Source organism: Macrotis lagotis, chromosome 1, assembly GCF_037893015.1.
Source record: "Macrotis lagotis isolate mMagLag1 chromosome 1, bilby.v1.9.chrom.fasta, whole genome shotgun sequence".
Classification (NCBI taxonomy): domain Eukaryota; kingdom Metazoa; phylum Chordata; class Mammalia; order Peramelemorphia; family Peramelidae; genus Macrotis; species Macrotis lagotis.
This window is the reverse complement of record NC_133658.1, coordinates 50,158,266-50,294,187: the sequence shown is the minus strand read 5'-3', so window position 1 is coordinate 50,294,187 and position 135,922 is coordinate 50,158,266. Positions and strand designations below refer to the sequence as shown.

Here is a 135,922-nt window from a genome sequence, read left to right as displayed (position 1 = left end):
ATTTTCAACCCCATCCCCCAAATCTAGAAATTCTGCCTGTTCCTACTCTGTGTACCTGGAAATCTGTCCCCTCCTCTCCCCCTTCCTGTCATTGCTTCTGTCCACTAAGGATACTCTGTGTCTAGGAGGCAGGACCTGCACTGTCCAGACTGGAAAGATGATACCTCAACAACAGCCGAAGTCATGAAAAACATTTAGAGAATTTCTACCCCAACCCTCCTACCTCCCCACCTGGATCCCAGATATTGAAGATATAGGACATGCCGTCATGTGGGACGTCAATGGGGCCCAAGGAAAGATGACTGGGAATTCCAATATCTCAGCCTCATTCCCAACTTGGCCACTGATTCTGACTGTCCTGCTCTTGTCCTAACTACTCACCTGGATTTGATGTGAACGGGCTGGGATAGTGATTGGTTGTTGAGGCTGTGTGAGAATTGTATGATTGAGAAATGACAATAAACTCAATCTCTGCCCAGGTGCTATGTCTGACTTATGTGGGGGTGGGGTAGAAGGGGATGTTTGTGACTATGCTTCATCATTCCTCTTTGCTCTTTCATATCACTTAATGAGAAGTGGGAGGGGAAAGGTAAGCAAGTGATAAATGGGCAGGAAGGCAAATGTTAAGAAGTGGACTGAATTTCTCAAATCTTGCTGGAGTTAACCCAGAGTCAACTTTACTTTGAATGAGTAGAGAAGCCCCCCAGAATACTGGGGAAGAAATTACCTTGGTTAAGCTTGGAGCCCTTAAAAAATCCAGGGAAGGAGATAAATCTGAAGGTCGAACTTCTCCCAGAATCACAGAATTTTATAATTGAAAGGAATCTTGTAAGTCAATCTCCTCATTTGACTTCTGAGGGAAATTAAGACCCAGATATTGCACAAATAGTAAGTCACGGATTACTCAGGATCCTTTGACTTTAAATCCATTGTTTCCTTATTCATTTCTCTCTGATCCCCATCTAGAGGCAGACAAGGGAAGGGAGGAACCCAAGATAGAGGGAGGCTAGAAGCCTTATCTCCACAGTAACAAGTCCTGGGCACAACACATCCCACAGTAAACCTAAGTATTAGTTCCAGTCTTAAATTCCACCCCCTGCCCCTCCCACGAGAGGCAAAACACTAGTACAGGGCAGCTTTAGGGGTGGGGAGCTGAGCACCACCATTGAAAGAGTTGGCTTTTACCAAATCCAGTGGGTTTTCTCAGTCTTCAACCCCTATACCCATTCTATTTCCTTTATTATAAAATTTGAATTGAGATTTTTTTTTGAGGGGGGTGGTAGCAATCAGGGTTAAGTGACTTGCCCAGAATATTGGTTATTTTGTGTCTGAGACTGGATTTAATCTCAGGTCCTCCTGCTTCGAGGGGTGGTGCTCTATTCACCTAGCTACCCCTCAATTTGAGTCTTAAGAACAGCTCATCTGTATTCTAGCTTTGTGCCCAACAGACTTGTTGATTCTCCATAAGTGCCTTTTGTCTGGCTCATCTCTTAGGATCTTCTTCCAATTTCCCCTTCCCTGGGCTGGGAGCTCAAGGTTAAAGAACAAACGGGGTTGCCAACCACAGCCCTAGACTTCTTGCTAAGGGGGATAGAGAGCTGGTTCCTGGCACTGCAAGAAAGGAGAATGAGTCAGGTTGCAGCCTGAGCCCAGACCTCCCTCTGGAAGGAAGAGAAGATGAGTCTGGCTAGGTGTTGCCAGGAGAGGGAGAGCTGGCCAGGGTGTGGCTGGGCTGGGAAGCTTCCTGTTGCTTAGGTGAATTGGTGGAGACTGGGAGGGAGGTGCAGCAGCAGCATGGTTAGACTGCCTTCCAGCCTCCAGCAGCCACCCAGAGAGAACAACTAAAAAACCTTACCCTGGAATCTGGGAACAGGGAGAGGAAGGAGGGGCTACAGTCAAATAGACACCAACCACAAGAGGCCACATCATAAAGGAGAAGAGGAGGTGTGTGGGGGAAGGGAGAAGGGAGGGAAGAGAGAGGGTGTAGCTCAAGAACAAAAGACAAGATTTCGAGAAATTAAGAACACAAGAACCTTCCCTGGAAGAAGGGGTCAAAGAAACAATTCTGCAGAAGCTACAGAAATGAAAGCAAATACTATAGACACAGCCCAGACCCCACTGACCACATCAACAGATGTAGACATGAATGCCCAATCACCCTTCTATATACGTGCATACTTCATTGTAAAGAGATGCACCTTTGTCTGAAACCTATCTAAAGACACACATATACAGTCATGTGGGTTTTGTGTGAATATTTACATGTATATCTACACACAAGCACAATATATCTGTATTGTGTATTTCTCTCCAGTCAAATTTATATAGAATTTATTATATAGTCAATGGACCTCATCCATCCAATGGAGGAACTTTGTTAAAAGGAGGAACCTTTGTTAAAGATGATTTCACGATCAAATAAAGTTTATAATACCAAGAACAATGTTTTAAAAAGTAATAGGCATGTATATTCTACATATTATATAAAAACCATGAAACATCTATTGTATGCAGGTGTTGAGGAGAAGCTGCATATTGAAAAAAAAGTCAACTAGGTCCTGGAAAACTTGTTAGGGAATCATGAAATTTCTCTCTTTCCATTTCTATTTGAAGAATTGTGCCCATGAGTTATGTCATATAGCTTACCTTTGTTTTTGCCTGTGATTTCCCAGCACAATTACTCAGGCCATGGGGCTGTTCCAAGATTTGCCCCTCCCTACAACTTAAAAATTGCAACTCACAGTTCTATGGCAAAGAGCCTTCCTCAGAGCCCTATGAAGGGGATTGGTACCACCCAGGCTCAAGGGCATTATGTGATTGGCCAATGGACATAAAACTAGGTGATGTCAGTTCCAGCATTTGAACCTGGCTCTCCTGATTACAAGTGCTTCAGCATTCTCTCCTGTACTCCATTATGCCCAGAGAACAATCCCCAAGGGCTCTGATCCAGAGTTACCCATGGGAGTTGATGACTTCACTCTTTTCACACTAGAAAAGTGACTGGAGAGCCCTGGATCAGAAGAGCACTATATGGTGGCTGGCATGGAGATCAAAGAGATGAGGATCAAGTGCCACACTCCCTCAGTCAAAGTGAAGCCAGCAATGGTCCAGAACATTGGACCCCTCTAGGGAAGGGACTCCTGCTGCCCTCTAGTGACCAGATAGTGCCACTGAAAGCAAGTTGGCTCTGGGGGTGGGGGGTGGGGGAGTGATTTCAGTTCAAGGCTTTTAATCTTCCTCCTCCTCCCTGTCCTTTCACTTTGAGTGATTAGTTTCCTTAGAGTCTGAACTACTGTAACTTACTCTTAGGAGAAAGTCAAAGGCCTTTGGGACTCTAGGGAGTTGATGTGAGATTACATGATGACTGATGGGCAATATCCCAAGTACAAATGACAGGACATAAGGACTGAGAGGGGCCATGGCCAACATCTTTAACTGGGGAGCTTAGGGAGATCAAGCATCCTTTCTGACAGAGTAGCAAGATCCAAGGGAGGGTGGATATCCTTATATCTCCCCCAGTCCCATCACACACACACACACACACACACACACACACACACACACACACACACCTCATATGCTACCACCCAAGCTGCAGAGCTTGGGACCCTGGCACAAATCCAGATTGAGAGAGTCTAGGAGCTCCAATGACAGTAAGTAAGGAATCAGAGGATTAAGTTGGGTTTTTAAACTCACCTTTAAGTCATTTTTCTCTCACTGCCACTGAGACCCAGGGAAGTTCTCTGACCATTTTTCACCTTCAGCACCCCCAAATAAGGAATTTCCTAACAGGGATCTATTTCTAACTTTCCATCAATCTTGGAATCTCTGACCCCTGTTTCCCAGCAAAATTTCACTTTCCCTGGCAATAGAATCTTCCCCCCTCCTTCCATCTCCTTTCATCAATGGACCTTTTGATTCAACAGGCATCTCTTGGATTTTTCTTGCAATCCCTCTAGGAGAGGGAATGTACAAATAGATTTGGAGCAGTTGTGAATTTTTTTTTAATTAATAATTATTCAAAGATATTTGGTTTCCATTTTAATGCTATGCAATTTATGCATTTAAAATCATTGTTCTGAGATTTCCATAGGTTTCACCAGATGTCAAAGGGGTACATGCCATCTGTAAAAAGCTTAAGAACCCCTTCTCTAAGACACAGGGCCTCCCATGTTGGCCTTCTCTACTCAGGTTACATGTCCTGTCCCTCCTCAAGCTTATCCTACAGTCTCAGGTGGGGGAGGGGAGGTCTAAGGGTGTGAGCTTCCTACTTTCCTTTTCTTAACAAGGGATTTCATGTCTTAACTACCGAAAGGCAATTTCTTTTTCTTTCTTTCTTTCTTTTTTTTCTGATTCTCTCTCTCTCTGTGTCTCTCTCTTTCTTTTTTCTTCTCTTCCTTCCTTCCTTCCTTCCTTCCTTCCTTTCTTCCTTTCTTTCTTTCTTTCTTTCTTTCCTTCCTTCCTTCCTTCCTTCCTTCCTTCCTTCCTTCCTTCCTTCCTTCCTTCCTAATTCTACTCCTTTGCTACCCTACCATTCGCGAAGGTGCCGAGCTGGATGGGACAGAACTTCGTAGTCCTCTTTAACCCCCTGGAAAGGGAAGGGGCTGGGGCTAGAAAAAGGGAAGAGAGTAGAATCCCAGATGCTTGGGAAGAGGAGGGGAGGAGGGAGGCCCTGAGACTGAGGGTACAATGGAAGGGAGGCTGCTAGAGAAGGAAACAAAGAAAAAGGGACGGTGGGGAGGAAGGTCTGGTGTAACTTGGAGACTATCGCTCCTCCATCCTCCGCCCCTTCCGCCAGCCCCGCTGCTGAGCAGGGTGGGGTCTTCGTGTCCCCGGCTTCTGCCTATCTAGAGGGGTACCAGCAGGTGGATGGAGACGCCACTATTGTCCTCTGGGGAACCCCCTTTTATTATCAGTCGGGAAGATGCCTCCTGTCCTTCAGACGTGAAGGCTCCCCAAAACCCTGACCGAGGGAAGCTCCCCCAGCCAGATCCCCCTTTCTTCATTCAGTCTAGGTCTGCCCAGAGGGGCCCTCGCAGCCCGCTTTGTATTGTGTGCAGCCAAACAAAGTAACTGCGCCGGGCAGCAGAGGTAGGAGGGTGGGCAGGCCCCAGAGGGTGGGGGCGGCGGGGGGAGGATGCGCTGGTTGGTACTGATGCTGCAGGGATGTTGCAGCACTTTCCTCCGGCGGCTCGGGATTGGCTGGGAGGAGGATGAGGTCAGTTCTTGGCGGAGCACGCCGGGCTCTGCCCAGCAGCCGGTGCAGCACGCGCAGCCTATAAAACCCGGCGGCCGAGGAGCACCCAGCCTTCCGCAGCCTGCGAGAACGCGCCCCACTTGCCAGCCCCGGCCGCTCTCCTTGCAGCAAGCCAGCAAGACCCGCGAGGATGAGGGAGATCGTCCACATCCAGGCCGGCCAGTGCGGCAACCAGATCGGAGCCAAGGTACGGGTGGGGAAGGGGCCGAGGCGGGCTCGGACGGAGCCGGAGACCGGGCTGGGACTGGGGCTGGGGCGGACTGGTGACGCCCCCCAGGCTCCAGAGCGCTGGGCCAGCCCACTGCGGCAGCTAGGGGTGGGCAGCTTCTCCGGGGCTTCTCTGGAAACTGGGGCTCCCTGCTCAGCCTTTGTACTGGGGTGGGGCTGGGGCGGGGTCTGCGCGCCCCGAGCTGGGTCCGGGGAGCGCCTTTGGAAGAAGTCGAGGCCATTCAAGGACTCATTTGGGTTCAGAGATGGGGAGAAGGGGTGGGAGGAGGCGGAGGGCGGGGGGTCCAGGGGGCGGGGGGCGGGAAGAGGAGCGCGGGGCTCCGCCGCACAGCTCGAACCACACCCCAGGACTGCGGCGCCGGGAACAAAGGGATGAGCTCAGTTTTACCCCAGGCAGCCGGGACGCCTGGGTCCCCGCCCTGCCGGGGCTCCCCACGTTTCTCCTGCCATTCCCCGCAATGCCTTCCGTGCTCCCCAAGTCCCGGAGGGTTTCCAGAAAAGGGCTCCCCCTCTTTCGAGGACTACTATGCTGAAAGAGGCGGGGAGCGGGAAGTCGAGGAGGGGTGAGACCCTTCAGTTTGTCAGACCCAGTTCCCTATCTCTTGGGAGAGGTCAACCCGCACCCCCAAAATGACGACGCCCCCTGTTGGGAAAGCTGCAGGCCGGGTCCCCTGGGTCTTCCCCGAGTTAATGGTCAAGGGCTGGAACCTGGACAGCGACCACTCCCGGGCGCCGCAGGGTCCACCAGGGAGATTATCTGAGGTGGGCGGTGCCCAGGCTTCTCTCAGGAGCCCTTCCGTCTGGAGTGCCTTTGGTCTCAGGCTCGGGGGGGGGGGGGGGGGGGGGAATGGGTGGGGCAGAACTGGGCGGGGCAGTCGAATGAAAGCCCAGGAATATGTCCCCCCCCCCTTCAGAAGCAGGACCCCAGAGACTGTCCTCCGTCCTTCTCCTAAACCAAGTCATCTCCTCTCCCCAGTTTCTTCAAGGGTGCCCGTACTTTTAAGAAACAGTTCCTTTCTGAATGGTCCGCCCAGGGGTGGCCCCAGAAAAACTCTCTCTTGCCAGCTCAGACACCTCACAGCCCCCTCCCCAGCCACAGCCCCCCTCTTTCTTTGTTCTCTTAAGGAGAGGAAGGGGTGGAGTTGGGCTATGATTCCCAGGGTGACCTTGGTCTCTGGTCTCTGCCCACCCAGGCTGCTGCCGAGGGGGAAATGGAGATCCTTGCTGGAGAACCAAACCTGATCGTTTTTAGGTCCTGACCCCACCCTGGAAAAAACCCCAGTGGGAGCCGGGGGTTCACCTCTTGGGAATTGAGGTGCAATCAGAAGAGAGAAACACCTTAATGCCGCCTCCTCTCCCAAACCAGTCATGAGGACCTCCTGGGACGGGTCTAGTTAGAAGCTGAGGTTAGCGAACAAAGCCATCATGAAGAAGCTTGGGCCGCATCAATCTAGAACAACCTGGGTCGAGGGGGGAAACGATGGGAAGAAACCTGAAACCAAAGCCTGTGAACACCGACAGGTGGTAGCAGGGGCAGTAAGGGGAAAAGCTGCAGCCTAGCTTTGTGTTTAGGGGGGACATTTCAGCTCCTCTGGAACAAAGAATCCTAAGTGGGGAAGTGGCACAATGAAAACCCCAGAAAGGGAAAATGGGTTGGGACCAGCTAGAGAAGAAAACCCCAAAGACTTTTGCTAAGAGTGAGACAATAGATTCAGAGCACGAGGTCCTGGCTCTGCTACTTACGGACCTATGTGACCTTGGACCTTCCCCTCCCTGGGCCTAAGTTTCCTTCTCTATAAAATGAGAAGACTGAAGTGGAGAGAAATCAGTATCATAATGAAGAAAAAATAAAAATGATGCTTTGGGTTTTCAAGCTGAACACTCAAACTGAATTCTTATTTGAACATGTACGACCTGGGAGAAATCGTGTCATTTCCTTAAGCCCCAATTTCCTCAAGAGGGAGTTGAATTATAGTCCTGTTCAGTTTTAGATCTGTTGTCCTAGGATCTTTAAGTTCTTTGAGTTCTAAACTCTGATCCTATAAGCAGCAGCAGCAGCCCCCAAGGAAGCCAGCCAGAGGAACAAAAACCTAATTAATATACTGGAGGGGAGACAGCTGCCTACGTGGCACTGACATGTAAATTGTATGTGTGGGTCCTCTCTGATGCTTCTGGTGGAGGCACCTGCTGCAGTGTCTTAGTATGAGGCAGCACTAATCGTCCATCAGACCCTCCAGATCCATCTGTGCCTGCTCAGAATGAAGAATGAGGAGGGGGAGGAGAGGAAGGGAGAGGAAGGCTGGCCCATCTCCTGCTCCATTGGGGGTCGGGAGTGGAGGAGGAAGGGCTTAGAGAGAGAGAGACTGAAATTAAATCAGGTCTTATTCTGGAGTAGAGGGAGCAGCTGTGGCAAAGTCAGCAGCCACCCTTGGGCCAGAGGGTCTGTTAGCTCATTAGGCAGGTCACTGGGGGATTGGGTAGGCACAGAACACCTGCCGCAGAGCAGGGTCAGGGGCTGAGGGCCTAAGGGGGAGAGGAGAAGGGGGGAGGTAAGTGGACACAGGCCAGATTGAGACCAAAGCCTGGGACAATGATGCTTATAAGTCATGATTTCTGGGACCCTTCGAGTAGTCTAAGGGACAGAGTTGTAGCTTGAGATTTGGTTTCCAACTTCATGGTGAAATGGGCAGATCTTTGAGAATTCAAATCCCATTTCTACTAATTAGTATCTGTGTGACCTTGGGAAGTACTTCATTTCTCTAGGTCTCAGTTTTCTCATCTGTAAAATTAAGATATTTAAGGTCTTTCCAGCTTTAAATCAACGATCCTACTTGCCATATTGGATCAGTTGCATTATTTTTAGGAAGAAGACAGTGAGTATTCCCTTGGGGATACTACGAGAGCAAATGATACCTTTTTCTAAGAGAGAAAGATATAAATTCAGGGCTTTATGATGATTTTATAAAGGGAGCTATGTTATAATATTAAAGGGATTTTGAGACTTCTATTCTCATGGGTTGAGGAGACATTGGAATCATGGAGAAATTGAGGAAAAGAAAACTTTATCACCTAGACACCCCCCCCCCCACCATAAGCTAATGTTCTGTTTCCTTAATCAAAATTACTGAAATCAGTCTTTTAAAAGTCTTAGTTGAGTGCCAGGATCTGCTCCCCACCCCTAGGGACCTCCCCTGTCCTGTGGGAGGTGAATGAGTTAGGCCCAGGGGTGGCCCTGCCTGACCCCCAGGGAAGGAAGAAGGGAAAACACACTCTTCTTTGATGCGTCACATTTGAGCTACTGCTGGTGCCTCTTGGAAAACTGGGGCAGCAGCACCCAGCATGTGACCCGGCTGCTTGGGGAGCAGGGAGCCTGCGCAGGTAAAGCAGTTCTGCAGTGGCCAGGATAAAAGAGATCTGTAGACCTTGGAGTGAAGTGAGCAGGCAGTTGAGCTCCTTTGGGTTCAGTGAGGTCAGTTCTTGTCACCTGATTATCTATGACCCCCACTCCCCATCCCTAATGGTGTCACCTAGCTCTCTGCTGGAGTCTTGATATTTCTCCACGAGTTACTCTTTATTATTTATCTTCTCAGCCACCCCAGTCAGGACTCAGCCTCTTTTCCTGCAAAAGTCAGAAATTTAAATCCCTTTGGCAATCCATCCTCTCAGCTTTTGTAGGACACTCATATTCTCTATTTACACCTTTGAGCCTGGAGTTCTTAGACTAGATCCTCAGGGAGGATCAGGGAGATTGAAGGGACTCAGTGGCACTGAGCCTTGAGAGGCCTTAAGAGGCGAGTTCTATCTAGAAGTTGGCATTCAACTAACCAGTGCCTTGGCTCCTTAGTTCTCTTTTCACCCTAGTTTGGCCTTCAGCTTCAGTTGGTGTCCCTGGACTCCTCCCTGGGGTAGATCATTAATTACAGTGCTGCTTCATTAACAGTATCAAAGTCAGTCTCCTCATTCATCATATGGGCTATGGATGACAGCAATTTTGTGCCCCCTCTCTTCCCCCTCCTCCTTTCAAGCTGTTAGACAAAACCTTTTGCTTTGGAAAGTGCAGGGAGGAATATTTTATGCTCTCAATCAATAGAAAGATTTTTGCTTCTCTCTTAGGATCACTAAGCAACACTTTCTTTCTCCATTCACTGACCCTCCCGCCCTTAACACATTTTAGAATTAGAACAAAAGTGTCCCATCCATCTGGGTAAGATAGTGCCCCCCCCACCCAGGGGAGTAATTGGGTAGGGGAAGAGGAGAAGGGAAAAGTGGTCTTCCGACTTAGGTTTCACATCTCTTTAAAATGAAACCCTCTAGTAAATATCTCCCCAATCCTTCCCTTTGGATACAGCCTCAGGGCTTTTCAGTTCTAATTACATCATTTTATATATTAGCAATCTCTCTCATCTCCTTTAGCTCCCGAGATGGATTTTCCTTTAACACCATGTTCTGCCCTATAGGGCCAGGAAACAAAGGTGTTGAATTTCTATGCTTTGTTGGGGTGGAGGGCGGGGTGAGGGAAGTTTGGCATACAGAGGAAATGAATTTGGGTAGTGACCTGAGGCTTGTCAGAACCACGGACAGTTCCCCCTCCCCCTCCCCTCCCCCCACATAGTTTTCTAGTTTCTACTTCCCACAACCTAGTACAAAATTGTTTCGGAGATATAGGCTGGTATGATTGAATATAAAAGCACAGATCGAGCTAGAGGATAATCCAAAGGTCATTAATTCAATGCCCATTTCTGACAAATGAAGAAACTGATACCCCGGGAAACTGTATTTTCATAAGATCGACCAGATTGCAAACATCAGAGGTGAATTTGAATCCAAACTGGACTCAACTCTTTCTCAGTAGTCCAGTCTAATTCAATCTAACTCACCCTCATTCAACTACAAAAGCTGAATCTTCCCTCAGCTTCCTTGACCTGAAACAGACTTTCCTTCCATTAAAAGTGCCATGTAAATGTTAAAGCACCACATGAATGGATTAATTTTAATTATCATGGCTACCAGGAGATGAACTGATTTTTTTTCAGTCACAGCAACTCATGAAAATAATTTACTAAGAAGAAGTGGTGTGGAATGATAGAGAGCTGACCTTGGAGTTAGGAACACATGAGTTCAAATATTGACATTTAACCTCAGTGCTCCCAGGCAACTCCTGAAGACTAAAAGGGCAGTGATTAATCTGTAAACATAGTGTATTTCCTCACTAGGGGCTCCCTACCCTAAAAAAAAAAATCACATGTAGACATCTAAAATTGTTTTTTTAAGGTTCAGAGGAAAGATAACCTCTCCCTGTGAAGGGAGTGTCCACAACAATGAAATATTACTGTTCCCATAGCTCTCCATCTGCCATATTTTTCATGAAGGTTCCTTTCCATTTCCCTTAGGACATGATGGTCTTTGTCGGATCATTGTCCCCAAGAGCCAATGATTACCCTGCCTGGTCAGACCTCTGTCAGAGACAACCATCCCAGAATGTTTGGTGAATTCTACACTCAGAAAATTCTTGGGTTTGCGACATAGTTTAGAATTCCTGCTTCTGAAACCAGAACTATCAAAAGGAAGCTATTCTAATCATAGATTAAGTGATGGGAGAATGAATAGTAAAGAAACATGGGAGATGAGGGCTTTATTAAGTGCAGAGCACTATGCTAAGCACTTTACAAATATCTTATTTGAAGGAATCGCACATTTATCTAGTGAGGATAGGACTTAAAAAACAAATTAGGATATTTGCTATGAAAACTCAGTTGTGGCAAAAGTAGAATTGAAGAAGGAAGCCTGTATCTGGAGGAAAGGGAATAATCATTTACCTTGCATCTAAAATGTGCCAGATATAGTGCTTTTTAGAAATGCAATTTCATTTGGTCTTCACAACCACCCTGAGAGATAGAAACAGTTTTAACCCTGTGTTACAGTTAAGGAATCTGGGGTGAGAGGATCTGGGTTCAAATCCCAGCTTTGCTACTGAATACATATGTAACCATGAGCAATTCATTTAATGTCTCTGGGCCTCAGTTTCCCCATTTGTAAAATAAAGGAGTTGGACAAAGTTGTAATAATAGCTAGCATTTTTGTAGTGCTTTAAAATCTGCAAAACACTTTACATTTGTTATCTCATTTGATTTTCCCAACAACTTTGTGAGGTGAGTCCTATTATTATTCTCATGTTACAGATGAGGAAGGTTCTTTTTATCATTAAATCTGTAATTCTAAGCATTTTTAATAGTTCCAACTATAGGTGTAAAAGTTAAGAATCTGAAATGCCTCAGGAAAGGCCCACAAGAACAGGCTTGACACATATTAATGATTTGCATTGATTTTTTAAATCCCTTGCATTATGAAGTTTTTGTTTTTAGGTTTTTTCCAAGGCAAATGGGGTTAAGTGGCTTGCCCAAGGCCACACGGCTAGGTAATTATTAAGTGTCTGAGACCGGATTTGAACCCAGATACTCCTGACTCCAGGGCTGGTGCTTTATCCACTACGCCACCTAGCCACCCCTATTATGAAGTTTTAAAAAATACTTTTCAAAGAGTTTTCACATGTATCATCTTATCTGATTTTCACAATGACTTTATAGGATAATGAACTGGGATTAAATTTTCTCTTCAAGACTCATTCATATGTTTTCTTTTACAAGAGGCTTTTCCCAGCCTCTAGCCCCAATGTGCTAAATCCTTCCCCTTTCAGGATGCTTTCTTCTACACTGTGCATATCTCATTTGCTCTCTAATATGTTTTCTCCCCTAAAAGAATGTGCCCTTTCTTTTATCTTTAATATTTATCACAGGGGCTGGCTAGGTGGCGTAGTAGATAGAGCACCAGCCCTGGAGTCAGGAGTACCTGAGTTCCAATCTTATCTCAGACACTTAATAATTACCTAGCCGTGTGGCCATGGGCAAGCCACTTAACCCCATTTGCCTTGCAAAAAAAAAAATTATCACAGTGCCTTGCATATATTAGGCACTTAATAAATGCTTTTTGATGTACTAACTAATGACAATGACTATTTAAAATAGTGATGTTAATAATAGCTAATATTTATGTAGGCAACTAATAAATGTCTGAGGCTGGATTTGAACTCAAGTCTTCCTAACTCAAGATCTGGCATTCTGTCCATTATACCACCCATTTAGCTCTAGAGCTTATATAGCATTTTGTGATTACCAAGTGTTTTACATGCATTCTCACTTAATCTTCAAAAGATATCTCTGAATTAGATGAGACAAAAATAATTCCTATTTTTATATATGTCCGAAGTTTCATAAGTCTGAGTAATATACAAGATCTTCTGACTCCAAGGTCGATGTTTGTTTCTCTTGTAGATTCTCATTCACATCTTAGATATCCCCCTCCAATTCTTTTCCCACTTTTACAGGTTGTCTCACACAAATCTTTTTTTTTTTTTTTTTTTTTTTTTTTTTTAGTTTTTGCAAGGCAATGGGATTAAGTGTCTTGCCCAAGACCACACGGCTAGGTAATTATTAAGTGTCTGAGGCCAGATTTGAACTCAGGTACTCCTGACTCCAGGGCCGGTGCTCTATCCACTGCGCCACCTAGCCACCCCTGTCTCACACAAATCTAAAGGAAAAAAAGGTTCAACTGAGTTCCAACAAGGTTATATTATATATTTTTGTAAAAGTCCATTAGTTGGTCACAGCATCTCCAGATTCCTAGGTTCTAGAGGTGGGTGCTAAGTATTAGACATGACTTGACAATGTTGACTGCTTCTCTTTCCTTGGTCACCTTTCGTGTCTGTGTCTTTGCATCTCTCATCAGTTTTGGGAAGTGATCAGTGATGAACATGGCATAGACCCCAGTGGCAACTATGTGGGCGATTCAGACCTACAGCTAGAGAGGATCAGTGTTTACTACAATGAAGCCTCATGTGAGTATGCCCTTACCCAAAATAGCCTTCAGACTCTTTCTAAACTCCTTTTACTCCATGGCATGACCTTGAGATGCATTATTAGCTTGGGGGTTGGGGAATCAATGGGACCATAGAGACTCTGAAGGTTGAGGTGGTGGCTATGATGAAATGGGAAAGATGGATGGAATCTAGAAGGAGGTCCTAGGATGACTTTGCTCTCCTAAGACAGGAATGACCTTTTCCCACTGAGATTCTAGGTATCATTTGCTGACTTCACTCTCATACGCCCCAGCAGTACAATAAATCAAATCTCAAATAATCTGATTTTTTTATGTGTTAGGTCTCCTAACTAGGCTCTAAGTTTTCCATAAGAATAGATTGTAGTTGATGTTAACTCTGTTTCCCTTCTTCAACCCAAGAACCTATATCAGTACTCTGTACTATACACAGTAGACACCTTACAAATGTTCATTGAATTGAAATCACCAATCATTCAATTAGCTGGATTGGGGGGAAAATAGATTAAATTGAGATCACAATAGTGTAGCTTGGCAGAGGACATTGTAGTTAGAGTGTGTGTGTGTCTCTGTGTGTGTGTGTGTGTGTGTGTGTACAGGGAGGGGTGAATTAAGGGAAGTTTGAGCATTTTTTGAATATCCATTCCAATGGTTTCTCCTTCATGGTATTTCAGAGATGTAAGCTTCTGATAAAAAGCTTCATTTTTATAATCCCACAGTCCATTTCAGAGGAGGAAGATCTGTCTAGTGGCTGAGACTTACTTAGGGAGATCTTTTTCTTTTGTAAATGCTTTCTTTTTTTCTTCTTTTTAAAAATATCCCTATGGGGTGGCTAGGTGGTGTAGTGGATAAAGCACCGGCCTTGGAGTCAGGAGTACCTGGGTTCAAATCCGGCCTCAGACACTTACTAATTACCTAGCTGTGTGGCCTTGAGCAAGCCACTTAACCCATTTGCCTTGCAAAAAAAACTAAAAAAACAAATATCCCTATCCCTTACCAGGTATCCTCCTCTAACTCCATACCACTCTCCTTTGTCTCAAAAATTCAGGAAAATAAAACAAATAAACCTCATTTGCTATGCTTGGAGATGTGGCAGGAGGCAGGAGGCATGTCAGTTCTTTGAATTTAATATTAGTCACTGCCCTTATATGAAAGATTATTTCCCGGTCTCCACCCCTCCCTTCTGGCAATGGATGGATTCGGGCTCTGCCTGAGAAAGTGATGGAAGAATGGATAGAATGGGATAGACTTAGGTGGAATGAGCTTTGAAGTGGAAAGGATCTCAGCAAACCAGAGCAAGTGTCTTTCTAGGGAAAGCAGGTCTAAGTGCAAATGATACCACTGGCCCTAGACCACAGGATCTTATAGCATCCATTTGTTGTCTCACCTCCCTAGCTCACAAGTATGTACCCAGGGCCATCCTGGTAGACCTGGAACCTGGAACCATGGACAGTGTACGATCCGGTGCTTTTGGACATCTCTTCAGACCAGACAACTTCATCTTTGGTATATTTCCCTACTACCCCTGCTTCCTTTGAACAAACGTCATATATAAAAATCTCTATAAGGAACTAACAGAAGGGGTAGCTTAGCAGGGGCAGAGGGGAATGGGTTATTCAGTGTACCTTGCTTATAGATGCTTTACTTTTCAAAGTGCCTTCTATAGAATTTTTCATGCGATCATTCAATTAGCTCTGTGAGGATAAGCAGGGTGGGGTAAGTATTATCTTTGTTTTACAGCTGAGGAAAGTGAAGCTTAGAAAGCTGAAGCGCTTGCCAGAGATCGCCAGGGTCAACAAGCTAGTAAGGAAAGAACACTGAGCCTCTTCTAAACACACTTTACAGAGCCCTAAGCTTTAAAGAGGTATTTGGCAGGGCAGCTAGTGGCACAGTGGGATAGAGCACCAGCCCTGAGTTCAAATCCAGTCTCAGACACTTAATAATTACCTAGTTGTGTGACCTTGGGCAAGTCACTTAACCCCATTTGCCTTGCAAAACCAAAAAAAAAGCTATTTGTCAATGCTATACTCATTTCACAAATGGGGAAAACTGAGGTAAAGATGTTTATTGCTTTCCTCTTTGTGTCTGCAGCAGATATAATTCCATACTAATTCTGATATAGTCTAGTATACTAGAAAGCATATGAGGCCAGAAATAAGAAAACCTGGTTCAAGTCTCAACTGCCTTTTATTAACCACAAGATCTTGAGATATTCACCCAATTCACCCTGACATTATCTAGCGAGCATAGCAGTTTCCCTCCTTCCTCATGGGGCAGCTGAAAGCATGGATCTGAAAGCTCCTCATACATTGTAAATGTCAGTACTAACATAAACTACTGGCCTGCTTAACCCTTTGAGCTCTCCTGTGGATTTTTATCCCCTTTAGCTATTTTACTCTCTTCCCGTCTCACAGGTCAGAGTGGGGCAGGAAACAACTGGGCCAAGGGTCACTACACTGAGGGGGCCGAACTGGTGGATTCCGTGCTCGATGTGGTGAGGAAAGAGTGTGAAAACTGTGACTGTCTTCAGGGCTTTCAGCTCACTCATTCCTTGGGTGGGGGCACTGGCTCAGGTATGGGCACCCTGCTCATCAGCAAGGTCCGAGAAGAGTACCCTGACCGGATCATGAACACTTTCAGTGTGGTACCCTCCCCTAAAGTGTCCGATACGGTGGTGGAACCTTACAATGCCACGCTGTCCATCCACCAGCTGGTGGAGAACACAGATGAGACCTATTGCATCGACAATGAAGCCCTTTATGATATCTGCTTCCGCACACTCAAGCTAGCCACCCCCACCTATGGCGACCTCAATCACTTGGTCTCTGCCACCATGAGTGGCGTTACCACTTCCTTGCGTTTCCCTGGCCAGCTCAATGCTGACCTCCGGAAACTGGCCGTCAATATGGTTCCCTTCCCTCGTCTACACTTTTTCATGCCTGGCTTTGCCCCGCTCACAGCCCGTGGCAGCCAGCAGTACCGAGCCCTCACAGTCCCTGAGCTCACCCAACAGATGTTTGATGCCAAGAATATGATGGCAGCCTGCGACCCTCGCCACGGGCGTTACCTGACAGTGGCCACTGTCTTCCGTGGCCGCATGTCTATGAAGGAAGTGGATGAGCAGATGTTGGCCATTCAGAGCAAGAACAGCAGCTACTTCGTGGAATGGATCCCCAACAATGTGAAGGTGGCCGTCTGTGACATCCCACCCCGTGGCCTGAAGATGTCTTCTACTTTCATTGGCAATAGCACAGCCATCCAGGAGCTCTTCAAGCGCATCTCCGAGCAGTTCACTGCCATGTTCCGCCGCAAGGCCTTCCTTCACTGGTACACCGGGGAGGGGATGGATGAGATGGAGTTCACAGAAGCTGAGAGCAACATGAATGACTTGGTGTCTGAGTACCAACAGTACCAGGATGCCACTGCAGAAGAGGAAGGGGAGATGTATGAGGATGATGAGGAAGAATCAGAGGCTCAGGGGGCCAAGTGAAGCCATTAGGGTCTGGTAGGAGGCACTGAGTGGGCAGGACCCAGGAAGAAGCCTGTTGTTGGCTGGGGTTGGGACAGAGAGTCTCCCTCACCAGAACAAGTTTTTTCCAGATCATCTAGTCATTTGACAGAGTCCTCCATGTTTGCTTCCAATTAGCTGAGAGCTAGGTTCCTGGCTTCTAGACGCTTCACATTAAAGGTTCCCAAACTTCAATCATTCAGTATTTAATAATATTCCCCTTCCTGCCTCCCAACCCTGACATTCCCATTATGATGTGTTAGCTCAATTTCTGAACCCTTCCTACCCTGGACCCTTTTCCTCTTGCATTTTTTAACATATATTTTCCATAGTCCCAATGTTCTTATTTTTTACTGGTTTGTGTTGATTTTTATTTTTTGGAATACTCAATAAATTTATTGCTGTCTGATACCCTCATCCTGATTGCCAACTCCTTATTTGGGGCCGGGAATAAGTGGTTGAGGGGAGGGTGACTGGGACTCACAGTAGAAGACCTTTGGGACTGCCGGTCCAAAACTGCACTATGAAAGTCCATTTCTTGAATGCCAATTTAGAGGACCTGTCTCCTGCTTCCTCTTAAGCTTATTATTCCACATTCAAATCCTAGAAATGTAGGATCCACACTCCTGCATTTACAAGTGAGGAAACCAAAACCATGGATAGAAACCCAGGTAATTTGCCAAAGACGGATTAGTGATAGGGTCAAATCTATTCATCTCCATTTCAATTAGCATACTTGAAGCTCTACCCAAAGACTAATCAGATTCCTCTAGCCTGAATCATCAAATGTGCCTCTTTCTTTCTTCTTAAATTAGCTTACATTCCCTATAACTCCCAGGTCCAACCATTATACTGCATTTCTGAAAGCATCAAAAAAATCACTCTTGACCATTCTTCATATTGTTTCCTTCCTTTAGAAGTTTGGAAACTCTAGTTTTGGCTTTATTTTCAAATTAGAGAAACTGAGCCCCAGAGAGAAGACATCCCAAAGGCTATGCACACATAGTTTAGTTGGACCAGGAATAGACTCCAGTTTTCCTGGCATTTAGTTGCCTCAAAAGCCTGACTCCATCCCTTTAAGACCTGCCTAACCCTATCAAGAAAGGCGGGGAGAAAAGTTGGGAACTCTCATGAGCTGTGTGTGGGAAGAATTGTACCACTGTCCCCTCTTTGCAGACTCTTTCAAGAAAAAATTAACCCTGGAGTTTCTTAACTCTTAAAAGTTTTTTTGAAAGGGATAAAAAAAAGGATGAGGAAAGTGAGGATTCCTGCATTCCTAGGTTAAAAGATAATCATATCCAGTTCTGAAACTAAGACTGGGATTGATAGAAGCTAATCCATGAATTCCACAGATTCATGAGATATAGTCAAATATTGCCCGAACACCTCCAGACACAAGGAATTCCCTCCTTGTCAGAAAGCTTTTGCAAGGGGTGGGCCTAAGCTGCATTTTTCACCAACTACCATTAATGGTGGACCCTAACAGTACCTATCTACACTCAACTGTTCAGTCATGCTTCTTACACTTCCATAATGGAGAATTTTTTTTCTTGTATTTGCCTCCTAAAGCCTGTCTGTCTTTACTTCTGCCCTTTGGATCTTTCCCTGCTAAATAGAATGCCCAATATTCCTTTTATTTGGAATTACAAATCATAACCTCAGAATTTGAGGGAATCTTAGAGGTCCACTCTGTCCTTGGTCAATAAAAGCTTCTATAGCATCCCCCCTAAAGGTTATTCAGCCATTGCTTGAATCTCTCAGGGAGTGGGGCAGGGACCTACTCTTCACTTTTCAATAGATCATTCAACTTTTGAATAGCATTATTAGGAAAATTTTCATTTCAGTGAACTGCAACTTCTATCTGGTTCTACCCACTGGGGTCAAGTAAAATGAATTCAATGTCTCCTTGATATTCTAAACCTTCCAAAATTTAAAGACAGTAATCATGTCCACTGTCTTCTCTCCTAGAGACTAAAGACTCATTGTTCCTTCAAACGAAATGGATGCTCCAAGGAGCATCACCAGCAACTCTAGCTCTTTTTTCTCCTCAGTAATAGTACAATAGAACATTGACCCTAGAGTCAGGAGGACCTGAGTTCAAATCTGACCTCAGATACCTGACACTTACTAGCTGTGTGACCTTGGGCAAATCACTTAACCCTTATGGTCTCATATCCAAGGTCCTCTCCAGTCATCCTGATTCATATTTGGCCACTGGATTCAGATAACTCCAGAGAAGAAAGTGAGACTAGTGACTTAGCTGGTGACAGCTGGTGACTTAGCAAAGCCCCCTGCAGCTTACCAAAATCCAATTCATTTGCTTATCATAATAACCCTTCCCCTAATGTCATGATCTTTCTCAAGAATGAAAGACAAAACATCAAAAACTTTATGGTTTGCAAAGCACTGGACTTATCCTCACAAAAATTGCAAGTGAGGTACTATAATTATCCTCATTTTGGGGGAAAATGAATCTTTAATGAAGGAGAAGATTATCAGTTATTCCTGATGAAAAGACCAGATCTATATAGAAACTTTGAAATATAACCCTGGAGTCAAGTTATCTATATCTATATGTATAAATGTATATGTGTACGCATATCTATATCTATCTATCTATCTATCTATCCATCTATCTGTCTGTCTATATCTATCTATCTATCTATCTATCTATCTATCTATCTATCTATCTATCTATCATAAACATGAATAACATGAATAACCAACTAAATAAAGATAAATCACCTATATTCAAATATGAGACCAAAAGTTTCTATTAGGAGTTATAGAGGGGGTGGCTAGATGGCGCAGTGGATAGAGCACCAGCCCTGGAGTCAGGAGTCCCTGAGTTCAAATCCAGCCTCAGACACTTAATAATAATTACATTTGCCTTGGGAAAAAAACTAAAAAAAAAAGGAGTTATAGAAGAAATATGATTAGACAAGGCCTGGGACATATTCTGTTATGTCTTGATCTCAAGAGAAAACTAGAAAGAGAAAGGAAGAAGACACTGGAGGGAAGGGAAAAGACGTTTAGGGGAAATTATCTCACATAATTGGATGTACAAATAGACATTTATAGAAATAAGGAAGAGAAAGTAGGGGTAGGTGGCTAACATTTGAACCTACTCTCATCATAATGGGTCAAAAGAGCAAAGAATATATATACACAGGTTGAATACAGAAATATACATATATTTCTCTCAAGAGGGGAATAGGAGAAATGGAGAAGGAAGAAGGGAAAATTGAGGGGAAAATAGATTAAGAAAAGATTTAATTCTAAAGAAAACAAGCTCTAATTAAGGATGAAAAAAATATTTGTAGGTCTTCTTAAGGCAGCAAGGATTGGTGATCTGAGATTCCATAATTTGGTAGAATGGCTGAACAAGTTATGCTATATAAATAAAAGTGAATATTATTGTACTGTAAAAAATGAGAAATCTGGAAAGGCATATAAACCTATGCAGAATGAAGCGAACAGAAGCAGGAAAATGATTTGTTCAATGACAACAATAAAGACAAACAACTTTGAAAAAATTAGGGTGTCTGAGCAGTGTTATGACCAACCAGATGACTGATGTTGAAACACGTAGATGAAGTTTCAGAATGAGACAGGGTTTTTGGATACAATCAATATGAAAATTCATTTTTCTTGACTATATATGTTTGTAATGGGGATTTTATTTTTCTTTTGCTCGCAGTTGAGAGGAGGGAAGCAGGAAAAAAAGGAGAAAAAAGTTATTAATAATAGGAAAAATATATAATTTTCAAAAATAAACATCATTATCCCCATTTTACAGATAAGGAAACTTACACTGAAAGATGTCACAGATAATATCTGAGGTAGGGCTGAAATTGAGAACTCACTGACTCCAAGTGTTTTGCTCTTACCCATTTTGCTGTGTCTTCCATAACTCTCCCTCAATGCCTCTATTCTTTATCCACTATTAATTGGCATTGTCCCTTTGTAGCTTTGAATTTCTTAGTTCTTTCTGCCCTAACCCTCTATCATGATTTAAACTCAACAGATACTTATTAAGCATACTCAAAGCAAGGCACTGTAGGGGTTACAATCAGTCAGGCAACAAACATTTTTAAAAAATTATTTAATAGTTTCCCTTTTCCCTTATTATAGGTAAACATTTTTAACATTCTTTTTCTTTTTTTGAATTTTGAGTTCCAGATTCTCTCCTTCCTTCTTTCCTCTCCCTCCTCATTGAAAAAGCAAGCAACTTGATATAGGTTATTTATATTTGAAGTCATGCAAAACATTTCCATGGTAAATTATGCTGTGAGAGAAAACAGAAAAAAAAATAAAGAAAAAATATGCTTTTATCTGCATTCAGACTCCATCATTTCTTTCTCTGGAGATGGCTGATTTTTTTTTTTATCATAGGTCCTTCAGAAATATCTTGGATTTGAACTCAGATCCTCCTGACTCCAGGACTGGCGCTCTATCCACTACACCAAGTAGCTGCCCCTCCTTTATAATCTCTTGAAAGATGCTGTCTCTGCTCTTTTTTATGACTTTCAGATAGTTCAAAAATTCTTAAATTATCTCTCCTGTATCTCTCCTATATCTATGTCATTCAGCTGCTTTTCTGATGAGCTATTTCATATTTTCTTCTATTTTTTAATTCTTTTTATTTTTATTGTATTGACATCTCATCCAGTCATTAGCTTTCACTTGTTCAATTTTTATTTTATTTTTTAGGTTTTTGCAAGGCAAAAGGGGTTAAGTGGCTTGCCCAAGGTCATAAAGCTAGGTAATTATTAAGTGTCTGAGGTCATATTTGAACTCAGATACTCCTGACTCCAGGGCCAGTGCTCTATCCACTACACCACCTAGCCACCCCTCAATTTTAGTTTTTAAGGAATTATTTTCTTTCAGTGAGATTTTGTACCTCCTTTGCCATTTATTATTTCTACTTTTTTTTTAGTTTTTGCAAGGCAATGGGGTTAAGTGGCTTTCCCAAGGCCACACAGCTAGGTAATTATTAAGTGTCTGAGGTCAAATTTGAACTCAGGTACTCATGACTCCAGGGCAGGTGCTCCATCCACTGTGCCACCTAGCCGCCCTCAATTCTACTTTTTTAAGTAATTCTTTTCCTCCGTGAATTTTTGTACCTTTTTAAATATTTGACCTACTCTTTTTCAAAGTATTCTTTCTTCAGTATTTTTGTTGCCTCCTTTACCAAGTTGTTTACTCTTTTTTGACCATGATTTTCCTACATCACTTTCATTTCTTTCCCCAATTTTTCCTCTACTTCATTTAGCTGATTTTTAAAATTCATTTTGCACTGTTCTGGGACCTGAGACCAATTCACATTTTTCTTTGAGACTTTGGATCTTCCCTGCCATTATAGTAACTTTCTGTACTCAGGATTTGCACATTTTTTTTTATTAAAGATATTATTTGAGTTTTACAATTTCCCCCCCAATCTTACTCCCCCCCCCCCACGGAAAGCAATCTGTCAGTCTTCACTTTGTTTCCATGTTGTACCTTGATCCAAATTGAGTGCGATGACAGAGAAATCACATCCTTAAGGAAGAGACAAAAAGTCTAAGAGATAAAAAGATCAGACAATAAGATATCTGGTTTTTTCCCTAAATTAAAGGGAATAGTCCTTGAACTTTGTTCAAACTCCACAGCTCCTTATCTGGATACAAATGGTACTCTCCTTTGCAGACAGCCCAAAATTGTTCCCGATTGTTGCACTGATGGAATGAGCAAGTCCTTCAAGGTTGAACATCATTCCCATGTTGCTGTTAGGTTGTACAGTGTTTTTCTGGTTCTGCTCATCTCACTCAGCATCAGTTCATGCAAATCCCTCCAGGCTTCCCTAAATTCCCATTCCTCCTGGTTTCTAATAGAACAAAAGTGTTCCATAACATACATATACCACAGTTTGGTAAGCCATTCACCAATTGAAGGACATTTACTTGATTTCCAATTCTTTGCCACCACAAACAGGACTGCTATGAATATTTTTGTACAAGTGATGTTTTTACCTTTTTCATAATCTCTTCAGGGTATAGACCCAATAGTGGTATTGCTGGGTCAAAGGGAGTGCACATTTTTGTCGCCCTTTGGGCATAGTTCCAAATAGCTCTCCAGAAGGGTTGGATGAGTTCACAGCTCCACCAACAGTGTAATAGTGTCCCAGATTTCCCACAACCCTTCCAACAATGATCATTATTCTTTCTGGTCATATTGGCCAATCTGAGAGGTGTGAGGTGGTACCTCAGAGAAGCTTTAATTTGCATTTCTCTAATAATTAGTGATTTAGAGCAATTTTTCATATGGCTATGGATTGCTTTGATCTCCTCATCTGTAAATTGCCTTTGCATATCCTTTGACCATTTGTCAATTGGGGAATGATTTGTTTGCACATTTTTATAGCCTAATTCTTGACTTTTAACTCTGTGCTAAAGTGGGGCTCTGTTTCTAGTGTGGAGGAGGCACTATCTCAAGATTCAGATTTTTATGCAGCTGTTGCTTTTAAGACATAATTCTCTAAGTTTTTGGTTCTTCCAAGGTAGTATGATGTAAGAAGAGGTGTGCTTATTATTCTCCTAGTCTGTGAGAGACTACAAACACTCTTGAGTCCTGGAACTATGACCAAGGTCTCTGTTCCTAAGCAGCCACAGGCTGTTATGTGCTAGCGCTCCTCAGTATACTGGGACTGAAACCCAGGACTTCAACCCAGATCCAAGTATGGGCAATACAATGCCCACAGTGCCAGCAAAGGAAATGATCCCTGAGAACTACCAAACACAGTAACATAGAAATGCTTAGAAGAAGAAACTCAAACACCTTGGAAACCATGATTCTATGAAGAATACAGAGACTAAAGGAGCAACAAACAAGAATAAATTAATCTAGAATAGTAAATTGAAAGGGAAAAGAAGTTGGGAAAGAAAACCTTTTTATAAAAAAGTGCAGAAAATAAAAACAAAGTAACAAGCACCTTGAAAGGAAGGAAGAGAAGGAAAGGCTCTTTGACTATTTAGCTTAGAGACAAAAGAAAAATAATTATCTACTCACTGAATGGAAGAAAGAAAAATAAATTAAAAAGTGAAACAAAATTACAAAACTAGGGAAAGAAATAAGAGACTTGGGTGTGAAGGGAAAAGAACCTAGAAAATTGACTAAGTGGATTAAGCAAAGATGAAGGGGGAAAAAAAGTACTGTTAAGACAGAGGAATCAGAACCCCCCAAAAATTCTAATTCAGAGAAAAAAAATAAAGAAAAATGGAAGAAAATACAAACCTAAGTCTAAAAGTGAATCTGGGGGCAGCTAGATGGCACAGTGGATAGAGCACTGGCCCTAGAGTGAGGAGGACCTGAGTTCAAATCAGACTTCAGACACTTAATAACAATTATTTGTGGGACCTTAGACAAATCACTTAACCCCACTGCCTCACCAAAAAAAAGTGAATCTAATAAATGAAAAATAGAAACTGACTGGATAAGAAAACCAAACCCCATAATCTCTCTGAAAGTAACAGAAAAACACATCTAAAACACAGTAAAAAAAAAAAGACTGGAAGAAAAAAACTTAGCTATTTACAAGGTGATTCTAAATTGAAGGAGTTGAAATTATGCTTCACACAAAGCAAAAACAAATACTGACAGCCATAAAAAGAATAAAAAAGGCAATCACATTATGCAGAAAAGAATTATAGGCAATAGTCAATCAAAATTTATTTAGTACATGGTATAAGGATACAAAAAAGCAGAAAAGGCAGTCCCTGCTCTCAAGGAACTTGCAGTCTAATGAGGAAGATCTTCAACATGCAAACAAGTATGTACAAAGCAAATTATATACAGGATAAATACAAACTAATTAACAAAAGGAAAACACTAGAATTAAGAGGGGTTGGGGAAGACTGGGGAAAAAATCTGAGAAGGTGCATTCTGATGGGAAGTAGGAGAATGAGGAGAGAGTGAAGTTCCAAAAATCTACAGAGAAGAGAATACTAAGGTGAAAAAGGTGCAGTGTTCCAATCACAGATGTTGAAGAGAATGAGGACTGAGAAAAGGCTAAAGATAAACTAATAACAGTATTAAACTTATATGTTTTAAATGCCTTTAATTTAAAAAAGGACAATTTAACTGAATTACAAACTAGACAGTTAAACAATAATAGTTGGAGACATAATGTCCTCTCAGTATTGAAAAAATCTAACAGAAAGATACAAAAGTAAAAAATTAAATTACTAGAGATCCTAGCTCTAATAGACTTAGGAAGTCTTCTAATTGAGACATACATATACATACTCACATATTTATAAATATATGTGTGTGTGAGTATATGCAAGTAAATAATTCAGTACCATGTGAAACTTTGACTGAAACTGATGATGTATTAATGCAGACATATCACAAATAAAAAAGAAATAATTTTAGATCATAATACAAAATAGTAATAATCAGTTCAAGAAAGACAAACAAAACCTACAAAGCTAAATGACGATTTCATAATGAAATCCTAAATAATAAATGAATTAAAGAACAAACTATAAAAATAACTAATAATTACATGAAGGAAAAATGATAATGATGAAAAGACATACCAAAATTTCTGAGAGACAGTTAAAGCAGTTCTCTGAGGAAAATTATATCCCTAAAAATACACACATCATCAAAATAGAAAAAGAAAAAATGACTGAACTGAATGTATATTTTTAGACATTGTCAACAAGAACAATAAAACAGACATTTAAAAATTAGAATAGAATCAGATAAATTTGAAAAAAAAATACTGAAATAGTTAAATAGATAAAACTAATAGCTGGTTCTTTGAAAAAAAGAAAAAACTTTGGCCATTCTGGTAAAAGAAAAAAGAGGAACAAGGTGAAATAACAACAAAATTAGAAAAAGTAAAAGATTATGAGAACATACTATACACAGTTATATCCTAACAACAATGAGAACACAAAAGAAATATTATTCAAAAGTAATAAGTACCCAAGCTAACAAGAGTTCAAATTTAAGCTTTCCCAGAAAATGAAATTGAAGAAGCTGTAAAGGGAAAAAAATCTCCAAGTACTGATGATTCCCAGGAGAATTCTATCATACTTTTAATGAATAATTAGTACTAAGAGGACACAAATTTTTCTCAAAAATTAGGAAAGTACTCTACTAAGCTTTTTTATGAGACAAATATACCTTATAAAATCAGTAATGAATGTCAATTTTTTAAAAATTTGGGTAAAATACTGTCAGACAATGGTTATTCATACAATAAATCATTCATTATGACTGAGAGAAATAATATAACATGATATTGATAACTAATTATTGTGATGTATCATTTTTCCTTCTATTTTCAGGAAAGGTCCAACTCCTATTAAGGTCAGCCAGTCTCTGAAAGACGTGACTGATTATTGACCTTCAAGAGATAAGCTCATCAGTTTTGGATGGGACCCCACCCATCTAGGTGACTTAATTTCTGTTCAGAGTATAAAGAAAATTCTGTATGGGTGAACCCTTATCTTGTAGTAAGGAATACTCTATCCTTGGTCCCCTCCATTAAAGTTTAGGGTGGTCCAACTCATGAAGGAGAAACTAACCAGATAGGTCCATGTGGAGATGACTTCCCCTTGCCTAAACTGTTGGAGGCTGCTGAGGCTTGTGATCAAATCCAAATGACATCAGGAATTACTTTTGATTCATCTCTTTATTAAATGTCCACAATCAAGTGGTGATTTTCACTTATCAGGATAATTTCCTTTTTGAAAGTATTTAAGGTGTTTCAGGATCTCCCTTAGGATTTTTGGTTACTGAGAGAAACCATTGACCATCAATTTATTATCATCTAGCCTACTTAACAAATTGATTATTATTAAGAAACTCTGTCTTTTAGGGTTTTTATTTGTTCACATGATCAAATTGGACTTGTACCAGATTGGTTAAGGATGGTTCAAAATTAGCAAACAAATCAGCAAAATAATACTAAAAGCAAAATTTCTCAAATTTTATAACTATCCCAAGAGATTTCATACTGTACATTTGGTAGAGCATAACATTGACTTGTGCTAAAAAAATAATAACACTCTGTGAAAAGTACAGGTATTCAAAGACCTTTCTAATATCATAAAGATATCAAAACAAAAGCAATTATATGCATCATAGGGTTACCCAGAAATTTTTCCAGTAAAACAAGGAGACTTACACTCCCACCTTTTATTTGACATGGTTCTAAAAATAATAATAACAATTTGAACAAGATAAGAGAAAGAAATTAAAGATATAAAGATAAGTAAAAAGGAAATAAAACTATATATAATGTAAACTCTAAAATATTAGGATAAAAATATAATAAGATATAAGTTAAGCATGAAATTTATTCTCTAAGTTTTACCACAAAACCTATAGGTGGAGGCCATCTGTCTAAGATGGTCCAAAAACAAAGGATGCTCTTCAAAGACTATCATTCTTTTGGAATACTAGCTGATGAATTGTTATCTCTTCCTGAATTTAAAGCATCAGGAGGACAGGACAAGTTTTCCAATTTCCTGATCATTTGTCTTCCTGAATTTATAATTAGCATGGGGGAGATACTCATTGATCTTGACTTCTTACTTGGTGGCTGAGGTGACTGAGACATGAAGGTCTGAAAAAGAAACCAGCCTTTTTTACCAGAAATATGGTTTGAGAAACTTACTTCAAAAGAAAATCTCAAAAGTCAACTTTCTAAGTATAATTATATAATCAAAGAAGCAATAGAAACAGAAATCCCACTTGAAATAACTACAAAATGCATATATTATTTGAGGATCAACCTTCCAAAGCATACAAATTATAGTAGAAATTCTATTATAAAATGTTCCTTAAAAAAATGAAAAGAAATTTAAATAGCTAGAGGAATATTCAGTACTCATTGGTGGACTGTATCAATTTAATAGAAATGACAAAATATTAATTTACCGTTTTAATGTTACATTAAAATTTCAAAATAACTGTCCTGAGTTCAAATCTTATCTTAGCTATTGCTGTACAATCCCAAATAAGACATTTAATCTTTTTTTTTTTAGGTTTTTGCAAGGCAAATGGGGTTATGTGGCTTGCCCAAGGCCACACAGCTAGGTAATTATTAAGTGTCTGAGACCGGACTTGAACCCAGGTACTCCTGACTCCTGGGCCAGTACTTTATCCACTATGCCACCTAGCCACCCCAAAACATTTAATCTTTGTTGGCCTCAGTTTCCTCATATGTAAAAGGAGGATAATAATGACACTTACTTTACAGAATTATTATAAAGATCAAATGAGATAATTTTTGTGAAATACTTTGTTAACCTTGAAGAGTTTTATAATTACTAGTAGCTATTATTATTAATGAGAGAAGTAGGGGGCAGCTAGGTGGCACAATGGAGAGAACACTGGCCCTGGAATTAGGAGTACCTGAATTCAAATCCCACCTCAGACACTTAATAATTGCCTAACTGTGTGACCTTGGGCAAGCCACTTAACTCCATTTCCTTAAATAAAAAAAATTTGTAAATGATAGAAATAACATAAAATACTTTTGGAAAAATAAAATACCTAGAATATAAAGGAATCTAATGAAAAGAGACAAGGATGAAAGACAATGGCACTTACCATTCAAGCTATATTATAGAATAGCAGTCATTGAGATTATCAAATATTAGTTAAAAAAAACAGAGAGGAAGGTCAATGGAAGAGACTAGAAAATGGAGCTTAAGAAACAATGGAAATCTACAACTCAGTGTTTGATAACTCAGAAAACATAAATTCTTTGGGAAAGAACTCCTTATTTGTTCAAAGCTGATCAGAAAACTGAAAAAGAATCCGTCAGCAATTAGACTTAGACCAACACCTTATACCGTATTCCATATTCCATTCTAAATGGATACATGATCTTTTTATAAAAGATATTATTTAAAAAAAATAGAAGAAAAGAAGATCAAATGTCTTTCACAGCTATGGGAAAGAGATGTATTCTTAAACAAGGAAGAGAGGTGATTACAAAAGATAAAATACATAACTTTAATCACATGAAATGATTACACTTAGGATAAGAAGAGAAGGAATGAAATTGGAAAAAAATCCTGATAAATTTGATACAATGATTTTATATAGAAAACTATGTCATTAGATGATATATATGCTTATAAATCCATATTTGTAAACATATATGTGTATAGATGCACACATTTAGATAGACCAAAAGCAGTTCATCAGTGGATAAAAGGTCATTGATTATGAATAAACAATTCTGAAAAGAATTTCATACTATTAACAGCATATGTAAGGATGTTCAAGAAATCTCTAATATTTAGAGAAATACAAAATAAAACAACCCTGAGGTCTCTTCATACCTTGAAAATTGGCAAAAATGACAAAAGATTGGGATAGCCAGTGCTGGAGGAATTATGGGAAACTAGATACCCTAGTGGAAAGAGCTTGTGAATCAGTACAACCATTTTATAAAGCAATTTGGCATTATGCGAATAAAGTGATTAAAATATCCATATTCTTTAAACTAGAGTTTCCATTACTAGGCTCATACAACCAGGAGGTCTTTGATAAGAACAAAGGCTCCATATATATTGATATATTTATAGCATCACTTTTTGTCATAACAAAGGATAGAAAAAAGTAGATGCCTATCAAATTGGGGAATGAATATAATTGTGGAGTTGAATATAATGGAATATTACCTAAGAATAATGAATGTGGTTAAGAAAGAAAATCATGGAAAGATCTCCAGGAAATGATGCAGAGTAAAGAAAAAAATATATACATAATACTACGACAATATAAATGGAAAGAACTACTAGAAAGCAATCAAAAGTCAACGTTTCAAAATTACTAAGAATAAGCATGACCCTAAAGAACAAGGTTGAAAAGACTCCCTTTGCAGGTGTCTGCAGGGCTAACCTATTCCTTTGTAGAAATGGAATGTTTAAGAGTGTGATATATTGCACATATGCCCAGACTTTGGTAATGTATAGATCAATTTTTGATTTTTTTCTGTTTTTTTTCTATTTGTCTTTAAAAATAACATTTGTTACATCACTGGATTTCCTGCGAAGGCAAAGAGGAAGCATACTGGGGAAAATTATAGTGATATAAATAAAACAAAAGACATCAAATAACATTTTAAAAAAACATGGCTAGGGGCAGGTTGGTGGTGCACTATATAGAGTACTGACCCTATAGTCAGGCACACCTGAGTTCACATCCAGCCTCAGATACTTAATAATTACCTGGCTATGTGACCTTGAGCAAATTATTTAACCCCATTGCCTTGTAAAAACCAAAAAAAAAAAAAAAAACAGATAGTGCAGCTAGGTGGCACAGTGGATAGAACCCTGGCATTAGGAGGATCTGAGTTCAAACACAGCCCTAGAAGCTCATTAGCTGTATGACACTGGGCAAGTCACTTAACTTTTATTTCCTCAAAACAAAAGCAAACAAAAAAAAAGATGACCACCCTATCTTCTGACATTGGTGCAAAAGGAAAGAGTAATAGTTTTTGAAGAGGAAGGAACCATGTGACCATGTTGAATAGGGTTAGCAATCACTGTTACTATTTCCCAGTCTTTAAAGGAAAAAGTTAACTGTACTCAGGATGCTACTAACTGGTTGAATAGGCACAGACAATAAACAAAACCTTAGAACTAGGAGGCAGCAAATAGAAGAACTGAATGTACATGAATGGAAGTTAGATATTGGTGCAAAATGAGAACTAAAAGTGCGTTATGTGACTATAGGAAAGTTGAGAGTGTGAATCAGTAAATGAGTATAACTCCAAGCTCAAACAAAGGTGTTGAGGGAGGGATAGACCCTGTGGAAAGAGAAGAGACTCTTCATGAGTGGAGAGAATTCTGAAGTTATATTTCATACCTGCATAAATTTGGTACCAAAGCTTCCTGCGGTAAAAGACACATCAAGTTCCAGACACTCTTCAGTAGAGACATATGGAAGGACTTTAGAAACTGCAGATGCATAGGACAGGCAAGCTCCTTCAAAAGATTTCCAGTTTTAGGGGTGGCTAGGTGGCGCAGTGGATAGAGCACCAGCCTTGGAGTCAGGAGTACCTGGGTTCAAATGAAGTCTCAGACACTTAATAATTACCTAGCTGTGTGGCCTTGGGCGAGCCACTTAACCCTATTTGCCTTGCAAAAACATAAAAAAAAGTTTCCAGTTTTTTACTTCTAGAGATTTAGAGAGAAAATTTCTCCTTGGATGGGATAGGACCCTCCATCTTGGTTTGCTTTGAGATATCATCTTATTCTCATCTAAATACTTCATTTATTCTTGTGCATTTTTTTGATATATTCTAATCTAACTTTTCTGATTTCTGATTGATCTTTGCTTAGATAAATGAGTTCCCCCACTTTTCAATATTTGAGGGGAGCAGATAGCTATAAGTCCAGTGAAATAATTCTCTTGGAAAAAGACGATGGTCCTACCTACTTGCAGTCTTCTGTGGATAAGGGTGGTCCAGCTTCCAAAACTATGAAAGAACCATGCCTTCATCACAACGCATTTATCTATTTAGGCAAAAAATGTGGACATACTTATCTTAGCTGGGCATAATTATCTTATATGAATTTGTGAGGGTTATTTGGGTACAGGCTCCTTTGGTTTCTTTGAGGTATTTCAGGTGTAAATCGCCTCCTAAATTTGGGTAGAGGTCCCCAGAGGGTTCAGATTATGTTAGAATGGAGAGAATAGAAGAATAAGGCAACATTCACAGTAAGACACCCCAGGCTTACATGTCCAGATGGTCAATTGAGGTTAAAGGGGAGATCCTACCTATCTCAATGAGCAATTCTGGAACTGAGGGTAGTAATGGCAAGCTCTGACAGATGTAAATTGTCTACATGATACAGTTCTGGTCCTACAGAATTCGTTCTTCAAGAGAAGAGACCCTGATGGGAAGATGGGGTATAAGGAAAAACCAAAGCATCAGAGTGGGTCAATATGGGTGAAGATAGGTGAAGTAAAAAAAGAATTATGGAATGTGGAGTGAGGCAGAGATATCAAATTTCTTTCCTCCTAGCTAGGCAGCCAGAAGCAGATTAAAATGTAATTGGAAGGGCCAGAGCAGTGCATAGAGCACTGGTCTTGGAACCAGGAGGACCTGAGTTCAAAATCAGCCTTAGACACTTGATATTTTAGATTTTATATATATATATAGGTTTTTGCAAGGCAACTGGGGTTAAGTGGCTCGACCAAGGCCATACACAGCTAGGTAATTATTATCTGAGACCAGATTTGAACCCAGGTACTCCTGACTCCAGGGCCAGTGCTTTATCCATTGCGCCACCTAGCCTTCCCGACACTTGACATTTACTAGCTGTGTAAACTGAGGCACTTGACTCTACCTCACCAAAAATAAAAAATATAATTGCAAAAGATTTAACAAATCAGAAGGATGATGCAATGAATAATATTAATTTGTGGTTTTCCAAGCTAATAAATGATTCACAGGGATCAGTTTCTATTTGAATCTGATACCACTGGAGTGGGGAATATTCAAAATTTATAATGAAATGACCTTAGTTTTTTGTATTAAAGTATATATGTAGTGTAGTTAAAGTTTTGTATTAAAGTATGTGTGTAGTTAAGACTTAAGGAGAAAAGGGGTTCAAAATAGCCATTGTGGGAAATATAGCACAGGAGAAATTTAACCTACATTTGTAAATATAGAACTATTAACTTTTTAGCACCTCTTCCACATTTATCAAAATGTAATTTTCAGGGGCAACCATGTGGCACAGTGGATAGAGCACTGGCCCTAGAGTCAGGAGGACCTGAGTTCAAATCTGGCCTCAGACACTTAATAATTACTTAGCTGGGTGGCCTTGGGCAAGCCACTTAACCCCATTTGCCTTGCAAAAACCTAAAAAAAATGTAATTTTCATATAAGGCAATAGCTAGGTGGCATAGATAGAATATAGGACCTGGAATTAGGAGAACTCATTGTCATGAGTTCAAATCTGACCCTAGATACTTTTTAATTGTATAATCCCAGACAAGTCATTTAACTGAGTTTGCCTCAGTTTGAGTTGGAGAAGCCTCTACAACATCCCTGCAAGAAAACCCCAAATAGGGTCATGAAGAATGACACATGATTAAAACCACAGAATGATAATAACAGCAATTTTCATATACTGCTGATTTTAGAGTCAGAAAGATCTGAGTTCAAATCCCACATTAGATTATTATTACCTATGTTACCCTGGACAAGCCCCTTAAATTCTCTCAGTCTCATTTTCCTCATCTGTAAAATGGTGATAATAATAATAGCATTGACTTCATAGGGTTGTTTTGAAGATGAAATGAGATGAGAAATCTAAAGCATTTTGCAAATCTTCAAGTTTCATTTAAATGTTATTATTGTCATTATTTTTTTTTGTCATTTTTATTGTTATCTTCATAGAAATCCAGTAAAGCAGGTAGGATAAATTTGATGATTTTACAGATAAAGATACTAAGATTCTGAGGGTTAAGTTACTTGCCTTAAGCTGTTTGTGGGAGGGTCAGGATTAGATTAGAACCTACTTGTTTTGATTCCCAGTCTCCAGGTACCTTCTTTGCATGACATACATATCTTCATCATCACTCATCCCTCTAGTCTATCTGTGACAAAATCCCTAATTATTCCCACTTCAGTGACAACCCATTTCCATTATCCAGATTGGCCTCCCTGGTTCTCATTAGGTGGCCACTGAACATGTCACTGCACAGAAATGGGAAGACTTGGCTAATAACCATACTGTCTCCTTGCAGATACCAAATTATCATGTCAACATCTCACTATTTCCAGAGCCTGACCCAGTAGGAGAGGAGGGTTGCGTGGGATAAGACTGAAAGGAGTTAATGAGAGCTTATTAATTGTCAGAAGAAGATTCACACCCCAAATGCCTGAAAATAGGATGCAGAATCAAGAGGTGCTAAGTTAGAAGAGAAGAGAGATCTAAGAACTAGACTCTAAGATCAAAGACTTCCAAAAGGAAGAATAGGAATCTGATCTCCCAGAATTTTACCTTTTCTTTCCTTGTTGTTTTCCTTCAGAATTAGGTTTAATAGGGGCAGCTAGATGGCACAGGGGATAGAGCACTAGCCTTGGAGTCAGGAATGCCTGGGTTCAAATCCGGCCTCAGACACTTAATAATTACCTAGCTGTGTGGCCCTGGGCAAGCCACTTAACCCCATTGCCTTGCAAAAACCTAAAAAAAAAAAAAAAAGAATTAGCTAACTAGGAAACAAAATAGCTATATCTTAATAATCACTAGCATTTATGCAATGTTCTAAGGCTTGCAAAAAGCTATTGACAAATGTAATCTATCTATAATAGACCCTCACAATCACTATGTGCTTAGGAGATTATTCTTTCCATTTTGTGGAAAAGAATACTGAAACTGAGAGAGGTCAGTTACTTGACCAAGGTTCCATAACTGAGAAGATCTGTGGTGGGATTTCAACTCAGCTCTTCTAACTCAAATTTCATCTTTCTCTTCAGTGTGTCACCTATTTATTAGTTTTTTTTGTTTTGTTTTGTTTCGATTTTTTCAAGGCAAGGGGGTTAAGTGACATTCCAAGATCACACAGATAAATAAATATTAAGTGTCCAAGGTCACATTTGAACTCAGGTCCTCCTGACTCCAGGGCTGGTGCTCTATCCACTGCACCACCTAGTTTTAAGCCACTAAAATTGTTGTAGTTTAAAACACTGTAACCAAAATCAAAAGAAATGTAGTAAATTGAGAAACAATTTCTACAACTAGTATTTCTGACGAAGGACTCATTTCTAAAACATAAAGAGAAGTGAGTCAATTTATAAAAAACAAGCCATTCCCCAAATGGCAATGGTCAAAGGATATACAAAGACAAATTACAAATGAGGCAATCAAAGCTAACCATAGTCATATGAAAAACTGTTCTAAATCATTACTGATCAGAAGAATGCAAATTAAAGCATCTCTGAGGTACCCCCTCATACCTATCAGATTGGCCAATATGACAAGAAAGGACAATTTTTAACGTTGGACACTAATGCATTGTTGTAGAGCTGTGAACTCATCCAACCTTACCGGAGAGCAATTTGGAATTATACCCAAAGGGCAATAAAAATGTGCATACTTTTTGATCCAGTGATATGACTACTGGGTCTATACCTTGAAGGGATCATGAAAAAGGGTAAAAACATCACTTGTACAAAAATATTCATAGCAGCCCTGTTTGTGATGGCAAAGAATTGGGAATTGAGTGAATGTCCATCAATTGGGGAATGGCTGAACAAATTGTGGTATATGTATGTCATGGAACACTATTGTTCTATTAGAAACCAAGAAAGGTGGGATTTCAGAAAAGCCTGGAAAGATTTGCATGAACTGATGCTGAGTGAGATGAGCAGAACCAGAAGAACATTGTACACCCTAACAGCCACATGGGGTGATGACCAATCTTGCTCATTCTACCCATGCAAGAATCAGGGATAATTTTAGAGTACCGGCAATGGAGAATACTATCTGTATCCAGAGAAAAAACTGTAAGTTTAAACAAAGGCCAAAGTCTATTACCTTCATTTTTTTTTAAAAGTGTCTACATACTACATAGTTTTGCTATCTCTAATATTTTATTTTCTCCTCAAGGATAAGATTTCTCTCCCAAAATATTCAATTTCAATCAGTGTATGGCATGGAAACAATGTAAAGATTACTAGACTGCCTTCTGTGGGGGTGGGATGGGGGAGGAAAGGGAGGGTGCGGGAAAATTGTAAAATTCAAAACCTTACAAAAAATGATAGATAGAAACTACTATTGTATATAATTGGAAAACAAATAAAATATTTTTTTATATTTTATTTATTTTGAGTTTTACAATTTCCCCCCAATCCTCCTTTACCTCCCTCCCCACACAGAAGGCAGTTTATTAGTCTTCACAATTGTTTCCATGGTATACATCGATCTAAGTTGAATGTGATGAGAGAGAAATCATATCCTTAAGGAAGAAAAATAAAATATAAGAGATAGCAGAATTACATAGTAAGATAATGGGTTTTCCCCCCTAAATTAAAGGTAATAGTCTTTGGTCTTTTTTCAAACTCCACGATTCTTTCTCTGGATACAGATGGCATTCTCCATTAACAGATAGCCCAAAATTGTCCCTGATTGTTGCACTGATGGAATGAGCAAATCCATCAAGATTGGTTGCTGTTAGGGTGTACAGAAAAAAATAAAATATTAATAAAAAGGTTGTAGTTTGATGGGAAAGCAAACAACACAATAGTGCTTTTGCCAGTGGAAAACTCCCTTCCCCTGGATTTTGTTTGGCTTGATGTTTCCTTCCATCATTTCTGTCTATATCACTTAGCACCTCTATCCTGCTTTAATTGTCTCTATCACCTGTATCTTGTTAAAGCAGATGCTTCTTAACTGTGTCGGGTTTTTCCCTGTACTCTTGGGTATTTCTTTATCTTGTTAGCATAGCCAATGGGACTAGAGCAAGCACTTCCTCTGATTTTGTTTGCTTTTCTGTATAAAGGAAGCTCATGTAGGAAAATGTAAATTAATTCAGTCTCACATACATTTCTTCTCTGCATCTTTCTTGCATTGCAAGTAAAAGATCTTTTGACTAAGCAACTGTGTCTTGGGGTTTTTCTTTCAAGAATCACAATACTTTGAATAAATGTTTTCTTAAAATTTTTAAAAAATTTTTAAATCTTAATTTAAAAATGATTTTATTGATACCATCTACTTAGATATAGTTTCCCTCAGTATCCCTGATCCATCCAGAAAGTCACCTCATATAACAATTAAAGAAAAAAACTAAAAGGAGAAAAAATAGCACAATAAATCAACACATTGGAAAAAAAATCTAAAACCATGTGTAATACCTTTGGACCTATACTTCCATGGGGTGGTGGTCAGGATGGGAGAAATGTTTTCAATAGGAAATAGCAATTAATTAGGTGTGTATCCCAAAAAGATAATAAAAAGGGGAAAGGAGCTAATGTACAAAAATATTTATAGCAGTTCTTTTTGTTGTAATAAAGAATTGGAAACTGATGGTATGGGCACCAATGGAAAAATTGTAGATGTGGTTTATGAATGTAAAGGACTGCTATTGTGCTGTAAGAAATGATGAGCAGTCAGATTTCAGAAAAGCCTGGAATGAACTGACAGTGAATGAAGTGGGTGATCACGTATAACACAGTAGAATATGTAACACTCATATGATGATTAACTATAATAGATTTAACTGTTCTCAGCAATGCAAGGATCCTAAGACAATTCTAAAAGATTCATGATGGAAAATGATATCTACATATAGAGAAAGAACTGTTAAAAGTCTGAAAGTAGATTGAAACCTACTGTTTTTACTTTGTTGGGCTTTTTTTTTAATGATTTTTTTTCTTTAGTTCTGTTTCTTCTTTTTTGAAGCAATTGCAGTTAAGTGACTTGCCCAAAGTCATAGCTAGGAAGTGCCAAGTATCTGTAGTTATTGTTTGTCCTTTATTTTTGTTTTTTTGATTTTTTGCAACGCAAATTTTTTGCAAGATCAGTAGGTCACACAGCTAAGGAAGTATTAAGTGTTTGAGGTCAAATTTGAACTCAGATCCTCTTGACTCCAGGACCAGTGCTCTATCCACCACCCAACCTAGCTACTTCTTGACCTTCATTCTTTTTTTTTTAATTCTTTTAAAAAAATTTTTATTTATGGCAATGGGATTTGGGGTTAAGTGACTTGCCCTAAGGTCACACAGCTAGGCAATTATTAAATGTCTGAGGTCAGATTTGAACTCTGGTCCTCCTGACTGCAGGGCTGGTGCTCTATCCATTATGCCACCTAGCTGCCCCTTTGTCCTTTGTTCTTCTTTTTTTTTTTAGTTGCAAGGCAAATGGGGTTAAGTGGCTTGCCCAAGGCCACACAGCTAGGTAATTCTTAAGTGTCTGAGACCGCATTTGAACCCCAGGTACTCCTGACTGCAGGGCTGGTGCTGGTGGATACACTACTCACCTAGCCGCCCCTGTCCTTTGCTCTTAAAGAACCATGACATAGGAGAGGTGATGCCATAGCATGAGAGTGAATTGGTTTTAAGTGATGGATTGCTGTGCAAAGTCACCAGCCTCACTTTCTCCTCTGGAGTCATCTGAGCGGAGTGGTCAGCCCCAGATCAGGATAACTGGAGATAGTCCTGGTTTCCTTCAAGACTCCTCAAATTCAAGATTCCTCAAATCCCATCTTCTGAAGAATGCCATTCCTCATCTCTCCTCCCCCATGCCCACTCCAGTGCTTTCCATCAGAGATTATTTCCCATTTACACTCTATATATCTTGTATGTTTAGAAATATTTACATGAAATCTTTCCAATAAAGTGTAAGCTCCTTGAGGGCAAGGACTGTGGTTTTTGCTCTTTTTTTTTTAGCTCTAGAAGTTACTTAGCATCCTGTCTGACACATAATTCACTTAATAAATGCTTGCTAACTGCCTGCTGACAGGGTAATGAGATGGCAGATCTTCCTTGAGAAGTATGCCACTACTTGGAGTTTTTTCTTTCTTTCTTCTGAATTGTTGCTTCTTCAATAAATAACTTCTATATACACTAGGGACTCTACTGAATTTTAGGGATAAAAGGAAAGGCAAAAACACAATCCCCACCCTCAAAGGACTTATAATCTAAGAGGGAACTCCACTGGCAAACAATTTTGTACCCCCCAAAAAGATTTAGACATAATAAATTGAAAGTAATTACAGAGGGAAAGATTTAGCATTAAGGAGGTTCTGGAACGGCTTTTTGCAGTAGGAAGGATTTTGATGATGATATCAATGATGTTTTTGTCCTTCATTCTCAGAGAAAACCATGACATCAGGGAGGTGATGTCATGACATGCAGGTGAATTGAATTTGAGGGAGGTGGTGCTGTACTAAGTCACCAGCCTCATATTCTTCTCTGGAGCCATCTGGGTCCAGTGGCCAGATATGGATCAGAATGACTGGAGATGGCCCTAGATATGAGATAATCAGGGTTAAGTGACTTCCCCAAGGTCACAAAGCTAGTAAGTGTCAAGTGTCTGACACCAAATTTGAACTCAGGTCCTCCTGGTTGTAGGACTGGTGCTCTAGCCACTGTATCACCTAGCTGCCCTGGGAAAGGATTTAACTAAGACCTGAATGAAACCAGGGAACCTTGTATAAATAAAAATGTTTTGGACAGACTCAAATAGATACTGGTTCCTATGGATAGCATATTAACTTAGAAAACCACAAATTAACATAAACTATGTTGAATTGCATTTTTATTTATTTTGTAAAACATTCTTTCATTATATTCTAAACTAGTATATCCACTCTTGATGTATTGTGGGCTTTTGTCCTTCAGACAACTCTGATCAAATTCAAACAGATAGAGGACTAGTGAGCTACACAGAAGGATTCCTATGTTGGATATTTATTTAGTTTTAAAATGTAATACTGTGCTGTATTTTTATTTATTTTATTAAAATTTCCCAATTACATTTTTTTTTTAGATTTTTGCAAGGTAAATGGGGTTAAGTGGCTTGCCCAAGGCCACACAGCTAGGTAATTAGTAAGTGTCTGAGACCGGATTTGAACCCAGGTACTCCTGACTCCAAGGCTGGTGCTTTACCCACTACGCCACCTAGCCACCCCCAATTACATTTTTAAACTAGCTCAGGCCTGTGGGGTTCCTTTTGGAAAAAGCAATAAAAGTCACAAATAATATGGATTTCATAGCAAAAGTTTCTAACAACGAAAGCCATAATAATAATGATATGGAATCCCTATCAATGAAAGTCATGAATAAGGTAAATCAATATTAATATAAGTCAAAAGGAAATGTACTAAGTGGGATATGACCACAGTGACCAGTACACAAGGTCTAACATGCCTGGGACTCCAGCCCAAATAGCACAGATATGGCACCTAGGTGTCTTGGACCTGAGCCTACGACTGAGCTGAGTAAACTCAATAATATCAGCCAATCTGCACTAACATACTCTATAGTTCTTTCTTCCTTTGTCTGTTTTCTATAATTACCACAGGTGTTTTGAGGGGGCATCTTCCGTGGGGATTCAAGACTGTTGTCTGTTCACCCACCCTGATCTGCCCCATTGTAAAATTCCACTTTGATTCTTAAACTACTTATATAATCAATCTGGAGCTCTGGACCTCTTTCTTTGGTATCATGTTGGACCCCTGGTTTGGAGGAGCTTTGAATATCCCACTGAAGGCAGATTTAGGGGCAAGACAAGGCCCTACTCATGAGTGTTGAGGTACTGTGTGACTGACACTTCTGTTCTAACCCCACCATAATTTACAAATGGAAAGCAATTAATCCTGAATCCCTCTTCTCAACAGCTCTTATATTACCAACGACATGTCTACACGCTGCTTCACATTGATCCGTCTTTTTTTGTTAATGAGGTTCCTTGGTCAGCTGAGAAAACTCCTGAAGATGACCTGAAAGTCTTCTAAATGAAGTATCTCAGTATCTACCACTGGGGTTTTTTGAAGCTGCAGAAAAGACACATGTAACCTTTTCCATTGATTTTTCCAGCCCATCTGCTTCTCCTCCTGCCCTCTGTCCTTCCTCCCCATCCAAGCTAGGCTTTGCATATTCTTGAAATAGCAGGAAGAATACTGGGGAAGGAAGAAGGGTGCAGTCAGATTCTTCTGTCCTGATGGCCACAGCAATCAATGCCCATTTCCATTAACTATAAAATGAAGAGATCAGTCTAGTTTCTAAAATCCTTTCAAATTCTAATTCCCATGACTCTTTGTACTCTAATTCTTCCAGCCCCAGGTTCTTAACCTAGGATCTATGAACCCCTAAATCCCAAGTTCATGAACTTGGGTAGGAAAGGAATTAAACCTTTGATTCACTATAATTGGTTTCCTTTGTTATCCTATGTATTTGTTTTATGCTTTAAAGACATGAGTCTGGGCTGGGGTACATTGGCTTTACCACATTGCCTAGGAAGGTAACAGGGCTGGAAAGACATTAAGAAGTTTTGAACTGGCTGAGCAAGGTGAGCAGAACCAGAAGAACATTGTACACCATTAATAGCAACATGGGGGTGATGATCAATCTTTTTTTTTTAAATACAGACTTTAATCAATATGATCTTCTTCCTATAAGTGGTCAGGGAATATTAAAGCATGTAATTTCATGCAGCTCCTAGCAGGTCTTAATAAATAGTTGTTGGTTGACTGTGTTCCAACTTTTAGATGCAGTTACTTTTCTCCCATTTAGTATTACTATTTGGCAGAGACAACAGCATAAGTCTAAAAAATTCATGGTCAAAAGCAAGTAATATACATCATGTTAATGGACAGGAAATATAATCTGCAGTCTGAAATAATGAAAAAAATCAAAGTTAACATTAAGGATAACAATTTCATTAATCATGGGACATTATATCTTTAAAAGTGCAAAATTCTAATTTTAGAATGAGTAGTTTTTAATATATATTATCTAAAATTTTGTATATATCACCACAGAGAACAGACCATTCAATATCTAACAACAAATTATGACCAATCCAAAGTTCCTCCCCAATACTGTAGTCATATCAAATTCAATAGCTTTTTTACTGCTTCTTTATACTGAGAAAGGTTATTTTCAGTAGATGGTCCTGCTGAAACATAATTAGCTGTTTCAATTTCAATAGGAAAATGCTTCTCACATTTCTCATCACTGTCCAGTGCGCTTGGCCAACCAGTGCAGAAATCTTTAAGAGCTGCACAGTGGTTTTTAATTGCTACAGGAGTCAAATGCAAGAAATTGGGGATCTTTAAAAGTTCTACATTTCCTTCCTTGGCCATAGGCACTCCTTTTTCCACTGGATAGCCCATTCGTATAGGAAGAGGCACTGCTGAGGGTTTCAATGGTGCTGCAGAAGGGTAAACACTCATCCAGTCCTGACCAACTGTCATCTTTGTTGTCCTAGGATTTGGAATCTGTTTTCTGTTCTTTCCACTTTTTGATGTTTTAGTGTTTTCTGTTTTAAAGCTATATGCTAGAGAAAGAAGCAATACTCAAATCCAGCTGGGTCAAGTCTTGGCAGGGGACAAGTGCCAACTGGCAGCTCTGTGGTCTGTACCCTAGATCCAAAGTGGACTGAAGAGTGTAGGTGTGAAAATGAGTAGCGTGTTCGCAACATGCGGGTCCACTGGCAGGAGAGAAAACCGTAGTCGAAAGCGGGCAGAGCCCAGGGCCGGGGCCGCGGGCCACGCCACACCGGCACTGCCATAGTTGCCGCCGAGAGCCTGGGACGGCGCCGATGATCAATCTTAATGGACTGGCTCATTCCATCAGGGCAATAATCAGGGAGACTTTTAGGGGATCTGTGATGAAGAATATCATCTGTATTCAAAGAAAGAACTGTGGTGTTTAAACAAAGAGCAAAGACTAGGACTTTAATTTATTTTTAGGGTTTTTTTGGCAAGGCAAATGGGGTTTAAGTGGCTCGTCCAAGGCCACACAGCTAGGTAATTATTAAGTGTCTGAGACCGGATTTGAACCCAGGTACTCCTGACTCCAGGGCCAGTGCTTTATCCACTGCGCCACCTAGCCTCCCCTTAGTACTTTAATTTTTTTAAAAAGTTGACTTATGTACTACATAATTTTGCTATTTCTAATATTTTATTTTTTCCTCAAGCATATGATTTTTCTCTCAACACAGTCAATTTTGATCAATGTATAGCATCAAAACTTTATCAGACTGCCTTCTGGGGGGGAGAAGGGGGAGGGAAGGGAGGGTGAGGGGAAATGTGTAAAATTCAAAACCTTGCCAAAAAATGATAGATAGAAACTACTATTGTATATATAACTGGAAAATGAATAAAATATTTATATAATAAGAAAAAAAGTTTTGATCTGGACAGATGGTTCCCATTCATTAATCAATAAGTATTTGTTAAACTCCTAAAACATACCCCCTGCTGTGTTTGTTACTGTAAAGGAAGGAAACAAGCATTTATTTTCCTTTTTTTTATGGTGAGACAATAGGGTTAAGTGACTTGCCCAAGGTCACACAAACTCCACCAGGTGGAATTTGAGCTCCTGTCTTCCAGGGCTGTGCTCTATCCACTGTGCCACCTAGCTGTCCTCAAACATGCATATATTAAATACCTACTGTGTGCCAAGTTTTTTTTTCTTTTTAGGTTTTTGCAAGGCAAATGGGGATTAAGTGGCTTGCCCAAGGCCACACAGCTAGGGAATTATTAAGTGTCTGAGACTGGATTTGAATCCAGGTACTTCTGACTCCAGGGCCAGTGCTTTATCCACTATGCCACCTAGCCACCCCCTGTGCTAAGTTTTTTACAAATATTATCTCATTTAATGAAAATGAGGTGGGTAGAGATTATATAATTTGCTTTTAGTAATAGTCAGAGGACAGATGTGAATTCAGGTGCAGAGCTCTTATTCATAACCAGATCTGCCAGCTTTGCTCTCATGATCCTTCCTCTCAAGAGACTTTCAATCTAGAATTACAGATTTTGACACTGGAAAGACCTTCAGGTAAACATTTGGTCCAGTTCCCTGCAGGGATTTATTCTTATCTCATCATCACAATTGTGATGACCAAGATTCCTAGAATTGGTTGAGGGACTTGACTAAGATAATGAGGATACAGGATCAGACTGCCTGACCAAGCTATTTTCCCATTAAGCCACTAGTGCCCTGTCAGAATCACAAGACGTATATATATGATGTTTGTCCTTCATTTTCTTTTTTTTCAAATTTTTTTATTTAAGGAAATGGGGTTAAGTGAGCTGCCCAAGGTCACACAGGTAGGCAATTATTATTAAGTGTCTGAGGCCACAAATGAACTCGGGTTCTCCTGACTCCAGGTCCAGTTCTCTGCCCACTGCACACCTAGCTGCCCCTGCCCTTCATTTTCGAAGATCACATCAGAGAGGTGATGCCATGCCCACCACACTGGGTTGCATTTGAGTGAGGGAGCGCTGTACTAAGTCACTAGCCTCACTTTTTCCTCCAGAATCATACAGGTCCGGTGGTCAGATATGAATTAGGAAGACTGGAGAGACCCTGGATGCGAGGCAATCAGTTAAGTGACTTGCCCAAGTCACACAGCTAGTAAGTAAGTAAGTGTCCTGTGTCTAAGGCTGGATTTGAACTTGTCCTCCTGACTCCAGGACTATCTATCTATCTATCTATCTATCTATCTATCTATCTATCTAGATATATATATATATCTATATAGATTTAGATATAGATATATATAGATATATAAATATATAGATATCGATAGATATAGTCAAATTAGGAAAAAACCCGTTATCTTATTATGTAATGTTGCTATCTCTTATACTTTATGTTTCCTCTTTAAGGACATGATTTCTCTCTCATCACATTCAATTTGGATCAATGTATACCATGGAAACAATGTAACAACTGGCAAATTGCCTTCTGTGGGGGGTGGGGGGAGGGAAGTAAGATTGGGGGGAAAATTGTAAAAGCCAAAATAAATACAATGCTTCTAAAAGAAAGGTTGCAGCCCGCGGTTTTCTTCGGCCCGGGGAAGGACGAGCTTCCCGGGCGGCGGCGTTTGCCCGGCAGGAGGGGGCGTGTGAGGAGTCCTCCCGGCCGGAGGCGGCAGCACGGGGCGCGGCTGCGGGCGGCGGCCGCTCTGGCTCGGGCCTCCGGGGCTGCCCGGTCTCGGCTCTCCGGGACGGCTAATGTTACAATGTTGCAGGCGCGGCGGCGGCGGCGACTGTAGCGAACAGCGGGGGCCGCGGGGCGGGGCCAGCAGCCGGCCCACCCGGGCTGGGGGACCCGCGGCGGCGGCGGCGGCGGCGGCGCGGGGGTCCGGCGCGGCGGGCGATGCTCCGGTGAGTGTGCGGGGGGGGGGGGGGGGGGGGGGAAGGTTTCTAGCCCCCTTTGCCCCACCCCTTGCCCCCTCCCCTCCCCTCCCCTCTTCCCTGCCCCTCCCCTCCCTCTTGCTCTCCCCTCCTCTCGCCTGGATGCTGGCCGCCCAGTCCGGGACCCCTGCCGGGAGGACGCACCCCACTTTAGCCCCTTAGCCGAAGGTCCCCCGAGCCGGGGGCAGGCATGGGCAGGCACAGGAAAAAGCCCCAGGAGAGCATCGCCGGTGTCGTGGCCGCCTCCCGGCTTGGGACTGGGCTTTACCTTGCCAACTGGGAATGCGCTGGGAGGCGGGGAGCATCATCAGCGTTGTGGTGGGCAGGGGCTGGGGGCTTCGCTACAGAAGACGTAGGGAAGGAATTATCAGCCCCCCCCTTTAGTGCTGAACCCTGCCTTGGAAAGGCTCAGGGTTTAATGACATCATACTTTGGTGACATCTAAGGTTCTACAAAACACTTTACTAGACTGCAAGATAGTTTGTGACAGAGGGACTAGCCCAGGGGGACAGTGGGGCTAGCATTCCCATTCCCATTTTACAACATTGGAAACTGAGGCTTAGGGATTAGCCCAGGGGGACAGTGGGGCTAGCATTCCCATTCCCATTTTACAACATTGGAAACTGAGGCTTAGGGATTAGCCCGGGGGACAGTGGGGCTAGCATTCCCATTCCCATTTTACAGCATTGGAAACAGGTTTAGGGATTAGCCTAGGGTCACAGTGGGACTAGCATTACCATTCCTACTTTACAATATTGGAAACTGAGGCTTAGGGATTGGCCTATGGTTCCACAGCTAGAAACCCCAGGTTTTGAGAATATCAGCCTTTTTCTATTTTTTTGTGAAACTCAGTTTTTTGAAGTCTCTTCCAATCCCCCTCCTCCTTTCCCATCTTCTCCTTTACTCTGTTCCCATCTCATAGCAGGGGCAGCAGCTCCCTGACCTGAACTTCAGTCTTAATGCTTCCCACTTACTTCCCATTTTTGGTACCTAAAAGAGTGAACATCTAAGAGCTCCTTCAGACTACCAAAAAGAAGAAACTTCCTATGTATTTGTTGATGTGATGTCCTGCCAGAAATCTGATCCTGCAAATACATCAGACTCAGGCCCTGCCCACTTTTGAGTCAGGAGATGACAGAGCATCCTGGGGATCTAGTCAGCATAACAATTTTTAGTGATAATGTTTTGGTCAGAAAATCTCTTTGAAAGCTGGGAGATATTGTCCACAGGGACTGAACTTGGCCATCTTTGATTAAAGGTCTAATGAATGAATGAGAGGAATCATTTGAATGCTCAATGACCAGGAGCTTTTGGTGTCATAATAACTTTGGTGTGTACCAATAGAGGCCCTGCTTGGTATTTACTTGTTTTGGTTCAGGAACAGGAAGGCCAAGGGAGTAGACATCCGGATTGCATCTCTGTGAAGTCACTTTTTGCAACTGTGTTCTTGCCCAGGCTGTTTTGTTTGGTCCCACTGGCAATTTAACTTAAAACATGATTTAAAAAAAAAAACACCCAAACTGCTAAGTCATTCCCCCCACCACACCCTTCCAGAGGCTAAGATGAAGATGAGGTCAGGTTTGGGTTCCCCTGTGGGGAAAGAACATAGTTTGCTAAAATGAAGTAGGCATTTAAGAAATACGTTTGATTCACTTGACTTCGTTTTGTGTGTGCACGCGCGCGCGCGTGTGTGTTGTGTGTGTGTGTGTGTGTGTGTGTGTGTGTGTGTGTGTGTGTGTGTGTGTACGTACTATCAAAGGGCATTGGATCCAAAGGAACCTTTGGGAAATCCCTTCTTTTGGAAGAACTGAGTTTGAATTCTAGTTCTGTGTGACCACAGGAAAATCATTAACCTCTCTGGGCTATGGTTTTTCTCATCTGAAAAATAAGAGGTTTGCTTTAGATGTTCTCTAAGGTTATAAATTTTATGAATATGAAATGAAAATGCACCTCTCCCAAATCTTGCCTTACCATCTTTCTTCCCTGACTGCCCCCCTTACTTGGAAATCTCTCCCTCCCTTTCTCCCCTTCGTGGCTCCCTGGGCTTCTTTCAAATCTCAGCTCAAAACCTATCTGCTAGAATCCTTTCCTAGACCCTACCCTATACTGCCCTCCTTCAGAAATTATCTCCAGAAATTTATCCTGAATTTATCATGTTTGGGTTTGGTTGTTTACTAGACTGTGAGCTCCTTGAGGGAGCTTGTGCTTTTCTTCATATCCCAAGCTTTTATCCCAATGCTTGATATTCAGTAGGTGCTTAATCAGTGCTCAATGATGGAGTAGGTTCAAGGGGAAAACTTAGATCCAAAAGGAGTAAATCTTGAGGATAGTGCCATCACCTATCTGATTGGTTTTATCTAATCTCCTATGGGAGATCATAACCTGGCTGGTGCTCAAATGAGACAGGGTTACCCAGGATTTTAGGGTATTGTTATTTAGGTACTCCTGTGGAAGGCTGCCTCCAGGGAGTGTCCAAGCATAGTAGTTGACGTGGCAAGAATGAATGAAATAATGGATAAAAATGCATTTTTTAAGCGCTAACCATTTGTTAAGTACAGTGCTGGGCCATGGATAGTCATACAAAAATAGAATGGAAGTCCCTGCCTTCAAGGAACTGACATTTTAGTGGGAAGAACATTGTTGTTTATCCTTTGTTCTTGAAGAGGTCAGCTAGATGGTACAATGGATAGAGCACCAGCCCTGGAGTCAGGAGGACCTGAGTTCAAATCCAGCCTCAGACACTTAATAATTACCTAGCTGTGTGGTCTTGGGCAAGTCATTTAACCCCACTGCCTTGCAAAAAACTAAAAAAAAAACACTAAAAAAAAGAATAAAGAACAAACATCATCAACTTACCTGTTCTAAAAGGGGACCAGGGAAAGAACATATGCATTATACTAGGGATCCAGGAGTAATATTTTGGTTTGGAAAATTGGTGAGTAGGACCACAGGGAAAGTAGATTGTCCCCTCTCTTTTAGTGGCACAGACAAGTTAATTTGGGTTTTTTTTTTTAAGGTTTTTTTTTCAAGGCAAATGGGGTTAAGTGGCTTGCCCAAGGCCACACAGCTAGGTAATTATTAAGTGTCTGAGACCGGATTTGAACCCAGGTGACCGGTGCTTTATCCACTACGCCACTCAGCCACCCCTAGACAAGTTAATTTGATTGTGATTCCAGAAGGGATGGACTGAGAAGAAATAGTCCCTAACTGATAGTAAGCTTCATGGAGTCTGATGAACTGACTAGAGAATAAAGTGAAGTAGGTGTACAGGAATACACCTCCCAGCTTTTACTTCCCAAGTTGTTATGAAGATCAAATAAGACAATGTTAGAAAAGCTATTTTAATTATTATTATAGAATGAGCAGTTGAAGCAGCAGCCCCCAGTCAATACCATGGGGTTCCCCGGGTAGATATTTCAGACATAAAGGGTTAAGTCTTCCTGTGCTTTGATTTTTTGGTCTGGGGTCATGACTGTTGGTATGGTAGCTGGCTAGTGGAAATAATTTGTCAGAGGAAATGATGAAATTGAAGGAGAAATCTGTGGGATAAAGATGCAGACACCCCCCCCCCTTCCCCAAAAGGCTCATCTTACTAACAAATGGAAAATGAGAATCTTATCCAGGCTCTGGAACTAGCTGAACATTGCCAGGCAAATCATCTACCTTCTCTAAGATGTTCCCCTTCTCCCATTTCTTAGCCATGTTAGGAAGGGGAAATGTGTAAGGACAAGGCAATAGGTTCATTAGTTCAAAAATACTTAGTTCACATGATTATTGGGAGAGTAACTGAATAAACAAGTACATAATTGACCATCAGATTGTAGGGTCTGATATGCTGAAGTACACATGCTATCAAAATAGCAATGATGGAAAATTCAAGGACATTTTGGAAAGAATTCTATTGTTGTTCTGTTGTGTCCAACTCTTTGACCCCATTGGGGATTTTCTTGAAAGAGATGCTGGAGTGGTTTGCCATTTCCTTCTCTAGCTTATTTTACAGATGAGCAAATTTGGGCCAAAAGGGTTAATGACTTACCCAGAGTCACACAGATACTTTCTGAGGCTAGATTTGAATTCAGGAGGACGAGTCTTCTGACTCTAGGCTCAGTACTCAAACCACTGCTCCACCATGCTGTCATCATAGAAGGATATCTATAAAGCAATGTAAAATGAAGAAAGTGGTCTGAGAAGATTCTACACTGTCGTCCACATATAATTTTTTTTAAAACAACATCAGTCACAGAGAGTTAAATGCACAGATGGAGAAGAGATGGGAATGGGAGACACAACAAATAGTTATTTTTAAAAAATGTCTTTGTTGACATGTAGTTTTAGATTTTATGACTTTCCTTGGGATTCTGTTCCTTATTTTGTTGGTATTTGTTGAAAATATTGTGAAGCTTATTAAATAAGTTATTGTTGCTATTTTTTACAAAAAAAAAGGTTGGGATACTAAATGTTGTCTGGTTCAGAGAGAGAGAATAACTGATTGTTCCAGAGAGAACATTTGAAATGAACAGTTTTTCCAGTTGTGTTCTCTAACTGGGACTGAGCAGAATGATGTAAGGGTGTCTCGTGACCTCTCTTGGCTAGGTTAGAACACAGGGGAGAATCCAGGGTTGCTGTTTCTTAGGCTGTGGATTCAAATCCCTGAGCTACTTACTGGCTGGTCTGTTATTTTCATTCATGCTTCTGCTCAGGGTTCTAGCTACTTTAGAGAGACTGAATGAATGGAGCCAGAACTATTGTACTGGCTTGCTGATTTCAGGTTTTAACTGTGTTTTCTCTGACTGTCCCCCTTCTTTTCCCTTTTCTCCAGTTTCTGAAGGTGACTCAACCTTGGGATTCCCCGGGGGAAATGAAAGGGGTAGAGGAGCAATTTGGGGAACTGCAGCCTGTACCTTCATGGCTCAGAGAGGGAACTTAGGAAACGAGGGGTGAAGTGCAGCCTCGGAATTGGTTTCATAGTTTGTGCAAAGCCAGGAGCTTCCATGGACTTTGTCCTTCATGGTTATCTTGTTGTGAAATTCACAGGCTAGACTGCTATGGAATATGATGAGAAGCTGGCTCGGTTTCGACAAGCCCACCTCAACCCCTTCAACAAACAGCTGCCTGGTGGGCAGCATGAGCAGACGGCTGACAAGGATCCTGAGGACCTCTCTTCTGAAGGTGAGTGCTCTGTCCTTGAAGGGGAGAGGAGTCCTTAGGGAGATAGCAGAGTACAGTGGAAAAAATCCTGGATTTGGAGGGACAATATGTGGGATCAAATCTTGGTTCAGCTTCAAGGACATACTATCAGTCACTTCATTTCTCTGAGTCTCAATTTCCTTGTCTGTAAAATGGGAGAGGGTTGGACTCAGTGACCTCTAAGTTTTCTTCCAGTTCTAAATCCATGAATTCTTTGAGAACCACTCCACCTACTCTCTTCTGTCTGCAATTACTCTGATCCATAGTCCAGTTTAGATTTTGCTGCTAACCCTGCTGCTGACCCCCAGTCCGTGATCCAGAAGAATCTTCTTTGGGCCACTAAGAAGAGAGCAAGGTGCTACCCCATCTCCTTCCTTAGATCTAGAATGTCTTTCCTTTTTTTTAAAATATAAATATTTTCCAGTGATATACAACAGTACAATTCCAATGATATACAATATACAAAGCTATACAATACCAATCTTATTTTTTTGCAAGTTCTGTCTCCCTTCTTTACCTAGGTAGAATGCCTAGTTTTCTGAGCAAAGCCAGGAAAGCAGTATTAATAACTGTGACAATGTAAAAAGAAAGAACAAAAAAATCCCAATTGAACATAATAATTGTCATAAGCTTGATACCCAAATGAGTTGGGAAGATGCACCTCCCTTCCTTCATTGCAGAAGTTGGGGATAATGGACATGGAGGGTCACAGATAACTTCCGGATATAGTTGATGTGATAGTTTGTTGAACTTTTTCCTTTCCTGTCTTTTGTATATTTGTTCTAAGTAGCTAGGGGAAGAAAGGAATGTATTCTGAAATTGAGGTGATATACAAAAGGAAACAATAAAAAATAAAATTTTTATTCATTCATTCATTTACTTTGTAGAAAAAAGAATCCCAAACGTCCTTCAAGGCTAAGCTCAAGGATTGCCTCTTATAGGAGGGCTTCTTTCCTCATCTCTCTTTTTTTTAGAAAGATTGTGTTTATTTTGAGTTTTACAATTTTTCCCCCATTCTTGCTTCCTCCCCCCCCCCCCCCGCCACATAAGGCATTCTGTTAGTCTTTACACTATTTCCATGCTATACATTGATCTTGGTTGAATGTGATGAGAGAGAAATCATATCCTTTAAAGAAGGGAAATAAAGATAGAAAATAAAAGATAGCAAAATTACATAAGATAACATTTTTTCCCCTAAATTGAAGGTAATAGTTCTTGGACTTTGTTCAAACTCCACAATTCTTTCTCTGGATACAGATGATATTCTCCATTGCAGACAGCCCCAAATTGTCCCTGATTGTTACATTGTGAAATGAGCCAGTCCATCAAGGTTGATCATCACCCCCATGTTGCTGTTAGGGTATACAGTGTTCTTCTGGTTCTGCTCATCTCAATCAACGTCAGTTCGTGCAAATCCTTCCAGGCTTCCCTGAATTCCCATCCCTTCTGATTTCTAACAGAGCAATAGGGTTTCCATTACATACCTATTCCACAGTTTGCTAAGCCATTCCCCAATTGAAGGACATTCACTTAATTTCCAATTTTTTGCCACCACAAACAGGGCTGCTATGAATATTTTTTGTACAAGTGATGTTTTTACCTTTTTTCATAATCTCTTCAGGGTTATAGACCCAGTAGTGGTATTGCTGGATCAAAGGGTATGCTCATTTTTGTTGCCCTTTGGGCATAATTCTAAATTGCTCTCCAGAAAGGTTGGATGAGTTCACAGTTCCACCAACAATGTATTAGTGTTCCAGATTTCCCACATTCCTTCCAACATTGATCTTTGTTCTCTCTAGTCATATTGGTCAGTCTGAAAGGTGTGAGGTGGTACCTCAGGGATGCTTTAATTTGCATTTCTCTAATAAGTAATGATTTAGAGCATTTTTTCACATGACTATGGATTGCTTTGATTTCCTTAACTGTAAAATGTCTTTGCATATCCTCTGACCATTTGTAAATTTTTTTTGAAAATTTGACTCAGTTCTCTGTATATTTTAGAAATGAGTCCTTTGCCAGAAATACTAGTTGTAAACATTGTTTCCCAATTTGCTACATTTCTTTTGATCTTGGTTATAGTTGTTTTGTCTGTGCAAAAGCTTTTTAATTTAACGTAATCAAAATTATTTAGTTTGTTTTTAATGATGTTCTCTATCTCTTCCTTGATCATAAACGGCTTCACTTTTCATAGACCTGACAGGTAAACTATTCCTTGATCTTCTAGTTTGCTTATAATATTTTTTATGTCTAAATCCTGTATCCATTTTGATCTTATCTTGGTAAAGGGCTTGAGGTGTTGGTCTAATCCAAGTTTCTTCCATACTAATTGGAAGTTAGTATGAAAGAAACTTAGATTAGTCCTCATCTCTTCTTAGTAGCTATATGACCTTGGGCAAGTCATTTAATGTTAATGTCTGGCTACCTCAGTGTCCTCAAGTATAAAATGGAGATAATAGTATCTTCCTCCCAGTGTTGCTGTAAGGATCAAAGATATTTGTGAAGCATTTATGTAGTGCCTAGCACATTGTAGAAACTATGTAAATGCTAGTTGTCCAGGGGTTTAACCTTCCCTATCAAACTAAATCCTTGTAGAGTTTATATATATTTTGCATTTACTTCTCTTAACTTTACATGTTATTTTGAACTAATGGATTGTAAGCTTCCTGAGAGCAGGATCTGTTCTTTCTTTTGTCCTTGTATCTCTGATACCTTGCATGTCGTTGATGCTTGTAAATGTTTGTTGAATTGAATTGAATCTCTTGGTTGTTGACTCTTAAATTCACAAGCAATGACTGTCCAGCCTGGGCCACTATTACAGCTTCTACATCAGAAGGGAAAGAGTCAGGAGAGAAAAATGTCAACTCCAGAGGTGCAAGTGGTTGAATTTGAAGATTATTTGAGGATTTCAGTTCTCTCTCTGTTCTCTGGTTCATTAGTAATTACAAATCATTGATAATTCAAATTGCTTAAGTGAGATCTAGTTACAGGAGGAAAGTCAACTGTCCTTGGGAGAAACAGCCCCTGGGAGGGGCCATGCCTTCTGGGCAGACATAGTTGGGGCCATTTTTTATCCTCAGGATTCCTGTAGAACAAGTTTGGGAAGGAATAGAACAAATATCTTTTCACTGAGAAGGAAATGCTGAGAGAAATGCTAATTCTCAATAGGGTCCCTGCCTGAGGAGGAGGAGCTAAAAGAAAATGCCTTTAATACACAAAATAACAAAACTAGTGAAATCAGTGGTATTTGTCCTTCTTTTTGGATCATTCGGTCCTGATACCCACCTGCTATCTCCTAGTCACTTGGATCATGGCAGTGATAATGCCTTCATTCTCCCTGATTGAACCTGTATCTTATCTTTTTAGTTCAGCAAACATAAAATACTTACTAGGTGCTAGAGAACAAAGACATAATGAATATTGTTCCTATCCTCGAAGAGCTTACATTCTGGTGGCTATGGCTCCTAAGATGATGAATTTATCTGACTAGTCATTACAGGTAGGCTTACTAATGGGAGAAAACTCTGAGGCAATACCCAAGGCCCACTTCTGTCTCCCCAATAGCAGATACATTTTCATAATTTTCATTATTTAAAAATTTGTTTCTCTTTCTTTTTTTAAATTGATTTTATTTTTCCAATTACATGTTACGAAAGTTTTTTCAACATTCATCCACATGCATATGTATATTTTTAAGTCATATAATTTCCTGCCACCCTCCCTTCCCACCCCACTCCCCTCAGCAGTAAACAGTCAGGTGAATATTAATTTTTTTCAGCTATTGACTATTTATTTTCTTGCCCTCATTTCTCTCTCCAAGAGGGAGTTAGTTGGTGGAGGGGAGAGGGGAGAGGAGAAGAGAGAAACCAAACCCTTGTAACAAATATGCATAGTCAAACACAGCAAAATCCATATTGGTCATGTCCAAAAATCTATATCTTGTTCTGCATATGTAGGCCAATCACCTCCTGTCAAGTGGAGGATAGCATTCTTCATCATCAGTCTCCTGAAATTATCTTGGATTGTATAAAAGTTAAACTTTGGGGACAGCTAGGTGGCATAGTGGATAGAGCATGGCCTTGGAGTCAGGAGGACCTGAGTTCAAATATAACCTATATGACCTCAGACATCTAATACTTACTTAGCTGTGTGACCTTGAGCAAGTCACTTAACCCTATTGCCTTGCAGAAATAAAAAAGTTAGACTTTGTAAGTTGCTGTCAACTGTATGGCAGGTCATGGTTTATATCATGCCAAGCTCTGGGTTGGGGAAGTCATGAGAACTGACTTCCCTTGTGTGTGTGTGTCTGTTTTGCACACACACACACACACACACACACACACACACACACGTGCCCCACATGTGCTCAGGCATGCCCTCATTGCTAGCAGCTATCTTGTCATGGGGAGGCTGTCTAGGATCCCATGGGAAATAGGTTCTTTCTTAGTCTTTGGGGACACTTTTTTGCTATCATCACTTCCTTTCTCTGTTTCCTATTCACCTCATCTTTTGCTGCCTTTCTGAAACTCTATTTGGGGAAGAGGAAGGAAGCATGGCTTAGTTGTTTAAGGGCCTTCAACAAAAATGAAAATCTAAAGGATCAGAGTAAAAGACCTATCTCTGATCAGTGGTCCTTGACATATATACTACTTATAGTTGTTCAGTTATTCAATCATTTCAGACTCTCCCTGACCTTGTGAACACCATTACTATCCATTGTCTTGGCAAAGATACTGGCATAGTTTACCATTTCTTTTTCCAGTATACTACTTAAATTTCTTGATAAAATGAATGATATGGGGATCAGGGTCCAGTTGGAAAGATGCTTTTTTAGCTAAGTATTTAAAACTGAAGGGGTTGCTTTGTACTTTAGAGAGGGAAAGGGTTTAAGGAGCTTGGGGAAGGTCATATTTTTAAAGTAAAGTTTAGTTATTAATTTAAATAAATTTAAATTTACTTACATTTTCATTTTTTAGCTTATTTGATGAATGAAAATAATGTCCTTTATGATTGAATATTCAACAATTGTTTTACTTTAAAAATATCTATAATGCCCTAGTGGTATGCCCTGATGAAGCATGGCATATATGTTTGTGCCCTCTCTTTCCCTTAGGGTAGGCTTCAGTCCACTTCTGCTTGCAATGAGAATTGTCTACTTCTCTCATCCGGTGTCCAGTGCTCTTCATGACTTCGTCTTCTGCCCTTGGGGACTTAGTCAATAGAACTTGGAGAATATAAGGAGCTAAACTACCAAAACAAACTGTTAGAGAGTGTTTGAAAATGGGGGTCAGAGAAGGAGTTCCTCCTGATTCTGAAGGATCAGTGATCTAGAACTCAGACTAGAGTGCAGGTTGTAGCTCTCATGGATGCTCCAGGTTCCGATACCAAAACAGTCATCCATTGATCTTATAAGAGACTTGGATCTTAATGCTTGGTGAAGAAAACAGTTAAAAACAAAGCCTATGTCAGTCATCTTAATTTCTCCCTATTCCTCATCCCCCCCCCCCACCTTGTGACTAATTGCAGACTCACCACTGGATCAACCTCACCAGGAACCAGAGTTCAGGTGTACTGAGCGCATGATGGACCTGGGCTTGGCTGAGGACCACTTTTCTCGTCCTGTGGTATGTGCTCCCTGGTGAAATCTGTCCACTGACCACTCACTTGTGCCCCTGTCTGTGTGGGAGAGTAGGGCTTCTTCCTCCCTCTCCCCAAAACAAAGGATCTTGCTGCCCATCCGGGTGTAGCCCAGTCCTGAGTGTCTGTTATCCCTGGTCCTTTCATGTGTTGTCCCTGGTCCAGGACTTCGTGACCTGAAGGAATCCATGAACTTGCTTTTTAAAGATACTTTTATAGCTATTTCAATATAATTGGTTTCCTTTGAAAGCTTATTTTGCTTTATGCATGAAAAATCTAATTTTGAGAAGGAGTTTGTAGCATTCTACAGACTACTAAAAGGGTCCACATGTAAAAAGGCAAAGAAGGAACCCATCCTCTGGCCTATCACAATTTCATTTCTCCTTCTGGATCACCTTCCACCTCCACATTTGCCTAGAGGCATCATTGTAATGTGATCACCTTTCCCTCCTTCCCTTCCTCCTGAATAGACTGTGGGGGCAGGAGCCCTGGGTTCTAATCCAGACTCTGTCACCAGTTCTAATCTCCATGCTTCTTTCTAAGCCATCCCTCAGCCCACTCCCTTCTTAGCTTCATCCTTAGCTCCCTTTGATGACCCATATGAAGTACCACCTCTCATGAGAGGCCATTCCTGATTTTCCCAATGTAGTCATGCTCTGTTCCCCCTGAATTTTTATATTTATTGATCTAGGTCGATGTTGGCCCTCCTCCTGAACTCTTAAGTTCCTTGAGGATGGGGACTTCTGTCTCCAGGGCCTGACTCTTTGTAGTAGATTGGTCCTTGAATGGCCACATGCTTAGGATCCTTTGCCCAGCATCCTCCCCACTTCCCCCCAACCCCCAGCTTGTCCTCTGAATATCCTGCAGAGTGTAGGTGTCCTCCCTCAACTGAGTGCAATGTCCCAGATGTGCTCTGATGGGGAGATCATCACCTGTCTTCTCCTCTGACCTCTGTAACCCTATGGCTGCTTCCCTTGCCAGTTGTAGCCACTAGAACATGTTACTTTGGTCACTATGACTCATGAATATTTAGAAATTTTTTTGATGGTTAAAAGCTAGGTGGTGCAGTGGTAGAGCACTGGCCCTGGAGCCAGGAGTACCTGAGTTCAAATCCGGCCTTAGACACTTAATAATCACCTAACTGTGTGGCCTTGGGCAAGCCACTTAACCTCATTGCCTTGCACCCCCCCCCCCCAAATGAACATATAGAACTACTAGAGATGATTGAGTTTAGGGGATCAGAACTTGATTTAACAGAGTATGAAAGGGGCCTGCCCAGCCCTGAGACCCTGACTAGCAAAGGATCCCGAGCCCCAGGCTGCTAGAGGGTACTCTGGGTTTGGGTACTGGAGCAGGGATTTGCAGACTTGTGTTCAGAAGATGCATGTGAAGAGACTGGGGCACTAGAGAGGCCTGTAACCCTGAACCCTGTTGTCTGGACAGGGTCTGTTCCTGGCTTCAGATATTGAGCAACTCCGGCAGGCCATTGAAGAGTGCAAGCAGGTGATACTGGAGCTGCCAGAGCATTCCGAGAAGCAGAAGGATGCTGTTGTGAGACTAATCCACCTCCGACTGAAGCTCCAGGAACTGAAGGTATGTGTTCACCCATCCCTTCCCATCAAGAGCCCTGGATTCCTTTGAACCACAGGGCAAAGTCTGGAGGGGCGAATCTAGGGAGTGGATGCCAACTCAATCTGATTGGTTCATTCTCTGGCCTAGAACTGGGAGAAGCCTCAGGTTGCATGTAGCCTGACCTGAATCTCAGTAATCTCCTTTGTACCATGCCCACTGCATGGCTGTTTAGCCTTCCCTAGAAGAGCTCAAGGGAGGAGGAACTTCCATTCTGATTTTGGATCACTCTTATTGTGAAATTTTATGTCATAAAGCCACCTAAATCTGCCTTTTCTGATGTTGGTAATTTGCCTTGAACCATAAATAACTACTAACAATCATCAGCAACGGCCAAAGAGTTATAGACAGTTCAGGATTCTTAGGAAGCATATTCTGCAGCATTCCTTATCCAAAACAAACTACCCATTTTTCAGATACCTTAGTGGCCTTGGGAACAAGATGAGAGTGGTAACTTGAATATAATCTGATGGTCTACATTCATCTTTCCTCTTAAGATGAGAGGCATGAACTGAGAAGTCATTTTGGAGGAGGAGGAGGGGAAAAGAGAAATCCTCAGGGAAACTCTTCTTTCTTCCCCTCTGTGCCCCCCTCTCCCCCCATAGGATCCCAATGAAGATGAACCCAATATCCGCGTCCTCCTTGAACATCGGTTCTACAAGGAGAAGAGCAAAAGTGTCAAGCAGACTTGTGACAAGTGTAGCAACATCATCTGGGGCCTGATCCAGACGTGGTACACCTGCACAGGTGACTCACATGGAAGTTGGGACTTTTCTAGAGCTGGGCACATCCCAGTATGAAAAGAAAATGTGGAGAGGGAGTCAATGAGGCTTGATGAGCTTGTGCATGATCTTATCTCTTATCTGGTCTGCTACAGGTTGCTACTATCGCTGTCATAGCAAGTGCCTGAACCTCATCTCCAAACCCTGTGTCCGCTCGAAGGTCAGTCACCAGGCAGAGTATGAGCTAAACATTTGTCCAGAGACTGGCCTCGATAGTCAAGATTATCGCTGTGCCGAATGCCGGGCACCAATATCTCTACGTGAGTGTTCTCCATCTGCCTGCTCCACTGATTCCTCCAGCCTTGGTATAACCTGCTGGAGGCAGAGGGCGGCAAGAGAGTAGGGAAACAGAAGTGCCTATGAAGACTTCTTAATCACTGATTAAGTGTATAAGACACTGCACTAGGTGACTACAATGCAAAGATCCAAGACATGGACATTGACATCGAGGGGCTTATGATATAGTGTGGAAGATAAGACAGGGACCTGAAAGGATCATTAAAACCATGAGAGAGCAGATAACTGCCAGATTCATGGTCTGAAAATATAAGAATTCCAAGGAAGGAGTGATCCCTGAGCTCTGGATCAGTCAGGGAAGGCTTTGATAAAGAGATAGGGACGTGAACTGGACTTTGAGAGAAGAAAAGGATTTAAAGAAGGGTATTCCAGGTGGGAAGAGGCTCATATGAGCAAGTGTATATGGCACGGGAATCGGTTTCAGTGGCTTTGATATTTGGCTCTAGCAATAGATGGGATTTTCCTGGAAGAGGTTGAGGGAGGATCACTGGGAAATAAGTTGGGCAGGCAGCATGGTATAGAACTGGATTCTTTGTACTTGTATTTCATTATAATTGGTTTTCTTTTTAAACCTATGTTTAAATCTATGTATTTTATGTATTTAAAAAACTGATTCTGAGAAGGTTCCATTGATCCGTTGGTTTCCCTAGACCCGATCCACAACACTAAAAAGGTTAAGAACCCTTGGTATAAGGAGTAGTGGGAGTCAGGAAACCTAGCTTTAGAGTGCCAACATTGGCTGCCTGTGATATTACTGCTGGAGGCAGTTGGATGAGGATCTCTGATGTCAGCACTTTCTTAATCTAAGAGCAGTGTTTAGCACCTGGCCTCCTTAACAAAAAATTCCCTCTTCTTGCTTTGTTTACTTTTATTTATATTTTGTTTTGATTTTGTTCCTCCTAGGGGGTGTGCCTAGTGAGGCTCGGCAGTGTGACTATACTGGCCAGTATTACTGCAGTAATTGCCACTGGAATGACCTGGCCATCATTCCTGCCCGAGTCATCCACAACTGGGACTTTGAGCCTCGGAAGGTGAGGAAGCTTACCTGGACAGGGAGAAAGGGAGAAAGTCCTACTTTTCCTTTCTTTCCCTTGCAGGCAGGGCTGTTTGAATCATAGCCAAGAGGAGGGGGAGTGGGGTGAAAGGTGGGAAATCACTCTCTTTAGAGCCAGGCCAAGGGAAGACAATCCAGGGAGCTAAGGACGATGTCCTCCCACAGGTATCTCGATGCAGCATGCGCTATCTCACGCTGATGGTGTCCCGGCCAGTGCTCAAACTACGGGAGATCAACCCACTCTTATTCAACTACGTGGAGGAACTGGTAGAGATCCGGGTAAGCTCCGAATGGCAAGCTCTTGGAGCAGGAACCCCATGATTCTGGATCTCTTTGTGTTTGGGATTTGTTCACTCAACAAGCATTTATGGGTCAGGAACTATGTGTGCTAGGGATAAAATGATAAAAACAAAACAAGAGCTTTTGTCTTCTAGGGACTGATATGCTGTTGTGAGGAAACAATGTGCTACAATCTATAAGAAAAATATACAAAGTAAATGCAGAGTAATGTGGGGAGGTAATAACTAAAGGAACAGACCATAGAAGGACATAAGGAGCTGGCTGCTTGGGTGGGAGTTTTGGACTAGGGAGGCATTCCAGGAGGCAGAAGTGAGAAGTATTCCAGGCATGAGAAGGGGGTCCATGTGGGGGTCCATATCTTGTACAAGGAACAGCTAACATGTTTGTGGTGCTTGGGCAGCTAGGTAGTCAAGTAGAGAAAGCACCTGGTCTAGAATCAGGGAGACTCGAGTTCAATTCCAGCCTCAGATGCTTACTTAGCTATGTGACCCTACACTAGGCACTTCACCTACTTTACCTCAGTTTCTCGATCTCTAAAATGAGCTGGAGAAGGAAATGGCAAACCATTCTGGTATCTTTACCAAGAAAACTCCAAATGGAGTCATGAAAAGCCAGGTGCAACTGAACAATAGCAAAATCTGCCACTTATTTTGGCACTGTGTTAAGGGTCGATAATTGTCATCTCATGTGATCCTCACAATAACCCTGAGAGGTAAGAACAATTTTTGTTCCCATTTTATAGATGAAGAAATTAAGGCAAAGGTTAAATGACTTATCCAGGGTCATACTATAAATGTCTGGGGTCAGATTTGAACTCATTCTGATACTTTATTTACTGAACCAGTTTACTTCCAGGAGTCTGTATTTTCTTCTAGATTCATAAGATATTTTTGAGTAGTTGAAGAACATGATTGACCCTGTTCTTTAAGAATGTCACTTGGGTAAATGAAGTGTTGAATAGGAAAAAGATCATTTGGGGGCTACTGTAATAGTTTAGGTGAGTTCTGTTGAGGGTGTACAAGAGAAATACAATTAGCAAAACTTATTACCTGGTTAGATGTGGAAAGAAGTGAGCAGTTCTCAGACTTTTTGATCTCAGATCTTTACACTCATAAAAATTAGATACCTCTTCCAAAGAGCTTTTGCTTCTGTGTGTTATATCTATTGTTGTTTACTGTATTTGAAATTAAAACATCTTGATTTTATTATAAAAATAGTTTTGGCCTCATGGACCCACTGAAAGGATCTTGGGGACTCCAAACAGTCCCTAGACCATACTTTGAAAACCACTGCTCTAAGGCCTAGGGGAGAAGTGCCAAAAGCAATTAGAGTAAGGCCTGAACCAGATGAAAAAATAATTGGGAAGGGTTTGAAGTATAGTATATCATAGATAACGTTAATTTGTGGCTTTCTAAGTCAAGTATGCTTCCTACAAGGATCGATTTCAGTCTTGGTGGAGAAAACTCCTAATTGCTACAGGAAATTCCCTGTAGCAATACAGATTGGTTGCTTTTCTGCACTTTGTCCTAGGGAGCTGCATTGGGAGATTAAGCAGCTTGCCCAGGTCATTCTGCCAGTGTGTGTGTGTGTGTGTGTGTGTGTGTGTGGAAATGGAACCTAGGGTCAGCCCTCCATGCTAACGAACTCTCTAAAAAGCATGCTCAAAGGTGGGAAATAGCAGCCACAAATTAAATGTGAGTGCCAGAACCTAGACTATATCCCCTTTTCTTAGGGTTCTAATGTTGGCTGGTGGTGGTGGTTCATCTTTTCTACCTTCTCTGCAGAAACTGCGGCAGGATATCCTGCTCATGAAGCCATATTTCATCACTTGCAAAGAGGCCATGGAAGCTCGTCTACTCTTACAGGTCAGGCCACTTTTGGGAAAGCACATGGGAAGGGAGAAGACCTCACAGGAGAGAGCATGCATGTATGTGTAGGTTGTATGTAGACATTCAGGGATGAAGCCTATTTTCATTAACTTGACTGGTCACAATGGCATTTCAGCTATAATTTTTTTCTTTTTGTTTTTGCAAGGCAATGGGGTTAAGTGACTTACTCAAGGTCACACAGGTAGATAATTATTAAATATCTGAGACTGGATTTGACCTCAGGTCCTCCTGACTCCAGGGCCGTTGCTCTATCCGTTGCACCACCTAGCTGCCCCTCAGCTCTAATATTAATAATCCTAAATCAACTGATTTCTACTCATTTGAAGCTACTGCGACATCTAGATCAAATGAGCCCTGGTAAATATGGTTGTAATAAGGCCCCTTAGAGTCTCCATTCTTCCCCCATTAGCCAACTCTCAACTCTTTAGGAGAGTGAGCAAGTGCTGGGTAAGTTTTCCTGGGAGAACAAATCCAGTTATAGGCCCAGGGGTTGGACCTGGATATCAGTAGAAAATGGATGTCAGTAAGTAGAATGGATGTGATGTATGAGTAGCTGGACTCCGAGTCCAGAGCAGCTCTGGCCTTACAGCTCCAAGATCGGCAGCACTTTGTGGAGAACGATGAGATGTACTCCCTGCAGGACCTAGTGGACATCAACATTGGCCGCCTCAGCTGCTCTCTGACAGAGATCCATACTCTCTTCGCCAAACACATCAAGCTAGACTGTGAGGTGAGGCATGGTCAGGGCAGGGGAGAGTGGCCTCCTGCCTTTTGGTTTGATAGTTCCTCTGACCTGACATAACAAGCCACTTGAACCCTAGCTCTTTGGGTCAGAGTTAATGTTCTCTACTAAACAAAAGTGAGGAAGGCAGATTCCTGGTCCCTTCTCAGCTATGAGAGCTATAAGAGGGTGGTTGGAGAGAGAGGGCAGGGTAGGTGTCCAGTCTGGTATTTGTGGCAGGTAAGTAAACTCATCAGATCCTATGGACTGATTCACAATCTCTATGCATTTGATCCACATCTATCCAGTCCCAATTCCTCCTGAGCTCTAATCGAACACTACCAGTAACCTGGTTTCTATTGTTTGTCCTGATTCGTTATTTGGATGTCTCATTGACCTCTCAAACTCAACATGTCTAAAAGAAAACTCATTATGTTTTCCTCAAAACCCATTTATCCCTCCCAGTGATTCATATCCTTAGAGTCATCAGTGACTCTTCACACTCATATTCAGTCAATTACAAAATCTTATTGATTTTAAGCCCCCCCCCCCCCCCCCCGCCAATCTCTATTTTGTGCCCTTCTCTCAAGTCACATAGCTCATTACCCTAGTTTGGACCCTCATTAATTGTGGCCTAGACTATTTCAGTAGCCTGATAACTGATCTCCCTATTCCCATTTTATAATTTTCTTAAAACTTTCCCTACATGGTTGCCAAAATAATATTTTAAAATTCACATCTGATCATGTCATTCTATAACCATAAATTTCTCAGTCTTTTCCCATCACCATTAAAATTTGCCACAGTCTTGGTTATCACCTACTATTTAAAACTGGCTCAGATTTCTTCCTTCAGCGCACTTGATCTTCCAGCCAAACTGGGAGCTCTTTGTCAAAGAAGCCATCTCTGGCCCCATGGTTTTGCATGGGCTGTCACTTATGCCTGGAAAAAGTCTTCTTCATCTCTGCCTTTTAGAAACCTGTTTCCTTCAAGGCTCACCTAGGTACCCCTCTTAAAGGAGTTATGGGGGCCTTTCTTGAACTTCTAGTTCGTGGTGTAGATATTCCTTTATATTTACATATCTTTATATTTATTATATCCTTCCCATTCCTGATAGAACAGAAGCTCCCTGAGGGCAAGGATTACTTTTCTTTCTTTATTTTTTGGTATCCTCATTGCTTAATATGGTTCTTTGCACATAGTAGGTGCTCAATAAGTTCTTATGAAATTGAATAAAAGAGGTCAGTAAGCTGGGGAAGCTGTGTTTGTCTTGAGCAGGGATGAGGTTCCTGGTGGGGCTGCCCCATTCTACATTTTTCTCATTTACTATCTCTTTTCATCCCTAGCGGTGTCAGGCCAAAGGCTTCGTATGTGAACTCTGCAAAGAGGGTGATGTGCTCTTTCCCTTCGACAGCCACACATCAGTATGCACAGACTGCTCTGCCGTCTTCCACAGGTAGGAACCCTCCTGGCCTCTTCTCGTTCTTCTAGCTTGTACTTTCTCCTTGGGACTTATACTCAGTCCTGGAATAGCACAGTCTTATGATTTGCAGTCTCAATCTACCAAACTGGATTTCTCACCAGGTTTTCTCTCACTGAAACTATAATAGGACTTGTTCAGTGTCAGAATCCAGTAATCCTCCCCTCATGAACTCTGTGTGGGTGGGGGAGTGGGGGGAAGGGGTTGGAGAGAAAAAGAAGATAAGGTAAAGGTATGCACACACACACACACACACACACACACACACACACACAAACACACACACACACACACACACACACACACACACACACACACACACACAAACACACATCCTTGCTACCTGATGTACAATGCCTTTGAAATTGTGGTAAGTGCCAAAGTCTTTAGAACCAAGGATACTGGACTCCACTCTCTATTACCTCTGTGCTCTTGAGTGAGTCTCCATACCTCATTCATCATTCTTCATTAATAATATTTGTATTAATTACCTCAGAGGAATGATAATAATAAAGCACTTAGTAATATTGGTAATAAAAAGTTCTCTATATATGTTATTGTTTATTAATAGTAATTGTCTTTTGGGATTCTTTCAGTTTCCTGTAGGATGGATCTTACTGGTTGAGAGTTCAGGTGCCCTTGGTGATTTAAAGAACCAGCATGGTCAGGCCCTGATTTGGGGGGCAGAGTAGGAATGCCAGCACCCACATTACTGCTGGGTTATCTGGTTAAGCGATGTGTCTTACAGCATTCTGTAAGTCTAGGAGCTGGGCCTGAGGTTAATGGGAGCAGCCCAGGAAAACTGCTCTACACCCAGACTCCCACTCTTTGCTCCCGTGACCCTCACAAAGCAGTTCCATCTTTCCATCTCTATAGGATGTTTTTCCTCTTTAAAGGGTATTGATAATACTCGATTCTATATAATCTCGGGTGTCACAGTTGGCCTGCTCTACGTGATGAAGGCATCTGATCTACAGGTAGCCATGACCCTGCTGTCCAGAGTGTTTTCTTTTTAGAGTTTCCTGGTTGACCTGAATACTTCTGCCTCTCTTCTTGTATTACTCAGGGATTGCTACTATGACAACTCTACCACGTGCCCCAAATGTGCCCGACTGAACTTGAGAAAACAGTCACTCTTCCAGGAGCCCAGTCCAGAAGCTGAGGCCTAGAATGCTGGCACTCCTGCCCCAGTGCCCTGCCAACATACCAACCACTGCCAGCGCCAAAGACAAGGTGTTGCAATATTAAGGAGACTCCCTAGTGATTCAGGGAGTAGCAATGCTGCTGGCTCTTCTCCCTCCTGTGAGACTGGAGATTTGAACAGAACGAACAAGGAAATAGTCATGCAAGAGCACAGAGACAGAGCTCTTTTAGAATGAAGAAATGAGGGTGATTCTTGGGTACTATGTTGTGTAGCTGATGCCATCCCAACTCTTGAGGGCAGGGCTATGGTATGAAATGGGCTAAATGGCAGAAGCATCTACAAGAGTCTCAGCCACTGTGTTGGTAGGAATGGGATATGGGGAAGGTGTCCTCATCTCCTCAAGGAAGCAGAGCCCAGCTTCCCTTTGGGACCCAAGATGCATTGACCAGGGACCTATTTGGTATCTCTTCCTGTTTAGTGCGAGGGCAGCTGTGCTTAGACCAGGCCATGCCTTTGGAATGGGAGAGTAGCACCAAGTTAGCTATCAGCATGGACTAGGAGTGTAATCAATAATGCCCAATGAATCTGAGCTAATCAGACCCTTGAGGTTGTAAGGAACTTCTTTCCTGAGATTGTCCATGGTTCCCTCAAAGGAAGGAGGGGTTTAATTTGGTATCCCTCGGACTACCCTCTCTCCCTGGGACCTCTAGCTTCTTGGAGGCTGTTTTTTTTTTTTTTTTTTTTTTGGCTAAAGCTGTTTATTATCATTAAATATGGCCGTTCCCATGTCCTTGCAAGTGACACCTGGCCATGTGGGAAATTTCTTTCTTATCATTTCAAATCCTTTTTGGAGGGAAGGGGAAGGATTACAGGGCTAAAAAGCACTACCTTTCTTTTATTTTTGCTTAATCCATCTAGCCGTTCTTGCCTCTGCCCATACCTCCACCAAGGGCAGAGAAAATAGGTGCTTCTCTTGCTGGGTGGCAAGATAGCTGTTCTTCCCTCTTTGGTTTGGTTTAACTTGTGTGTCTTTGGTGTTCCTAGCTAAGCCATTGTATGGGCAAGAGAAGAGCAGCATCTTGAGAAAGGGTGCCCTGGACCCTAGACAATATAAGTGCTGGGAGCTGCTCTGGGTATTGCCTGAAGCCTGAGAAAAATGTTGTTAGGGGGAGAGAGAGATGGAACACTCTTTCCAAAAGGCAATCTTTACATTTCTCTGGACCAAATTGCCAGCCAGGAACCTTGTTTTTGCCACTCTCATTCTCTATAGAAGACAACTTTGAGGCTGGGGAATGCAGGGCTGGAAACCACAAGGCCTTTCCTGAATATTTGGTACTTGTCTTTTTGTTTACATGGAGAGCTGGGACATGCCAGTTCCACTTCTAGCCTCACACAAGCCCTAATCTGAGAGCATAATGTTTTACTCCCTTCCCAAAAGATAAGTGGGAACAAGATAAGTTGGAGGATGGGGATGGAAAATTTCAATAAGAAACATTTGTATTGGGTAGCAATTTTTCATTGTAGAGTTAGAGGCTGTTATCTGTTCTTGGGCCTTTCTCTTTCATCCTTCCTCTCCATCAAGCTTTCTCATTCCTTGGGCTTGGGACCAGAGAGGGCATGTATTGGATTATTTATTCTATCTGTAGAAATGCCCCAATGGAAACTATAGTTGAGTTTCTGATCCCTATGCTAAAGGGTTGGGGTCCCAGATACTTGGAGGAAGATGAAAACTATCATGCATCTTGAAAAGGAAGGCTATGTCTGCTCCATTTGGGCCAATCCCTGGATGGCTCCATTATAAATGATAGGAGAATATCAACTTTTCAGTAAGAGAGGTAAATATCTTTAGTCAAAGGAGGAGGAGCATGGGAGAAAGATCTATAGGTCTCTCTGGTAACCGCTAGCTATAGTGAGCTGGGTTGGAGTGTTATGTGGAGCATCTAGCTACAACCCATTTCTCTGGCAGTGGTATCTTACTGATATTTGCTCCCCTTTCCTTCTATGCACATTTTGTGCTTGACCTGGCCTTCTGCTTTGATTCTTGATGCATATCTAGTCAGACATGTAGCTGTAGATCAGGATTGATTGTGGTCCCCTTCTAACATTCGTCTCATCTCCCTGATGAGGCAAGAGGGGATTTGTTATGTAGGTAGAAGGCAAAGTTGGCCCGAATTGCAAATTGGGCAAAAGGAACATGGCCCAGTTAAGTCTCTGAATTTCAATGAATCCTCCTCCATTTATACTGTACCCCATGGGGCATGTCATGGCAAGAACAGTTATGTTCATCTGCTCAGATTCTGTGACTTTGGGCAGGTCACTTCACCCGTATGTCTCAATTTGCCCCATCTGGAAAATGGGGATAGTAATACTGACCTACCTCAAGGTGGGATTGTGAGAAAGTTAATGTTGGTAAAGCACTTTAGCAGACAAAACGTGCAATGTGAGTGCTAAATATTATTTTACTGGACCTCATTCTTCCCTATCCTCTCTTGCAGTAGAAAAGGGGGAGAATCAGCTGACTACTTTAAAATGCCCTTTGATCTTTTCTCTATTCTCATCCCCACAATTCTTTTCTATATGACATTTCTGATCATTGATTTTAATTTATGATTTACTGTGATAAGGGTCATGTATGTTATTGGGATTTTCCTACCATAATAAATAGAAAAAGATTCATACACACACACCTTCACACAAAACTATCAATAGGTTAGCAACTGTTGGAAAGTCTTTCTTTCCTCAAGAATCTTGCCTTCTTTGCAATTCCTCCTGCTGGAATAAGCCCTGCTTCCAACACAGATCAAGGGTCCCATAAGAATACTTTCTTTGATCTTCCCCAGTGACCCAAAGACCATATTCACAAAGGAAAAAGTAAGCAAGGGGCCAGTTGGTGTATATATAACAAACACTGCATTACACTGTGCTCTCTCTGTAGGCAGATGGGGAAATGCCTCCAAGGAAAACAAAGCAGGCTAGGCCTTGAGGCAGCATCTGCCTTTGGTAAGCACAAAGCCAGTCTACTCTTTTGACAAGCAAAGTGCCCAAACACTTGCCTGAGAAATTGATTCAGCAGTTGTATTATTATCCAAAATACTGTATTATTAAATAATTTTGATGTGTACTGTGATGTGTGTGGTAAATCCCTTCTGATCTATATTTCAAGGTGCCTGATGTATTTGTATGTGTGTCTGCACATGAGAAAGTATATTTAGAGGATGGGGCAGTTTTGTTAGGTGACAAGGATCAAGAATTTTAAATAAGTGTCCTGAATGTTTCTGGAAAAGCATATGCCAGAAGTCAAGGACCTGTTTCTTTCAGCATCAACCGTCTTAGAAGCCAGGGCCTAGGCCTTTGTTGAAAGTATTATCAGAGGATGGTTCAGTCCAATTCATAGTTATCACTTGGAGCTTGGCCCAATGTAGCAAATCACCCTGAGATTCTATCCATGCATTCATTACATGGCACCTCAACAGTGGTCAGACATCAAACCATTGGAATCAATCCCCTATGCTTGAATGAAACCTTGCCTGAGGAGAAACTGTTTTTACCCTTTGGTATCTCAAGGCACATTCAAGAGGATATAAAGTTAGGAAAAAAGCTTCTGGGCAGCTGATTTCTAAAATCTTTAAGCATAAATTTTAACTCTGGGAATACTGGAATTATCTTTAATGTGTTAGGTGCAGTTCCTATTCTTTTTTCAAAAACAAATTTAAGGGGCCTTTTTAGAATTAAATTTTAATATGTCACAATTCTGGGTTCTGAAAAGTGAGATATCAAATGGTGGGAAGTTAGACAGGAAGACATTATGATCCTTTTTTTAATAACACAAAAATCTTTCATAGTTATTTCATTTTTCCTTGATCACTTTACTAATAAAATTTTGACTCCCCAAAAAGCAGCTTAGGATAGTTGCTTTGAATGCAGTTTCTTATCATTGTACAACTCTTGATAACAGCTAATTGTATCATTAACTCTTCTTGAAACTTTAAATTTCCTTTTGTGGCTGGGATCAATGCTTGCAAGAATTTGCATGCTTGTCTCAAAATGGGAAAAAATTTGGATGTTCTTTTGTGGTCGGCTGGCAGAAGATGGGTGGGGCATGTAAGTTCCTCCTTGGACAAGTCTTCATCATGGCACTGAAGCAGCTGGCCCACGTCTGCTTCCACCAGTTCTCCACAGCCAGTGGCATTTGCAAGAGCCACAATGTCTTTCTGAATCTGTGAAATATCGTCCATCTGAGAACTACGGTGACCGTGCACACCCTCGGCCTTATCTTCTTGCACCCACTGTTCATCAGTGGTGGCTCCAGTTCATCCCCCGCTTCAGCAGCGCTGTCCACAGCTTTCACGATGTTGTGGTTTCTCCAGGATGCCCTACAAGGTGTTGGGGAGTTTTCCTCAGATAAGGGGCCTTGAAGGTGGAGGTGCCCCCTTGGGCCATGGGCTGGCCCGAGGCCCGCTCCTCTTCCTTAGGAGAGCTCCCTGAGGTTCACGGGGCGACCCGGGGCGTTTCTAGAATCAGTAATGCCCTGTGGGCACCGGGCACATCACGGGCGAGGCTCCAGCTTCCCGCGCCCGGGGGCCATCTCAAGGGCACCAGCGGCCCTCACGAACCAGCCCCGCGGCCGCTCGGCCTCGAGCCCTCCTCCTTGCCCCAGGCCGCGGCGACCTGGCAGCGCCCAAGGGGAGGGCGAGGCGGTGGCACCCGGGGCCGCTTCCCGGGCCCTTCGCACCGCTAAAGTCGCACGAAGATGGCGACCCTCGGGGGTCCCAGGCCGCACGCCTCCGCCGCCGCCAGCACGCGGGCGCGGCCCGGAAGCTCCAACAGTAAAGCGGAGGTTGGGGCGGAAAGGCGAGGGAGGCCCACGTGAGTTCCGGCCGGGGCGACGGGCGGGGCCAAACGGCCGCTCCGTGGGAAGACCCCGGAAGTAGGCGCCCGGGACGACGCCTGCGCCGGCCCTCGGCCAAAGCCGGCTGCTCGGGGGTGCGGGCCGGAGCCGACGGACTTGGTCGGGCCGCGCGCCGGAGCCGGACGCGGCCTCTATGGCCTGGCTTTCTCTCAGACAGGTTCCGCCGCGGCCACCTCAGCCGGGGGCCTGGCGCGCCCAGTGCGCATGGGCATGAGGGGCCTTCCGGGGGTGGGGCGCCACGGTGAGCGCGGACGGCGCGAGGGCAGGGGGTGGGGCATGTCGCTCGGGCTGCTGGCGGCGGTGGGCAGCCGCTCCTCGGCCCCGCCGCTGGCCGCGCTGTGGCGGTGCTGGGGCGTCGGGAGCCGCAGCGGGGCCCGAGTGAGCCTGAGGGCCCTGGGCACCACCCGGCAGGTGAGCGGGGAGCCGGCGCCGCCGAGGGTGGCCTTTCTTGCCTCGGCGCTTTGATGACGCCATCAGGGCGCGCCGGAAGTGCGGGAGGCGGGAGGCGGCCGGTCCCCTTTCCTCCCGGAGGTGGCCGGGGGCTCCGTGCCTCCGCGCTCTTCCCTCAGACGAGGAGCGCCTTGGGGACCCCCGGCGCTTTCCTGCGTGTCCCCCGAGCGCTTCAGTGCTTTTTGGCCGATGGCCGGGCGCCCGCCCCTAAGCCCTTCCCCGCGGGCTCCCGGCCCGGCGACCAACGGCCTTGGCGCGGAGCGGCGGCCCTCGGCCGAGCTTGGGCCAAAGTCAGGAAACGGGCCTGGTGGGGCCGATTCGGGGCGTTTTCTTGCCTTTTCTTTTCTAAACGTGGCCACGCCTGTCCGGCCTGGCCGAACTTTGACCAAAGACGTGAAACAGGATTTTTTGGGGGGAGGGTTTGCCTTTTCTTGAGCGATCAGGTGCCCCGTGCCCCAAGTTAAGAGGAGGAGATTCTCTGCCCCACTCTCACGCGCCTGCCACCCCTCAACCATGAGGGTTAGCCAATATTTATATCATAAGCACGTTTTACACTGGTAGGTACTGCTGAAGCGCTAGTAATGCGAAGAAAGGTCAGAAAGGTGTTTTTGTACTCGTTAGGAGTTGGCATTCTAATAGGGAAGACTGCGGACAGGATGTGTGCGGGCACATGATCATCTCAGAAGGAAGCCACTAGCATGGAGGGGAACGGGGAAAATGGGACTTTGGTTGAGAGTTGAAGGGGAAAAAAAGAGAGTTGAAGGAAGCCAAGAACCTTAGGAAGTCAAGACAGGATGATACACACTAGGAAGACCGATGAAACCAGTCATCAAGACAAGGAATGTGTGGGGAGAAGAGGTTTAAGGTCTTGAAATCCTGGAAAGGCAGTAAGCAGCTAGTTTATGGAGGGCCTTGAAAACCAAAGATTTTGTATTTGATTCTTGGGAACCACAGCAGTTTATTGATTTGTGTAGTGGCATATGCTTTAGGAAGATCAATTTGAAAGTCGGATGGAGAATCATTTGGTTTAGGAAGAAGTCAGGGAGACCAACCAGCAGATGCTTGGAGTAGTCTAGACCAGAGGTGAGGAAGAACTGCAATAAGGTGATAGTAGTGTCTGAGTAGGGAAGGGCCCTTATTACCAGAGATGTTAGGAAATGACAAGCAACTGATTGAATTTAAGAAGTAGAATTTAGGGGCAGCTAGGTGGCACAGTGGATAGCACTGGCCCTGGAGTCAGGAGTACCTGAGTTCAAATCCAGCCCCAGACACTTAATAATTACCTAGCCGTGTGGCCTTGGGCAAGCCACTTAACCTCATTTCCTTGCAAAAACCTAAAAAAAAAAAATAGAATTTAAGTATGACTCCTAGTTGTCGAGCTTGGGGGGGGGCCTTCTAGGGTAATAGAGAAGTTGGAAAGAGGGTGGATTTGAGGGAAAAGATTATGAATTCCATTTTTGACATTGTTGAATTTAAATTGTCTATGAGATATCTAGTTAGAGATGTCCAATAGGATTTGGAAATGCAAGACTAGAAGTGAGGAGAAAAATTAGGACAGGACAAAGAAATCTGAAAATCACCTGCAAAGAGATGATAATTGAAAGCTTGAGAACTAATGAAATAGTATAGAGAGGGAAGAGAGGAGGGTCCAGGACGGAATCTTGAGAGACATCTACAATTAATATGTGATGAGTGTGACATATGAAGAATCCAGCAAAAGAGACTGAAGAGGGGCAGTCAGACAGGGAGAAACAGGACAGAGCAATATCAGGAAAACCTTAGTGAGAAGAGAGATCTTTGACACTGTTAAAGGCTGCTGAGGGTCAAGAAGAATGAAGACATCATTGGCCACTTTGCAGAGGACAGTTTTATCTCATGATTAGGTTAAAAATCAAAATGAAAAAAGTGAGGAAAGGTGGTGGAAGCATCTATTTTAGATGATCTTTTTTTAGACTTTTAGCTACTAACAGCAGAAGTGATATAGGACAATAATTAGCACAAATGGTTGGATAAGGTGAGAATTTTTTGAAGGAAATGGGGGAGGGAAGAGAACACATAGGCAATAGACAGGGAGAGCTTAGAGGTGAGAGAGTGGGGGTGATAATAAAGATGGAAATGTGCTAGATAAAACAATAGAATGTGATCATTTGTGCTTTTGGAGGAGCACAAATTAGCAAGGAGAAGGACCACATCTTGTGAGATAGGTTGAGGAAAGAAGTGGTAGGAAGCATCTGAATGATGGTGAAAGGAAAAGGAGGGTTGTAGAGGGGAAGGCAGTGGAGGAAAGGTTTGGCAGGGACTAAATTGTTGATAGAAAAAAGAGGTAAGAAATTTGAGAGAAGATATCATTGTAGAGTTGGACTGGTTCACCAAGGGGTCAGGTTGGGAAAGGAAGAAAGTGTATGACCAGTGTAGTAATGGTCTGGGAAAGAACTGAGGGTTGTGGAGATTGGAGGTCATAGTGAGCATAAAATCTAAAGTTTTGAGTTGCAAGGCTTAGGAAGGCTTTTATATAGAATTTCAGAGTTCACAAACTCATAGTGGAATACTTGTGGGTAATGGCAAGATCAAAGAAAGATGGTATGAAATCTGCTCTTCTTTCCCCTCCACTACAATACTATTCCCATTTTAATGAAATGAGATGGTATGAAAATGAATAATATTGAGAAATTGAGAGAGTAATGTGAGGGGAATGTCATTATGTATATCAGATTATGAAGGCAGGGGTTGGGGAGGAGAGAAAGACCATGAACTAGGTATTGAACTGATTGAGGAAGGAGACTATCTTGGAGGTTGGTAAACAATAGCCACCAGAATCTTGGCTCAGTGATGAGTATATATTGAATGAAAGGAGAGAGAGAAAAATGACCAACAGAATTCTTAAGTTACTATCATAATATTATCTTACTTAATAATACTTTAAAATTTGCAAATTAGGGGCTGCTGGGTGGTTCAGTGGATAGAGCATCAGCCCTGGAGTCAGGAGGATCTGATTCAAATGTGGTCTCAGACAGATTGATTACCTAGATGTGTGACCTTGGACAAGTTACTTAACCCCATTGCCTTGCAAAATAAATTTCCAAAGTATTTTATACTATTTCATTTGAGTCTTTAAACAATGAATCTGAGGCAGGTTATATCATTGTTATCCCCATTTTTCAGATAGCTAGTGATCCTCAGGTGAATAAATTATCATCACCCCCATGGTAGCAGTGTGTTCACACAGCCAGTAAGTGTCAGAGGTAGGCTTAAATCCAGCATTTCCTTCACTCAGCTACACTCTCCTTTTGTGGGTTAGGTCCTAGAGGGAGATTCCATTCTAGCTTCCAGGAGCTTAAATATCAGCTATTCAAGACTATCAAGAGTTTTAAGAGATGAAATGAAGGAAAATTTCTCCCCAGTTGAATTGGTGATGTTTAGGTCTTGAGAAAGTACCTAGAATATTCGAGTGGGAAGGCTCAAAGGGAGTGAGGAATGAGTAGTAGTGGAAGAAATGGAGTCCTTTAATCAATCTGATTCACAGATTTAGAGCCAGAAGGGTCCCTGGGGCCACTCTCATTTTACAGATGATGAAGCTTGAAGCTAAGACTGCAGAAGTCCATGACTTGCCCTGGGTCACAGAAGTGTGGCAGTGCCATGACTTGACCTCATATCATCCACTACCAAGCCAGTGCCTTTCCTTGTGTGCTATAAAGCCTGTGTTCACATCCTGGCTTTGTCACCAAGGGGCAAGTGACTTAATTTATTTGAGCCTCACTTTTCTCATACAAAATGTTGATGGACAAGATGGTTTCCAGGTGCATTTCCAACTCTCAGATTCTGTGGTCTGATGCTTTTAGAGCTTGCCTAGCCCAGTTCCTTCATTTGACAGTTGAGAAAACTGATGCCCCAAAAGTTAAGGAAGCTGAATCATGGGGTTGATGATGATGATGATAATGATACTAACAACTACTTAACGTTTTATCTAGCACTTGTGCCAGGCACTGTGTTAACCAATAAACTATTGCTATCTTATTGGAGCCTCACAACATCCCTGGGAGGGTGGTGCTGTTATTATTATCCCCCTTTATCAGTTGAGGGAACTGAGGCAAATGGATTAAGTGACTTGCCCACAGTCTACAGCTGGTAAATATCTGAAGCTGGATTCAAATTCCAGCCTTCTTGATTGCAGACCCAGCACCTCTGAGTTGCCTTGTGGTAGCTGAGCTGAACTTTGAAACCTGGGTAGGAGGTCCAAAGTTAAGATAGGGGTTGGATGGCAGGGAGACATTTCTTATGTAGACAGCAGTGTGAACAAAAGCACAAAGTGGGAATGAGGATAGGATGCTGGGATGCTGACTGACTAGAATATAGAGAATATGAAGAGGTTTAGAATATGAGGCGACAACTGGAATGTGAAGGACCTTGATCTGAGTCCCATGTCATCTTCTGGACTGATCTCTTAATCCTCTATCCTTCTTTCAATCCCATACATGTAGCCTGTCTTTCTCTGCCACTTTCATAGCCAAAAAGTGTAGAGTTGAGCTCAGAAGATCATAGAATTTAGAAGTGCAGTGGAGATATTCCAAACAGACTTTCTTTCATTTTTCCATTGAGGAAATTGAGACCTAGAGTGGATGTTACACTGTTAGTATCAGAACAGACATTCCAACCTAGAGCTCTGATTAGAAATTTGCTCTTCTTTCCCCTTCACTACAATACTTTCCCCACTTTAATAAAATGTTTCCTAGCACTTTGGAAAAAGGTTTTTTTTGTTTTGTTTTGATTTTTTAATTTTGTGGTAGACTGCATTTGTGGCATTTTAGACTCTGAAACCCATTGAACAACACGAATAATGGTGAGAGTGCTGGCCTAAAATGAAAGGAAAGGAGTTTTTAGTTTGTATTCTACCTCTTACACTTGTTGGCTTTGCCTATTAGCAAATACCTTGCTTTCCTCTTGGACTTCATTTTTTTATCTGTAAAAGAGATATTATAATTGATAGTTCCTGCCTCACTGAATTGTGGTGGGGACTTTGTGAGTTAATGAACTTGCTAAGGTGTTTAAGGATTATTAACAGCTTTTGTAATTATTTTGCTTAGTACTCCAATTTCTACACAAATTTCTGTGGTTTGATCCTTAAATAACACCATAATTTTGGGGGCAATTCTGAGCTGTCTTCTGTTCTATTAGATTATCTGATTGCTTCTGAGCAGTGTTCCTTCAGGCTTATCTTAATTTCTCATGTGGGGCTTCCTGTTAGCTATGAATGAGTTTCTTTTTTCCTCCTTTCCTTTATATTTCCTTTTTTTCCTATTATATATAAAAACAATTTTTAACATTCTGAGAAATTTTGAATTCCAAATTCTCTCCCTTCGTCTCTCTCCCAAGCAGTTTATATACATGTAGCTGTGCAAAACAAATTTCCATATTTGTCATTGGGAAAGAAGAGACCAAAATAAAAACTAACCCATGGAAAAATAAAGTGATAAATAGTATGCTCTGATCTGCATTCAGAATCCATCAGTTCTTTCTTTGGAGGTACATAACATGTTTCATAAATAGCAATGTTATTCACAGTTGATCATTGTATGGTATTACTGTTACCATGTACAATGTTTTTCTTGTTTTGTTCATTTCCTTTCTATCAGTTCATGTAAGTCTTCCCCAGGTTTTTCTAAGGTCATCCTGCTTGTCATTTCTTCTTTTCTTTTTAAAAAAAATTATTTATTTTCATCCATTTGTACATGCATATTTTCAAGTTACAAACAACACAAAAACACACAGGAAAAAAAAATTTCCCTTCCCACCCTCCTCCTCCCCCAGCAGGGAATAGTCAGGTTAGCATTTTACATACATATTTTGTCAAGCATATATACAAATTAGAAATTTTGGCAAGAGGAATTAGGATTAAAGTAGAGCATAAGAGATAATTTTTATAAAGTGTTCATCAGATTCAGAAGGATTTTTTTTTTCCTGTGTGTTTTGTGTTGCTTTTCTTCTCTGGTTGTGGGTAATATAGTCCATAATCAGTCAAATACAGTTGACCAAGCTCTCTGGTCTGTCAAGAGGAGTTGCTTCCATCAAGGTTCATCTCATAATGTTGTTGATGTGTACATTGTTCTCTTGGAACTCCTTTCACCCAGCATCAGATCTTGTAAGTCATTCCATGCTTCTCTAGAGTCCTACCATTTATCGTTTCTTATAAAACAATAATATTCCACAGTATTCATGTATCATAACTTGTTTAACTATTCCCTATTTGAGGAGCATCCCCTCAATTTTCAGTTCTTTGCCACCACAAAAAGAACTGCTATGAATATTTTGGAACATGTAGGACTTTAACCATTTTTTAAAAATTTCTTCTGGATATAGTCCTAGAATTGGAATTGTTAGGTCAAAGGGTATGAACAGTTTTACTGCTTTTTGGGCATAGTTCCATATTGCTCTCCAGAAAGGTTGGATCCATTCTCAACTCCACCAGCAATGCACCAGTGTCCCAATCCTCCTACAACCTCTCCAACATTGATCATATTCCCTTTTTCTTATCTGGACTAATCTAACAGGTGTGAGATGATACCTCATTGTTTTAATTTGCATTTCTTTAATCAATAATGATTTGTTGCATTTTTTCATATAGTTATATCTAGCTTTAATTTCTTCATTTGAAAACTGTTCATAACTTTTTTATATAAATATTTGGTTTTCCAATTATATAGAATAGTAGTTTCTACCTGTCTTTTATAATGTTTTGAATTTTACAATTCCCCCAACCTCCCTTCCCTCCCCCATCCCCCCCACAGAAAGCAGTCTGATGATCTTTACCTTGTTTCCATACATTCATCAAAATTGAATGTGTTGAGAGAGAAATCATATTCTTGAGGAAAAAATAAAATGTAAGAGACAGCAAAATTATATAGTACATAGGACAACTTTTTTTAAAAAAAATTGAAAGTAATATTTTCTTGTCTTTGTTTAAATTCCACAGTTCTTTTTTTTGGATATGCATAATAGCTTTCATATCTAATTTGTACGTATTCATCAGAAATTTTCATATCCTTGAGCAATAGAGGTGTCTGTCTATGTGTGTGTGTGTGTGTGTGTGTGTGTGTGTGTGTGTGTGTGGTCCAGATCTGTGTGTTCTTTGGTATAGTTGGTATAGGTAGCTCCCAGAGAGGCAACTTCTTCCTCTAGTGTGGATTCACAACCATTCTATAACCGAGAATCTTCCACAGTTTGCCAGTCAGATGGTATCAGATAGAACTGGGACCTCAGGCTTCTCCTGGGCTAACTCACTCTACCACCCCCTATCTCAGAGCAAGGAAGCCCAGAGTTCCAGTTTTGCCTTGGATCCCTACCAGCTCTCTGACCCAGGGCATATTACTTACCTCCAAGAGTCTTATGGTGGAATCACTGATCTATATTTGTAGTAAGGACTATCAAAGTCACAGGTGCACATTAAAAAAACATATACTCTGAGTTTTTTGTTGAGATACTATTTACCATCATAGAATTTGACCTGGAGTAATTGTGTTCATCTGCTTCTACAGCTTTTGTACTTGGATTTAATATTAGAAAAAAAATTCCCCCTGATTTTAAGTATGCAATAAAAATACAAATATTTTTCTTTTGGGGCTGAAGTTCTCTATCAAGAATAAATGGAGCCTGTATAACCTCTCTTTTTGTTTTTCTTGACTCCAGAGGAAAACAAAAGTTATTCTAGATTGCCTAAAGCTGAATGCTAACACTTTTTGGTGTTTTCATCCTATCTGGTTTCAGTCTTTCTTAGAAAGATATATTATTGTGACAGTAATAATCCAATCATCAGGAATGCCTGAAGCAAGCACTATTTAGATTTTCTGCTGCTTACAGCAGGGCTTATAAAAATTTTCCATATATTACTGTGGTGAATTTTGTTTGTATCTTCCCTGTCAGAATCACTTTTTTCACATTATGTAAGCAAAAGGATAAAGATTGTGGGTTTAAACTTCAACCCTTATCCCTGTCCCCTTAGGGATCTATAACCCTCAAAGTGAGAAAGTGTTCTAATATGTTGCTGGTGCAGAGGATACTGATTATCTTTAATGTTTTAGTGTCTCCAGGGAATCCACTTTCAGCAGCTGCTTCTGCAGGGAAGACTGACATCATTTTCCCAGTGGCTGTATTCGAAAGCTCCCAAAGGTACATACTTTTCTTAAGAGGTTCTCTAGAAATATATATCTTTTTGTTTTTTTAATAGGAATTCAATGAGCAACTTTATCATTGAGAGTGCATTGTGAACAGATGTGACCTCCTTTAGTGCAATAGGGGAGGATGCTGTGGAAAGGAGCAAAACTTTTTCAGAAGGGAGTTGATTCTTGAATCCTCTTAAGGCTATTTAAAATAATTGGGTCAAAACCCTGTTTACTTTTATCAGAGAGCTGAGTGCTTCTTTGAGCAAAGAGATTATATGTAGGCTAGTCATAGGGAGAAGTTTCATTAAGAACCCAAAGCTGAAAAATAGATGCATTTTTGGTAGAAGTGACAGCTGGTCTGTATTTTTGTAAAATGAGGGTTAGGCCATCCAGAACCCAGACTAGAGAGCCAGTGGACCCTTCCTGCAGGGATTCCCGTTATCTTGAGATAGACAGTTGGCATACTGTTTGCTAGGAAATAGGAATCTAGCAAGAGGGGAAAGAGTGAGAAGGGTTCAGGTTCTAGCCAATCTCTCTCTCCTGAATTGATGTTACAGAAAGACTTTTGAAAGCTTGTTTAAGCGATAACATTAAAGGCCTGGAATTCATTTTGTCTCTAAGGCTTTGAGAAGTATTTTAAGAGAAGTGGAAGAAACACAGATAAAGAAGAATCACCACCTCCAAAGAAAGGTAAAGGAACCCTCTCAAAATGCCAAAGTTTGCATCTGAGCATTTTTTAAATGAAGGAATTCTTATTTTGTTCATTTATGATGATCTACTGATCCCATACCAAGAAAAAATAGGTTTTGATTAGTATGCTAACTTCTCTTTTTACCCTTCTGTGGATCCTGCCTAGAGTCTTCAGCTGTCTTAAATCCATCGCCTCATTCCCTTGTTTTGGTCTATCAGCAGTCCTATTCTAGGCTTAAGCTTTGAAATGAGCTGCTAAAATACATTGTGTAACACAGTCAGTTCTGCACCTCACTGGGAATCCAAACAGACCATTCACCTTTTGAGTCATTGAGTCACTTTCTGGGCTGGCTTCTGACTCCTGCCTGCTTTCAAGACCTGCCTTGTCTGCTTGCTGACTGGCAACCTTGGGCAGCTGAGTTCACCTGTCTTTCTTCTGTGTAATGTCCACTGAAATGATTGCACTTCATACTTCAGAGGACCATTCTGGGTTCTGTGTGACCACCCTGCGAGTCTTAGGGAACTGTTAATCACCTCTCCTGGTAATGATTTCACATCTTGTTTGGAATGGCATTTATCAGTGCTACCCCGGATGCTATCTCTGCCTTCATTTTCTCTCAGTAACGCTGTTTTCTGCCTGCTGGGGCCGCAGGAAGGCTGTCCCTTGGGCTCGAACTCTCTTGGTGTAAGCTCGCAAATCTTACTAAAGCAGCATCATTTGAGTCTTCCTTCATATTATCTTGAGCTGTAATGAATGCCAATTCATCAGCATGTAGGTAGTTTCAAATATTTACCAGATACTGCACTCTTAACAAATATTATCTCATCATATAAAAATGTGAAGAAGTACAATTATCCCTTAAAGGGAAAGAATTTTCGTCAGGAACATAGTAGAATATTTTAATAAATGATCTTGATACAAAGGGACAAAATTTGTAGGTTGAGATTTTTCTATAAATTTTTAGCTTTTTTTAACCTTACTTTGCCCTTGGAAGGAAATTAGGAGCCTTTGGGAGCAGCTAGGTGGCACAGTGGAGAGAGCATTGACCCTGGATTTAGGAGGACCTGAGTTCAAATCTGACCTCAGACATTTAGTAATTGCCTAGCTTTGTGACCTTGGGCAAGTCACTTAACCCCGTTGCCTTAAATAAATAATAAATAAAATAAATTAGGAACCCTGTAAGGACTTCAGTCACAGCTTTGGGCAATTTACAAAAAAGTTGGATAATTGTAGGTAGCTTCATACCTGCAAGAAAACATCCTACACATGTGCCAATAAGACTTCCAAGAGCAAAACACTTGTTAAATGTCATCAATGAAAACTTTGGCACCCTGGCCTTCTGTCACAGGTGGCTAGATCGCCTTGGAGAAAGTAAATATCTCATGGCTCTCAAGAATCTGGGTGACTTGGGGATTGTGGATCCCTATCCCCCCGTTATGTGACATCAAAGGCTCCTATACAGCACAATGTGAACACCCCATTCTCTTATGCCCGACATGTAAAGAAGTTGTCAGCAGAGGAGATGACTATTAAACCTAGCCCCGAGGCTACCTCGGCAGCTTTCCCTAGGCTTTGTTGGAATACATTATACCAGAATTAATTTGCAACAAACATATTGTCTGTTTTTAACAGTGGACCTCTGTAATACTTTCCCATGTGTGAAAAGGAAGGAATTCAGTCAAAGGCAAGTCTTCTCATGTAACTAAGGCAAAAAGCTTTCAGGGGCTTTTAGAGAAATTTCACAAATGTTAAAACTGTTCACTATTTTCTGTTGAGGAGAACATACTATGAAGCTCAGTTTTTAGTTTGGCATGAGTTCTATACATTTTGTTTTGAACATTTATTCTATAAAAGATGCTTTTCAGATATTTATATGACCATATTCCTTGAATGCTTTGAATGAATTGACCACCTAATTCTCCCACATTCACTTACTATAAGCCCTCTGATCTTAGATTATTGCCTTTTACACTTCGTGGATTCCATTTTGTAAAAAATAAAGACAAATTTTCAAATCTAAGAGATAAAAAAAAAACATCTTACTATCATGTAGTCTTTGATTAGAAGAAATAATGCAATAAATCTACATGAATCTGTAAAAGAGAAGCATTGACACTGAAAGATGGGGGCAGAGTCCCACAGAGTATCACTGTGTCTATACCAGCATCCAGAACAGTATCTCCTGTAGTTTCTGGTCCTGTAAGGTGTGTTGCCTGCAGTTGTTGGCATGATTGTAGGACTCCTGACCTTCAAGAACCTACTGTTGATGCTGGTGCAGAGCCTTCCACTATTGGCCTAAAATTGGACCAAGAAGTGGAGCAGATGGACCTGACAGAGCCATCTGAAGCTGCTGCTGGACAGTTAACTCTTACTTTTCTCAAAAAAATAGTTTTGAGGCAGGGGCAAGGGTAGCACCAGTCAAAGTTGTATTCTTTTTTTTTTTTTAAGAAAGATTTTATTTATTTTGAGTTTTACAATTTTTCCCCTAATCTTGCTTCCCTCCCCCTATCCCCCCGCCCCCAGAAGGCAGTCTGTTAGCCTTTACATTATTTCCATGGTATACATTGATCTAAGTTGAATGTGATGAGAGAGAAATCGTATCCTTAAGGAAAAAAAATAAAGTATAAGAGGTAGGAAAGATGTATTCTTGAGGGCACCAAAGGAGAAGCACTTTGTGCAGTGCAAATAGATGCAGATGGTTTAGTGGCATTCATTTCCTTACCACTAGATTATCAATGTAGAGATCAAGTGAGAAATCTTCTAGAGTTGTTATTTTTGTTTTGCTCTTATGTCCCTTCTAGGAGACTTTAGCTGTTTTATTTGTCTCTCCATCCACTATTACTTTTCTGTAACCCTCATCAGGCACATGAATAAGTCTTGTTAGTCTCTTTCTTACTGACTTGCTCTGCCTTAGTTCTCATTACCATTATAATGAAAAGCCAGATTTCCTGTTTAGTCTTTGGCATTTTTTTTAGTTTGGTATTCTCTTCTCCCCCACCCCCCTCACTACAAATTACCAGTTTCTGGATAGAATAGTGGTTATTTTGCCTGGAATTCATTTGCTGATTTTCTCAAGCTAGACTGTTTTCTCCTAGATACTGATGAACCAAAAGATCATGGACTCCGAGGAAATGGAGGCAAGAGAGGAGGAAAGAAGGATGACTTTGCATGGTGGAAACGGATGCAGAAGGTGTGTAGAATTCCCCCGATGTAAGTCAAATTAATCCAAACTTAAATATGTGACAGTAGACTCTATTGGACTCTTTTCTCAAGTGACAATTAACTATGGAATTTGAAACTTTGGGCAGTCTGATTTTTAAATCTCCTTTCAGTTTGCCACACTAATAATAGACTTTGTTTAAAGAGTTTCCTTAGTTGATTATTATTATTATTATTTTTTTTTTTTGCAAGGCAATGGGATTAAGTGGCTTGCCCAAGGCCACACAGCTAGGTAATTATTAAGTGTCTGAGGCCAGATTTGAAGTTTGGGCAAGTCAGGTTCTCCTGACTTCAAGGCCAGTGCCTTATCCACTGCTCCACCTAGCCATCCCCCTCAGTTGATTAAAAAAAAACAAACCCAAATTACCAAGTCTTATTAAAACATCTAAGTGAGAAGGAACCTGTTTATAAACTTTTAACTATAAAATCAGCCTTTTATAATGAAATTCTTGATCAATGATGTATTTCCAGAGGCAGTGCCAAGAGTTTTCCTCAGAGTAAGAACAGTCCTTTGAACTAATCACATACACTTTTTGTGTATATAGAAAGCAGAAACAGTAAAATGGATTAAATACATTAGAGTTTGGGGTCCACTCCAGTGATAAAACACAAAGGAGAAGAAAGCTATTTTCATGCTTCTCTAGAATTTGAGAAAATTCTTCCATTTGTGTGAAATTTTCATTGGTTTCTCTTCCACAGGGAGAATTCCCTTGGGACAACAAAGATTTCCGTAACCTGGCTATCATGGGTGCAGGCTTCGTGATGGGATTTTTCTACTTCTATTTTCGAGATTCTGGAAAAGAAATTACTTGGAAGCATTTTGTACAGTATTATTTGGCCAGAGGACTGGTGAGGGGAAAAAATATTGTGTATATGACAAGGAGAAAGACAGTAAAATTTTAACTTCTGTCTTTGTATGATTTCCACATGCATTTTGTTTTTGATTGAGGATGACTAAGGAAATCAACGGGCTCTTTTTGCTGAAGCCTTACATTGGCTATGTGGAAGGACTGCTGCTTTTGGATATGGGCAACTGAAGGCTTGTCTGACCTGTTTGTATCAGATGTGCTTCATCGTTCTCCCTTATGACATGGTGCAAGGAATTGCATGGAGAATGATCATTCTTCCTTAGAGCTCCAGCTTGCTTTCCTTACTCATAATTCTCTCATCCTCCATTCCTACTATATACCTCATTGTGTCACGAAGGAACTTTGGTAGGTGCTGCTAAAGTGGAAAGGTTTCCTAGTTCAGACAAATTATCTGTCACCGAAGAATGTGCTTAGCTAAGCAGGAAGCACATGAATGAAAAACTGGATCCTTAGGGAGAAAGTTTTAACTACAAAAATTCATGAAGACTATCAACTGACCCATGCTTGATGGAGGAGGCAGTGCTGGAATGAACAGTGGTTTTAAACCAGAATTGGGGTGGGGTCAATGTCCATGCTCCTAGAAAGATGCCTTTTATAGGTGATCTCTAGGAACATTATCAGAAACAAGTCCAGTCTTAGTTTATCCAGATAGATTGTTTTATACTACAGGACTTTGGATACTTTCGTCAAATGTCAATGCATTATTTGGGGTTTGTTTTCAAAAAGCAGACCTTCTGCTTTAAAACAACTGAATTCACAGAATTTACAAGTCCACTTTATTTTCATTTCTCCATGCTAGAAAGGGTAAGTTAGAAAGAAGGAGGTATGCCCAGTTGGCAGGGGCTTTCTAGAGCTAGAGATAAATGTATTAGAGGGTTTTGAATTAGAAGTGTTTTCTCTTGTCAACCCACCTTGGGATTAAGAAGTGTACCAAAGTATCAAGGCCCCAAAGGATAATGCTTAGTCCAGCTGGATGGGTACTTGCTTGGCAAGAGTTTCCCCTGGAAAGTAGCACACATTTTTATGTGTCCTTGGATAACTCATTGTTTATCTCTTTTATTCCTTAAGAAGCATGGATTTCATTATCAGTAATAGTCTTAAGTACCAAGTGATTCTGGTATTGGATAATTGTGGTATTGAGTGGGCATTATTCCAGTTTAGATTTAGAAAGAGTAATCCTCAGGTTCCCATCTGACCTGAAAAGAACACTCGCTAAAGGAAAATAGAATTTTGAAGAGTTGAGGTATATCGAATATGATTGTTCCCTTTTGATAAAATTAAAAATCTTGAAATGATTGGTCTTTAAATATGAGAATTTAGATACGAGTTCCATCTGGGCCCTTATTTAGCAGAGTAGCAGTATTGGCATACTTTTATTTTTATAACTATTCTAGGAAAGAATTGCCTCTTTCAATTATTGGGTCAGAGTCTGAATCAGAGGAGAAGGTGGAAAAGCCAGGAATATTTGGGGCCTTGAAGATGCTAGACGTGTGAACTCTATTCCCTTGGAATAGTTTTGCTTTCTCTTTTCCTTTTCCAAATGATCCTCAGGGTAGTTGTTTGGCACAATTGACAATAATGCACCCATTCTAGAAACTGCCTACACCTAAAGGCCAGGGAATATCCTGTTTCATTCAAGTGTGTATTGGGTTTTTTCCCCAATTAAATTCTGCCTGACCCTGCTCTCATCTTCTTCTTGTGCTCATATTGACAGAACTTAAAATCTTCAATTAACATTAAATGTTTATTCTCCCTTTTGTGGAGTCTAATAATGTCTTCCTCTCTGCAATATGCAGATCATGTTACTTAGAGGTAATGTTTAGCACTTTAGGATCTGTGGTATACAGGGAAATTTAATATAGATTGGGAAACTATAAAACGTGAATGTGAACGCTGTGCCCTTTCTAGAACTTACAGTAAGCTAAGGCAGCTGTCCTAAGACTTGTAGCCTTATTACTACATCAGGAAGCTTATTTGTATATCTCAGCTCTAGATATGTACAGTATGGAGCAGCATATTCTAGTGGCAATAGTCTTAAATACATCCTAGGTACCAGTTAGATTTAGACATGTTTTCTGAGAGTACTTATGTTGGTCTATGACCCTGTAACATTCAGATAATTCAGTGAAATCTTTACGGAACAGTATTAGCATGACAGACCACTTGGGCAGTTATATCCAGTAAAGAAGAGGAGATGGTGGTGAGATCAAAGCAGAAGCACCATATTTTCATGTCTTGTTAACTTAAGCACTATCAAGATAACATCCTGCTTTAGCATATAAGTTAGACATCAGTACTGTTATACCTCATTTTGGGGTGGAAAGAACCATGTATTGATTGGGTCATGGTATACTCTGAAGTTGTAGATACTTTTGGATTAAGATACTTGTTCTTCACTGAACCTAAAACAATTATTTCATTGTTTATTGGTTTTACAATTAGACAGTCTAAGGCCCCCTCCAGAATTAATCTATTTCTGTATTTTCTTCAAAATATCTAAACCTTTGTGCTCCCACCAAGTATGTATTAGAATCCAAGTTTCCCCATAGCCCTGCCTATTTTGGATTTTATCGCTTTTTTTCTTTTTTTCTCTTTTTTGCTAATTTGTCCTTTCAGTGTCTGAATCTGTGAACCCCATTTGAGATTTTCTTGGCAAAGATGTCATTTCTTTCCCCAGCTCATTTTACAGATGAGGAACTGAGGCAAACAGGATTAAGTAACTTGCTCAGGGTCACATTTCAGCAATAAGTTTCCGAAACTAGATTTGAACTCAGGAGGGTGAATCTATCTGACTCTCAAGTCTGGCATTCTATGTCCTGTAACTCCCCCCCCCCCCCCAACTGCCCTGCTAATTAAAGTGGAGGATAGTAACTTAGGTTGCTGTAATTATTAAGGAGTGTCTCAAATTCCCTTTTATTCAATTTCTTTGTGTACATGTTGCATTCTATAGAAAGAATGTAAAGTCCTTGAGTTCAAACGTTTTAGTTTTTGTCTTTGTGTTCTCAAGACTTAGCCTACAGAAAGTGTGAAATAAAGGTCTCTTGAATTGCTTATTATGAGAGAAAGCAGACACCTTTCTTCTCCCATGATTCCTAATGAATGGTAATGAAGCAGGTGACAAACACCTGAATTTGCCTTTTCATTATCTTCATCTCTAGGCTCAATGAGTGATTCACTTTCAATGATCATGAGTCTGTGGAACATGTCTCACTTTCTAGGATCATGAATGCATTTAAAGTGGTTTGCTTTATGATCAGCATGACAGGATAATATTCTCTGTATAGTCTTATTCATTTGGATTTTGAGACCATTAGTTTCTTGACATTTAGCTGAACAGAATGTTAATTTCTCCTCTGAAATTGGTTTCTATTTTTAAAAATGAATATATATTAACACCCCAGGCTAACAGTGTCCAAATGAGGAAAAGGAACGGCTAGATCAGGTATCATGAAGAAATTAAAGAACTTCTCAGAGAGAGTTAGAGGGCTTGGGGCCTCAGTAATGTGATCATAGACAGGATGCCCACTGCTGATGGCCAAGATTTCCTTTCCTAGAAGAAGATCTTGTGTACCACCCTGTATCTCTGTTTTCTAGGTGGACCGACTTGAAGTTGTGAACAAACAGTTTGTGCGTGTGATTCCTACTCCTGGAGCATCTTCTGAGGTGAGAGGTCACTCAAAACTGATTTGTCTAGGCTGATTTCAGTAACTGGGGCTTCTAAGCAGTCAGGGGTCCTACACAATGACTGACCAAATTTTCATTGCTGGAATTTGGCTTTAAGACTACTTTAAACAAACTGAGAGGAATCAGAAGTCAGAGGGTAGGAATGGGGAAGTTAGTAGGTAAACTGGGCAGTTGTTTGTCCCATCCTTTACTGTGATGTTAGAAGCAAAGTTGCCCAAAACCTAAAGAAAAAAAAAGAGAAAGATCTTCTGGTTTTTTGAGATAGTAGTCACCTGAGACTAGACCAAGGTTGAGTTCTCCTACATTGACATTAGACCATGGCAAGAACCATTCCTTAAAAAGAAGCCTCAGTGGATAAGAGTCATCACTCAGAGAGATGGGCTCAGTGACTATTGTTAGTGCAAAGTGCAGCTCTGTTGTTTCTGCAGAAATCCGTGTGGTTTAACATCGGCAGTGTTGACACATTCGAGAGAAACTTGGAATCTGCCCAGTGGGAATTGGGAATTGAAGCTGCCAATCAGGCAGCAGTGATTTATACCACCGAAAGTGATGGGTAAGTAGAAGAAAGGGGCCCCTGAGACATGCCTAGATCAGTGTCGTGTTCCTCTTGGGCATCTGGTTCTTTTTCAGAAGGCTTAACCTATCATACTGCTTCCTTCCATGGTTAAACACTGGTTTATATTGTAACCTCAATGAAGAGGGTGAATTTATTCTTTTTCTTTTGGAAAAACCAAAGCAGAAAAATTTCAAACTGAATAACCTAAAAAAAGGAGACCATAGAACGAATTAGCAACAGAGGCCTCCTTTGGACCCAGCTCAAGTCCCCTCTCTCTGAAACCTTCTCACCTATTTTATCCCATGGTGATTTCTCCATTTCACCTTTTCTGGTACTTTGTCAGTTTCTTTTGTACTGTTGTTTTGTAATTAATATTTTATTCTTTTTATTGTTTAATTCTTTTTCTATATTATGACTTGTCTCATCAAATGAATGACTCCTATACCATTTTACGGTAATGCTGTGCCTATAATAGGTATTTAATAAGTATTTGTTATATGAGTGGATAGACAAATACATGTAATATAATTTCAGAAATTCTTTCTTCTATTGGTGTTGAGCTTATATTGTTTGTTGGAAAACATTAACTGGTTTCAATAATGTTTTAATTCCTTTTACAAACAGAAATGAGACAGTGTTATCATGGGTTCTTTGTTTTAATGCTATAATAATAATAATAATAATAATAATAATAATAATAATAATAATAAAAATACTGGTTGTCCTTTGTTCTCAAAGAAGACCATGACATCAGGGAGGTGATGCAATGACATTCACATGAATTAGACTTGGGGGGGGGGGGCGCTGTGCTAAGTCACCAACCTCACTTTCTCCTCCAGAGCCATGTGGATCCAGTGGCCAGATATGGATGAGAACAACTGGAGAACTGCTTTGGATATAAGGCAGTCAGGATTAGAGTGACTTGCCTGAGGTCACACAGCTAGTAAATGTCTGAAGCTGGATTCATATTCCAGTCCTTCTGACTCCAAGACTAGTGCTCTATCCACTGCCATCTAGCTGCCCTAATGCCTTATTTACCCAAACAAGGGATACAATTGTATTCTGAGACCATTCCCATTCCCTTCAGTATCAGTAATAAGGGAGAAGATAACTGTGGAATAGACTCTGGAACTGAAATTGTAAAATACTAGGGACATGGAGGCTAGGATAGGAAACTGGAATGTCTAAAATCTCTAGGAAATAGATTAGAGGAGAATGGGAAGGTACACTCCACCTAGAAAGTCTTGCTTTTCACAGAAATTTACTATATAACATAATGAAATCTTTACCCAAACTACTTTTGAGTAGCTCTTAAATTCTAAAGATCTAAAGGTAGCATTATTTTTCTCTCAGTGATAGTGATATTTGTGTTTCCTTGCACTTTTGCAGCTCTTTCTTAAAAAGCCTGATCCCCACTCTGCTTCTGATTGGGATTTTCCTCTATGCTGTGAGGCGAGGCCCAATGGGAGCAGGCCGGGGAGGACGCGGAGGTGGCCTCTTCAGCGTTGGTGAAACAACTGCCAAAATCCTGAAGAACAACATTGATGTGCGGTTTGCAGATGTGGCAGGCTGTGAAGAAGCCAAACTGGAAATCATGGAGTTTGTGAACTTTCTCAAGAATCCCAAACAATATCAGGACCTTGGAGCCAAGATCCCAAAGGTGCCACTTCAGGAATGTTTCAGGCCAGGGAGCAAGGGTTTCAGATATCTTTGACAGCTCGCTCTCAGTAGAAAAACTCAAGAGTAATCTATCTGGTTTTAGGTTTTGTTTACCTCTTCTCCACTATAAAACATCAAGGGTCTGCCAGGGATTTTTGTGACCTAGGGTAGGAAGCCCCATCTGTCTACACTGTGCAAATCAGGACTGCTTGGGATTTGCTCATTCTAATACATTTTAAATACTAATCCATATTGGAGGGCTTATAATTTTGCCATAACTACATAGGTACACATGGTGATTCCTATGGGTAGCTGGCTAGCATACATTAATCCACCTTTCAACTTCCTGGGGAAAACCAGACCTCATAGTTTCTTTTTTTTCTTTCTTTTTTCTTTTTTTTTTTTTTAAGTCTACCTCTGATTTTGAATATAACCTAGAGCCAAGCAGGCAGAGAGTACGGGAAGTTCACTGAGCTATGAAGTGAGGAGGCCTTTTAAAGCAAAGTACTTCCTTCCACACCTTTCAGGGAAGATGGGATCCTGAGAAAGAGAGCAGGCCTGCTTTGGAAGAGGTGAGATAGATGGGGGGTTTGTGTTAGCAGGAAAGTCATCTCGGGGAGCAAGGAGCCAGGTGGAGTGCAGGGGGAGGGAAGTCAGGGCACACCTCCCAATCCTCTGGCTTCAGGCTTTCTCAGTGGGGCTCCTCTGCTTGCTAAGGAGTAGTGTAAATTTCCAGAGCACTAGATTAAGCCATTTTCAAATTTTAATAATGATAAATTCCAAAGGTTGATTATTCAAATTATCTTCACTGTCACCTCATCAAGAACACAGAAAATAATAAGTTGACTCTCTGCTAGAATATTGTTGTCTTTACTTGATATCACTTTTAAACATATAGGCTTATTCTAGCCCTTTTGAAGTACAGAAGTTAGAGGGAACAGTATGGATAGAATTGCCATTGTCTGCTCTCTTCCCATCGGGGATGTTTTCATCTGTTCTGGAATATGACCCTCCTTTGGGACATGATAGCTGCTCAACCCAAAATTATGCACTTTCTGTTTCTGTGTTGTAAATGCATAGATGGTAGGATATGTGCTAATGACATGTTAGATCAATTTATAGATATTGGGGGGGGTGTATGTATGTTTGTGGGGTATATGTGTGTAGAAATAAAATCAAGACTTGTATTATATAAGAATTTATGATATTGACCCGTTTAAATATACGTGGTGAGTGATTCTAATCCCTCAGGAATTGCAATAACCTGTCATTGTTTGATATGTGAGGCATTCTCCACTATTACCCCCTTTCTCTACCTCCCTCTGACCCTAATCCATCACAACTAATGGTTTAGATGAAATTCACTGTTTAAAATAGATGGGGTGGGTCTTTGTTGTAGGAAGGGGTGGGAGAGAAGGCAGGGATGGATTTTAGTAATACTACTTAAGACAAGGGACAGCTAGGTGGCACCAACTGACACTGGAGTCAGGAGACCCTGAGTTCAAAACTGGTCTCAGACACTTAATAATTGCCTAGCTGTGTGACCTTGGGCAAGTCACTTAACTCCATTGCCTTAAATAAATAAAATTTAGGAAAAAAATACTACTTAAGACACTCTCAGGTGTTGAAAAGACAGAGTTGGAAACCATTCATATAAACAATAAAATATGAATAATGGAACTAATTTTTATCTGTCTTCATTTTCAATAATAATGGTATTATTAACAATTTGTGAGCATATTTTTTGCTAGCATTTATATAATATTAAGGATTGCAAAACCCTTTATATTTATTTCATTTATCCTCAAAACCCCAGGAGGGGGTACTCTTATCCCCATTTTACATATGAGGACTCTGAGGCTGGGAGAGGCTAGGTGAAGAGCTATTAAGTGTCTACAGATTTGAACTCAGATCTTCTTGACTCCAGTGCTCTATTTCAACCCCTTCTCACTGCCTTTAGCTAAAGCTTCATAGTAATAGAGTGAACACTAATCTCTTAAGTACTTATTCATGATTTAGAGGTTTGGATTATCTGAATGCACTGTGTAGCATTTGATGTGAGTCTTCTCTGAGATGCCCATCTGTTCTGCCTCTAAAATTTAACACTACCCTCCTGTTTCAGGGAGCCATGCTCACCGGTCCTCCTGGTACAGGGAAAACTCTCCTTGCCAAAGCCACTGCAGGGGAGGCCAATGTTCCCTTTATCACTGTGAATGGCTCTGAGTTCCTGGAGATGTTTGTGGGAGTTGGGCCTGCAAGGGTGAGTTGCTTAGACAGTGCCATCATCTGTATGAGGTTGTGGTGGTGCTTCTGCCAGACACAAACTCCTTCCTTCCTCCATCTGAGGACTGCCCATCCATAAGATTCCTGAAGATGCTTCTAGTCCTAGAGAAATCATTAACTTGCCACTGTTTCTTTGTCAGCATCTAAGGAGTTATAGCTTCATGCTCACTTGTGGGGTCTGGGATTTCAGAAAGGTCAGGGGTCCTGGCAAGGGACTCCCCTTCATACCAATGAAAGAATCAATGATCTTGTTTTAGGTTCGGGACATGTTTGCAATGGCTCGAAAAAATGCTCCCTGTATTCTATTCATTGATGAGATTGATGCAATTGGAAGAAAACGAGGTCGTGGCAATTTTGGAGGACAAAGTGAACAGGAAAACACCTTGAATCAGATGCTTGTTGAAATGGATGGTGAGTTCCTATGTGCTCATCAGTCCTCTTAGTCTTCACTATCTGGTTTCCTATTGTCAGAATGTGTTCAAGACCAAGGAAGTCCTCAGGGTATCTATGGCCCATCTCAGACTTCACTTCAAGACTTTTCTAGAAATGTCACATCCAGTGACTTCTTTTTTTAAAGGACAAATGCTTTTAATCCAGTATAATAAAAAAAAAAGATACTTTCATTCAGTGACACTGACATCCATAGAAGCTTGCATGGACATGGACTGTTCTTAGCATTTGATGGAATTTGGGGAATTGGAGTAAACAGTGGGAGGGGAGCCTACTAAAGGTTCTCTGAATAGAAACAGCTTAAGAATGCTTCACTGAATGAAAAGGGAGAACATGAGGGCAGCTCTTGGGGGCTTAGTGGATGAAGAGAGGGCACCCAGATTCAGGTCCTTAATATAGTTGTGTGACCCAGACTAGATGTAAATCATTGAGTAGCCCAGACTGGGGGAGTCTGGTGAGAGATCCCACTGTGGGAAACCTCTTGCATCCGTAGTCATGGTCATGGTGCTGGAGGCAGGCTCACAACTTCTCAATGTTTTCCAACATGATCTTTTTTGTGTCTGTGGGCTCCCCAGTCCAAGCCAGAACAGCAACTGATGTTAGAGTTGACATTTCTCTTTTGTCTTTAGGATTTAACTCCAGTACCAATGTTGTGGTACTTGCAGGGACCAACCGCCCAGACATCCTGGATCCAGCACTAATGAGACCAGGACGCTTTGACCGTCAGATTTACATTGGTAATGGTGTTACTGTGCTTGTCCAGAAAATGTTACTTTTGTCTTCATGTTCTTTTCCTAGGTTTGATTGAAATCATTAGTTTTATAGTAATAGAGCTCCTTTTAGGAGATCCTAATACTCTCATTTTAAGAATTTTAAAGTAGGAAAGAAGCATGTGAATTTGGGGGGCCTCTATCCCATGCCAGGCTTCCTTTTGGACAATATTGTCTTCTTCTGTTTGTTCTCCACTTGAATGTCCTTGGTGAAATTTTAATATGCTGATTCTCCTATATTTGTTATTTTTTTCCCTTTTTTCCACAATGAAATGATGTGTGATCTAATAACATAAACTAAATAATATCCATGCAAGCATGTTTTTAAAAAAGCATTCAATGCATTTTAAGGCAAATATAACTTTTTTTTATTGACCACTAATTTGAATGAGAAGAAACAGAATTATTGTTAGATTGCTCTATCTAAAATAGAACTTGTTTGTTAAGTGAAGTTGATGTATATTATAACCCATGGCATACTGGTAAATTCTTAACTGGCTTGTTAGGAAAAAAAAGTTAAATATGTGTATCTTCATACCTAAGTTTATTATAAATTTTCCCCATATAAAATATAGATAGCCCACAGTTCATAGATCATAAGAAAGTGTTAAATGCCATAAAACCAACAGATTATTGCCAAAAATTTGATTGAATTTTGCCGAAATTTTTTGTGTGCATGTTCAACCCTATTTCATCAGAGTTGCCTCTCAATCTGCTCTTTTTCCCATAAACATATTACCATTTAAGTCTATCATATGATCTATTGTTTGACTAACCTTGTAGAGAAATTGTATTTGTCAGACTGCAGCCTTGCTCAAATTTCACTCCTGAAGGCTATATTGCTCTCTATTTTAGCCTTTCACATTTTTGAAGGATTGGAACATTATTTGATTCTACATTATTATCTACAAAATCCAGATCAATTTCATGTTTTAAGATTCTACTTTAAATGATACAATTTTTTTTACTAGGTGAAGTTAGTTTTTCATAAAGCCAATACATGCTTTTAATAAATATATACTTTCATCATTGTTCCTAAATGATACAGGTTGATGTGTTTAATTATATTTTCTAGTCTGTTTATAGAAAAACATTAAATTTTTTATTCTATTAAATGAAATTTCTGTAACTCTATCCTACTTAATCAGAGTTCCAAATAGCAGCTGTAAGACCCAGCCTTTAACATAGTGGTGGGCACTTAATAAATGCTTGTTTTCTTCCTTCAAGTGGAGATTCAGCTTTCTAGTACCCATTTTATGGTGGGTTTGGTTCATTTTGCTCTTTCTGAAAACTAGTTGATTTTGATTGCAATGTAGTTGAAAAGTAATAAAGTTCTTCAAAAATGTCAATCATCACAGCAAGGTTGTACAAGAAATTATTGTTGGCTTATCTCTTTGCCAAATCAGAATGGGAAGGAGAATGAAAAAAAATGAAAACAGATTATGGACTCTGACCAACATACAAAATTGCAGCAGATTATAAACTATATGCCTGCCATCTCAGTCCAAGTACTCTATAAATTTTAATCATTTTAATTTAATCATTTCAATTTTTTGCTTTTGCTTTTGCAAGGTAGTGGGGCTAAGTGACTTGCCCAAGGTCACGTAGCTAGGGATTATAAGTGTCTGAGATTGGATTTGAATTCAGGTCCTCCTGATTCTGGTGCTCTATCCACTATGCCACCTGTCCCCCTCAATTTCACATTCTGTAGTCATATTTACAGCTCAGTTTTATTCTATTCAAAAGTTTTTAAACAATCATTTTATTTCAGTTATTAAATTGTCAGCAAAATTGCAATTAATGATTTAAACAGCATCAAAGTCCTGATTTTAGGAAAGTTCCTTTTTTTCCTTATAAATATTTTATTTTTCCAACTACATACAACATTCACTCTTTTGGTAAGATTTTGAGTTTCACATTTTTCTTCCTTTCTGTCTGCCTTCCCCCCTCTCCTTGACAGCAAATAATCTGATATTGGTTATACATATATAACTATATTAAACATTTCCATATTAATCATGCTATGAAAGAAGACTCAGAAGAAAAGGGGGGAAAATACCATGAGAGAGTAAAAATATATAAAAAGCATATGACAAATTTTTTTTTTTGGCATTTAGAAAGAAATTTAATAGGGGGGAAACAACATCTAAGCAACTGGGTATAAACAAGCTAAAAACACGATTTGTCTTAATTCCAGGTCCAGTGCTATTTGAACTGTATTAACTAGCTGCTTGACCAAATACAAACTATCTGTATGACATTTAGAGTCCTTCACAAGCTGGCCCCTTTCTATCTTTCCAGTCTTCTTATTTATGATTTTTCTAATGTACTATAGGGTCTGGCCATATTGGGTTACTTAACATTCATCAGACTTGAAACTCCATCTCATCTCAATTCTTTGTACTGGTTGCATATGACAAATTTTAAAAAGTTGTTAGTATGCTTTATTCTACATTCAGACTCCACTGTTGTTTCTTTAGATGTGGATGACGTTCATAAGTCCTCTAGAATTGTTGATCATTGTATGGCTGAGGAGAGCTAAGTTAGGAAAGTTCTCTTAAGTTTCATGGCTGCTCCAGACTTTCTTCCTAGCCCTGTATCAACACCACCATAACAAGATGCAATTAAAGTTTGCTTTCAAATAATTCATTATTAAAGCCACAGTCATTTAAAGTAGCAATAAAAAATATATTGAAAATACACTGTGCTGTAGTTGACACCAGCTCTTTTTAAAACAATAATATTACAGGTTCAGAGTTGATTAAATGCTGATTCCAAAATTCCTGAAAATTTAATTATCAGCTGCTTGTGTACAGCACACCACTGATTATAACAAATCAAAAAAAAAGAAAAAAAATTCCAGACACAAAACTAGCTATTGGTGACTAGTTCTGTAAAGTCTCATTTCCCCCTTCTAGTCCGATGAGCCACCCTTTATCCCCAAGGAGTTTTTTTCCCCAAGAAAAGATTTATTAAAGCCAATTAACATATCAGAAAAACCTGATGCTCCATGTAGCCTCCCCTTCTGAGGAGGTTGGTCTTTGGACTAAGCTGGTTCTTTGTAATTTTGCCCCTCTTTTGTTTCTCCCACATTGTGTCCATTCTTTCCACTTCTGTGTTGTGGTCATCATATAGGTTGTTTACCTGAGCCTGCTGACTTGACTTCTCCTTAATTCACATAAGTCTTTCAGGGCTTTTCTATCGCTGTCATGCTCATCATTTCTTTCAGAACAGTTCTCCATTATATGTGTACCACAGATCTAGCCATCCCTCAGAGGAAGGACAGTGACTTGTTTCTTTGCTACCACAAAAAGTGCTTCTCTCGATATTTTTAATATGTATGGAACCTTTCCTTTTGATGTGAACTTTCTAGAAGTACGTGCCTAACAGTGGAATTGCTGAGTCAAAGAGTATGGACATTTTAGTTATTTGATCTGCATAAATCTGTGGGAAATTAGTATTCCCGGCTTTCCAAGCTGGGCCCATCTTTTTTCATCTTTGCCAATTTGCTAGGTGTGAGATAGAACCTTGAGATTGTTTTGATTTACGTTTCTGTTATTATTAGTGATTTGGGACATTCTTTTGTGTGGTTGTTAATAATTTGCAATTCTTCTGAGAAGTGTTCATATCCTTTGACCTATGGGCAGGGGGGACTTTTGGTCTTATATCTTAGAAGGTAAACTCAGAGGAATGGTTATGTTCCATTTATTTCTTTTTTAAAACTCAATTTTATTTTCTGTTCCAAATCCTTTCCCATTTAAAAAAGCATAAAATACAAAATCTGAAACATGTATAGACAGGCAAAACAATTTTCCACCTTAGCTATATTCAAAAGGAAAATTCTGCATTTAATTATAATTCTGACCAGAAAGGGAAGGTCTGGTTGGTGAAAGTGGAAGCAGTAAAAACCTTGAAGAAAAGAGATTATAACTGAGCTCTTGAAATTTACCAAATCTTGTAGACAAAGGCATGCTAGACCAAGTTGACTTTTATTCTGAATTTTCAGAAAGGATTTTTTTTTAGATTGCAAGAAACTTATAGGTATGACTTCTGACCAGGCTCTCAAAGTAAAACTGGCAATATTTGAACTTTTTAGGAAAAGAAATAGAACTTAACAGGTAGAAGTTAAGAGGGAAATAGGTGACAGTTCAGCAAAAGAAAAAGTAATTTCTAACCAAGCTTTCATAGACTGCCTTGTGAGACACAATTTGTTCCTGCTTGGGTGAAGGGTTAACCTCCAAGGACCCTGCCATCTCTTGGAATTTGTGGCATGCTTCTGCTACTCCCTTGTTGTGGCTCCAGGAATTGAGAGTTGATTTTCTATTCATCTAGTTAGCAGTTGCCTTGATTCTGCACAGTGTAAGTCTTTCCATCTGAATTGCAGCTGGCACTCCCAGGATGTTTGTCTCCTCCTTTTAATGCAAGAACTGTTTTTCTGTTTCTATCCCAAGTACTTCGCCCCTTGGAATCACTTAATTCTTTTCCATTAATTCATTCATATCCCTGATGCACCCTATCATCATGTTTCTATTATGATATTTATAATGCAGTTTCTTCATTTAACACATAATGTGCAAGTCATGCCGTATCTTCAGCAAGGAACACCAACCTGGTGAAACATATTCCATTTTTAATTACATCTCTTGCTTTGTTTTGCAGGGCCCCCAGATATAAAAGGCAGATGCTCCATCTTTAAAGTCCACCTTCGTCCACTGAAATTGGATGAAAGTATTGGCAAAGATGCCCTGGCTAGGAAACTAGCAGCCCTGACTCCAGGTTTTACTGGTGAGTATCAGAGAATATATGGTACTAGAGTAGAAGAAAGCTTGCTCGTTGGGGTGCTTTTGTATTTAGGGGATTGGGAGGAAATGGGGATGAGTTGTATTAATATTGCCCATAACCATATGATTTGGTCTTTAGAATTTTGAGTCAGTTAAGAAATTTAAAAGACCTTAGAGATAATCTTACTAAGTAGCTTTTAAAGTGAATTCATAATGATTTGGAGTTGTTTTTAATTATCTTGAAGTTTAAATCTTTACTTACAGAGAACCAATTTCATATCATGTCTTAGGGATGAAGTTCAAAGGAGAAATAATTTTATCTTTATTTTGCAGGTTTTGACTTTGGCTACAAAACCTTCTTTTCTAAATTTTCTCTGCTTTTTAAATATTAGCACCCAGCAATGAGAGAGAGAGAGAGTGTGTGTGTGTTTGTGTGTATGTGTATGTATTTGCTACACATGAAAATAGTCCCTCTTAGGGAATCCACACCCCAGAAATTTGTACCCTGTCACTTCTCCTATTCAGATATCTCATATTGGCTTCCAGGGTCTTCTCTCCATCCCCCCTCCCCATAGGCACAGATTATTGTAGAGAACCTCTTTTCCTTTCCTCTGGTCTCAACCTCCACTATAACCACATACACACACACACACACACATGCCCCCTAGAAGAAGAAGGGGTGATTTGTGTTCTTTCCTAAGAAAGAACTTATTCTTTCCTCAGAACTTCTTTTCTAGTAGAGAGAGATAGGTAGCTGTCCTCTGAGGGAGGGAGGAGGTAGTTGCTATTTGGGGACCTGATCTTTGTTGTTAGGTAAATTCCTATATAGGGGTTTATATTTGTCTGCACAGAGATGAGTGCAGAGCTCTCACAAAACGACTTGGCATCGGTTGCCTTCAGGGTTGGTCTGATGAAGGAGTTGATCCAGTTGGTGCCAAGAATATACTTTCTCGCCTTCCTTCTCCTCCCTCTCCCAGACTTCAGATGCCCACTTCTGTCCCAAAATTAAGATATTGCAATAACTTAGCAAGATTTTTTGTTTTCTCTGATTGATGTTAGAAACTGAGCAATAACTCTGAGTGATTCAGATGCAAAACTGCCATTCCTACTGCTCTGGTCAGGGGTTTTAAGTGACTCTTTACCATAGAGTCCAGATCTCTTTGTCCCTGGAGCAGGAGATCCAGCTGATCAGACGGTTCACCAGATTTTGTTCCGTTTAAATTTGTCCTACTGTTATGTTGACAAAAGAGACAGACATGTTATATATGTCTGCTGGACTGATATAAAATGGACCTGTGCTAACGAGTGTAAGTCTCTCAGAAATCAAAATGTCACTATCTTAGCTACAGAAAACACTGCATCTTCAGGAGCTATTACAGGCATCAGGAAATCTGAAGCTTCTCATTCTTTCCTTCTATGAATCCTTTTCTATTAAATAAAATCCTGGATGTTAGCACCTTATCTTGTTGGAGGCTTGAGGAAAAACATGACTTCAGTATTCTCAGTGCCAGGAAATGTAACTTTGTTGGAATCTGGAAAATGAGCTTCTTTTGCCCAATCCTCACTTGCTTTTTGCTCTTGAATGTACCAAAGAAAGGTCTTTAAAACTTGGCTAAAAATAATGATGTTTGAAGCTGTTCCCATTTCCTTTCAAGTCCTTTGCTGCTGGGTTAGGCCTGTTGTCTGGGGAGGCAGTTCATACACACTGCTAGAGACTTTTTACTGTAATCAAATTGGTCTTTGGTTGCCAAGATCTCCTGTTTACCAGCACTTGTGTCCCTGGGAGCTGGGTGGAAGAGGCAAGTTTGCCAGCCTGCCTCTGCTTTCTGTCTGAGGTTCTGTTTTCTCTGGCTTAGGTGCTGATATTTCTAATGTCTGTAATGAAGCTGCCCTGATTGCTGCCCGTCATCTGAATGCTTTTGTTCAAGAAAAGCACTTTGAGCAGGCCATCGAGAGAGTCATTGGAGGTGAGCCCTGGCCCCAAGCGAGGGAGGTGACAGCTGCTCACTTTGCAGAGATGATGGGAACATGGGACCTTTCACTAGCCTGGGCTCCCAAGCAGATTGTGGGAAATATTCTTGTAGCCTTTGGCTCTGCTTCCTAATAGATTTTAGGGAAGGTGGCTTCAGAAGCAGGCCCCTGACTTTGTTCTAAGAAACCATGAAGGGGGCGGCTAGGTGGCGCAGTGGATAAAGCACCAGCCCTGGAGTCAGGAGTACCTGGGTTCAAATCCGAGCTCAGACACTTAATAATTACCTAGCTGTGTGGCCTTGGGCAAGCCACTTAACCCGTTTGCCTTGCAAAAAATCCTTAAAAAAAAAAAGAAAGAAAAGAAACCATGAAGGGAGAGGGTAGAACTGAGGATAAATGGGGTCTGCTAGGAAGAGCATCAAAGGAAGCTATAGGGAGCTCTTTTCCAGGACTTCTTGAAGATTAGGCCAAAATATTCATGCTCATCTCTTGCTGGAATCCGGTGGCCTCTTTTTCTTCCTCTGACCACACCAGAGATGGGCAGTGGACATGTTACATTCAGGAACTCTCAGGGGCTGTATCTGCAATCTGGGCAGCATGATACTTAGTTATGGCTTCTCTGGGGTATGGGAAGCAGTGGGCTCTGGGGAGTGTCATCCAGGGCCATGATGCATAATCAGGGTTTGGAACAGATGGATTAGTCTGCAGAACTGAAATCAAAAATAGGTAAAGCGAGAGAAATTTCCCCTTGGGAAGGGAAGCAGAAGCAAAGGGACAGACAAACTTTCTTTTTCTCTTCTGACAGAAGGTGGGGGTGGTGGGGAGAGTAGAATTAAGGGGTTGGAGTCAGAATATCTTTAAGAGGAGCCCTCCATAATACAGATACGAGAGCTAGAGGTTGTTCATTTTCAAACTTCTTAATTGCGTATCTCGGCAGCTCTAATAAATTTATCACTATAAATAGAAAAGCCATGCTTTTCTCTAGTGGATATAATCATTGGTTATACAATATATTAAACCATATTTTTTACCCTTTGCTTTCTCTCTCTGGTCTACCCACCTTCCTGTAAGTTAGTTACAAGGAACCTCTTTCCAATCTCCTCTTTTCCTATCTATTAATTCCAATATTACTTTTGTGGCATAACTATGTTCCAGTAATAGATTACATTGTCATTCCGTGGCCTCTTTACAGCAAGTCCCAGTTAGCCCTGAGTCATAGCTCTTTAAAGTAGGGCACCATGTATAAATGGACAGTGACAACCTCTGGTTTGAAGGGATTAGAAAGTGGCAAGTATGGAAAATGTGGGATGGGAAATCTTGGGTGGAACAAAGAGATGCTGTGATCTCACCTTTTTTCAAAATTAGGTAGACAGGGTTTCTTTATAAAAAGAGAAATTATTTCTTGCCACTTTCACTTTTAAGCCAAAACTTCTGATTTTTTCCTTTTGTTAAAAGAGAATTAGTATGGAAATGAGGATTTGTCTGATTTGGGTCTTGAAGAATATCATAGAGAATGAACAGAATAGAAGTATTAAGTTCATCAAGGATATTAGGAAGGTTTTCTTTGTCGATTCCTGCCCTGCTCTATTTGGAATAGGAGAGATAAATGGTGCCCCAACTCTGCAGATGCATCTACAGGTTGGACTTGAATGTGTTTCTTTTCCCTGCCCCACACTTCCCTTAGGCCTTGAGAAGAAGACTCAGGTTCTCCAGCCCAGTGAGAAGACGACTGTAGCCTATCATGAAGCTGGCCATGCTGTGGTGGGTTGGTTCTTGGAACATGCTGATCCCTTACTGAAGGTCAGTATGCTTTGGACTCAGCCCAGGGCAATCTAATTAATGGAATAATCATCACTAACATAGCCCTTGTAGGTTTGCAAAGCACCTTACCTATTTTAACTCACTTGATCCTCACTACAATGCTGTGATCTCAACAAAGGTGAGATCATGATATCTCTTTGTTCTACCCAAGATTTACCATCCCACATTATCCACATTTTATGATGAGACTCCTGAGTCCCTGAGAGGTTAATTCACTGACCAGGATCACATAACTCAGTAGTTTCTGAGGTGGGACCGGACTCCATTCTAGTGTCTTAAGTAATAGAAAAGATGTATTATCCCTGCTGTCTTTTTCCCTATAGAATGTTTTGGATCAGATGGCAGGAGAGTTGGGATATTGGTTGTAAAAAGCTACCTAGCCTAGGGAAGGCCCTGCAATATCTAAAATTATTGATCACAAACCTGATGTCTTCATTTAAGTGCTTTACTAAGACATCATTGTGAAAGGCATGGTCCTTAACTTGTAGGGAAAATTCAACCCCCTGGCAGGTTATTAAACTCGTGATATATCAGACTCACTCCTTGTTGATATGGAGAGAATTCATACATTCCCTTATACTTTTCTAAGGACTTAAGACATCTGTTTTTGTCATATGATTCATATGTTTATATTGATCACACTCAGCAATTTAACACGGCCATTGGCCACATCACCAGTCTGCCTTAGTTGTGATATGCCTTCCAGGTGTCCATCATCCCCCGAGGAAAGGGGCTTGGCTATGCTCAGTACCTGCCCAAGGAACAGTACCTCTACACACGGGAGCAACTCTTTGATCGAATGTGTATGATGTTAGGAGGGAGAGTGGCTGAGCAGCTGTTCTTTGGTCGCATCACAACAGGGGCTCAGGATGACCTGAGGAAAGTGACACAGAGTGCATATGCACAGGTAACAGCCCCTTGAGCCACGGAGAACCGATAAATGGGATCTCAGACAGCAACCTTACTCTCCCTCTTCTGCTGCTCCCATTTAGATTGTCCAGTTTGGCATGAGTGAGAAACTGGGCCAAGTTTCATTTGATTTACCCCGGCAAGGGGAAGCCCTGGTGGAGAAGCCGTATAGTGAAGCAACTGCCCAGCTCATTGATGAGGAAGTACGCCACCTGATCAATTCTGCCTATTCCAGAACTTTGGAATTGCTGACCCAGTGTCGGGACAAAGTGGAAAAGGTAAATAAGAGACTAAATCAGGGCACAGTGGGGGCAGAGAAGACTCACGTGCCAGATCCAGAATGGTGATATTGTCACTCCCACCACACTTTGATGATGCCAGCTGGTTAGTTCCAATCAAAATGTCTGATGCAGCTTTGACTTCTTGGCATCAGGAAGCCCTAAGGTTGAATCTGGCCTCAGCCACTTCCTAGATCGTGATTCTGGGCAAGTCAATGGAGAGGGCTAGGCTCTAGGACCCTGGAAGCTTGGCAGCATAATCCCTCCAGTATGGGATGCTTAGAAATTGCCTTCTCCATCTTTTGGGGAGAGAGGTGAGAGTCTGGTGGTTTGGTTGTGCACTTCACTTTACCAGTTTGGTTTCTGATTTTTGTAGGTGGGAAAGCGTCTGCTGGAGAAGGAAGTACTTGAGAAAGCGGATATGGTTGAATTGCTGGGCCCTCGGCCTTTTGGAGAGAAGTCTACTTATGAAGAATTTGTGGAGGGCACAGGAAGCCTGGAGGAGGATACTTCCCTTCCAGAAGGCCTGAAGGACTGGAACCAAGAACGGACAAAAGAAAGCACAGAAAAACAAGTCCAGGAAAGTACTGTGTAAACCAGTGGAGGCCTCTGAGCATGTCTCTTGTGCTTTTGGGGGTGTCCCCACTCTCCTCATTCTACCTCTGGGTCTGGGACCTCCAGCACCTCAACTTATCTACGGGAAAGTCTTGGAAAGCAACTGCCAGAATCACTGGAAAGTAAATTAAAGCACATTATAACTACCAATGGCTGTTTGAGAGAAGGGCTCTTTGGAACAAACCAGGATTCTTCATTCCTGAAACTTCTAGCCAGAGAGGTAGTTGAAGAAAATGCCCAGCATTTGAGCAGATCTTAGCTGTCATCCTTAAAAGGAGAATGGGTCAGAAGGGTGAGGCTAGACTAGAAGCACAGAGGAGGAAAGAGCTGATTATTTTTAGGTTTTTGCAAGGCAAATGGAGTTAAGTGGCTTGCCCAAGGCTACACAGCTAGGTACTTATTAAGTATCTGAGACCGGATTTGAACCCAGATTTGAACTGACTCCAAGGCCAGTGCTTTATCCACTGCGCCACCTAGCTGCCCCAAAAGAGGTGATTTTTAATAAGCTGCAACTCTCATTTGGAAGATGGACTTTCCATCTCCTAAAGGAACAGGAGTTAGAAAAGAATAGACCTAGGGATTAGGAGAAGGGAAAGAATGTTTCTTCTCTCCCCCCCCATACATAACCAAAATTAGTGGTTAAATCATAAAACAAATCTTTGGAAAAGAGGATTTTTCAATATACCTTAGCAATTAAAACCCCCTCACTTGTCCTTCAGCTAGACTTTTAAATGTGGGCTAAAGTTTCAGTATCTAAGAGGGAAAGGAAATTATTGCCCAACCTCAGAGATCCCAAGTAGGAAAAAGTATTTTAATTAGAAGACAGTTTAAGCTATTTGACAGGAAATGTTTAGGTTTTGCAAAAAGCCTCTTTTATTGCTAGAATAAAACTAACTCCAGCCAGACCTGAGATTATAGATTGTGAGGAGCAGTGGTGTGTTGGGGATGGAAGACAATGGACTCAGCCATTGATCTTGGATTGTCCAAGCTCCTAGTCACTAGCGTCCTGCCATGACTGCTGATCTGAAGATGAGGAGCACAGGTCAGATTTTTAAAGAACCATTTCGACTTCCTCCAAGAAGTCTGGGTAGGTTTCCCTCCAGCGTACCATTTACTGGATTTGGTCAACCTTCCGTGGCAGTCTCAAACTAGCTCTATGAATCTTATTGTACTAGCAGCTAGGGTTTGCCTTCTGGGGTCGCTCACCCAGCCAGACCCCTGCCTGGGACACTTTTCCCACAAGGTCTTGTGCTCTGCTATTCATGGCATCCAGGTTGGGGTTCCCTAATGAAGTGGAACTGAATGGAATCTCCTGCCAAGACCGTTTGACTTACGGGATTACTTATTCTCACCCCTTCTTATTCCTGCTACTGTCTTCATTTCTTTTGAGAGCATCAAGCACTGCAGCTAATTAATTTTTTCTCATGCTGAATTGGTCCTTGATCTAGTTCTTTTGTGAGATCTTGAGTTGAAAGGCTAATAATTTTTCTCCATTTTCTCTTTGAAAGGCAGAGTGGGAAACCATTGTAGAGTAAAGCTGTTAGGAGTATTTTGTCCTGATTAGAATCTGTTAAACCATAGATGGTGGCCAGGATTGGGGTGGGTTGGGGCTAGGAAAATCCCATTTTTTGAGTGAAGAGTTCCTCCCTTAGCCTTTCTTTCCAAACCTATTGCCATGGAATTAAAAGTTTTAATAAAAAAAAAACTTTCAAAGAATTTTTTAAAGCATATAGACACTGGTGCCCTAGAAGTATGCAAGATTCTCAACAAAATTGGAGAAATTTGAGACAGTCTTGAGAGACTGATCATGATTTAACTTCTTGCTTTCCAATTAATGAAAGCCCACATCATTCAGAAGAAATAATCTTTCCTCCTGTTGTTAGGAAAAGAGGGCCAGTGACTTCCTTGGTATCCCATTCCAGTTTTTATCCTCCTCAACAATCAAGAACTTCTGAATGAGCTTCTTTGGGAAACCTAGCTGGATCCAGCTTGCTGCATTAGCAGGTTGGTGGGGCCTGTGGTATGTTATGCCATACATTCATGTGTTGGTCAGCTTCAGTTCTAGGGTTTTCTCAGCTTTGGCTGGTTACAGTTAGACTAGGGAAAATCTGTATTTGAGAACAGCTAGAAAATTTTTGTTGTAAATTTTTCCCAAAAGATTTCTTTGAAAGATATGTAAAGAAGCATCCTGGTATAATGGAAAGAGCACTGGATTTGGTTTTCAAGGATCTGGGTTCTAATCCAGGCTCTGCCACTTTCTGCCTTTGTAACTCTCAACTAGTCTCTTCTCTGTAGACCGGCTCTAACCTTAGGATCAGGTGTGGTCTGATTATCCCCCTCCCCTCACTTGCCAGCCCCTAGAGAATTAGCAGTGGCAAGTTCCATGGGAGCCTCTGGCCTTTGAAGCTCCATTTGCCAGATATCTAGGCAAATAGGACCTCTCAATTCTGAATTTCCAACCTGGAATCTACATGAGAAACTTAATTTGTTGGTGAAACATATGTTATTGGGTCTTTTTCTTTCTCCACAAAAGCTTGGCTGGATTTGTAGAATGATAGCTTCAGTCCATTTGAAATTAGAACTGGCTTTTAAGAGCTTATTTTATCTCATGTTGGGCACTCTTATTGGGAGTACCACCTACTCTGTCCTTTTCTGCTTTAAACTGTGAACAGCTGATTTCACTGTCAGGGTGTGATCTATCTGGCTCCCCATTCTGTTCTTTCCTTTGGCCAGAGAGACTGCCACCCTGGCCCTGTTCTGAGCCCATCTTTTCTGCCCCTTCCTCTCCCCTTCTGCTTTATCAAAGTGCTCACTGCCTCCTAGATCATCCCAGAGTCTTGGGCACTTTATCTCACATGCTCTGTTAAGCTGCCTCTTAGGGAAGGCTGATTTACTTAGATCTTTGAAAGAGGGGCAGAAAAAAAGCAAAACAAAAAAAATAGCCCTGTGTCCCCCAAGAAGTCTTAGATCAGGGTCATTCCTGCCTTCATCCTCCTTGGTGCTGGTTAACCAACACACATCATTTTAGGGAGGGAAACTTTCTGAAATTAGGGTTTTACTAGAAAATAGGACTGCTCCATGTGTCTAAAATAGCCTCACAAGCAAGGGTCATTGGGTATTCTTTCATCAAATGAAATTGGTGGGAGGGGAGCAGCAGGAAGGGGTAGACTAGTTGTTTGCCATAGAGTGACACTGTAGGTTTTGTTTGTTGTTTTAAATGAGGATGCTAGATTCTCCCTTAAGACAAATCCACACCCACTTCTCAGAATTAGCATTGACTCAAGTCTCATTACATGTAGATTAGTCAGTTTGACATTTCAGTGGGAATGACTTGCAGCAGGTGGGATAGATTCTCCTTCCTCTAGAAAAGCACCCTGGACAGAGAAAGCCAGGTGACACCTGTTGTATGACTTTGGCTAGATAGATAGCTTGTTTGGAAAGGACTGATGATCCTTATAGTGATCTACCTCATTGGAAGAGATTTAGGGAAGTTCATGAATTAGCAGTGGTTGTAAGGAACATTGCATTTTCTGCAATGGGGCAACCATTGCAGCGTTTCTACACTTAAAGCAGCTCGCCTCCTGGGTTTTTACTCCAGTTCAGCAACAGATTCCAGGGGAAAATTTTCTTAGGTTCCCTGCCTGCCCTCCTGCTTCTTGGGATATATCTCTCAGCTACAGAGACTAAATGTGATACCTGATCATTTCAATCAGCAAGCATTTATTAATTATTTACTCTGTCTCAGACACTATGCTAAGCTCTGGAGATATGAACAAAAAATATAGTTGGGTCAGAAAACAATGTGGCTGTTTCACTTGGCTGGGAATTTAATGCTACGATTTGGGGAAGACTGGAAGGCCAATCTCCTTGAGGCTAAGGAACTTTCATGTTCTTTCCATTCATTCCTTTGAAAAGGTTTATGCTCCAGATCCTGACTTTGACCCTGAACCCATGGGTTAAGTCTGTGGCAGAAAATCTTCCTCTGCTTCAGTTGTTCTGAGACTCACAGTCTTATGTTCTGTGGATTCTCTAAATAAGGGAATGTTAGTCACTGATGCTTCTGTCCTTTCTCATTTATTTAGGGGAAAGTCTCCTATTGCTAGGGACAAGATTATCACCCATCTTGGCTAAGAGAACAGCAGAATCATGCTGAACAAAAAACATTTATGTAATTCTTTCTTATGCACCAGTGATGAACTTTAACAGCTAGGTAATGGCCCCAGACCCTTTCTGTCTGGGGGAGCTCCAAGACTTGTATAAGCTTGACATTTCTTCTTTTCTGCCCATTGTGGTGGGCAACACAACACCTCATTCTCACTCTTGCACTTTACGTCATCTTGGACGAGTCTCCTTCCATGTTTTAAACTCAGCATATCCTATGTCACTCATGGGGTTCCAGTTCTTGGATTCACTTCTCTCATTCTTGACACAGACCATGGTCATCCTTTACAGTGTTTGCCACATTGAATGACCTTGGACACAATCACTTCCCTGTCTCTTCATCTTTGAAAGGCAGGGGCTGGACTAGATAATGCCTCCCAGCTGCAGGCCTGTGAGCTCACTGCTACATTGTCTTCTCCACTTCCCAGCCTCACTGGTACTGTTAACATCAGCTACCAAATGCCAAGGTTCTTCCTCATCCTCTAGATCACCTCCCTTTTCAAGGTCCTCATGGGGCACATCAGACTCAGATTACACATGTTCAAGGTCATGGCCCTTTATTTGGGTTCTGCATGAAATGACAATATTTCCTGCTTTTGCTGCTTGTCATTCCCAGTCTTAGTTTCTTATTTTTCCTCACCTTTTTGTTGTATATCTTCCTCTCATCCCACCAAAAAGAACATGACATTCTTTGCATCTGGAGCATTCTTTTTCATAAACAATTAGCTAACTAAAATTCTCATGTTTCTGTTTGGGGAACCCCTCATTTATTTTTGCATGTGTTGTTAAAGGCAGAGGGAGGAAGGGAATAGGTTAGGATTACTTATTCTAATCCTTGTTCCCTATGAAATGATACTTTATATTGTATGACCTAACACTTCAGCTATTGGCGATGGCCTTTTAAATAGCATTCCACCAAATAAAATGGGAGACCATGAAGCAAACTACCAACAAGTTAATGAAAACACAATAAACATGGAATACTCAAATGTAATTGAATATTTCTGTTTTGTTTCTTCTGAATTGAGCAGTTTGAGAGTGAAAGCAAATATGAGCATAAACTAGTGCAGTGGTGATAAAGAAAAAAAACCTGTTGAAATAATTTCTACAATTCAAGGCTGGAGGTCATTTCTCCTCTCTGGTTTGGCCTGTGAGCTGCTAATTTGGGTTAGATTAAAAACCAGGTTATTTTGTCTGTTGTCAGCCAGATTAATGTAATAGAAGTTTTTTAACACCATCTTTCCTTCATCCCACTACCAAAACAGGAAACAGTACTATTGTACAGGGGTGCGCTTACTTGGGGGGGGGGGTATCTTATCCCATTCTTGTGTCATGGATGCTTTCTCAGGATGTTTTAAAAGAACAAGTCCATAGACCCCTTTCCTCACCCCTTTGTAGGAAGATGAACTTGAATCCTCCCTTTTGGCCATTTGTTGAGGAGCTTTAAGCACCAGGAGAATTCTGTATGAGCCAGTCTCCAGCACCAAAGCCAGGAACTGAGATTATAGTATGAGCAGGCTGTCTCCTGTCCCACACTGAATTTTCACTTGAATTAAATGAGGAACTAGGGGCGGCTAGGTGGTGCAGTGGATAAAGCACCGGCCCTGGAGTCAGGAGTACCTGGATTCAAATCTGGTCTCAGAGACACTTAATAATTAACCTAGCTGTGTGGCCTTGGGCAAGCCACTTAACCCTATTTGCCTTGCAAAAAAAACATAAATAAGTAAATAAATGAGAAACTAAAACAGAAGTAGATTTTTGGTCTTTTAAACAGATCTTTGTCTCAGTTCTCTCCTTTCAGACCTGACCTACATATATTGCTGTAGTCTTTGGCTATAGTCAGCTATCTTGGACCCTGAAACTCTTTTCAGTCACAGTCATCCAACAGAAAGAGAACTGTCCTAGAAGGGTGCTCCTGCCTCATCCATTATCTAAGTCGCTTAGTGAGGTTCATGGGAATAAGATTTTAAATTTTTTTTCTCAAAATCCCCCATCATTCTGGGCTTGAAAATTGAGGCCAATCTTCCCTGGAACATAACCCAGATAAGCCTGTTTGGACTCCAGTGCTGTTTGGCAGTTTGGGAAATGATTGAAAGCCTGTGGCTATCCTAAAGGCAACGTTTCTGCTCCAGGGGAGTGGCACCTCCTCAACCTCCACTGCAGGCAGCTTGAGCTGACCTCACCGCAGCTGCCTTCCCTCAGCTATTGTTCATGTTTAATCCTGCCCCAAATACTCCTCTGTGATGTCCACTGAGAAGTTAGGAACCAAGAAGACACTTTAAAATGAAGGGGATTAGGTTTTAATAACCATTTTGTTCAAATGACACTATAGAAAGCTGCTACATGAACTAATGAGTACAATACACGAGAGGGACAGGTCACAGATGAGCCGATGATGTGTCATGTGGTCCTCTAGCTGCCTTCATGTGATAAAGTTTAAAAAGCAAAACAAGGTGAGAAATTTATTTTTATTATGTTGGGCAAGTATATTGCTCAGTACCTTGACCCACTGGCATGATAACTTGGCTGCACTGGTGTCCCAGTGGTAGAACAGGTTGAGGAAGAAAATGCACAAAGGTCACCCCAGGAATTGGTCCTTCTATAATTTAGAGAAGTAATTTTTTCCAGTTTCTAATAGGACTGCTTTTGGGGGGAAACTGATTACAAAGAATACGAGAGGCCTGATAGCATATTTGTCAAAGTGGACAGTTTTCATCTTAACAGATTCTTGATTTGTAAGTATCTGAGCTTGCTAAATATAAGGGAAGAGCAAAACACAAGCGTGAGTATTCCAGCTGGCTGAACAAAGCCAGAAACCTCCAGTGGCGTGTTCATGTCAGTTTGAGTGAGGGGTGTCAGTCCATCTGCCAACTGGCGACCTGCCAGCACTACCAAGCATTTGAGAAGGGACTTGGTTAACAGCCCCTGAAATCAGGGAATCACTCCCCAAGCCTTCTGTCCCTGGCATATCCAAGATGCCAGGATACCATAGCTCATTCTTCCTTGTTACTCCCATAGTTCTTAGCATATTGCCTTTAAATAGTAGACATTCAGAGATCTGACTCAGCGTTATTTGATTCCATCTCTGTTGGAAGAACCTATTTTGTATCCATATCAGGAGCTTAAATAGAGAAAGGAAAATGGTCAAAAGATCTCCACAATTTTTCCAGTGAAAAAGGGAGTTTGGATCCTGTTCTGAAACCATTCTTTGATAGGACATCATCCTTGGTATCAATCTATGACGCTGGTTCTGGGCCATTCATACAATGGAATTTAAACATCGCGAGGGCTGATCGCCAGCAAGCAGCTTCGCCGGAGGCCTCTGATTAGAAGAGATGACCCAAAGAACTTAATAGATCTCCCTTGGTTTCCTACATCTCAGTCAGCAAGAAGTTGTCATTTGTAAAGGCCCTCCTTTGGGCAGGCCCAGATGCCACCGCTGAAAAAAGGAGTCCCTGCTTCCTTTCAGTGTCCTTTTACGACATCATGCCAGACATAGCATCTGGATGAACAAAGGACTGTGGAGATGTGATCGGCAGCCACAGGCTCAGAGCTGCTTGAGGGTGTGATGTGTTTACATGAGGTTAACTGGAGATGATGTGGAAAAGGAAAACCATGTTATTGGAACATGAAAAGTAACCCCTTATAAGAAGGGCATGGGGGAGGGAAAGGGGAGCAACTCGTGAGCCTCTTTTCCTTCCCCCACCTTAATAGCTTAAGGGAGGTGCCGTGGTTCCTTAGGCAGTTTTGGCTTTTTTTGGTGTTCTGAGCAAGGTAGGAAATAGGCCAGAGTTCCCTCAGTCTTCAGGTGACTGAGGGAAAGCCCAGCCCAGAGGTCATAAAGGGTCTGGGTGACAAAACTGATGTGGGGCTCTGCTCTCTTGCCCAACAAAGGACTTTGGGGAAAGAATGGGTGGAAGGAGAGAACAGAGGCTTGGTCACCAATTCTGTCTCCTGTGGCTGAAAGTGTATCAAGAATCAAATCGGTATGGATATCTTAAGTAGTGATTCCTCAGACAGCCTCCTGAATTTGAACACAAAAGCAGCTTCCCTTTTGCTTCCAATAGAAACACTCCAGTTTCTGAATTCAGAGCCACTTTTGTAAAAAGAAGGAAACCTCAAGGCCACCCATTGAGTTTAGAGATAAACAAGTAAATTGGATGTTACCATCTTGAACTGTCTTCTACTCTTCAGCTTTTTCCAGAACCATTCTAGAGCTGGACAGCACCAGTTCTGAAAAGGAGGAACTTTCCAGAAGATTTGATGAGCAGAAAGAAGTTGAGTCCCTCCAACCAAAACACAGATGTCAGAGAGGTGGCCACCATTAGTGTCCATTCCCACACTGGCTCCCTGTAACACTGGGGACCGTTTCCAGATTTTGCTGTGGTTTTGCTGGGCCACTAGGTGGTCCCCCCAAGGAGATGTCTGATGAGAGCCAAGCCTCTGTCCAGGGGAGAGGTGGAGTGTCCTGGCTTCTGAGCAATAGAATGCCACAGAAAATATATGTTGGTCTTGATCCAATGCACAGAGAAGATGTGAGTAAGGCCACTGGAAGAAGACTGTGCTTATCCTCAAGGATGGCAGGAGCCCCTCGGCTGAGCTTGCTTTTGTCTCCTAGCACTTTACTGTTCCAGAAGAATCCATCGCTTTAGACATTGGCTCCCTCTTCTCTGCCTGCCTATCCTGCGAGGCTGAATTCAGGGGAGAGTCAGCCCTCTCCCTCTCCAGCTGTGAAGACCCAGTCACCCACCGGCACAGGCCTCAGGACAGAGGGACCAGGGAGTATTTCCAGTGCCAGAATTGTCACCCCAGGACATCGGCAGATGACCTGGCCAGCTCCACAACTTGGGAACGGGACTGAAGGAAGCAAAGCAGTTGGGGTGGAGATGAAGGAACCATGGCATGGTGGTTAACTTGTCCCCACAGGTGTTGCCAAAGTCTCAGGTCAAGGTTATCACCAGCATGACGGATAGTCCAGAACCTGTGGTTAGTGCATGGGCGTTCCCATCTCGGCTCCTCAGAGCAGCTCCCCGGGCAGCTGACAAGAGGCTAGTCTTCCTTCGGCCTCTCTATAGTGAGAAAAGTGTCCACCATCCCAGCCTGCAGCTCAGAGTCACTGAGATGCTTTTTTTCTCGGTTCTGTTCCGCTTTGGTCCGGGTCCAGGAGGGGGAGCGCAGATACCCAGCCCGAGGGAGTGGGTGGCTGTGCAAACCTGGGGGAGAGAAGACAGGACAGAGCAGAACTGAGTGAGCTGCCCGTCCTGGAGAGCTACCGGCCACAGGCGAGTCCGTGCCGACAGTGTTGCGCCAGGCCTGCTGGAAGGCCCAAATTCTAATGGAATCAGGCCAACCTCAATGGCATGGGAAATGATTGATGCAGCTGGTCAGGGGAAAAAATCAGCTGCCCTGGGGAGTGACCTCACAACCCTAGACCTCTGCTAGAGAACTGGTCTTCCTCAGAAGGAAATCCCCCTCCCCTGGGCCCTGCCCCCACCACCCAAACACAGCTATGTGTACCTGCCAGACGCATACATCCAAGAAGGGTTGGCAATCATACCCAGCTATTGTAAGGCTTGCAGCCTCTCCTTGGTCAAGGGATGGTAGAACCAGGAATTTCTCAGCAGCGGCTGATGCCAGAGCTTGAAACGGGCTTGGGACCCCCCACCCCCACCCCTGCAGCACCAGAGAGAGCTGCCAAGCATGCATTAAGGCCACACATCCCCTTGTCACCAAAGCTTCCTGGGATGGATTTACAGATTTATTCAACTGAACCTACCTATCTGATTGAGGCAGATTCTGCTAGGCTGTGAGCAAGGTGTGTGCACATGTGTGTGTGTGTGTGTGTGTGTGCATGTGTGTGTGCATGTGCACACCATACCATCCACAAGCCAGATGAATCAAAGCCTGTGTCAATCGAAAGGCTTGATCTGCTCCCAGGATAAGGGAGAGCTGCCTGGGGTTTCCAGGGCTAGTTCTCCCCTCCCCGTTGCTAACTGCTTCTGACAGCCCAGCCAGCTGGCTAAAAGCTTTTTCACACCTCGAGAGAAGTGTGTGTGTGTGTGTGTGTGTGTGTGTGTGTGGCTTGGTGTGAATCAAAGATCTATGTGCAGTTTGTTTTGGAAGTGAATGGGGAAATGGAACTATGCCCCCACCATGCCCCCTCCCCAGAGCTAGAGGAGGGATGTCAAGGACGCCATGCTCTGTCTGCCAGCAGCCCACTTCTGAGAAAAAGCTCTCCCTGGCACGCCCAACTGCCAGCCAAGACGAACACTCTATGTGACTGGGTCATTATCTGTGTCTCTGCTTCCAGCCCCCAATCCACCGGGGAGCTCGGACATTTCCTTAACATTTCCAAGGACCACAAGAAATGCAGAATGGGGAGCAGTTTATCCCTTTTTTCAGATCCCCTGTCTAGTATTATTGATTCCTGACAAGACTGTTGCCTTTAATTAGGCCCCGGGTGGGCTTGAGTAAGCAGAAGCCAACGCTGCCAGCTCCTTGACTTCATTCTGACTTGGAGGAGGATGGGAAGACAAGGGGCAGGAGGGGGCTGGGCCAAGGGGCTGGCTCTAAGGGAAACAGAATTCTCTGGAGACAAAAAAAGGCTGCTCTTTTTGCTCTCCCTGTGGGATTCCCCGCAGTCCCCACCCCCTTGGCCTGACAGCTTCCAAGGCAGCTGGAGACCATGGCTGGTGCCACAGGGAAGTCCTTGCTGTTCAGGGTCAGCTTTGGAAATATGTGAGTGGGGGAGGAGAGGTGGGTGCTGGTGCCCTAACGTGGCACATGAAAACTTGGAGCTAGAAGGGGGAAGAGCAAATATCCAAGTCACCACCCAGAAGCCTTTGGATCCAAGGCGGCCTGCCTTCCTCTTAGAATCAAGAAGGCCACCCCAGGTTATAGGATAGTAATAAGCTAAGCCTTGCATATAAGGGGAAACTACCTGCTGAAGAATACCCAACCTATTCCCAGGAGCTACAGAAACTGCAGAATGAATTGAATTAAATTTGTTTTTGCAGCCCATGAAGCAAAAATGATTTATCTTTCTTGGCAAGTGCTTTTTTTTTAAAATTTTAAATTTTTAAATTTTTTAAATTTTTTAAATTTTAAATTTTAAATTAAATTTTAAAACTTGAAGTCCCAGGACCTTAAATTTAGCCCATTTGGTGCAATCACCTCATTGAACAGGTAAGGAAACTGAGAAGTTCAGTGTCTTGCCCATGCTCCCATAGATAGTAACAGTGCCAGGCTGTGAAATGGAATCCTCAGTCTCCAAATCCAGTCATTGTCCCTTTCACTCTATCATCCCTCCCTTTCTTGTCAAAAAAAGTAAATTCCTAAGTCGAAGAAAAAGCCTAGTCATTGTGGAGCCATTGATTCTGGAAAGACTGGAGGAGAAGCAGCAGCTAAAGTAGACCTTGTGGATCTCTGCTGAGCAGGCAACAGGGCTTCCTCAACTCAGCCTCAACCCAGGGCTGGAGGAGAAACCAAGTCATTGTGATGACTCTCATGGAAGGGAGCTCGTGCTCCCCCCTCCCCCCTCAAGCCCCTTCCACGCTTCCTCTGGTTTCCAGGTTAGCATGCTCCTGGCGGAATCTGGATCTCACCACCTCTCCCCTTTTCTTGGACTTCTATCCCTCTCACCTGCTGGAGATTCATTCTCATCATCTGAATCTGCAAAGACTTCGGCCAGTTCTTGGTCAGACATATCTGTCAGCTCCGTGAGGTCCAAGAGATCGAAGTGGACCTCCAGTGAGGAGACACTGCTCAGAGGTTCTGGGATAGAGAAAAAAGGAAATGGAAGTGGCAAAGACCATGCTTCCCCTGATCCAAAACCCATGTCTGCCCTAGCTCAGGCTCTGTCTCTGGGAGCAGTTTGAAGGAGCCCAGATTTATTCCTCAGCCAAGGGCTGAGCAGGCTGAAAACTTGTCAGGGAGCCCAGGATGGGATCACGGGGAAGCCCCATGATCAGAATCCAAGACACCTGGCATCGTCCTCCCTAATGACCAAGATGATTACTTCAAAGAGCTATGATTTCTTTTCAGCATCCATCCTCCCACCACTGACAAAACACACATCCCCCCCCTTATCAATCAGGAGAGTGGCTGGCATGAAAAACTTCATTATCGTGCAGCCAAGCTGGTGAGAAGTTTCTCCAGATTTGGCGAGGTTGGTCTGGGATCACAGATGGTGAGTCTGTCACTAGCTCTGTCCTTGAAGCCTCTCTAGCTTCAAGTGCCCACATGTCCCTCAATATAGTCTCTCTATCGCCATGAGACAGTTAAGAAGATTGAAGTGGACGTGACTCTAGTGTTTTCTGGCAGCTCGGGCCTTGGGTGAGGATGCCCGAGTGAGTCTCTGTAGTAGAAGAACTATTTAGGACTGCTCCCCATTTTACAGATGGGAGAAACTCATCCTGAGGCAGTCAGTGCCTTGGGTCTACAAGGTTTTACCCAATGCCAAATCTGCCACATCACCCACACCTTGTCAACACTTTTTATATTATCATTGGCCTGGGAGTCATCCCAGGAGTCTAGGACTGGCTGGGCCCCAAGGCTGAGTCCCAGGAGGCCTTATGAGAACTTTCCAGGTTAAGCAAGGACCGTCCATACTCACGCCTTCTCTCTGTGACCTGCAGAAGCCCAGGAGCAGGGATGGGAATCCCTCCCTCCTCCTCCTCTCCCAGGGTGGTGCTGGACTCTTCCCCTGGCCCATGGCCTGGCACTACCAAAGCTGTCTGCGATGATTGGATTTCTTTAGTCAGTTCTGGAATCAAAGGCATCCAAAGGTATTAGATCGAGAAGAACCAAACAAACCAGTGTTGAGCTCCCCAGACCTGAATCCTCATATAGTCAAAGACCCAAAGGTGGGCATCTTGAGGAACTGGCACTAACAGCCAGTGCCCTTTCTGAATGAGGTAAAAGGTAACCCTAACAACAACAAAACAATTACAATAATAGTAATGATAAGTAGCTAACATTTCCTTAGCATTTTTTTGATTTGCAAAGCATTTTACATGTTATTGCATTTGATGCTCACAACAACCCTGTGAGATAGAAGCTGTTATCCCCATTTTACAAATGAAGATACTAAGGCCAAGAACAAGAAGTGACTTGTCCATCTAGGGAGTGTCTCAAGTCTTCCTGACTCCCCAAGCTCAGCCCTATACACACGGCTTTTTTACCTAAGAGAGGGTTTAAGAGATCCAGGGGATTTATCCAAGGGACATAACCCAAGCTTACTTCAGATGCCCCTTCTGGCAATCACAGTCTTCAAAGAAATATCTTTAATGGAACTTTGCATTTTCTTTTTCCATAATATTCATTAGTAAATTGGTTGCTTCTTTCCCAGGCTCCTCCCCTCATTTATAAACTGGAACAATCTCTTAGGAGCCAAGTAGGCCATAGTTTATCAATACCATGAGATCTTAGGCAGGGCCTAAATATAGGAGCCAGAGAAAAATGGGTTGAGCAGGAAAGGCTTTGAGTGAGCCAAGAAGGAGCTACATGACATGTTCAACTAGGGTGGTATAGTGGAGAGTGCCAGACTTGGAATTGGGTATCTGAGTTCAAATCCTGCCAAAGTCACTTTATCTCTCCTGACCCCCAGTTTTCCCATGTGTAAAATGGAGATAACAGCACCACACCAACAACACAACAATACCAGCCAGGGTGGTTGTGAGGATCAAAAGTGATTAAAATCTCTAACTGCTTTGCAAATCAGAAAGTACTGTATAGATACTAGTGATTATTGCCTATTTAAGTTAATGGTGAATCTTTATATAGAGAACCTAGTGACTATTTTGCTATCTGGATTCATAAGTTGCTGCGACATCAGCCCTCCAGCTTCCCAGGACTTGGGAAGACAGAAGCTGCTGCTGGAATTCGTATCCTCAAAGGCTATTTCCAATGGCCTGGTACAATGCTCAATGATCCAGTCCCCTGGCTGGCACTGCCCATTCTTACTAGTCACAGTCCTCACATGCCCCTTGAGAGGTTTTCTATATTCACTGATACCATCTCCAGGACCTGCCATACAAGATGGAGAGGAATGGACTCTCCAGGAAGACCATGATTGCTCTGGGGCTCTGGGAGTTGGTTTTGAGAATTCATGATAATATACAAGGAGTCAATCTCTGCCTCCAACACTGTGCCCCAAGGCCAGCCCACCCTCCCCCCAACCATTTCTCAGCAGTCTGCTTTCAGTTGCCTTGGCAATGTCTATCAATCTGAAGCTTCAGGGCAAACAACCTAGTTAGTTTGGGAAGGAAAATTAATGGGTAGGAGATGCGGGGGTGAACAGGTCCTTAACTGACCAGAGAGGGACTCTTGCTTCGGGGAAAGCCATAACAAGGCCTGTTCCAAGAGGAGGAGAGGACACTGAAAGGAAAGTGTGGCATAGCGGATACAGCATTGTACTTGGATTCAGAAAGGACTAGAGTTTGAATTCTTCTCAGAAACAGATCCTGGGCAAGTTACTTGATCTCAATTTCCTCTCATGGAGAGTATGATCACTCCTATCTAGGGGTGTTAGGAGGACTAAATGAGATTAGTGTATATAATGTACTTTGCAATTCTTTTTTAAAATTATATGAATGTGAGGTTTATTAGATATTATTAAAACTTTTTTTTTTGGTTTTTGCAAGGCAAATGGGGTTAAGTGGCTTGTCCAAGGCCACACAGCTAGGTAATTATTAAGTGTTTGAGCCCGGATTTGAACCCAGGTACTCCTGACTCCAAGGCCAGTGCTTTATCCACTATGCCACCTAGCCGCCCTATTATTAAAACTTAAAAGTCTCATTGAAAAGGTGAGAAAGGGGGTAAATTTGGATTATACTTGTGCACATGGTCATCTCCCCCTTCCCCTAGAAGCCCAGTCTTCTTGGTGTGAAGGTTGGAGTTAGACAAATTTGGGGCAGCTAGGTGGCTCAGTAGATAGAGCACCAACCCTGGAGTCAGGAGGACCTGAGTTCAAATTTTAATAATTGTCTAGCTGTGTGACCTTGGGCATGTCACTTAATCCCATTGCCTTAAATTAAAAAAAAACTTAAAAAAGAAAGGAGTTTGACAAAATTTCCATGAATACCATAATAAGGAGAGTCAGGCATATTTCTCATTTCATAGTGGGAGGGGCAGGTGTCTACACAGCATAGAGTTGGGTTTTCTTGTGATCAGTCGCACAAGCTCAGAACTAAAAAGGATCTACCTGGTCCAACCTGTATTTGGACCGAAATCTATAGAACCTCCCTGATACCTCTGCCCCAAGATTTCCTGGGAGGGAGATGGCAAAGCCTCCCAAAGCAGCCCAGCCCATTTCTAGACACCACCAATCCTTAGGAAGAGACTCCTAATATGAAGCCAAAATCTGCCCCTTGGTAAAGTCGTCTCATTGCCCCAAGCTCTGCATTCTAGACACAAGCAACAGAAATAGAACCCCCCTCTCCTATGACCCCCTTCTAATGTCTGGAGTCAGCTGTCATATCTCACCCCTACCACTATCCTCCCCCTTACATTCCTACTTCCTTCAGCTTGGCTCCTCTCTGGTCACCATATTTATCTCTAGACTTTCTCTACCATGCTAGAGAAACTTCACCTTGGAAGTTTTCTACTTTCCTTCCTTTCTTTCCCTTTCTTCTTTCTTTGCCCTCCCTACCCTTCTCCTTTTCTTTCTTTCCCTTTCTTCTTTCTTTGCTCTTCCTACCATTCTCCCTTTCTTTCTTTCCCTTTCTTCTTTCCCTCCCTCCTTCCTTCATTCCCTTCTTCCTTTCTTTCCCTTTCTCCCCTTCCTTCCCTCCTCCTTCCTTCCCTCTATCGTATTCTTTTTTCTTTCCTTCCTTCCTTCTTTCCTTCCTTCCTTTCTTTCTTTCTTTTTCTCTTTCTTTCCTTCCTTCCTTCCTTCTTTCTTCCTTCCTTCCTTCCTTCCTTCCTTCCTTCCTTTCTTTCTTTCTTTCTTTCTTTCCTTCTTTCCTTCCTACCTTTCTCTCTCTCTCTCTCTCTCTCTCTCTCTCTCTCTCTCTCTCTCTCTCTCTCTCTCTCTCCCTCCCTTTCTTTCTTTTTCTCTTTACAAGGGATGACTCTCTGGGACCAGGAAGGAGAAAGAACACAAGAGGAAATATAGACAATGTAGAAACAAGAAGTATTAATAGAAATGTATTTAATTAATAAAAACACAGAAGCCAAGTGAAAACTGTCTCAAAGTAGGAAGCTGTACTCCCTGTATTCCCTTGTGTCTTACCTGTGTGAACAAAGAAGGTAGAGGCCTAAGTGGGTGCAGCCTGAAAGGCGGCTTTGCCTGGGCAGCCAGGCGGCAGGACCCCTCCCAAGATAAGAGAAATCCCCAGGAATCCAAGTTCCTCTCCCCTGACCATGGAGCGAAAGCTCAGCTGCCCTTGAAGATTTCAACGCTTCCTGCCTCATCACCCCCACACTCCCCCAGCTGCCGCAGCATTGAGTAAGAGTAGGCCTGACAAAGGTGCGTTGGCCACCCTCCCATCCCAGTGAGTTTAGCTTTCCCGTGTCTTGGCAGCTGTGCCTTCTGGGTAGCCCGCTGCCAACTGCCAGGCCACTGTCCTCACCAGAGGGAGGTTTGGGGAGCCTGTCCCAGCTCCAGGGCCACAGGGCTTCTGGAGGCAGTGACGTGCAAGAAGGGTAGACAAGGGAATATGGATGAGACATTGTGAGCACACGGGCAAGTCCATGTGTGCAAAACCTCACACCCTGCAGGGGGAGGGGATGGAGAATATTTTTAGCAGCCCCAAGCTGGTAAATAATTAAATCCTCTGGGTGTGAACAGAGACCCATTATGAGCAGCTGCCAAATACACCCGTTCTGTAGGAGACAAATGCACATCTGGTGCTTCCCAGACGAGTTCCCCCACCATCCTGGAACACCCCCAGGGCTGGGTCCCTGAAGACCCACCAGCTAGTGACAGTTACACAACTGACTCTTGAAGTGTCTCTTTGGTTTCCCTTAGCATGATCCTTAAACGGTCATCAAGTGCTTTAAAACCATCCCTTTCAGTAGAGCATGGGTTCTGGACCCCAACAGCTCACACATTTGCCCACGTTTAAACTGGGGTCTTCCTAACGCTAGTCCCAACTCCCAATGTCCCATTGCTAAGCCATGCGCAGCCAGTAAAATCAAAACCAATTCCGGTCGCTGGCTGGGAAACCTCACCATGAGCAGCATGGAGGACCTGGCCGCCAGCAGCATGGTGATGAGGATGCAGCTCCCTTCCGTCTTCTGAGTAAAGCGGATGTCTGCATCTCAGTAGGGTAGAATTAGGGAAATGAGGAGAGAGGGTAGATGGGAGGAGGGCCATCTTCTCATGGTCGTGGGCTACTTACCTCTCGCCCAAAGTGAAACCCCACTGCCAAATCCCCCATCTGGAGAAGTCCAAAAGATGAAGGGGAAAGGAGGGTGTGGGGGGATCAGGAAGAGGCAGCATATGTGTTTATTTTCAGGACAGCAGAACAAGATTCTTTATCAGGCAACATGGCACCCAAGTATCGTTCATTTTAATTAAGTCTAAGAAATCATGATTAGCAAAGGGGAAGTGGGGATGCAGGCTGAGAGGAGCAGATAGGAAAAGTGGTTTCTTCTTTGGCTTTTCCTAGTCTCCTTGGAATTTTAGAAAGCTGCAGAAACTCAACAGCATAGAGTTACCTGTAAACAGACTTCACAGGCAACTAGCCAGGCAGAGATACTGCCCAGTGTGAAGGGCAGATTTGATTCAAGGGGAAGCCAGGTTAAGAACCCAGCTCCAGGAGTGGTTTGTTCCCCATCTATGGGGGGCCCTCCCCAGAGGATAATAGACTCATAGATCTGGAGCTGGAGGAAGCAGCTGGTACAAACCTTTTTACAGATGAGGAAACGAAGACTCAGGGAGAAAAGTATCTTGCTCAAGGTCATACAGGTAGTAAACACCAGAGATTGGATATCAACCTGTATCCTTTGACAGCACCAAGCGCACCACCTGAGATGTGGTAATGGCTTAATAAGTGTTATTGATTGATTGTTTGATTGGCTTATCAAAAATCACTATCCATGGGGTGGCTTGGTGGCACAGTGGATAGAGCACCAGCCCTGGAGTCAGGAGTACCTGAGTTCAAATTTGAGCTCAGACACTTAATAATGACCTAGCTGTGTGGCCTTGGGCAAGCCACTTAACCCCATTGCCTTGCAAAAACAAAAAACAAAAAAAGAAGGCAATTGGAAGTCAGTGGAGTTTTTCAAATCCAGCCTCAGACACTTTATAATTGCCTAGCTGTGTGACCTTGGGCAAGTCACTTAATACTGCTGCCTTGAAAAAAAAAGAGGGAGTGGATAGGTGGCACAGTGGCTAGAGCACTGGCCCTGGAGTCAGGAGGACCTGAGTTCAAATCCAGCCTCCGACACTTAATAATGACCTAGCCGTGTGGCCTTGGGCAAGTCACTTAACCCCACTGCCTTGCAAAAACCTAAAAAATCAAAACCAAAAAAAATCACTATCCAGTAGATCAGGAAGCACACTCAGAACGGGGGCAGAGCAACAGACAAAAAGGTCCCCTCCTCCAAATGAGGAATCAATATAACAGAATTTATCATGAAACAGGAACTTTGAAGGCTAATGTTCAATTCACAACTCATTTAACAATTCACTCAATGGAAACTATTTGATCCAAAATTATCAGTGAACTCTAGATTGCTCAATTTAATGGCTTTTCCTCAGTCTCTCTCTGATCTGCCCACCCCTTCTCAGTCTCCTTTGCTGGGCATTCAGTCATGTCTAGCCTAAAATAGGACTTAACATTTCCCTCTGTACCATCTCTCTTCCTCTCTTTCCCATTTCAATCAAGGGCACCACCATTCTTCCAGACGCAATGGTTCATAATGGCAGTGTCACGGTCAACACTCCACTCTCATTCACCCCATATTTTTGATTCATTGTTGAGGCCTGTTGATTCTGTCTCTACCATATCTCCCATCTGTTTCCTTTTTCCCACTCCTTCAACCACCATCTCGTCCAAGTTCTCATCGACTCTTACCCAACCTAGTGAAATAGCCTTCTAAGTAGTTCCCCTAGCCCCAGTCTCTCCCCTCCCAATCCAATCTCTCCATGTAGTTATCAAATTGATATTCCTAAAGCCCAAGTGTGGCCAAATAAATCCCTTTACTCAGAAAGCTTCTAGAGCAAAATGAAAACTCTCGTTTGGCATTGAAAACTCTAAAATCTGGCTCTAGCCTATGTTTCAGAACTAATTGCACATCACTTGCCTTCACACACTCTTTGTTCCATCCAAACATGGCTCCATGACCCTGACCATGTCCCCTGAAACTGGAGTGCTCCCCTTCCTCATCCCCCCTTCAAAGGTCACCTCATGCACATGACTTTCCCGATCTTGCAGTTCACTTGCATCCTGTAGTGACCACCAATCGTTTTGTCTATATTTTGCATTTATGTATAAGTATATCTTGTCTTTTCCCTTTCCTTTCTTTTCTCTCCAATAGAATACAAGCTCTTTGAGAACAGGGGCTGTTTGACTTTTGTCTGTATTCCTTTGCAAAGTGTTAATGATACCAAATGAATTTATGAAAAGAACCCCTTTGTGATGAGCTCTATGACACCCATGATGGAAAGACATAAGCTGTATTAAATAACCCCACCCCAAAAGGAACTAGAAAAACAGTACAGCAGATAAATTCATTTTCCTGGAGCAATTATCTGCCCTTGTCCCTAACAATATTTTACTTGTGGAAGACCTGAAGGTCAGGGTCAGCAAGCTAATATGAAGGTTCTTTCTTTCTACCCCTTTGCCCATGACAGCTGTCATAGACACCAAGCCTCAAACCACAAATAGGGATGGTCTCTCTCTCTCTCTCTCTCTCTCTCTCTCTCTCTCTCTCTCTCTCTCTCTTTCTTTCTCTCTCTCTGTCTTTTGGAGGACAGTGAGATTAAGGGTATTTTTTCCAAACCCCAGCATTGCTAGAGGATTGGGACAGGGAGCTGGAGAACAGGAATCTGCCACTTCACGTGATTCTCCCTGAGCCTGAAGATGCTGAAGACCCTGATTCCAGAGGATCCTGGCCTAGTTCCTTCCTTAGAAAATAGCCATGCAATGCATTAGACCCAGAGTCTGAGTTAAATCTCAGCTCAGACTCCAGCAGGGTAATGGTGGCCAAGTCACTTAACTCCTTTCATTTTTCCTTCTCTATAAAAACAAGGGAGGAATTCTTATACCATTTGCCTCAGGAAAAAAGTAGTCATGGACTCAAAGTGTAAAAAATAAATGTTAAAACTTTTTTTAAAAAAACACCTTGTTTTTACATGTAGCTGGGAAAAAATAAAATAAAGTATGTATTTTTTTTAAAAAGGAAAGTAGTCAAGGGACAGTGGAAAAAGCATTGACTCTAGAGGGTTCAAATTTCATCAGTGTGACCTTGAACAAGTGTCTTAACCTCCTTGGGACTCAGTATCCCAGTCTGTAAAATGAGCGGTCAGACAAGATGACTTCTGATTTTCCCTCCCAGTCCTCAATCTATGATCCCAACAATAAAACACTAAAGATACATCAAATTGATACTGTTCAACTCCACTCGCCATAGTGTCCTGGGGACTCTTCAGGTGCTTCCATGTCATACAATACTTCTCAATGGCCCATCCAAACTATCCCTACTGGGTCCATGAGCAGCTGGTGAAAGCACTGGCTTCTCCTTACTGACCTATGGACATAACACAAGCAGTTAATCTAGATACAGGTAATAACTGGCATTCATAGAGGTGGAAGGGATTTTTTTAAGGTTTCTGCAAGGCAAATAGGGTTAAGTGACTTGCCCAAGGCCACACAGCTAGGTAATTATTAAGTGTCTGAGGCCATATTTGAACTCAGGTCCTCCTGACTCCAGGGTCAATGCTCTATCCACTGTGCCACCTAGCTGCCCCAAACACATATTTCTTTTCTTTTTTTTTTTAAGATTTTTTTTCAAGGCAATAGGGCTAAGCGGCTTACCCAAGGCCACACAGCTAGGTAATTATTAAGTGTCTGAGATCAGATTTGAACCCAGGTACTCCTGACTCCAAGGCTGGTGCTCTATCCACTGCACCACCTAGCCTCCCCTCACTGCACCACCTAGCCACCCCTGAAGTGCTTTTCTTACAACAACCTTTTAAGATCAGTATTGACCATAAGATTATCCCCATTTTCTGGTTAAGGAAAGCAAGGCTCAGAGATATTGAATTATTTACCCAAAGTCACTCAACTTGTAAGTGACAGAGCAGGGACTTAAACCATGGCTCTCTAACTGAACATTTTTTTTGATGACACCACAAAGCCTTTCCTCATTCACACCTCTTAGGGTCTGGGGAAACACCAAATTGGTTGCTCTGAGATAGCTGTGGGATCTTGGGTCTACCAAATAATAGGGCCGACTTTCAGTGTCTGGGTATACATACTACAGCAAAGGATATCCCCAAAGTCAAGAGCCCAATGGGTTTCTGAAAGACTCCTTTCCGATAGAATAGGAGGTCAAATTCCCCTGTTCTAGCAGAGTTGTTTTTAGTTCTGTCCAATTCTAATGACCCTTTTCTTGGCAAAGATACTGGAGTGGTTTGCCATTTCCTTTGCCAGTTCATTTTTCAGATGAGGACACTGAGGCAAACAAGTGAAGTGACTTGGTCAGGGTCACCCAACTAGTAAATATCTGAAGCTGGATTTGAATTCAAGTTCCTCTGACTCCAGACCTAGCACTCTATCCCCTGAACCACCAAAATCCCTAGGAGTGCTAATGCTCCCTATTGGCTGTGCTATTAAAAACAGCAGCAACAAAACCCCAACTCTGTTGAGCATTTTAAAGCTTTCCTGATCCAATTCCAAACCATCTCTCTGGGTTTATATCCATTCCTTGCCTCTACTCACTCTACATTCCAGACAGGCTGCCCACAGATTATTATTTTGTATTTCTCCAGACTCCCAATGCTCTGTTTATCCTTCACAGCTCAAATATTCTCCTTCCTTACATATGGTTCCAAGAATCCCAAGCTTCTTTCAAGGCTTGTATCTCCCACAAGAAGAAAAAAGCCTTTTCTGTTTTCCCCTCTAGATATTGTCATCCTTCACATCCTGTATTTCTTTGTATTTGGTTTATGAGTTTTCACACATACATATGTAGATAGATAGATAGATAGATAGATAGATAGATAGATAGATAGATAGATGATAGATAGATAGATAGATTTGTATACATATACCCTTATGAGAGAAAAAAGAGAGAGGAGAGTCAGAGAAACAGAAAGAGAGAGAGAGGGGAGAGAGAGAGAAAAGAGAGGAGAGTCAGAATCAAAAAGAGGAAGAAAGAAAGGAGAGGAAGAAGGGGAGAGAGATAAAGAGACAGAAGACAGAGAGAGACAGATAGACACGTGGAAGCCAGAGACAGAGTCAGAGAGAGAGAGAGAGAGAGAGAGGAAAAGAGGAAAAGAGACAGAGACCAGGAGAGTTTACTCATCTAGGGTCTTCAGGAACTCAAGCCAGACAGGATCCCCTAGGACTGAACACTTGGGCAGGACCAGAATAGTCTCTGGTGGGGGGGGGGCAGATGGAATGAAGCTGGCAGGCACATCCTGCCCACTGTGGGACTTCGCAGAATATCTTCCCTAACAGTACAGGAGACATCTTTTCCACTTCAGACGAGCTTAGTATGAGGTGAGAAGTCTCACCTTTCTCTCTGGGCTCCAGTGGAGACACTGAATGGGAAACTCATTCTTGCACCCTGGAATATCTGCAGCCCCATAGACCACCTCTCTAGAGCTCTGTACATCAACAGTAAGACTGAAAGCCAACACTCCCCCCTCCAACTCCAACTCCTCATTAACACCCCACTCAGCCTCATCATCAGCACTTGGAGAGCCACAGACACAAGCCCTTTGAGAGAAGACTCACTGCTGGCTTCTCAGGGCTGGGGGCTTGTTTTTGCCCACCCTCCCCAGTTAATGAGTTAGAAGAGAAATTAGCCATGCAAGGAAGGACATCTGGAGAAACTGATGCTGAAAACATGGAGAAAATGGCGGTTGGGAGTTGACCCTAGGCAATGAACAGCAGGATGGGATAGCAAAGGGAAGGAAGAAATTCAGGGTAGTGGAACAAAAAGCAGAAATGGTGTCTGAGACAAAAAAAAAATAAGTCCTAAAGTGATAATTAAGCACCAGTTTCCAAGAGTTCAAAGTCCCCTCTTCCCTGGGTGAGAGTTGCAGAATATATTAATGCAATAAACTATGATTAGTGGTTATTGTGGACTGAGCATTGTGACAGGCAGAGAGAGACATACAAAGTTCAAAAAAGACAAGGTCCCTGACTTCCAGACTAATAGAGACACTTATTTTCATGGGCTGAACAGAGAGTTGATTGGTTATCAGTGGTTCAGGGTCAATCAGGATGAAAGTTCCTCCTCCCTCTTGCCAGAACTGGGTTGAGAAACCCAGCTTGATTGGGGGGGGGGGGGGAAGAGGAAACAAAACTCTTCCTGTCTAATAAGTCTGAGATTTCTTTGAATTCAGTAGCTTTCCCTGAGGTTTGCCTGGCTCATTATCTGAGCCCTCCTCTCTCCCCAGTTCAAGAAGCCAGGAGTTGGCTTTCTTGAGATGAACCAAACTGCTCTGTCCTAAATGTGAAGTTTTTGGCAAAAGAAAGATCCTTTGATGTGAAATAGGGTCTCACAATGGCAACATGGTCATGGCAGTGGTCCTGGGTTTAGAATGCACCAAGTCTCTCATTTTACTGAGAAGAAACTGAGATACAGAGAAGTAAAAGGATTTTCCCAGCATCACACAAGAATCAAGTGGCAGAATTAGAACCTGGAAACCAGAGTCTGAATTCAGTCATCACTCTCTCCAACATTGGGAAGAGCAGTAATAATTTGGGTCCATGTCGTAGTGTCCCTGGAAAGAGCTCCCTATCCCCAGGCAGCCCAATCATCCTTCTCTTTGTCCTCAGACAGAAATAAAATCATAAGCCTTGCCCCTGTCCTGCCTGGATGTTCTGTGCTGTCATCAAGAAAGCATTCACAAACAATATTTTTCAGCCACAAAATCTTATTCCTGTATCCCACAGGCTGCTGCTTTCAAAGTCAAGTGTACGAACTATGTATGTGAAGGATTTTTGAGCACTGGCCCAGGCAGGTCTAACCCACAGCAAAATTGAGCTTTTTCCCTGGGAGCTAGAAGTGAAATGAACCAAGTTCAAGGACAGCACCAAATGAGTAGAGTTACTAGCCAGGTTGCTCAGCCATTTTGCTAATTCCAGAGACATTGAAGTCCGAGGACCATCTCATAGGAAGTAGTAAGCAGCAACCCTTCTAAATTCAGCACAATCGCCCACCTTCTGGTCTTTTCAAATAGGAGAGGAAAGAAGAGTTGTGTTTCCTGGGCCAGAATGTACCCCAACTTTGTTCTGTGTGATGACAAAGATGCTTTCCATCCCCAACCATCCTCAACCCTGGGGAGGAGGATGGGTAGCAGATGGATTTCACTAGAGGATTGATTTCTGATAGCAATGTATTAGTTACATTTGTGCCCATGATGCTGACCTATTTTCTGTGTCCTTTGTGCTAGGGTGGAGGAGACAGAGGCCAGCTGGGCTGTTGGCCACTTAGGAACATCACAGGTTTGCTAAGAAGGAGCTGGCCATGAGAATGAACCCAAGACTTGTTCCCTAGGGGCTGGTGAGGTGAAGATAGAAGAACAACTTTCAGGACCACCAGGCTCCTTCTCCATAGGCTCTGACCCTCACCCACACCTTCAGCCTCTCAACTCTTACTGGGAGTTTTGACTCATGCCCATATTATGCTCAGGATCACATTCTCCTTTTATCTGTTTGTTCATTTTTTCTTGCCCTTTCAATTACATTAAAAGTCCCCCAAGAACAAGAATAGCATCCTAGAAGACTAAGGTCAGTACCTATTATGGACACATCACTGATGCCCAGAGCTTCTTCAAAGATCCATGGTATCTAGGCAAAAGTCAATGAACATTTATTGAAGTTTTATAAGACCCTGGCACTAGAAGGGGCCTTAAAGATGATCTGGTCCTAGTTCAGATAAGGGAACTGAGGTCTAGGAAAGAAGTGACTTGCCCAAAGTCACACAGGCAGAGCCAGGATGGATCCCAACTCAGGCCGTCTGATGGTCCATCCAGTGACTTCTATTTCACAATGATGCTTTTCGGTTGATCTACTTTTCCCTAATTCCCTTACCTTTCCCCGCCTCTTCACTTGAAAGACGTTGCCCTTCCCGCTTCTGCACTTTTGCTGACGTTGTTCTCATCTGAAATGTGCCCCTCATCCTTTTCCCTGACATTTCCCTGGCTCCCCTTTCCCCAGTTCAAGAAGCCAAGGGTTGGCTTTCTTGAGAAGGACTAACTGCTCTGTCCTAAATGTGAAGTTTTTGGCAAAAGAACAATCCTTTGATGTGAAATAGGGTCTCACATTGGCTTCTCAGGGTTGGGGGCTTGATTTTGCCCACCCTCCCCAGTTATTGGGTTAGAAGAGAAATTAACAATGCAGGGAAGTCCCATCTATGGGCAACACTTTCCTTAGCTACTCCAAGACACAAGGAATTCCTACAGAACTCATAACATAAAATCTAGAGCTTAAGTCTCTATTGCTTCCATTTTCTAGTTTTTTGATGTGTTGACAAACATTCATAAAACAATTACTATATGGAAGGTGCTGTGCCAGGCAATGGAAATTCAAAGATGAAAAAAAATGACAGATCAAAAAATCAAAAAATGCCTTCAGGGAGTTTATAGTCTAATGGAGAGGCCATGACAGGTACACAGAATAGAATGCACTGTTGAGGTCTGTCCTCTGTTTTTGAAGAAGACTATGACATCAGGGAGGTGATGCTATGACAAACACATCAACTGTATTGGGGGGGGGTTGTACTAAGTCACCAATCTCACTTTCTACTCCAGAGTCATCTGGGTTCAGTGGCCAGATATGAATCAGGCTGAGTGGAGATGGCTCTGGATATGAGGCAATCAGGGTTAAGTGACTTGCTCAAGGTCACACAGCTAGTAAGTGTCTGAGGTTGCATTTGAATTTTGTTCCTCCTGATTCCAAGGTCAGTGCTCTATCCATTGTGCCACCAAGCTGCCCAGAATGGAATAAGGGAAGGGAGAAATCCAAACGAAATGCACTAAAGAAGCTTGAGGAAGGAGAGATTACTTTCTTTTCTATCTTTTCTAGTCAGACCTTATTAAGACCTCCTTGCATCTCTTACAATGCCTAGAGAACAGCATGTATTTATCAAATCCTTTGTTGGTTTGAAATATGGGGGGGGGGGTCAACTGTAATTAGTAGAATGTCCAGCTGAAAAATTCCTCTTGTCATCACTTGGAAAGATGCCAACATTATCTCAAACTCAACCTTTGCCCATGGTAGTAATCTGGAGCCATGAGCAAGTAAAGGGTGATGAACAGCTTTTCAAAACTGGCCTTGCTTTTTCTGTGTCCACCGCTCTCCAATCTAAATGGCCTCTCCCAGGATATGTGATCCTGTGAAATGGAGAGATGCAAGTGGTGCAGTGGATAGGGTTGAACAGGAGAGAACCATCTCAGACACCTACTCTCTGTGTGACCCTGACCAAGTCATCACACCTCAGCCTCAGTTTTCTCATCTGTAAATATATATATACATATATATATATATGTATATATATATGGACAATGTTATGAGTGCTTTAGAAATTTAAAAAGGTTCTTGTGTCAAAGCTTTGCTTATAGTTAGAACCTAATTCACAGAGCTTTTGTGAGGATCAGATGAGAGATCATAAGTGAATTAAATAAATGCTAGTTACTGTGATGATGAAGTACAGTGCAATAGAAAGGAATAAGGAGAATTGGGAATTGGTCACATTCCAATAGCCATCTCTCCCCATCCCTCCTTCCTCACAGTCTAGAGAAAACTACTTCTAAGGGATACTCCAGGCTCAGATGCATTCAGGCCACAGCAAAGCTGAACAGGATTTCTAACCACAGCCTCTCTCTCATCACCTCCAGTTACCTAGTAGCTATACGGGAAGGGTCAACCGGTTTCCAAAGATGGTGCTTCATCTTTTTTACCTGTGGAGCCACCCAGCCCTGAATCCAAGCTTTTCAAAGAGAATGAATGACTGAATGCTACTCAGAATCTGAGGCTAAGAATTCACAGATCTAAATTAGAGGGCTCTTTTTAAGTCACAGAAGCGTCCACTCTCTCACCCATTTCAGAACATGCCAGTGGACTGCCTAATGGTACAAGAGCTGCCAAAGTTGGGTGGGGGGAGGGGAAGACAAACCAATGCATCATGGGTCTGAAATAGTTGAAAAGTACTAAGCTTTTGTGGGAGAGGTCTTCTTTTGCACCTTCCTTTTCTCAAAAGACCAGATTAGGGCTATGGAGGTTAGACGTTCCTCCCTTGGCTTCACTGTGGGAGCTGCAGGGCCCCTGAGAAGTCTCTGAGTCCCACCCTGTATTCATGCCGCTCCCCTAAGACAAACACATGGGAAAGCAGTGTTCACTCACCCTTGAGGCATGCTTGATCTCTCAAGTCTCCCCCACATCTTCTGAAGACCCAAACGCAAAAAAGGTTCTCGGTACTCAAGGTCCAAGCGGGCCCTTTCCCCTCAGCTTCTGAGAGTCTCTTACCAGCCTGTCAATATGGTTTCTAAGCAGCTGCTGTGCTCCAGAGCCGCCTTGCTTTCCCTCACCCTCTTCTCTTCCCCAGGGCTTCTTGCTCTGCTCTGTTGAGTTGAAAATCAAACAGCAGAGCAGGCGAGGGAGGCTGTCAATGCCGGCAGCTTTGCCCACCAGACTCTGAAGGTCCCTGCAAGGAAGTGAACCCCCCTGCAAGGGTCTCTCATTCAGCCCGGCCAAACTCTCACCCAACCTTCCCCATAGACGGGAGATCTGGTGATAATCTAATGAACGCCTCGGAGATGAGGAAAAGGGCCCCAGCCACACGGACCACAGGCCCCCAGTGCCAATAGAGCCGGGGAGCAAGAACACTGTTCTGTTCCCAGCTTAGCCCCGAAATTCATTTTTTTAAAATTGTTAATATTTTATGGATTTGTTTTTCCAACTATTTTTTACCAATTATTTTTTGCAAGGTTTTGAGTTAGACATTTTTCCTCCCTTCCCTCCTCCCTCCCCATGAAGCTAATATATTAGCCCTGAAATTCCTTCTAGGTCTTGCCCCCCCCCCTGCCCCTTAGGGCAGGAGATGGAAAGAGTCCATGGAAGTTAAAAAAGCATCTGGCCGAGGAGGGCCTCAGGCTCCCCGGCCCGAAGTGCGGGTCTGGGAAGCACCCTCCCCGCCTCCTGCCCGCTCCATCCGGGCTGGGAGCTTTGGGGAGTTTCCGGGGGGGGGGGGCAATTTCACAGGTGCGGCTTCGGCGCTGACCGCAGGGCAAGGAGAGGGGGAAGGCTGGGGGGGGCAGGCTACCCGGAGGGGGAGGGCACTGTCCTGGGGGGCAGGCTGCCCGGAGGGGGAGGGTACTGTCCTGGGGGGCAGGCTACCCGGAGGGGGGCACTGTCCTGGGGGGCAGGCTACCCGGAGGGGAGGGCACTGTCCTGGGGCCCAGGCTGCCCGGAGGGGGAGGGCACTGTCCTGGGGGACAGGCTGCCCGGAGGGGGAGGGCACTGTCCTGGGGGGCAGGCTGCCCGGAGGGGAGGGCACTGTCCTGGGGGGACAGGCTACCCGGAGGGGGGCATTGAGCTTGGGGGGGCAGGCTACCCGGAGAGGGAGGGCACTGTCCTGGGGGGCAGGCTGCCCGGAGGGGAGGCCACTGTCCTGGGGGGCAGGCTGCCCGGAGGGGAGGGCACTATCCTGGGGGGCAGGCTACCCGGAGGGGGGGCACTGTCCTGGGGGGCAGGCTGCCCGGAGGGGAGGGCACTGTCCTGGGGGGCAGGCTGCCCGGAGGGGAGGGCACTGTCCTGGGGCCCAGGCTACCCGGAGGGGAGGGCACTGTCCTGGGGCCCAGGCTACCCGGAGGGGAGGGCACTGTCCTGGGGGGACAGGCTACCCGGAGGGGGGCATTGAGCTTAGGGGGGGCAGGCTACCCGGAGAGGGAGGGCACTGTCCTGGGGGGCAGGCTGCCCGGAGGGGAGGCCACTGTCCTGGGGGGCAGGCTGCCCGGAGGGGAGGGCACTGTCCTGGGGGGCAGGCTGCCCGGAGGGGGAGGGCACTGTCCTGGGGGGCAGGCTGCCCGGAGGGGAGGGCACTGTCCTGGGGGGCAGGCTGCTGGCCTCGGACCGGCCTGCCAGGCGCATCCCCCCATCGCGGGCTGCAGCACCCCGGCTCCCTGGCCCCGCAGCCCCGGCTCTGAGCGGCTCAGGGACGCGTCCCTGGGTGGGACCGAGTGAAGGCAGGGAGGGCGGGCGGCAGCCCGGGCCGGGGCCAGGGGCCGGGGAGGCCGCCGCTCCGGCTCCGGACGAGTTGCCCGGCCGGCAGAACTTTGGGGGGCTGCGGCTGCGGGCCGCGGCGGGGCGGCGCCCCGGGCCACTCACCTAGGATGCCGGCCCCGTCCTGAGCCTCCATCCGGCCGGTGGCTCGGGGGCCGCCCCGGGCTGGCTCAGCGGCGGCCGGCGGGCAGGGCGGCGGCGGCGGCGGCTTCAGCCTCCTCCCTCGGGCGGCGGGTCCCAGGCTCCGCAGCGACTGCGCCAGCGGCCGCGCACATGGCCCAGCCCGGGGCCCCGGGGCGCCGCCGGCCCAGCCCTGGCCGGCCCCTGCGCGGCGCGCTCAGCATCGCCCGGAGGAGGCGGCGGGGTGCGGGGCCGCGGGGCCGGGAGAGGGACTGCGGAGAGCGGCCGCCGGGGAGCGGGAGCGGCGGGGCGGAGGGGCGGGGGCGCGCGGGGCGGGGCGCGCGGGGCGGAGGGGCCGGGCGCCAGAGCCGCGGTGCCCGGGCACCGAGGGGCTCCCCCCGCCTTCTTTGTGTCCGGGGCAGCATCTGGGTGGCCCCCGCCGCGGGCTGCACTGGCGGGGGGGGGGGTCTGAGGGAAAAGGAGGGTGGGGAGCCGGGGGCGGGGCAGGTGCCCGGAGAAACTGGAGCAGGGGATGGGGGAGCTGTCCGCAGCGACCCGGGCAAGTGCTGCTGCCCTCCCTGCCCCCCGGAACCGAGGACTCTGGTCTCTGCCCCCCTGGTGCCAGTCACCGCATAGCGCCCACTGGAGAGGCACAGGGATTCTCTCACCTTGGGCTATAATGGGAGCAAGGAAGGAGAGTGTTGTGCTGTCTTTTGGGTGATCAGGTGCAGTGCAAGGTGGAATGGAGAAAGAGACAGGGACGGATGGATGGATGGATGGATGGGAGATACATAGAGAGATAGAGAGATAGACAGACAGACAGACAGATGATAGATAGATAGATATAGATAGATAGATAGATAGATAGATAGATAGATAGATAGATAGATAGATAGATATAGATAGACAGACAGATGGATAGATAGATAGCTAGATATAGATAGATAGATAGATAGATAGATAGATAGATAGATAGATAGATAGAATCGATTAAGTGCTTACACATAGATTGATGACTGACTGGCTGGCTGACTGACTGAAAGGATTAATGAATGGATGGATGGATGGATGGATAGATGTATGGATGGCTGACTGAAAGTATGAATGTTGACTGACTGGCTGAAAGGATGGATGGATGGGTGGGTGGGTGGAATTTATTAAGTGCTTACAGAGATACAAAGAGAGAAACAACCAGAGACAGATGGATGGATGGATGGTTGGATAGATAGATAGATAGATAGATAGATAGATAGATAGATAGATAGATAGATAGATGATAGACAGACAGACAGATAGATAAAATCAATTAAGTGCTTACAGATAGATAGATGGATGACTGGCTGGCAGGCTGGCTGGCTGGCTGACTGAAAGAATGGATGGATGGATGGATGGATGGATGGATGGGTGGAATCTATTAAGTGCTTACAGAGATAGAGAGAAACAGAGCCAGAGACAGATGAATGGATGGTTGGATAGATAGACAGAAAGATGATAGATAGATAGATAGATAGATAGATAGATAGATAGATAGATAGATAGATGATAGATAGATAGATAGATGAAAGATAGAAAGATAGAATCAATTAAGTGCTTACAGATGGAGAAAAAGTGCCAAGGACAGAGGGATGCATGGTTAGATAGATAGAAAGAAGGAAAGAAAGAACCAAATAAGTGCTTTCCACATGTCACATACATAGTGTTGGTTTAGGATTCAGAGTCCAAGAAATTGGTTTTAGTCTGATTACAACTATGCCCCAGTCTGTCCCTCTGGTCAAATAACCTTCTCCAAACCTCAGTTTTCTCATCTATAAATGGGATAATAATACCTCCCCAACCTGGAAGTTGCAAAGAGGGAAACAAGGGCTTGAATTCAGAAAAATTTCCCAACAATTAGAGCTGTCTAAAATCCTCAGGCAGAAGCTAGAGAGCTACATATGCAGAGCACCGTTACCGTGGAGGTTCCTTTTGTGTACAGTTTGGGTCTTGATGATCTCTGTGGTCATCAGTTTCAGCTCTCTAATTCTGTAATGCTGTGAATGCTTCAATATCTAATCCCCTCTCCCCCCAGTACTTCTTTGAGAATGTCCCCTAAGACAGAATTACTGCAGTTTTCCTCTGAATAAAGATCACATCAGATAGCAAGGTCCTTCAGGAAAACTACAGAACTTGATGTGAAATGAGGGCAAATAAAAAGGGGATAGAAAAGCAAAGAAGCATATTCTCAATCTCCCTGAAACTCAACTCTGTTCTGGAAACATCCCTCAGCATCTTCCTAGCTGGAAACCAAGGTCTAATGATAAATCCCTGTGGACTGGATCCGGGCTGGCAATTTGCTTTTTCTTCTTTCCATATACTTAATTGTGATATCCCCCTCCCCTTTTCTTTCCTTTTGAGGTCACCTTTGACAGTCATTTCAGTTTGATTTCACTGGGATACAGATCCCCATTCACCAAGTACATTGTGACTGCTGCTAGCAACACTCCCAAAGAGAACCATACAACATGTAATCTTTAGTATTGGTGTTCAACTACCCAGATGACCCTGGATGGATCATCTCAGGTTTTCCCAAATCTATACCTGGCCAGTGAATCCAGATGATTCCAGAGGAGAAAATGAGACCAGTGACTTTGCACATCATCCCCTAACTTAAATCTAATTCTTTTGTATGCCATGGTATCACTCTCTGATGTCACAGTCTTCTACAAGAACAAAGGACAAACTAAAAAAGGGTTGTGGACTAAACCAGGTCTCCATAGAACCTTTCTATGGTTCTGAAATTGTACCTCACTGGGATGGAAATGGACATGAAGGAACTTTATGTTTTACAGGTACACACACTAGGTGCTGCAACAACAATAAAGTTAAGGAAAATCCAACATTTCTGAAACTTCCTACCTTCTGTCTTACAGGCCTGGAGTAGAATCCCTTTTTATCATTACATTAAATTAGATTTTGCATCTTTCCTCCTTCAAGATTTATCTTGGGTCCCATTTCTGCCATGAAGCCTCCCTCAACCACATTCCCCCTCTCCAAGTTGTGGGTACCTTCTTCATCCTCAAACTATAGGTATGCATAGTGTGGACTCAAAAGTCCTTGAGGCAGAAAATAGTTCATTTTTGTCCTTGAATCCCACTTCCTTGCAAAGACCATACAGAAAAGTAGGTATTTTTAAATACGTTTGTTGGATGGAATTTTTGAATAAAGGAGGAAAACTGACTACTATGGGAAATTTCAGGTCCTGAGATACTTGAGACAGCCCAGAAGCAC

The 135,922-nt window shown here is 42.4% G+C and overlaps 4 protein-coding genes and 1 pseudogene across 4 annotated transcripts; 3 read left to right on the top strand and 2 right to left on the bottom strand.

The window, feature by feature from the left end:
- The first annotated feature begins 5,297 nt into the window (after positions 1–5,297).
- Positions 5,298–17,291, top strand: TUBB3 (tubulin beta 3 class III). The gene is made up of 4 exons (XM_074222993.1): positions 5,298–5,444; positions 13,268–13,376; positions 14,771–14,881; positions 15,790–17,291. The coding sequence occupies exons 1-4, from the start codon at positions 5,388–5,390 to the stop codon at positions 16,863–16,865; spliced, it is 1,353 nt and encodes a 450-aa protein (XP_074079094.1). The 5' UTR covers positions 5,298–5,387; the 3' UTR covers positions 16,866–17,291.
- Positions 17,292–41,462: 24,171 nt separating this feature from the next.
- LOC141506372 (small ribosomal subunit protein mS35 pseudogene) lies at positions 41,463–42,148 on the bottom strand (annotated as a pseudogene).
- Positions 42,149–44,718: 2,570 nt separating this feature from the next.
- On the top strand, positions 44,719–68,818 carry DEF8 (differentially expressed in FDCP 8 homolog). Its single transcript, XM_074200723.1, has 12 exons — positions 44,719–44,753; positions 49,818–49,952; positions 55,494–55,591; positions 57,048–57,197; positions 57,839–57,980; positions 58,111–58,275; positions 59,216–59,343; positions 59,532–59,645; positions 61,451–61,531; positions 62,145–62,285; positions 63,623–63,732; positions 64,823–68,818. Exons 2-12 carry the CDS (start codon positions 49,829–49,831, stop codon positions 64,923–64,925), a joined length of 1,356 nt encoding a protein of 451 aa, XP_074056824.1. The 5' UTR covers positions 44,719–44,753; positions 49,818–49,828; the 3' UTR covers positions 64,926–68,818.
- Positions 68,819–70,052: 1,234 nt separating this feature from the next.
- Positions 70,053–109,709, top strand: LOC141497865 (mitochondrial inner membrane m-AAA protease component AFG3L1-like). Its single transcript, XM_074200717.1, has 17 exons — positions 70,053–70,220; positions 78,332–78,419; positions 79,034–79,102; positions 82,199–82,293; positions 83,022–83,171; positions 86,786–86,854; positions 87,304–87,428; positions 88,821–89,091; positions 91,213–91,350; positions 91,631–91,784; positions 92,453–92,560; positions 97,253–97,378; positions 99,231–99,341; positions 101,030–101,145; positions 101,873–102,073; positions 102,159–102,353; positions 102,730–109,709. The coding sequence occupies exons 1-17, from the start codon at positions 70,086–70,088 to the stop codon at positions 102,946–102,948; spliced, it is 2,370 nt and encodes a 789-aa protein (XP_074056818.1). The 5' UTR covers positions 70,053–70,085; the 3' UTR covers positions 102,949–109,709.
- DBNDD1 (dysbindin domain containing 1) lies at positions 109,017–132,744 on the bottom strand. Its single transcript, XM_074200731.1, has 4 exons — positions 132,641–132,744; positions 115,744–115,893; positions 114,771–114,902; positions 109,017–112,342 (listed from the first exon to the last, which is right to left on the bottom strand). Exons 1-4 carry the CDS (start codon positions 132,669–132,671, stop codon positions 112,179–112,181), a joined length of 477 nt encoding a protein of 158 aa, XP_074056832.1. The 5' UTR covers positions 132,672–132,744; the 3' UTR covers positions 109,017–112,178.
- Positions 132,745–135,922: the final 3,178 nt, after the last annotated feature.

Excerpts from the sequence above, each read along its gene's own strand:
- TUBB3 (XM_074222993.1), top strand. The coding sequence starts at position 5,388 with ATGAGGGAGATCGTCCACATCCAGGCCGGCCAGTGCGGCAACCAGATC. Across the intron at positions 5,445-13,267 it reads GCAACCAGATCGGAGCCAAG|TTTTGGGAAGTGATCAGTGA; the intron begins GTACGGGTGGGG and ends ATCTCTCATCAG. Across the intron at positions 14,882-15,789 it reads ACCAGACAACTTCATCTTTG|GTCAGAGTGGGGCAGGAAAC; the intron begins GTATATTTCCCT and ends CCCGTCTCACAG.
- DEF8 (XM_074200723.1), top strand. The coding sequence starts at position 49,829 with ATGGAATATGATGAGAAGCTGGCTCGGTTTCGACAAGCCCACCTCAAC. Across the intron at positions 58,276-59,215 it reads CCGGGCACCAATATCTCTAC|GGGGTGTGCCTAGTGAGGCT; the intron begins GTGAGTGTTCTC and ends TGTTCCTCCTAG. Across the intron at positions 59,344-59,531 it reads GGGACTTTGAGCCTCGGAAG|GTATCTCGATGCAGCATGCG; the intron begins GTGAGGAAGCTT and ends GTCCTCCCACAG.
- LOC141497865 (XM_074200717.1), top strand. The coding sequence starts at position 70,086 with ATGTCGCTCGGGCTGCTGGCGGCGGTGGGCAGCCGCTCCTCGGCCCCG. Across the intron at positions 91,785-92,452 it reads GATGCTTGTTGAAATGGATG|GATTTAACTCCAGTACCAAT; the intron begins GTGAGTTCCTAT and ends TTTTGTCTTTAG. Across the intron at positions 99,342-101,029 it reads CATCGAGAGAGTCATTGGAG|GCCTTGAGAAGAAGACTCAG; the intron begins GTGAGCCCTGGC and ends CACTTCCCTTAG.
- DBNDD1 (XM_074200731.1), bottom strand. The coding sequence starts at position 132,671 with ATGGAGGCTCAGGACGGGGCCGGCATCCTAG. Across the intron at positions 114,903-115,743 it reads GCAGGTCACAGAGAGAAGGC|AACCTCTGAGCAGTGTCTCC; the intron begins GTGAGTATGGAC and ends TCTCTATCCCAG. Across the intron at positions 112,343-114,770 it reads TGAGAATGAATCTCCAGCAG|GTTTGCACAGCCACCCACTC; the intron begins GTGAGAGGGATA and ends TCTCTCCCCCAG.